The sequence below is a fragment of the Pinus tabuliformis genome, chromosome 9, assembly GCF_031772625.1.
Source record: "Pinus tabuliformis cultivar Carrire ecotype Pingquan chromosome 9, CPIR1, whole genome shotgun sequence".
Taxonomy (NCBI): domain Eukaryota; kingdom Viridiplantae; phylum Streptophyta; class Pinopsida; order Pinales; family Pinaceae; genus Pinus; species Pinus tabuliformis.
In genome coordinates this window covers 1,836,578,215-1,836,722,393 of record NC_142307.1, presented here as the reverse complement: position 1 = coordinate 1,836,722,393, position 144,179 = coordinate 1,836,578,215, and positions in this window count along the sequence as shown.

Genomic DNA, 144,179 nt, shown 5'->3' with positions numbered 1-144,179 from the left:
ACGATCTCAAAAGGTTATTTACCGGTTCATTTTTTCCATGAGCTTGAACTCTGGGGAAAACTTTTGCTCACACTTTTCTATTTTTTTAACGAGCATAAATTCAGTCCTAAAACTGCTCGGATTCGCGTTTATTTTTTAACGAGCATGAACTATATGCTAAAACTGCTCGATATACCAGTCATATGAAGAACGCCTCTCGTAAGGACCAATTTTTATAGAGCTTATGCCTTACCACAGCTATGCTCACTTTTGGCAAATTTTTACTTTTTCCCCATAGGCTTCTCTCATGCAAGTTTGGAAACGACTAATCTTAAAACGAGATAAATAACCGCCCCTAGCTTGCACTCCAGAAGTTTTGCATGCCCCCAGGTATAGGATAGAATTTCGAGGCTGCCCCTCCTCTCCCCTACTTCTGCTTTTCTTTGGGTGTTCACATTTACTTGTCATCTTGCCAATCTAATGCTAACGATACTTGTCTTCTCGTTATTCTAAGGGGTCTTACGCAGTACTCAGGCTTCCCGTCGGCCCACTTTTAACAAACAGCTATTTGTGACAATGGAAGAACACTACTCAAAGATAAAACATTGGTATTATTGAGGGAGGCTTGCCTCTTTCTTATTATTCCAAAGACGGTTCGATTTGCTGCCGCAGATCAATCTCTTTCTTCGGCGGTGTCTATCATTGGGTTGTCCAAAGATGGTTACCCTCTGTCACAACAATACGGTCTCCTTCTTCGTAGACTGCCCCTGCTTATCCTTCAAAACATATGTTTCGATGGGCGAGGCTTGAATTCAAAGATGGTTACTACTTGTTGCAATAAGGGAATTCCTACTTGGGCATTGCCCACTTTTTTAGACAAAGGTGAATGACTTTTGTCAAACACATAACTTTAACAAAAGATCATTATTCCAGAACAACCCCACTTCCTACGGACGGGGTACGGACTAGTCATGTTCTTCTGCGGAAATTCTGTCTTATACCCGGAGTTTCTTCTGCCCGAAGCAGACCAGGGTGCATGCCCCCTGGGTCCTAGTCTTTCTTTCCGAATCACTCACACTCATCGGGAAGGAGGACCGGGGGCGGAGGTGAATCTTGAGTGAACAGACCATTTAGGATTGGTATTTGACTATTTGCGATGCGAGATCCCGGAAATGAAAGTTGGTCTACGAGCTTGACCACCCTTCCTTCGTGTGGAAAACACATTACTCTAAAGAGTGAGGAGACTATCGCTCCCATGCAATAAATATAGTCGCGTCCAAGGAGTAGGTTATAATCCAAGGGTCCTTGAACTACCAACACGTTCATCCTGACAGTCTTCCCTTTCAATGTAACAGGTACATCGGGGAGGATCCCTAATGGTCGACTGGTTCCTTTATCAAAACCTGAGAGATTTCTCAACTCAGGTAAAAGCGCTGGAGAACCCAGTGCTTTCCAAGCAACAGAGGAAAGGATACTCACAGACGCCCCTTCATCAATGATAGTACCAGCCATAATCATTCTATAGATCTGGACAATGATTCTGAATGGTACACTGGCTGGTAACCGGGGCCTGCCTAGTTGATTCCAATCAAAGGATACAACCATGTTGCTTGGCGGTGGGACCGAATATACGGCCGGATATGACTCTGATGATGTTCCTTCCTGCGATAAAGGAATGGGTGCATTGCCCTGATGCTCATCGGAGTCGGTGCTGATGAAAAGAACCTGGATGGTGTCATCCTTATTCTCTTCAGTGAGGGTGTCACATGAAGATGACTCTTCGGCGACGGTGTCATTTGAAGACGGGTCTTCAATGACGGAGTCATTGGACGATAGAACCTCTGAAGGAAGAACCGGGCCAACTGCCGTATCGACCTTTAGACTTCTGTCTGGTCTAGATTCAGTAGGTTCATTCTCAATGACCGACACTTCAGCTGAACACTTGAGTGGTTCAACTGGATTTTCAACTATCGAGGGATTAGGCGCGAGTTTTCGGTATCCAAGAGGAAGTTGCACCGGTGACACCGGGCGATCTTCCAAAACTCTCTTGGCCTCATCTAAGAATGGACATTTGTGGATGGCATGATTGCCTTCACACAATAGACAGGGTGATCTTGGTCCCCTTCTTGGTCCTTCACTCTCGCTAGTCGACGGAATGCAATCAACATGACAACCAGAGGTTGATGCTACCGGATTGTGCAACCTTGGGGACCAGTCCCTTAGTATCCGGGGAATACAAGGACAATCACGATGGAAGTGGATCCCTTTGCAAATGACACATGGAGATTTAGGCCCGGTCGGTGCAGTGTGTGGGTTTTTGTCAGCTTTCTTCTGCTTGCCCCCAGTCGCCTTCGCTAGAGGCTCCTTCTGCTTCTTTTCTCTCTTCTTCTTTTCCTTCTTCTCCTTGGGAGGCTGACTTTTGCCAGCTTTACCTTGCGAAGATGAAGGATCAGAGGAAGTATCATAAGAAGTGGAAGGCTGGTGGGTAGTTCTAGATTGTTCTGACTGTTGATTCGACTGCTCAGGATTAGTGGCGATCTGGACTACATTAGTTGAAAAGAGCCATACAGGGAGGCCGATTGTCAATCCTGGAAGTGACAATGTAGCCATATGAGGCGCACCAACATCTCCCCAAGAGGAAAAGGGATTTGGACTTCCGCCAAGGTTACTTCCTTGGTTGGTGGGCTCCATACTTTTCAACTGAAAGATCAACGTGGGAATAACAGGTGATTATGTTCCGCTTAAAATAAATTTTATTAACGACGCTTTTAGACACAAACTTGCTTTTTCATGTTTTAAGAGTCGAGAAAAAGCTAAAGATGACTTTAGTCGCCTTCGATGTATTAACGAGCCCGAAGTGACAAATGCTCGGTTGGACTTTTTCAGTTATAGAGTTTGAAAAAGGCAAAAAGAAACTGCTCTGGAGATCTAGGCAGAGGGTGTGCCAAACCTTTCGCGAAACCACAGAATACGTTTTACGGTACGGGTGGTCGATCTTCGTGAATGCTGTGTTCACTGCATCGCGATCAGTAAGGCGGCCGACACGGTTTCCTAAGGATAAAGGATAAAAGCCTATAGGGGTCTCCCAATATACGCGACGGTACGCGGGAGCTCAAGTCCGTGTTAGTGCCGCCGACTCTCAGGAGGAATCACCCACCTTCGTAGAGATCGACAGTCACTATGTTTAACGACGCCGGAACACGTCTCTACCTAGACCTCTAGATGTTTGCGTTAAATTCCAAAGCGTTGTTATGTAAATTGAGTTTATTTTAATGTTGATCTTTCTTAACAGTTTGCCTTTCAGGTTCGCCACGAGATGTATATATACAACTTCCTATATGCAATCTAAGAATGAGAAGCAAATCTTTTCAATCTTTCAACTTTGAAAACCTTAATCTACTTGAGGGAAAAGAAAGACACAACTTTTTCCATAGATCAAAGAACACACACTAAAATGCACATTTTCCTAAATCGTCAAGCACACAGTCAAATGCAAAATGCACAATGCATGTATTTCTTTTCGTTATCCTTAATGTTGATGTAAGACAAAAAGGAAACTATTGTATAATTTTGAATCTAATTTCAAGTAGAAATAAACAAGCTTGTCCACAATCAAAACGACACCTTATGATAGACTTGTTTAATCACAGGAAATGTATAGATTCAAACCATAAAAATGAAGAGCAAACAAACTCAAACAGCCATGAACAGTAATAAAACTAGCTCATAAGATCACAAAGACACTTTTACAGTTCAGGATCTAAGAGGCCACAGCTATACTGGTTCGCTTTTCACAATGGGAAACTGTAACTGAAACAAGAAATACTGAAAGAACATTCATAGTTTCATCACACAACTGAGGCGGAATAATGTCAAGGAGAAGTGGTCTACAGCAAGTACAATAACCAGCAAGCAATCAGCAAAAAACGAGTGAAAACAGGGCCAAGACACAAAGGGAAACCTCTGGAAGACAATGGCTAACTGGACCAGCGCAGGTTCTAGTCTGCCAATTTGACTCTCAGCGCAGTTCCCGAAGGGAGCACCTGCGCTGTAATGCAGACTGCCTGTGGACAGCCTGCACTGACTCACAAGAGTTTCGTCTACAAAGAATTCCGGGTCATAAAAAGCTCAAAAATGCACTGTTTTTGCTGAAATAAAAAGCTATAGGTCAAGTACAAGCTAAGGGATGATCAAGAGGATGAAGATCTATCACAAAGAGTAAAGAGTATTTTATAGATAAGCTCTTCAAATCTTGAATTTGCTCAGAAAATGAGCAAGAGTAACAGTCCCTCTACTTCGCTTTTGATATAGTCAAAAGCTTTTCGATTTGGTACTCTTTTCTTCAAGAAATGAATAGCAAAATACTACAAACACCAACAAGATACTAGGGTCCCCAGCGGAGTCGCCAGTTTGTTGTGGGGAAAAGTATCCGATGCGGATGACCCTATCCCTACTCTAAAGGTGACAGTCTTTAGCAACAACTGAAAGTAAAGCTTTGATGTTTTCCTTTATGAAAGTACAGAGAGAAGGATGAAAAGATTAACCAACCTGGTGTCTTTCTCTTAGTCGATCCTTGTCCTCTCTCTTTGTCTCTTGTTCCCAGCTCCTTGCTCTCTTTGCCGGTCCAGCTACACACAGATCCTGCACAAGACAAGAGAGGAAACTACAAGATACATGTACTCATAACTGATGCATGGATTAGAGTGAATCAAATATACAAGTAAATACAATCCATCAATGTAATACAAGTATATAGGAGAACATGCAAAACTTTATTGATAGAAGTAACAGGGTTCTGAGAAGGTTACAACCAATGATGGCTCCAATCCAGCAGCACCTCCCCAGCAGCAAGAAATCTCCTCTTCACCTCTAGTAAAACAATCACCCAATAGCTCTAACTGTAATCCAACAGCACCTCCTTGCTTTACACAAAATTCCAGCCTCCTTAGACCTCATAGAAGAGCTCTATATATAGTAAAGAAGAAGAGAGGATGAGTCAGCTTGAGACTGACATGAAGCTGCCTTGTGTCCTCTCCCTCTTCAGTTAATCTTCAGTTCTTGAGTCCACTTGGAGATCCTTGCTTACACATGGTGATCAAGTACCTCTTACTCATCACAGGGCGAATCTCATGAACCAAGTGTCAGTTTGGAAGCTTCCTGGGCAGTTGACACCTTGCAGGATGACTGTGCCACTTGGCCAATCTCGCCCAGCGCAGGTAGCCTTCATTAATCTTGACTTCCAGCGCAGGTACAAAGAGGGACAGTTGCATTCCAGCGCAGAAGCTCTGTGGAGCAGCTGACATGATCCAAAATAAGCCTGTTTTGAAGTGTTTTCAGGTGGAGAACTGATTGGAAGTGCTGTTGTTTGATGACCTTGTTCTTTTAGGGGTAAGAACAACATGTTTAGGGACTGAGGATCCCTGTAATTATTGACATTTCATGCTCCATGTCGCGAGGCACAAAAATGTCTATAACACTTCCTTGCCATTATTTCACCTCCATTGTGCAAAGAAATGTAATTTTTTTTATGTATTATGAGCCATTTTCAGTTCTCTTTTACAAATAAGTAGCGTAATTGAACTATCGTTTCTTGATTTGAAAGTGTCGCAAGTGTCGTTTTCAGTCATAGAAGAGAATCCGATTGTTCTTGATAGTCGATTACACTGTTACTCTTGTATTTGATTTGAATTAGTAGTTTTTTCAAGTGTTGAAAGCAAGTTTTCAATTCCAAAGAACAAAGTCTCATCATTGTCTTCATTTTGTCTTGAAAAGAAACTTGTTAGTAATGTTGCTTTGAAAAATAATTCAGATTTGCGCTTAGCTTTCTTTTTATCGTTCACACATTAAGAAGGCTGAAAACAAATACATGCATGTGCAATTGAATTTAGACTATTTGTTGGTTTGATTTAGGATAGTGCATATAGTGTGTGCTCTCTGCTCTATGTTGAAAGAATATCGTCTCTCTTTCCTTAGTAGCTAGGATTTTCATTGCAAAAAAGAAGATTAAATGATTGTTTATCATCTTAGATTTCATTTTAAGAATTGTATATCTACATCACGCGGTGAACCTAAAACGCAAATTTCTTAAGCAATATCAACTGTAAAATAAATTTAATGAATCTAAAAACGCTTTGGAACCTAACGCACGACATTTAGAAGTCTAGGCTAGAGACGTATTCCGACATCGTAAAGCCTGGTAACTGTTGTTTTCATTGCTAGTTGGGTGATTCCTCCACTTTGAGACGATAAGTGCTAGTATGGACTTGTTCTCCAATGTACCGTCGAGTATATATTGGGATACCACAATAGGATTTATACTTTATCCATAGGAAGCCGTGTTTGCCGCCCTATCGATCACAATGCACTGAACACAGCATTCGGGAACATTGACTGCCATACCGTAAAAAGTCTTCTGCAGTTTTGCGATTGGTTTAGTAATCCCTCTGTCTAGATTTCCAGAGTAGTCTCTTTCATTCCCTTTTAGGCTCCTTAAAGGAAAAGGTCCATCTGAGCACTTGTCACTTCAAGCTCATTAAAAATCCAAGGCGACTATAGTCATCTTTTGTTTCTTCTTGACTCTTAAAAATGGAAAAAGCAAGTTGTGTCAAAGCGTCTAAAATTTATTTTAATCAGAATAAACATCACCTTTCCTACATTGGTCTTGGGTTGAGAAAAATGTAGTCCACCAACCAAGGATTTCCCCTTGGAGGAAATCCTAGTCCTTTCTCCTCTTGGGGAGATTTTGGTGCACCCCATATGGCCACATTGTCACTTCCAGGATTGACAATCGGCTTGCCCGTATGGCTCTTCTCGACCTCTGTCGTTCAGAACATCGTGATTCCTGAACAATCAAGTCAGCAACTAAACGATACCAAATTTAACCCCCAACCTTCTACTTCATCCAATTCTCCCTCTCCTCCTTCCTCTTCACTTGATAAAGCTGGTAAAGCCCAAAATCAAGTAACTAAGAAGAAGAAGGAGAAGAAGAAGAAAGAGAAGAAGAAGAAGGAGCCAAAGGTGAAAAGAGGCAACCAGGCATCGTCTAGCGAAAATCCACACACTGCACCGTCCAGGCCGAAATCGCCATGTGTCATTTGCAAAGGAGACCACTATCATCGAGATTGTCCTTGCATCCCTTGGATCTTAAGGGGCTAGTCTCCTCGTTTGCACAATCCGGTGTCATCAACCTCTGATGATCCTGTTGAAAATACACCGTCAACTAGTGAAAGTGAAGCCCCTGGACAAAAAGGAAAATGTAATTTTCCTTGTAAACTATGTGAAGGCGATCATGCCGTCCACCATTGTCCCTTCTTAGATGAGGTTAAAAGTGTTTTGGACGACTGTCCAGTTTCACCGTTACAGCTTCCTCCTGGATATAAGAATCTCTTGCCGAGTCTGTCACTAGTTGAAAATCCGGTTGACACGCCATTGTGGTCGGCTGAAGCATCTAGCATTGAAGATAAACCATCTGAATCCACACCAGATGAAAGTCAAAAGGTTGAGGCAGCAGTTGACCCGGTCTTGCCTTCAGAGGATCCATCTTCAGATGATATAGTCATCGGAGAGAACAAGAATGACACTGTCCAAATTCTCTTCGTAAGCATAGACTATGATGAACATGGCGGCAGTCTACCCATTCCTTTACCACAGGAAGGAAGTTCGTCAGAGTCATATCTAGCCGTCTATTCGGTCCCACCTCCAAGCAACCTAGTTGTTTCCTTCGATTGGAATCTACTGGGCATACCTCGTTTACCGGCTAGTGTACCATTTCGAATCATTGCTCAAATATATAGAATGGTTATGGCCGGTACCATCGTAGATGAAGGGGATTCTGTGAGTATCCTTTCTTCAACTGCTTGGAAAACGCTTGGTTGGCCATCGCTTTTTCCTGAAATGAGAAATCTAACAGGCTTTGACAAAGGAACCAGTCGACTGTTAGGGATCCTTCCCAATGTGCCAATAACATTGAGAAGGAAAACTATTCACATGAACATAATGGTAGTCCAAGGACCCCTGGATTATAATCTACTCCTTGGACGCGACTATATTTATTGCATGGGAGGCATTGTCTCCTCGCTCTTTAGAGTAATGTGTTTCCCGCATGAAGGAAGAGTGGTCAAGCTCGTAGACCAACTTTCATTCCCCGGTTCACACATAGAAAATAGTCAAATACCATCCCTGAATGGTCTTTTCACGCAAGGAATGTCTCATCAATCCCCAGTCTGTCCACTTGATAAGCGCGAGTGATTCGGGAGGACATGACTGAAACCCAGGGGGCATGCACCCTGGTCCGTTTCGGCAGGAAAACCTTGGGTATAGGGTAGGTTTCTACAAAGTATATATGACCAGCTTATGAGATTAGACCATAATAAGATACCTCTGTCAGAAGGTAGGCCTTTCCCAATAAAACAAATGTTTGGTCTGCAAATTGAGGGGTAACCTGGGAAAATCTACTTCACTATACCTAAGGGTATGCAAACCTTTTGGAATGCAAGCAAAGAGCGACCATTTATTTTTTAAATTTGTAGGTCCTCTAACCCTTTAAACTCGTAGGATTGGTCGTTTCCTAACTTGCATAAAGAAAGGATGCGGGGCAAAGCTTTGAAAAAATGCCATCTTAAATGAGACATCCTTATTATACGACTGGATGGAGCAGTTTTAACGCCGAATTCAAGCTTGTTAAAAAATAAACATAAGCAATGAGAAAATGTTCCCCCAGAGTTTAAGCTCATTAAAAAATGAACCAATTTCCGGTAAATAACCATCGTGAATGTATTATCATCAGCCTTTGAAGCCTTGGTCATGTTATCATCATCACCTCCACTCTATTTTGGCTGATCATTCACCTCTGTTTGATTGTTTACCCTTTTTGAGGAATAGCTGCGAAGAGTGATCATGTTAGCCATCCTTGTGACACTGCCATGATTGGAAAATTCCAAACCTTACCTGGAATTAGCTACTACCCAAATTTATCACTCGTTCCTCAAAAAATGAGTCTCCTTTAAGCTCTTTTCAACTGACTCGTAAAACATGAAAAGATTCCTGAGTAACTGGCCTCTCCAGCTCGTTAAAGTGATTGAAAGTTTTATCCCTCCTTTATATTTTAATCTTTTTGGACTTGAGGGATTATTACACAAAAATATCGAGCGCTTGTTTTGTTCGGCTCGTTAAAAGTACCGAAAATTCATCCCTTTTGTATTGTTTTATACTTTTTCGGACTCAAGGGATTATATGATGAAAAAGGATTATTGGAGTTTTCTTTACGTCCCTTTTCAGACTCTCTAAAATTGAAAAGGACCGAGTTATCTTTGTCGTTAAACTCGTTAAAACCAAATAGTGACAAACTTGTCCATACAGATAAGAACGAGTTTCACTATTGCTAGGCTCGTTAAAACATAGCGATGGGTTTGCCCGAAGGGTAAATTATAGAACAAGCATATGTTATCCTCCTCAAGCTTGACAAAAATAAAGAGGTATTGGTCAGCGATGACTCGAGAAAAATTGGGAAGAAAACTTGAAAAAACTTTATTGGTAGCAAGTCGCTCTTGAACATGACACTTTCACTCCGCATCTGAGTCGGGTTGGGTTGTTCCGTTCACTGGTCATATCACCATGGGTCCGTCACACCATCCAAATTTGGGGTTAACGCTACCAATCCATCATGTCAGTGTCACCGATATGTTCAAGAGAAGTCGCTCAGAGAATTCACCTATGTCTCATCCACTGTAATACATTTACGCTCCATTCTTTCGTGATCGCCACCCTGAACCTTATATCATCAGATCGTTTTCACCTCCATTAAAATCATTTGCTCCGTTCCGTGTCATTGATGTGGGATTCACTAAGGCCCTCCTATGACGGATCGCTTCTTGTCGACATCATCTCATTATCCAGGAAGTCGATCTAGGAACAACCCTTTCAGGACATTGAAGCTTGCATGCCTCAATGGAAAGTTTTTCACTTCCTGCGATAGGTTTACATCAATGGCCTTTGACCGAAAGATTTTGCGTGGTGTTCGATGCCAAGTCCCTTATTCACACCACGTGAATTGTACTGTAGTACCTTGAGGGTCATCATCATTATCAGTGATTCCTCTCGCACCCGTTAACAGCTTACATCATTGGCTGGTAATCAGGCTTTGTCTTTCCATGTTCGACTCTAGAACATCTACCACATGGATCGACTTGTACTTTGAGTGAAGATCGAACGAGATTGAAGACCCCGGATCTAGTTTCATCCATCTAGGCTACGATATATATTCAGAAAACTAAAGACATCAAATTTACATCATTACTGCACAGATAATCATCCAACCTAAGGGATGATGGCTCTACCAGAATCATCAGTCTGCACGCAGACAATTATTTGTCTTATGTACATGAAAATGAATTTATAAAGCTGAGCATGGGAATGCCCGCCTCGGCTAGATCGTGAAAATATTATGAAGATAATGTATTGTATTGTATCTTATTACAGATCGCCTTCCATCTTGAAAAAACTTCGGATCCTCATGATAAAGCATTTCACCCGACATCAAAAAGATTAACGACCTCATGCTTTAGGAGGCAACTGTTATAGACATTTTTGGGCACTGCAACCCCAATCAGAAATGTCCATAAAAGAAGGGCTCTTAAGTCCCTAAAAGTGTTGTTCCAACCCCTAAAAGAACAAGGTTAGCTGATTACATCATCTCCCAGAAGTTCTCCATGAAAAACTACTCAGAACTGGTCAAAATTGGACCATCTCACCTGCTCCATGGTCAAAGTGCATTGCATCCCACCTAAATGCACACGGGAGGTGAGATGCATACTGAAAAGCCCTTCTATGGGGTGCGATGGGCGAGAGTGGACAAGTGGCAGGGTAAATCTGCAAGGTGGAGGATCATGGAATCTTCCAGAAACTTCTCCTGTGACACTTGCCTCACTTGGACAACCAACAAGCACCTCTAGTGAGAAATCCAAATTTTAGAAAGAATCAAAACCAAAACACTAGAAAAAATGGACCTGATCAGAACATTAGGCCTCCTTTTGAAGAAAACTACGCTGAAACTTCCCATTCAGAAGACCCTGAACAAGATACACAAATTAACTTAATGGGATTAGATGAGGAGGAAACTGTCTTCCTGACTCAAGATGATCAGGAATTACACATGCTTCAGCAGTTCCAGACCCAAACTGGAGAATCATTTGACTACAAGCAAGGGTATGATTCTGCTATCTTTGAAGTGCATAAATAGTACAATTTGAGGAGCAAAAATAACATTGATGCTCCAGACCAAAACAAGAAAGCAAAACCAAATCAGCTTAAGAAAATTAAAGCAGTTCGAGTTACAAAATCTCTCTAAATCCTCTCCAGACCAAATCAGAACCCTCCTAGTCCCACCATCGTAGATGTAACCAATGACCAACCTTCTAATGAGCAACACACCACTTCAATTCCCTCCAAGCAAATAGTGGAACAGTCTCCAGAAGTTATATTGGAAAATCCACTAAAAAAGACTCTAAACAATGAAAAAGAAGAACAAACTACTCCAAACCCTATTGTTAAAATTCCAAACATTCAAACAGAGAAATCCCCTCTGCCTTTCAATTTTGGGGCAGGGGTAGCTAAATTGAAAATCTCAATTCCCTTAACAGAGCTGATTAAACATGAAACTTACAAATCTCAAATAAGCAAATATTTAAACTTCGTTGAGAATGAAGACTTCGTTAACCTATTTGATGATCAGCCTGAGCTAATTTTTGGTCCTGATGTTAATGGAAAACTAGTGGAAGGAGGGATACCACCCTTTTACATTAGCCTTAACATCCATGACAAAATCCTACAAAATGCTATGCTAGACTCTGGGGCTTCACACAATCTAATGCCTAAATCTGTTATGGAGAAACTAAACTTGGATATCACTAGGCCTTACAAGGACCTATTTTCATTTGATTCAAGTCAAGTTAAGTGCCTAGGACTTATAAAGGACTTGTGTGTTTCCCTAGTGAAATACCCTGCTAAGACCATTATTATGGACATATTTGTTGCTGATATACCACCTAAATATGGCATGCTATTGTCTAGTTCATGGGGTGCTAAACTCCAAGGATCTCTGCAACTTGACATGTCATATGCTACAATATCAGTATTTAGACATCCTAAAAAATTGTACAGAGAGACTCTGATGAAGTATGTAGTGAGTAGCTGGGCTAGGCCTCAAAAATTTCCTATTTATTCCATGCATTCTGACATCAATTATTTCATTTTGTATAATGGTGAAATAGACCAAGAAGACACTTCAAACAACATTAATTCAGAACCAAAGGAAATTGAAGTTGTACTAGAAAATCAAATTCTCCAAATTCAAGAGCTTTCAGATAATAAAGATGATCAAGATACCTTAGTTAAAGAAGATTTTGTTCCCCTAGACAGTAAGAATTATGAACATGAAATACTATGGCATCTTGAATTTGATGGCTCAGTGAACAAACTAGGTACAGGAGCAGGACTATGGATTTACAATTTACATAATGATCACTCAGAGGGTCATGCCTACAGGTTAAACTTCAAATGCACTAAAAACATGGTTGAGTACAAAGCACTTCTTTTAGGTCTCAAATTGGTTAAAGGTTAGGAGCCATAAGAGTTTCTATTATGGGAGATTCTGAGTTGGTTATCAAACAAATCAATGTTGTATATATGACTAGAGATCCTAGGTTAGGTTTTTATAGAGGAACAATTGTAGAAATATTAAATACTTTTTTAGAAACTAAGCTTGCAGTCATCCCAAGAAAACACAATATGCAAGCTCATAGTTTAGCTATGTTTGCTAGCACTTTCAAGTTGTTATTTCAACCTAACCATTAGTATACTGTTGAGGTTAGGCACAAACCTGCTATCCCTGAAAACTTGAAAAAATGGAAAGTATTCATTAATGACCAAAAAATAAACAATTTTCTAACTTTAGATGATGAATTTGTAAATAGCAACATAGATACTGACATAACATTAGATCTTGATTTTATAGATAAAATAGAAATTAACAAATTAGAAGAAGAAGAGATAGATAGATTCCATCCCACAAAGTTTACAAAATTAGATATTCAAAACCTAAAGAAAATTGAAATTGATGAGATAATTGATGAAGACTCTGAAATCATCAATCTCGAAGACAATTTTTTTACCCAAAAGGATTAACTCCTCTGGAGGACTTGTTTGATTCAAACGATGTCCCTAGAAAGCCAAAAATGGAACCCTTAAAATCAGACATAGAGGAGTGTAACATAGGCTCTGAGGAAGATCCTAAATTGATAAAACTTTCAAAGTCTTTACCTCCTAATGAGAAAGTGAAATACATAGAACCACTAAAAGAATTATAAGATGTTTTTGCTTGGAGTTATGAGGACCTCAAGTCCTATGACACCAGCATAAGGAAACACACCATCCCCTTAAAAGAAAAACAGAAACCTTTTAGACAAAAGCTTAGAAGGATTAATCCTATTCTATTGCCTTCTATTGAAAAGGAAATCAAAAGAATGTACGAAGCCAAGATCATAGCACCATGTCGATTCTCTGATTGGGTTTCTAATTTGGTGCCCACAAGAAAGAAAATTGGTGAAATGAGACTGTGTGTTGACCTTAGGAATCTCAATAAAGTTTCACGCAAAGATAACTACCCCCTTCCCAATATGGATCACATATTACATAGGGTAGTAGGTTTGACCAAAATCTCAGTATTAGATGGGTTTTCTTGTTATAACCAGATTTTAGTCCACCCAGACAATCAGGCAAAAAATGCATTCACCACTCCTTGGGGAGCTTTCATGTATGTGAAGATGCCTTTTGGGTTAAAGAATGTAGGGGCCACCTTTCAAAGAGCTATGGATATAGCTTTTTCTAAGGAAATCCATGACTTCCTAGTAATATTCTTAGATGATATCACTGTGTTCTCTAAATCTGATCAACAACACCTAGATCATCTAAGGCAGGTCTTCACCAAGTGTAGGAAGTATGGAATTTCTTTGAATCCTAAAAAAATTTATTTGGGTTGGAAGAGGGAAAATTGTTAGGCCATATAATCTCTAAAGATGGTATCCGAAAAGATCCTTCAAGAATTGAAGCCATCTTACAGATACCACATACTAGGAGCATCAGAGAACTACAAGCCTTTTTAGGTAAAATAAACTTTCTGAGAAGATTTATTTCTAACTTAGCAGAACTAATTAGATTATTAAATAACATGTTGAAGAAAGCTTCAACTATTAAATGGATACTTGAGGCTAAGAAGTATTTTGAAGATATTAATCTAGCCTTGACACAAACACCAATTCTAATCAATATAATGTTTGATAGGGATTTCATTATATTTTCTTTCGCCTCAGAACACACCATTGTTGCAGTCCTATTGCAGAAGAATGATCAAGGTTTTGAACAAACCATTGCCTTCTTTAGCAAAGCCCTGAGGGATGCACCTTTAAAGTACAATATAATGGAAAAGCAAGATTTTTCTCTAGTCAAAGCCATCAAAGATTTCAAAGTTTACATCCTATATTCTCATGTAATAGCTTATGTTCCCAATGCTGTAGTCAAAGACATCCTAACACAGGATGGTCCAGATGGGAAGAGAGGGAAATGGATAACTACTATATTAGAATATGACTTAGAAATTAAACCTACAAAATTGATCAAAGGCCAAGGTTTAGCTAAGCTCATGGCTGAATCGAACTGTTAGGCCCTAGACATAAATTTTATTGTAGAATTGGATAATGAAGAGGAGAAGGCAACTCCGCTGATTAGCTAGGCCTTTATTGAGTCACCATGGTATGTTGACATTATATACATTCTACAAAATTTACAAGCTCCTCCAGAACTATCGAGGACTAAAAGTAGGTTCTTAAAAAAGAAATCTTTGACTTTTTGCATAATTGAAAATGCTTTATTTTCGACAAATCATGAAGGCATCCTTCTTAACTGTGTATTAAAAGAAGAATCTGACAAAATATTACAGGATTTTCATGTAGGTGATTGTGTGAGACATATTTACTAGAAAACTATAGCTGACAAGATTTTAAGAGCCGTTTTTTACTGGCCCTCTCTATTTTTTGATGTAAAGAAATTCATAACCCCATGTCATAAATGTCAGATTTTTGAAGGAGAGAAAAAACTTTTACCATTACCTTTGAAGCTAATATCTGCTGAAACACCATTTCAACAGTGGGGTCTTGACTTCATTGGAGAACTCCATCCACCTTCCTCTGCCCAACATATATGGATCTTGACTGCTACAGATTATTTCACAAAGTGGATAGAAGCCATAACCTCAAGACAAACCACTGATACTATCATAATAATCTTCCTTGAGGCCAACATTCTGTCCAGATTCAGATGCTCCACCAAAATCATCACTAACAATGCAACAGATTTCAAATCCAAGAGAATGATTAATTTCTGTAACAAATATCATATAAACTTGGGTCACTCCACAGCCTACTATCCCCAAGGAAATGGACTAGCAGAGTCTTCCAACAAGACCTTAGTGAACATGATCAAAAAATTGTTGGAGGATAACAAGAAAACCTGGAACAAGAAGTTAGTAAATGCCTTGTGGGCAGATAGGCTGACCACAAAGAAATCCATTGGCACCACTCCTTATCAATTAGTTTATGGAATGGAGGCTGTTTTCCCATCTTCCTTAGGAACACCAGTGATGAAATTACTTCAAGAAGTGCATGTTGAGCCAAATGATATTCAAAGGAGAATCAACCAAACAATTCACTTACAACAAACCAAGGAAGAAGTGTATATCAAATCCCAGATTGTGCAGGAAAGAATCAAGAAATATTTTGACAAAAGGACCAAGGTAGAAGATTTTTACCTAGGAGATAAAGTTTTGTAATGGGACTCAAGAAGGGAGGATAAAGGTAAACATGAGAAGTTTGACTTCCTATGGAAAGGCCCTTATCTCATTTATGATTTCAAGGGCAATAATGTTTTTTTCCTCAAAGAATTGGATGGCATAGAAGTAGAAGGAGGACTAGTTAATGGTCAAATGCTTGATTGGATGGTAATTTTTGGAGTTGAAGCCCGAAGAGAAGGCCCTAAGCTTCAAAAGTCTCACTGTCATAAATGGCAATAAGGCAGAAAAGTTAAAAGGAAAAAGTTGTAGAAGAACATCACAGCAATTCAAAAGGCCATTGATCTACAAGTTCTTGAAATTTCACAAGGAAATTCCATCCCCAAGTGGAGCCACTATTAGGTTCCTATACCAATAGGAGTCATAATTTTTGAATGGCTGAGATTGAACTCGTAATATGTACATACCTTTGCTTTTTTACAAATGTTTTCCATATTCAAAAAATAAAAAAATGTAAAGGGGGGATGTCCTAAAATAAAAATCAAAGGACAAAAAGAATATAAAGGTAAAAAAAGATCAAAAAAATGAACCCCAAGAAAAGAAAAGACCATGAAAGTGTGCAAGTCAAAATGCCACCCCCAGTTACTTTTGATGCAAAATAAATGATTGTATGCAACAAGTTACCTTTGCCACAATCCATGATAGTAAAAATGTTTAAACTTGACCATTTCATGCTTTCAATTTTATCATTATAGATAGAGAATAAAATCTGACCAAATAGTGTAATCTTGGCAGACAATTAGATTAGGTAGAGTGAATAAAAGGAGCTCAACGGTTTAATCTAAGCCCTTGGATGTAATAAGCTTAGACATAGATAGATTACTATTGTAAAAGAAAAGAAAATGTTTTGATAAGGGTTTTCCAACTTAAGTTCCCCCTAATAAATAAAAGAAAAATTGGTAGGATAAGTAGGTGTGTAAGTAGAAGAAAGGTTGCAGAATTGTGATGATTGTTAGATAAAAGCATATTGATCACTTTTATCATCAAATTTCTAAGTATGGATGAAAACTGGGCATGTACCAAGTTCACAAAGTCAAAATGATTAACTTCCCTCACTCATTACACCTTTCACTTAACTAATTTCCAATAAAAAGTCTTAAGTACCCAAAATCTTTAGTCAAAGGGGCTCAGAGCATTTTTCAGATTTCTGGTGGGACCGGACCATCAACCTAATGACTTATAGGTCGTACGTACTAAAATTTCCCTCATGAACATTCACCCCCTTCAATTCACTCATAGTCCCAAACAAACTCCTTTTCCTAAGAAAAAATACCATTTTCCTAAGGAAAAATCACTTTTCCCTAATAAAACCCTTTTCTCTCAAGATAAAACCTTATTATCTTTGGAAAAGTGATCACCCCCCATGAAAAGACCTGTTTCCTCAAAAAACCCAAAAATAGAAAACACTTTAAGCCTAAGTATAATGTGTTTTTGACAAAACAGAGGAATGAACAACATTACACTTAGCGCCTTAATTTTCATTATCAATTTCTAACTTTATATATATTAAATCCCTAAAACAATAACCCTTCCTGTATAGTTATATAACAAATCCCTTATATTAATACCCCACCTCCAAAAAGTTTGAAAAATAAAATTTATTAATAAAATAACACAACTGATGGGTTAATTAATCGATCAGTAATTAATTAATAGCCAAAACCCTCCGCCAATGAAATTAGCCATGACACCCTAAACCCCGCTTTAATCCATTTTTTATTAAAACCTGCCAGGCCGAGCCCCTCCATTCCCCTTTGTACAACTCCCCACCCCGACCACCATGCCATCGGCTTCTCGTCAATCCAATGGTGGATGATCATATCGGGTGGCCTCCGAAGCCCGACCTTTACCCGCTCAATATGGATAGTTTTCTTTTGATCCTCGATGCTACATGGCACCTGATAAGTGGCATCGTGCGACCTTCCCCCAAAACCTCTCTAGCCCCAAAGGCAGTGAGATCAAACCTGCTTACTGCCTCCCGTTAAATGACAAAACATCCCATCCCCCGCTAAAAGCCAAACGTACCCTCTTCCCCATGTGTTAGCCAAACAGTTAACTTTGAAAATAAAACTAAAAAAACTCATTATTTTTGGTTTTATCGTGAAAAAGACGCTCAGACCTCCATGCAAGCGACAGACGATGTCCAACTGCCAACCCATGTCCAACCGCTGACTTGCAGTCACCATTGAACTTCCAGTTGACCCTCCAGCTCAAATAAACCACCTGCAACCATGCATAGTCGCCCGCCGACCTGTCAGAGCCTAAATTCCAAGTATTTATCCAAATACACCAAGAAACCCTGTCTCATTCCTAAAACTATTACTCAATTGCTTGAAGTTATTAAGTAATTAAGTAAAATAACTCCTGCAAACCCACAACTGCTCTGTAATTGAACCAAATTGCCACAATTTGACTGAAAACCCTTTTCCCCATTCTTAAATACACAAGAACTAAGAATGGCCACTCCAGTTGCAATGGATGTCTGACCAATTACCACTCCCCATATAGATTTAGACCATCTTCCTTTGGCAGACAAAGACTTTCAAATCAAGGACACCTCTGTCCATGAATCCCCATTGAAATTAGGTTTCCAATACAGAGACCAATACTTAAACCATGTAGAAAAATAGGTCTTTGGGAGTCTAATCTACCCAAGTACCAATTTCCTTCGGTGCATATCTTTCCTGAAATTGTTCACTATTGCCATACAAACTACAGTCCCAGCCAAAGAGCAGTGATGTCCCCTGACCATAATGTACTTTTCACCATCACTTCTCAATCCATCAATGAAATGTTGTAGTTACAACTAGGACAAAATCTAACCCCAATTTCCATTGGAGATCTACTAGATAAATTTCCCAAGATTACCTCTGCCAGACTTGTTGAAATGCTTCAAACCTTCATCAGGGAGGGAAAGCATGTCCCAATAGAACCCCATCCATATGTAGCTACCATATTTCCTAAACTTGGCTAGGACATTGTGTCAATGATATCTAGTGTCTTAGGTTGTACTACAAGTGAGTATGTTGATGAAATCACTCTAGCCTTCATGTCCATTTTTACCACAGGACAACCCCCTGCCTTCATATATGATTATGCAAAATTCATAGCACATAAAATGCATGATCAATTCTTGAGAATGAACAATGAAAGAGTATTCAAGTATTCCTCAGTTCTGTACCACCTTTTGTTATATTATCAAGATGATAAATTCCCGTTTACTCTTCAAAAACTTGATACTAGAGGCAACCCTAGGTCAGTAGTCTTCTGGAATCGTTTGATCCACAAATATGAATCACCATATCCATAAATAGACTTCATAGACCTTTTTGTTCATCTTGTAGTGACCATGCTGTTAAAAAGTCCTCCTTCAAGGATCAGTTCAGATATCAGGAGGATCGTACACCTTTTAAAACAACACAAAGTGGGAGATTGGTACTTGTACCAAAATCACATCGAAATTAGGATCTATGGCTGTGAGTTAGCACCATACAAGTTACACAGATACCTTCCAATGAGGTTATTTGCTCTGGAGTACTACAGGAAGATAATCAATTCAGATGAGATACATTTTGTAAAAGCCAAGAAGAAGGCTCAACTTAGAATCAAAGATCAACTAGGCCCCTTTGTGTGCAACAGTTAAGAAGCTGGAAGAGAAGCAAAAGAGATCCTTCAAAGGTTCAAATTGAAATAAAGCTTCATATGGAGATATGACCCCTTTGATTTCATCTACAATAGAAGATAGAAAAAAAAAGTTGTCTCCCTATATCCACAACAAAATCCCTGAGGTAGAAAAATATGAAAATCAGTTGGAATGGATGGAGAATACTCTAGTAGACAGAGATAACACTGAGATTGCTGTTGAAAATGAATTAATTGATTTAGAGATCAGACTTGATGAATATTATTTCATACAGGTACCAGAAGAATCCCAAGCCCAAAGGGAATCACAGGCACATAGTGAACAACAAGCAGAAGAAGGACCACAGGTTCAAGAAGAGTCAAATCAACTAGACCTATCAGAGGAACTGACGCAAACAAGACTTACAGAGCATATCATGAGTGCTCCCCCCACCATGCAGACTCCTCTAAATGAGGAGAAGAACCCAAAAAGAGACAGGAAGGAGGCCACTCCTTTAGGTAGAGCAATTTCATATAATTATGTCAAAAGGAAAAGGTTAAATCCTTTCTCCAAGCAAGAATTCACAGAAGAGACAGGTGGAGCCACAAACACAGAAAGAGAAGGGAGCAAGAATGCTACTCCCTCTAGAGGAACACAAGAACCTACCACATCACATGCTCAGATGTTGGAAAAACAACAAAGTGTGGAAGAATCCTCATTAAAGATTCCAACTGACCAAGACTAGGATATCAGAGAAAAGTATAAGGAAATAAAGGCCAGGAATGACAGGTTAAAAGCCCAAATCTATGCATAGTACCTCAAAATGGGTCCCACCAACCAAACAAGGCTTATGTTAGACTTTCGTATGAAAGAAGGAAAAATACAGATGACCTTTCTGAAGCCCACCACTCAACATCCCAGGTCAACAACTGACTACCAGAAGATAGATTTTGAAGTGCTCGCAAAGGACGTACATCCTATTGACTAGATTGAATTGCATAAACAGATAGGATAGATGGTATATTCCACTCTGACAAGCAAAGCCATTACAGTCCACTAGTTATAGAATTCGTTGAATAATATATCATCACAGTTTCAACTAGAAAAGGCCTCCTCACAGGCCAAGGATACCAGGATCAAGTCCTTAAAGGACTTAATCATAGAGTTGGGACATGATACCAAAGATGTTAAGGCTGCAAAAAGGTTAATTAAAAAGAAAAATGATGACATAACTGCTTTGCAAAAGTAGCTCAAAATTCCACGTCTTCATCATCCAAAAACAACAGAAGTGTTAGAGACTCAGAAGGAAGAAGAAGTGCTTATGGACTTAGTCCTTAAGCTAAATAATCATCTGAAGGAAGTTGAGAAAAAGTTGGACACATTTATTCAGTCTAAACAGAGTGAGTTGGCCACCACTCCACAGACTATTATTCCCATAGTCTCTACTGTAGCTCCCTCAACATTGGCAGCCTCTTTAGCACCAACAGCTCCACTTGCTACATCACTACCAATCACAACTAAGTCTACAACTGTAGGTACATCAACAGAAAAGACATCAGAGTTAGTAAAATCCATGGAGGAAATGTACATCCAGGCTACTGAGCTAAAACAACTTAAGGAGAAAATAGAAAGCCTAGAAACTAACTATAAGCTTGCTCAAATACAACAAAAAGAAGAAGCACAGAAATCCCTAAGGATGGGTGAGAGGATAAAGTTCCTTGAAAAATATTTAACATTACAAAATCCACTAGGAGAAACTAAGGAAATTCTTTGGGCCAACATCATTGACTCTGTCAATGATGTTTGGCCATCAATTCAAGCCATATTCGAGCAAGCAGAACTAGTGAAAATGGCCACCGAAGCAATACAAAAGATCAAGGAAGACCTGGGAGACCAGCCTGAAGGGGCTGATCAACTCATCCAATTCTTGAACAGCAAGAACAAGGAGGAACTAAGTGAAATCTGTGTGGGGGATAGAACTGAAACCATCATCCAAGTCAAAAAGGTTATGACTAAAAGAAACCTTATGCTCAATCTAGAGAAAAAATTCCATAACATGCAAATTGGTATTGACAAATTCATGGAAAAGCTTCAAATTTTGAGGGATAAAGGCCTTCCCAATCCCATGGTAATCAATCACAAACTTATGATCCAATCAGACTATGTTGACAGACTAGAGAAATTGTCCAGAGAATAGACAAGCACTTCAGGAGTCAAAGCATTTCCAATAGGAAAAGTATTATATGATACTTTAAATTTTTTTTTCTTCCTAGAGCATGAAGTTAAGCATCTATTTGTCATCAAGCCAATTTTTTCCCAATACACTGAGGCAGATGAGATATATAGAAGGATGCTCAAAATAAAGTTACCTGAAGATGAATGGTGGAAAAATGTGATAGATTTACTATAAGTTACCAAAGTAAATCTAAATGGCAGCCAAATGAAAATAGGTAAATAGGGTCAAAGAGTAACAGGTAAAGAGTATCAGCCAAAGGTTAAAGACAAAGAAGATTCTAGCGTACACATATCAGCCAACTTAAAAGGGCTCAAGTTCAACTACAACAGCTAGCACAACCATAATAAAATGGATAGCATGACGCAGTTTTCAATCTGTCTCTATCTTCATGCTTGAAGATATTTTGATTTCCTAGATTAATTCTTATAGTGTTTTAAGATGTTTTGTAAATAATTTTTGTATAAATACTTCACCTTTCGAAGTATTGAGTGTGGAATGAAAGACATTTCTATAGACATTTTATTCTCAAGTTAAGGAGCTATTGTAATCAAGACTGGATTGGCTTGCTGGATCAAGGAATAAAGTAAAGACATTTCATTGGATTCTTGTGTAAAACAGAACTCAAAAAAGTATTCTCTATCTTATGCTTATTATTATTTCTCTTCATGTTTATAAATAATCATATGTGCCTCTATGAAATCTGAATGTTAAACTAGAAATGATATTTCAGAACTAGCTTAAATGCTCTCTGTCTTGACTGTTTACATTCTTAATGTGTTTTGCTAAACTATCTTATTCTAGGAATTCTTAATTGCTCCCTTACTTCTGTAGTTTCCCCCCTAGGTCTATAGTAAAGGTTTCTTAGTTTCCCTTTTCTCATGATCACCTCCTGCTCTTCATTTTGATCCTGGTTTAAGGATTCTTCATTGCCCTTTCACCCTGGTTAGGACTACCTCATCCATTTGAACCTGAAGATTTTCCTTTTTCTTTGCTAGGATACCCTGATAACTTTTCCTTTAGTGATTGATCTGATCCAGTTAAGCAATCCTTTGATTGACTCCATGGCCCAATGGCTTGAAAACCTTCATCTGTCCATCTATTGCTAGAATTCCACCACCCAACCAAAATCAAAACCTTATGAGCACTAAGAACTAGCCTAAAATCCCACCAAAACAAAGTTAAATTATAAAGAGAGAGCCCCTATGGACTTAGGTTGGCTAGAACCCGATTCTAAAAGATTAGGTTTGTGGTTACCTCAGATTATTCCTTCTTTTTATAACTTCTAGGGAATACTTCTGAGTGATAACAAAATGATTGTCCAAAAGTTTTTAGGATCTGGAGAAATGAATGATTTCGATGTGGGAACCTCTAGTGAACATAATTGTGCAATTATGCCTCGTTGTTCTTTCTTTAGAATCTTTGTTATTCCATTAGAGCTGATTATCTTTCTTGGTTTCCCTACGATACCCCTTAATTCAACTTCCTTTCCTTCTGAAGAGAATTTCATGAAAAGTTCTTGAAAATTAAAAGATATTATACCCAAGGATTGTAGCCATCGGACTCCTAGTACAACATCAACACCACCCATTGGAATGGAAAGCATTGGGCTATTCAATACATATTCTCCCATCGATAACTTGATATTATGGCACTTTCCTGAGCAATTTATGGTTCCTCCACTTGCAACCATCACTTGACACTTTGGTTCTAGATATAGGAAGCAATTCAATTCTTTGACTATCTTATAATGAATAAAATTATGGGTACTTCTCGAATCAATCGACACTATTACCTTTTTCTTCTTGATATGCCCTTCTATATTGATAGTTTGAGGAGTGGTAATTCCAGCCAATGCATTACAAGATATGTCAGATTCATTTCTTCTTTTTCTAGGGTTTTTTCCTGGTGTATATCCTCGTATTTTGACGTTTCTGGTTCCTTTTCTTCCTCCTCTTCAGAATCTATGTAAAATAATTTCTTCTCGGCACACTTATGACCTTTAGTGTATTTGCTATCACAATTGTAACAAAGCCCTTTTTCTCTTTTTTCTTCCAATTGTTGTGGTGTCAACCTTGTAGGTTGTGGATGGCTAGGGGTAGCAACACTTCCATCTTTACGATTGTGAGTGGTAGGCTTCCATGTTGCCATAATTTTGCTTTCCATTTTTCTTGCCAACCTGAATGCCTTCTCTAATTAATATGGTTCCCAAAGGCGAACCTCATGTTGGATGTTATCTTTTAAAGTCCCTATGAACATATCAATCCTATGCTCCTCTAGAATATCTTTTATCCTTATATTCAATTTTTGGAAGTCCTCAATGTGGTCCATCATTGAACCCTTTTATTTGAGATTTATCAATTGGATAAAAAAAGTGTTGCTTTTTGTATCCTCATAATGTGCTATCATTTCATCCGTAAAAATAGCCCAAGTGAAAATTTGTTTATGAGAGAAAAGCCATCGATACCATACAAACTGATTTGGTTCCAAATATAAAGTTGCAATGCATACCTTTTGTGTGTTTTGCACATTATGCAGATCAAAAAATTTCTCCACTATAGTATCCATGTTCTGAGATCCTTACCATCAAAATTCCTCATATTGATCTTTGGAACATGGTGGTTCTTTGATCCAATGTTAGAGTCTATGAAATCATGATTAACATTTATTTTGTTCTCATCATGAGTTTCCTTTACTATCCTTTCACCATTAGTAAGCATTTATTGTAGAAACTTTGTCAAATCTATCTTCAAATCTTCCATGCCTGTCTTCAAATCTATTTTTAAATCTGTCTTCCAATCTATCTTCAAATTTGTCTTCAAATCGTCCATCTTAGTTTCCATGCCATCCATCTTAGCTTCTATGTCTTTCTTTAAACCATCCATATTAGCTTCCACACCATTCATCGTAGCTTCCACACCTTTCTTTAAACCATCCATCTTAGCATCCATGCCTTTCTTTAAACCATCCATCTTAGCTTCTACGTCTTTCTTTAAATCATCCATCTTAGCTTTTGTTACTTTTTGTGCGAGTGACATTTGTTGTACTTGGTCTTGTAATTTTGATATATCATGTTGCATTTCTTCCTCTTCTTCATGAGTCATACTAGAGCTTTCAAGTTGCTTACTAGGTGTTTCCATTTCTTTCTTGGGGCATCAATTACTGATAAAAATGCTTCACTATGCCCTTTGAATTCCTTTAAACTAATTTTTCAAACCAAGCTTATGCAAAAATTGAAAAAAAACTACACACCATTTTTTTTCACATTGTAGGAGCATGATATTGAATTTGATGTCTTTCTGTAATTTCAGCTCTTCGAGTTCTGAAATCATGATCTGTCGTAGCCCTATGTGTCCCCTTTCGAATTCCACCAGTTTGATCGAAATTGGATTCTCTAAGAAAGATTTATGTACAATCTCCCAATATGACCTAATTATATACATTTTTAGAAGAGCGCACTTGTATGAAGTGCCACGTGTCCCTTTTTTGACCTCTAGATTTGAAACATATATATCAGAAACTACATTCCATCCTCTTTCTATAACTTCTTACAAAATTTCAATCTGATGCCAAGAGAGATAGCTATGACGATTTTCCCACGGTGACCTGTTTGGAATGTAATTCGGGGGTCTGCAAGAACCCTAACTTCCTTAGATTATATCCCCAAAAATATAATGCGATGGGATTTGAAATTCGGAGGTGAGGTTCAGATTGATTTCTTTGCAAATAGGTTTTTGTTTTAGCTTTTGAAACTTCATAGTGAAAGCGTTATATCAAAAATACCACGATGACCCATTTTAGCTTAAATTCTGGAGCTTGCAAAAACTCGAACTTCCTCAAGTCATATCTCCAAAAATATAGCTAGACAAGCTTTGGAATTTGGATCTGAGGTTCCACGAAATGTTGCCTAAAATGGGTTTTGTCTTTTACTTCTGAAACATCGTAAAAAACAAGTTATAGAGAAAATTCCATGATGACTTATTTGGAGCAGCAAAATCGTAAAATCCAAAGCTCTAATACCAAATGTTAGGAAACAAACTCACAAAAAGATAAAAAGATAGATCAAAACCTTAGAATTCAGCCTCTTCAAGGGGGAAACCTCCTTTAAATTACACAGATGAACAATTCTTGGATGATTCAAATGAAAAAACCTCCTTTCTATATATAGGAGTCTAAGGGGACACAATATAACCAAGGCAACCTAACAATAATAATATAAAGGCACAAAAATAACAATAGTGGGATTCTATGGGGCACAATAATAACAATACGGGGACAATAGGGGCACCACAATAACAATAAAGGATACAATGACAATAGTAATGGGGGAATCACTAGTATTATAGAGACTTAACATAGTTTCACTGCAGAACAGTGTGGTTTTTGTCTTCCTCTCTGAATAGAAGTAGGGTTACAGAAACTAGTAATAGTTATATGAAAGAATCATCCAAGAAAAACTCAAATAATTCCCTGCGGCATAATTTCTGAGCAACACTCTAGTCTCTATGATTAACATGAATCAATGAACAAGGAGTAGTAAGGATTGTTAAGAATCCATTTGGGCTTGCTTGGAAAACCTTTAAAGACCAAATTATTGGAGACCTGTTATAATTTGGTCCTCATCAGGACTTTGTTACTGAGCATGAAGGTTTTCATCTAAGTTTGTTGATCTCTAAGGTTCAATGGTATCACAGTTCACTGATAGTTTGGCTCTAAAAGAAATTCCATGAATAGTTGATGACACTTCTAGATTTGTGGCATAAGCCCTCATCTCTTTGGAATATCACTCTAATCCTTGAATTTTAGGGCATTTTCTATCTTGTGAAGTGTGGAGCTATTTTGATCCTCTTAGGGCTTCAATCAATCGACAAGGATGAGTTGTTAAGACATGAGATTTTTGAAGTTCCTTTTGGATTGACTTGTATTCAGAGCTTACACCAGTGATTATTGAAGGAACTAGTGAAACAAATCCTTTATCTTGCAGACTATTTGAACATTTCCCAAAAATTATTTATAGCTCCTTGAAGCACTTCAGTCATCTCTGGTTAGGGCAAGGGCATATGGATATTTTAGACCTATTTCAGATCTATGGATAAGTGTTTTACTAAGATGTCTGCAACTCCTTTTTAGATTGAGATTCTTCTGTGCTTACGACATGAATTACAGACCTACCTGTAATCTTTGTTGGTCATCAATTCAGTCATCTATGGTCTAGTACTATTATAAGGATGAATAATTCAGACAATTGATTCATAGTTCTGAAGTTTGAATCTAAATGTTTTAAGGTCTATTCATACATATTGTTGATTGTAAAGAATATAAATTTCTGAAGCATTCAAACTCTGCAATATGCAAGCTATTCAAGCAAGATGTTGTGCTAAAGTTAGCTTCACTACTGCGTCATTATTGTAACAATCAGAGAAGATAGTAATTTTGTCAAGGGCTTCCTCAATATGAAGCAATATGAATAGACAGAGGACTACTATTCATAGTTCCCATGCTGCAATCCTTTTATCTATATTAGACAGAAGAAAGATAGAAAAGCCTTGCTAGAGTCTAGATTGATGGTAGTCTTGAACTTAATAAAAAACAAAGAAAACACTTGACAACTACATATGTTGATGTCAGAATCCCTCATACAAAGCTACTTTGTAGGTAGGTTTGAGTAGATATGTGACATGGAAATAACAATGTTCTTATATAAGACAATGATTTGATAGTGTTTTTTTTGTGACACACATTAGAGCAGACATTTTGAGATACCTTAAAGTGTTACAGACCTTATCCAAAGTGCAAAGTTTGAAGAGTAATAACATTAAGTGTTTGGAGATGTTTTGAAAATGTGCAACAATTTAAACAGTTGACCTTATATATATTGCAAGTTGTTATAGTAGCAGAAAAACATTAGCATGACAGTGACTTAGGAGGGTGACTGTAGTAACCTTCTATCTGACAATAATCTATGATGGTATGATGTATTAGATGCAACACAGTGACATACTATATAGTGTTATAATAGTGATAATGAAGTGCCAATGATAGTTAAGACAATGATGATTGCACAATAACCCTTGACACAACAACAAACAATGGTGTGTACCCTAGATTATGTGCAACAGTAACCTTAGACTTTATTTCTATCATTAGAGGTCTTGCAAGCTTTGAAAGAAATTAGTAAGGGTCTTTCATCACTATAGTAGATTTCAATGATCCTAAAATAAAGTCTGTAAGCAAATCTTGTTGATGGTTTTAAGAACAAAGAAACTATTTAAGAAATGGCAGTGGAAAAAGTATGACAAGAGCAAAAGAACAGAGCACGAAAGAAGGAGTTAATGAGGTGCATAACAATTATTCTATGTAAATGATCTTGGAGTGAAATTGATGTTGAAGCAGTAGAAAGATGGAATAGTAGAATCAATGGTGAGAACTATGAAGTGTGAAAAAGGTAGTTGCATGGCACAGGGAGAGTGACAACTACAATTGAGTACAAATTGTAGTGCCTTTGGCTTTGATGGGAGGTGCATCTCATTTGAAGCTTTTACTCTTAAAAGGGGGTGCATGGAACTCTAGATAGTCCTCTGTATCATTTCATTATTGTTAAGAATCATTGTTGGACAAACCATGTCTAGTCAAGTTAGCTGATATAGTTGAGAAGTAGAGTGATGAAGGCTAAATGATAAATTGAAGTAAGACTTCTTAGGGAGCTATACTAGGAATTACACCACATGTTACAAAGGAAACACCATAAGGTGGTAGCATAGAGGAAATAATATGTTATATGGTATGTGATTTAATTGAATATTTAAATTATAAAAATGAATTATTTTATTTAAAAATAAATTTTAGGTTTGGAGAATTGTTAGAATAAAGAAATTGGTTTTTATAGTTTTAGGTTAGTATATATAGTATACAGATTATATTTAGTTAAAGACATAGAAGAATGTTAAACAATGTCATCATTTTTTGACAAGCCACATACGTAAATAGATGGAGTAGAATGGGCATAGATGAAGGAACAAAAAACAATTTAAGGGTCATAAAGGTGTAGATCAAAGATATTTAAATTTCCTACTAATTTCTAAGGACACACCTGCCATCAATATCAACTTTTCAAGAAAACACCTTCATGAAGAGGTTTCTAGATCCATCATTGTATGGTGTAAATAATTGTTTGGTGGATAGAATACCATCCTAGTAAACAACCTTCAATCCAACCATTAATGTGACTTAGCGGTTGGGCTGACCATATGAAGGCTTTGGGGTAGAGGGTTTGTTGTGGGAAGGTTTCCTGGGGGAAGGCATGGTATTGCAAGACATTTGTCTCCAATGAATACACATAGCAATGGAGTTATTAGTCTAGATACAACTGCAATTTTTCTTGTTCATAATGATATAGACAATCTAGACAAGCAAACAATTGGGGCACCTGTTGGTCAATGGCCAACCCTTTATTGGTTTGACGAACACACTTTTCTCTTGCATGGAATTTTATCAATGTATGATTGAGTGATGATGATACTATTTTTGAGGGCATGGACATGCTTTTCCAGTAGGGTGCTTCATATTCATCATTGTTAAAGGGGCACTAAGCATAAGAAAGTCCTTAAGAAACTAGAGCAATTGGACCATAAATGTGATTTTAATCAATGCTATTTGGGGGATGAGGATCCAAGTAAGTTTATGAAAACCCAAAAGAAGATGGAAAATTTTCTATGGCCAATGAAGGAAGGAAGGGCAAGACAGATGTCAAAGTCACCCAATATGTAAAATCTATTGGAGCGAATCCAGGAGTGGGTACTCTGTTAAAATTGGCAACTAGGGACAAAATCCAGGCCCGTCATCTTATTTATGGCAATCGATATTTCTCTTGGATTCCTCTCTCTGAGAGGTGTAGGATTGATCTAAAGATCATATGATTCTGACATGTATTTATGGAGATATGAATTTATTTGTGTTATTGATAATTTGTCAAGGTTGACCAACAAGAAAATTACCCCCAACTCAATCTCAACGTTTCATTTAAATAGAGGAGGCCTCAAGCCATTTTTCACACACATATCTTGTGATCTCTCTCCACTCGTTTGGGTTTGGTGGAAAGAGATTTCTCGAAGGAGACATGGATGCAGTCACAAAGGAGCTCTATCTACAGTTATGATGGGAGACCTAGCTGCAATCTTGAAGGAGCTCTAGCCACAGTCGAAAAGGAAGCGCTATTCGTAGCCCTAATCGCAGTCAAAAGGAGGCTTAGCCACATCAAGAGAGAGGCCTAAGATGCAGTCTAGAGAGAGGCTTAAGACGCAATCAAGAGAGGCATAAAGACATAGTCAATAGAGGCAATATATGCAACAAAAGTAAGGCTCCTATCCACAAAAAGGAGGCCCTCCTTTGTAGCAAGAGGGAGGTCCTTATCAACCATCAAGGAGAAGCATATAACTGTAGTCAAGGAAGGTCTAAAGAAGCAACCAGAGAGGCTCTAGATGTAGTCAAAGAGAGGCCCTAGCCACTGCAAGAAGGAGACATAAGACAGTAAGGAAGAAGTGTTAGAAGCAACGTGGAAGTCTTATGTTTTACTGTATGTACAACATGTGAAAGAGAGGTTGTTTTGAGTGTTGTTATTGGGTTCTCTTTTAGGGAGAAAGGTCGAAGTTTGAAGCTTAAGATCACAACGAGAAGAGGCATTCAGCGTGGGTGAAATAGGGTTGTTATGTAGCCATTCCAGGAAGACTGAAGGGTTGAGAAAAGGTCGAGTATCTTGCTTGAAGCTTCAACTGAAGGATGAAACTCAACTAAAGGATTACTTAGCTTAATAAAATTCATGATGGGATTTTACAATGAGATACTTATGAGTGAACCCAACTCTTATTATTGGGACTTATCCCAATGTCCGAATAGGTGGGATATAGAGGACGAATATGATCTCCCTTTCTCCATTGCATTCCACCCAGCTTGAAAATCAAAAGGGGACATAATGAATTTCATATACACATACTTAATAGATATATATTCCCAATCTCTTTCCATCTGTGAGTTGCACTTGCTTGATCCAGGCTCAAACAATTAGTCAAACCAACGCATGCATATCCACATTTATTCTCCACATGCCTTTGGGTGGATCTATCTATCCCTGTAGTTCCAGCAAAATGGTTTTGGTATGGTAAGGGTTGCTAGCTAGTTTTTTGAACCTCTTTATTTACATCTATTTTCACCTGGCCTTACCCTACTCTCATCTCTATGTATTTTCAAATTAAACCAACTATACAATCATAAACTCTGTTCTTGTCTGGTATCTAAAATTTCTTTTCAAACATAAAATTACAACATACTGTCACATGGAGACTACTCATGGTTTAACATATTAGACTTGACATCTCACATTAACAATTTCCTTTTACAGGATGCCAGTCTTCTGCCTAGGCCTTGGAACCATGGCTAAAGGGGTGTACTACATGACCGGGGGTTTTCACCGCAAGTCAACTTAATTATAACTAGTTATGAGAACAAGATATCATTGTTTATATACCAAATTTCTTAAATTAAAGATTAGATTCCTTTATGAATTACAGTGCATTGATAGAAACATAGATAGTTTCCAACAAAAAGAACCCAAAAAAGAAACGAAAGTCAGAGGAGACGCTTACTTCACTTCTTTGGTGTTGGTCTTTGAAGACCTCGAACATCATCATCACTTCCACATTCATCGTCCTGCACCTCAAGAGCTGCAGGTACCACTCTGCCCCTATTTCTTGTAATCTTTCTGATAGGAGTCACTATAGCCTTCTCAAAACAAGGAATCATAAGTGGACTAGTTCTGTGAGGTATCAACTCCTCACCACTTTCAACAACTTCCATCATCAACTTCTAGTCTTTAAAATCAAATAAAAAAAAAAATTGGCTATAAGAAGCTTCTCCATATGCCATTTCTGTAGCTCTGGGAGAATTTTTGGGGACAAAAAAATGTCTGCCATTTTCATCAACATTCATTTCAACTCTACCATCCTTTATTAGAAATGATAACGCAAAGATGTTTTCTACTATCTGGGAGAATGATATTATATTTTGAACCAAATTTTCTAATCTGACTTGCTTCTGTTTTGGTAAAATGTCAAACATGCTTGCCATATTCTTGTTTGTTTCTGATTTTCCATCTTCCGGGGACTCTTTCACTGCTTCAGGTCGAATTATTTTTGTCGTCTTAGTCTATTTTCTCTTTACTATAGCTTTCCTTTGCTTGGGTTCATTATCCATTGGTCCAAGCATAGTGAAAATTCCTTTTGCATCAAGGAAAACAGAAGAAGCTAAAAGGAAACGATTTCTCCATGATATTTGGGTTTGATTGTTATTTCCCTCTAAAGATCTGCTTCCATATGCTTGGTCACTATAGTTTCTTAGAATAACACTACTAATAAAATCAACGGGAGTAGCACCATCACTATTATGTGATCTGTTAATAGTAGCGAGGAGTGTGGATGTGAGATCAAAGAGTGTATGAGCACCTGCAACTTTCTCATGAGGTATTTGAACAAGATTGTGCAAGCTTTCCACTTTGCTAATTATAGCCTCAAATTTTTCAGATTATTCTTTTAAAATATTTTCTCTCTCCTCAACAATCAAAGCCTTGAGGGCATGATAATGGGATTATTATCACCAAAAAAGTTATCATATAGCCTAATTTACTAGATGGATCGAACTACACCATGTAAAGCCAATTTTACCATAGTAAAATTGCTTTCACTATGACAAATTACCTAATAAACCTCCTTTATTAAGTAATTTATAGTTAAACCCATGAAGAATAATTAAATAAATCACTATTTATTTGATTTTCTTCTAGGAATAATTAATTAAACCATTGTTTTATTATTATTCCTTGTTAAATTTGACCCAATCATGAAAAAAATGAGATAAATCATTATTTATCTTACATTTCCCTAAGAATAACTAATTAATCATTAATTAATTACTATTCTTTGTTAAGTTTGACTAAATCCCTTAGGAATAATTAAATAAATCATTATTTGTTTATCATTCCTTAACTAATTCATTGAGATAATAAAAAAATTATTTATTTATTTATTATTTCTAAATAAAAGTTTCCCTCCTAAACACATATAATAAAATATTCCAAGTGGTAATTCCAAGAATGGGATCAATAATATTTTATTATTGCTCATTATTCGAGGATAACTCAATATTTTTTTATAAATAGGAGGGTTTTCCATTCATTATTCACTTTTGATTATTTTCATTGTTGCACTCACTGTTGTAACTCTGATTATTTTCATTGTTGCACTCACTGTTATAACTCTAATTATTTTCATTGTCGTACACCATATTTTTGCTGGGTTTATACATTATAGAGGAGAGAGACTCTACAGAAGCTGAAATCATTTAAGGATTTCCAAGGACCCATCCCATAGAGGGGGACTAGTAACATATATTTATTCCCTTCATAGGTGTCATAATAAAATCATTCTTTACAAATATGGTTTCCATTGGATGTTTGGGGTTATTACTCTTCATTTCACTGTTTAACTATGATTACAACATAGATCAGGATTTTGGCAGGTTTTGTTTCTATCCATAGCTATAGATCTACAATGTTTAGCAGTCATTTCTATTGTTGAGATTGTTTTTCATCCATGATATTAAGTGGTTTCTTTTCGTACACCATTGAGAAGAAAACACTACAACAAATTGATGACTCCACTGGGGAATAATTCCGATTCAAAAACCTGGGCCTCCAATACAAAATTGGCGACTCTGTTGGATTTTATACTTCAGATCTAGAAACTTGGGTGACCTTTGGTTTTTATCTTAGGGTTTCTTCTTCTTTCAATTGTATTAATGTTTCCTAGTGTTTTAAGCCTAGATCTAATAAATTTCTGACTTCCGTAAGCTTTCTGGTCGTTTCCACAGGGCAAAAGAACTACTGGTGACAAAGGCGACACTTTTTTTTCTAAAATTTTCAAACCGGATGTATTAGAGCATAAATTGCAGTTTTCAACCCAAAAGGCGTAGTCTGGGCTTCATAACATAACTTTCTGCCCAAAAAGTGCGATTTCATCAAAAATAGGCTAGAACCTGCGATTTTTGGGTTTTAGGTTTTTTCTCATATCTGTTTTTGGGTTTTGTTGAGAGCTATCTATTGGGTGTCTGACCTTTGTCTCATCCTGCTTAGGCCTTGATCCATTCTATTTTACTCGTCGAAGTTGAATTTAGCCTCCCTTAGGGCTTTTATTACACTTTCTCCCTTCTAGGAGGAGTTTAGTTGAGTGATAAGTCTAAGTTTCTGTAGCACTTCCAGCCACATTTTCCAGATCTGTAACCTTTTGTTTCAGATCTGATAAGATAGGTTGCTACCATCCATAGTTTCACATTCAAACTTGTTTGGTCATTCCCTTAATGTTATAGACATTTTTGTGCCTTACAGCTCTAAGAATAAAATGTTCGTAAACCAAGGGATCCTAAGTCCCTAAAAGTGTTGTTCCGGCCCCTAAAAGAACAAGGTCAACAAATTATAGCTTCTCCCAGAAGTTCTCCACCAAAAACTGCTCAGAATTAGTCAAATCAGGATCATTTCAGCTGCTCCACTAGCTAGCCGCGTTGCATAGCACCCAAGTACACTAGCTAGGTGCGTTGCAACGCACCTAAATGCACTACGAGGGTGCGTTGAGCGGGAAATGACAAATGGTAGTGTCATTCTGCGAGGTGGACAGACAATGGAAGCTTCCAGAATCTTCCCCAATGAAACTTGCCTCATTGAGTTCGACCAAGGATGAGTAAGAGGCTCATAGTCTCCAAGTGGAAGCAAGAACTGACAGAGAGAGGCCACTAGTCAAATCATAAGCTGACTCATCCTCTTTGCATACATCTATATATGGATCCCTCATCCCAGAGATCCAGGAGGCTGGAATTTTGTACATTGCAGAGAATTTCTGTTGGTTTTGAGATAGATATCAGAGTATTGGGTGATTTATGCTTTGTTGGAGGTGAAGAGGGGATTCCTTTGCTGGGAGGTTGATGTTGGATCAGGAATCATCGGTTGTAACTCCTCCTGGACCTTCTTGTTATATCAATAAAACTATTTGAGTTTCTCCTACATGCTTGTGTATCATTGATGTTTGTTATATTTGCATGTTTAGCTTAAATCTGATCCTAAGCTATTTATTAATATAAATCCATGTCTTTGTGTAGTTTTCTTCTTCTGTGATCTTACCGGAACTTGGTGAAGCTGGGCAAGTAAGCGAGCAGGTAGCTAGAAGCTGTCAAAGAGGAGAGAGATTGGATCAAAAGGACTAGCGCAAGACAAAGGTTGGTTCATCCTATTCCTCTTCGTTTATAGTTCATAAAGAAGAATACGAAAGTAGTTTTCCTTGTTTGTTTCTAAGGCCACTGTCACACCTTAGTGGGATAGGGTCGTTCTGAGTAGACACTTTTCCCGTTAACACTTAAGGTCCCATCAGTTGCCCTAGGTTTTTCACCCATCTCCCTATCTTTTTGCAGCTATCTTCCCCTCTGGTCTTCTGCTGTTGCTGCACCACTTTCCAGCAGCTTAGGGTCACTTGATCCCAGTGACAATGACATTTAGATCTCTTGACCATTTCAATGTATTTTCCATCAATTTAGCCACCTACCAATACCTTTTCTGCAAACCCAGTTTGGGTGGGCTTAGTTGATTGTTTTGTTATTTATTTTGGTTTATTTGTAGCAAGATTTTTTCTTTTTTACCAACACGATCTAGGCTTAATCAATTAATACACAAGCACACACAAGTACACATTTAAGCGAAGGGTGCTTGGTTTACACGACTAAGAGAAGACTTAATATAATAAATTTATCTCACCACATTAGAGACAAAAGATATATTGTTGATCTCCCTTCACCTTTTCTGTGTTTCGTGTGTCCTTCCATCATTGTGCCACCAAGGCGTTAGTCATGGAGACTATTAGGCCTTCACCCCTAGTTTCCGCTTGGGCGTATTACTCCTCCCCATCGGGATCAAGTTCATAGCCCTCTGATTCCCCATTCTGACTCCTCTCCTGGTCCTTTTTATTCGTCATCTAATTCCAAACCTCCTTCATCGCATATCGTGACCATGTCTGGACCCACAGTAGGTATAGGACCCCAATATGGTGGTGCCTCCAGTGCTGTACTAGTAATCACATCAGGTGGATGAATCTCAGGAACTATTCTGGCAGCTCCCATGCTCCCTTTTATGGTTGTCTTAAGTTTACCGGATCATAACCAGTTGATAAATGACCCCATACACCATGATGCTGGTTCGCTCTCTATGCCGCCTAAGCTTCACTTAAATATCCAAAAGTTTGAGGGTATTTCTCAAGAGGATCCTACCAACCATGTCCGATCCTTCCACATGTGGTGTTCGTCCAACTCCATAACCAATGACTCCATTCGTCTTCGACTCTTCCAATGTACGCTGACTGGAGACGTTGCAAAATGGTATTTAGACTAGCCCTTTCCTCTCATTCCATTTTCACGATGCTTTCTAAAGTGTTCTTATCATATTTCCAGTTACCTCTCCGATATGACACTAGTACAGAGATTTTGACCACATTCCGTCAATCCTCGGCTACTTGCTTTTCGGACCATGTTCAAGAGTGGCGTCGAAGGAGAAGCACATGTTATGCCCCACCTTTCAAAGACCTTGTTTATCTAGATTGGTTACTCAAGAGCCTTTTATCCCCCATCAGGAAAGATGTCCCATCCCCTTTTTCCTCAGACTGAAGAAGAAGCTCTCCAGAACACTTTGAGATATGATCTGATTTATGCTCAGTTAGGTTATGTCTATATTGTTATTCCAAAACTCCCTCGTTCTGATAGTCCTAATGCACCGGGGGCATCTCACACCGCCGATGGTATCATTGGATCCATTTCACACTCTTCACCATATTCTCAGCAGAGTTATGGCTACCTACAGGGGGGCACCAGTTCCTCCAACATTTATGCCCCTCCTACTAGAAACATGTTTCCAGGGCCCCAAACTGTCTACCAAAATGTTTCTCCTTCTTATGAACAATCTGACACTCCATCCCTCAAGCATTAGTGCCGCAACCTCCCATGCATCCTCAGCCCCAATAGCCACCACCCCCTCAGGGTCAGGTATTTGCACAGCTAAGTGATACCAATCCCCAGAATTCAAAGAAAAAGAATAATGGGAAGGGTAACTAGGGTAACTAGGGTAACCAAGGTAACCAACCTACTAAATCCCAAGGGAACTAGCCTAACACTAATAACCAACAACCAACAACAAGGTGGATAACCCAAGAAAAAAAAGACTATTCATACAAATAAGCCTTGTGAATGTTGTGGTGTACATGGCCACTACACACATGAGTGCCCCATTTTACCCCATATGCGCCAACTATGGGAAGCTCAAACAGCTTCTCGAGGTCAAAAATCACCTCAGAATCCTGTGCCACCTCCACCATTCGTGGTCACAAATCCTTTCCCTCAGCAAGGATTTATTGCTTCTCAACCCCAGCTAGGTCTAGCAGCCCACCTCCCCCAACCTTCTAGTTCCAGTGACTACCAGATAGTGATGATGAACTCTAATGAGGTTAACCCCTCCAATATCAACCTCCAAACACGGTCGCGACAATATGACAAGCCCTCCACTTCGTCAGCGACCGAGTCCAAAACCAAAGTGTCCGCTGAGACTCTTACGACACCAAATGATCCTTTACAGATCCCTCAACCCAAAGTTGAGGCCATTCCCAAGATCCCAAAGGGACCATTACATTGTAATGCGACTTCTAATAGAGCTGCCCATACATACATTATGGTAGAAAACTTGGCACAATAATGTGCCGCCATGTCGACACTGGAAGTCCTCCAATCGTGCCCTTCCCAAAAGAAGGCTCTTCTAACTTCCTTGGGTGCAATGGATACTTCCGACATTCGTTTGATTTTCTTCCTGGTTGACACATCAGAGCAACCCCCATTACCTTCATTTCTTGCTTTCCAGATACTAGTTAGAGTCCATAATTCCATCATCTCCAGATGCATTATTGATGAAGGCACATCCACGTGTGTGATTTCCACTGCTATTTGGAAACAACGCAAGTCACCTGAGTTTTCCCCCTCGACCATCACTTTGCATGCATGGTATGGACACTCCTCCCAGCTCCTCAGCATGTACCACAACTCTCGAGTGACTCTTGCAGGTAAGACTATCCATGTTGATATCAAAGTCAATGATGCCCCTTTGGATTACAACATCCTCTTAGGTCGTAGTTCAACATATGCAATTTCAGTTGTCGCGTCTGTAGTGTTATCAAGATGTGCTTCCCCTAGAAGGGAAGATCATTGCCATTGATCAGTTGACTTACTACGAGTGGACATCCATGATCTCCCCTATGTCCATCATCTTATCAATGTCTCACAGCTAGTCTTCACCCCCTTTCACCAATGTTCCACCCGGAGTCTATAAAGATTCCTCATTGTTGAGTTCCTTACCTGGTCGTCCCCCTCCCATTTCTGAACCTACTTCCACGAGTGTTTTCATGTTACAAGCATCATAGGTTGCCCTTAAACAGTCTGGTACACCTGATCAATAGCTAGCTCCCCAGCATCCTGCTATTTCTCTTCCAGCTGAACACCCTGGACCCACTCCCTTGGGACCTCCTCCATTTGTGGGTTCCTCTCCTATGTTCCCTCTAGGAACTATTCCTTCAGGTCCCAACCATCCAGGAGTTATTGCGTTGGGACATTATCCTGCCAGCTAAATACCTTTCTTATTCCCCCCTTAGGGAGTTTTTTTTGTACTTGTCATGGCTTCACTAGTCCTTCCTAACATGACTCTCAGGATCTTATTATGGTACATTGATCCCCCTGCAAACATTCCATCTGGTCAACCAAGACCATATCACGCTTTGACCCTGTTCAATGGGTCCCAATGACCCCTGCTACTTCTTTAGTGCCATTACAACCCCAACAGGAACCAACTCTTGTTCTAAAAGCATTTGGCCATGGGGAAAAGCTAAAAGGAAAGATTCGAAGGACAAGGCTCAACAACTTCCTCTAGCCCATAAGGCCCAAAATATGACACCCCCGTGTTCTTTGTGTGAAGTTGTTGGGCATGCCACCAATAATTGTCCTAAACTTCCTTAACTTAAACCTTTGGTTCATGAGGTATTCCCTAAGTCAAATGTTCTGGAAGTCCATGTTAACTTATCAGTCCCACCTAAGAAACTTAAAACGCTTCGCACAAACTATCCTTGTGCCTTGTGTGATCTTCCTAGTCACTATTCCCATTGTTTCCCTAGTCTCGATGAATTTCGTGATTTCCTTGGGGCAATTTTTGAATACGAGGCCACTAGTAGTGGAGCCTCTACTCCTCTACCTGTGGATTCTGGTATCACCAGTTAACCAGAACATGGAAAATCTATCCCTACCATTGTGATCCCTCCCCCCGATGTCGAGATGATGGACACCACTGGCCCCATGATTTACCCATTTTCATCCTTTAGTTCCTCGCATGAAAACCTTTCTGAGGTTTCTACGTGCATTTCTTTCGAACCTCCTTCAATAGAATCCCAGGTCTCACTATCAGTAGATCCTCCATCTACCAGTCCATCATCTACCATTTCAGACGATGCATAGGTGAACCTTATTTCTCAGGTTGATGCACCGAGTAATACTATCACATCATGTAGTCAGTCCTCCTCCCATCTGCACATATCCAAACCTGATGAGGACACCATGGAAGTTATGTCTACCCCTGATTAACCCTACCCTTGAGTAAGGGGCATTTCTTCATAGAATTTCGACGGTCATCTCCTCCCTAATTCTCCCAATGTGCTCTACCTCTGGAAATGTTGCTCACAACACATCCCTTTGATTTTCATGTCTTCATTTCTGTCATATAGTTAGGTAGATTGCATCATCTCATCTGTTGTCTTTTACACCTTTTAGATGGATCCATCATCGACACCGTATATCGGCCATGCCAATGGTGCGAGTCACTTCACTCGGAATATAGGCTTAGCAGCTTGGGCCATTTTTACCTGCTTGCATACGTTACTCCTTTCAAATGGCATGTGTATTGGATCTGCCACCAATAATCAAGCCGAATATAATGCAATGATATGTTTGTTAGTCGATGCCCTCGCACATCGCATCCTTCATCTTCATGTTCGTTTAGATTCCTTACTACTTGTCATGCAAGTGAATGGTGTGTATCATGTGTATAACCAAGTCCTATTTAGAGAATATCTATGAATGAAGCTATTAGTACATGAATTTGAAACCATTACATTCATTCATGAACCTAGATCCCAAAATCACTATGTAGATACCATTTCAAACAAAATTCCAGATTGGAATTTATCACATGTATACCACAAAAGATAACCACACAAATGGTGAACCATCATCGCCATATAAAATGAATAATCATATTATGTCTCATATAAGTGTTTGGAGCCCTTAAATCTAAATACATCCAGTATGCCCATTGCATACTAGGGGGCACATAGGCCCCTACATCTCCTTTAGAGGATCTCATGCCAAGTTGGACCAAGATGCTTGAATCCCTTTTTCAAGCACTCCAAACACAATGGCACTCCACAAACTCCCCCTGCTAGGGGGCATCATTTCCACCTTTGCATACCAGTTCAATATCCCATGCTTGGGGACATGATGGTTTTTCCCTGGCCAACTTCTCAGTTAAGTCTTAGCCTAGATCCCACTAGATCTAGGTATGGTCAATTATCCTCCCATTCCTTGTATAGTTTGTCGTACCGACCTCTCCATCAAGCCATATGCACATCACATATCGTAGATGTTTGATACCATATATTTAAATATTCTACTTTATGACCACATAGTCCCCACGTCTGACTTCACGGATGAGGATGATTCTAGACCTCCTCTAGTAGTTCATTCTCATTTTCCTCTTCCATTAATTCCTCACTAGGAACCATCGTTACAATAAGCATTAAAGCCATCTTTAGACAAGTAAGGCCACTTTCCAGAAATTCACAGGTCCTGATTCCGATGGTCAGTTTGTCCACTACTAGACCATAGCTCAGTTTGACAAACCATCAACACCATTGGAAAGCACTCACTGAGGTCTATAATGGGCCTTCCTCACTTTTTGATGATTTGACGCTTCATTAAGAAACCATTTTTCCATGAAAGGTCACTTCGTCGCCTCTCAAAATCGAATTTCTTCATAAATTAACATTTATACTTTGAGTTCCATCTCCTCTTAATAATTTTCGTACCATATTTCGATTTTCGTCGTGAGTATCCATCATTTACTCATGTTTTCATGGTCCCCATTGGGCCTAGTCTATGTGGCAATGTCATCAATTCACCCTTGTTCAGAGCATCCGCGATGAGTCACGCTTGCATTCTTAGAGTCTATTTCATGTCCCATCATCTCATGTCCTAGTATTCCATCCATATTTGCATACCATTCATCCTGTTTTGCCCATTTTGGCCTCCAGTCATACTTTCCCCATCCCCTCCGGAGTTGAGTCAGTTGCTACCAGGGCAACCATGCCCTTTATTCTCTAATAAGGGTAGTCATCTGCTTGTCCTTGAATCCCTTTTCTCCATTATCCCTGGTGTTAGTACATAAGTCACATTACTATTTTCCCTCATGCTTTAGTTGAGGATCCTCATTGCCTCATCTATCGTGGGCCCTATTCTTTCGACATCAGTTCATTTATTCCAGAAGAATGGCCTAGAGGGCGATGTATCTCTGTTACAACCATTATTTTTCGGCTCCTTGGATTGAGAAGAGGGTCTCATTATTTCCCTTTGAATTTTTTGTTCCATCTTCATCATCCATACACTTGATGGTCTAGTGATGCAGCAAATTGTACCAATGATTCTCGGGTATGTGTTAGATGTTTTAAGACCTCATGAGGGGGTGGCCCTTCAGGTAGTCCCCCACATGCCTTGATGCATACCTACTATGCTACAACCTTAGATGCAGTTCCATAGAGTTGATGGGTTCAGATCCCACCGATCCTAGTGTTCATAGCATGCACATCTCCTCCAGATGATCCATTCACTTTTACGGAGCCCTTCTTTGTTCAACGGGGCTTCTCTAGTTGTTCTACCCTTCCTCCACCCATTTTTTGAGGTAAGGGGCTTTATATATCATGTATTCATATGTTATTGTATTCAATCCTAGCTCATGTTTTTCCCAGGTGCATTATGTATATGGGACACATTGTATTATTTTTTGGCTCTGTTATGACAACATTTCATGTACCATTCATCATTTACTTTATTGCTTAGTTTCATATTTCTTGGCGAACCATTATTTTTGTACTAAGTTATCTCGACAGGTATGGGTATGCCTCCCCCACCTCATTTAGGTCTGGTACCACAACAAAAAAGGAGACTTACGATAGTCTCACCCCCTCTATCACTATCCTCTCTCAACTTCAGCTTAGTTGGTCTCTCTCTCTCTCCTTGACTCCCCTATGTTGTCTAAGTGATTGTGTCTTTACAATGTGTTGGGTTGTGTTATATTCTTTCCATGACTAGCCCACGTAGTTAATCGGGGGGTTAGAAGGGGGGCGGAGCCCCCGTTTCGTTGCACTGATTGCATAGTGGGGGGGCGGTCACAGGGGGTTTGAGCGGTGTAGGTAACCCCACTCTAGGGGTTGGGTGGACCTACCTGTGGTTTTGTGCATGTTTTCGCACATGGTTTTGGACGTGGTGGTTTTCGGTCCATGGTTTTACGCGATGGTTTTTGGTCCATGGTATTGGATGCTTTGGCATGTATACATATGTATTGTAACATTGAAAGGAACATAATGAAAAATCAAGATGTAGTCCCAGTTTTGGGATCCAAGGGAAAATCTCTGTGTATATGTGTTTTATGTGTTATGCTCTCACATTGTTTATTTTATGTGTCTTTTAGAATTCATATGCAAGTAATTTTTGTATGGGGTTAAAACCTACATTTGGTATCGGAGTTGTTTTGGCTTCAAGGAGATGCCTTTATTGTTGAGGGGTTTCGCTCGGGTCTATGGTAGACCCTGTTCAGTTGGAGATCTGCGAGATCAATTCTAGTGGTGAAAGAAGATGGCAAGCACTTGAAAGATAAAGATCTAGAAATTTAATGTTCAGAATTTTGAGTTGTGGAAACTCAAGATGGAGGATCTGTTGGTGGATAAAGATCCGTGGATCGTGGTAGATCTGGGTACTAAACCAACGGGAGTGTCTGATGAAGAGTGGAATAAGTTGGATCGGAAGGCAAAGAGAATAATACGATTGTGTGTCTCATATTCAGTATTGTTGAATGTATAAGGGGAAGCTATGACGAAGGCTTTGTGGGATGAGTTAGGGACTTTGTACCACTCTAAGTCTTTGGTGAATAAACTGTTCGTATGAAAAAAGTTGTATAGCCTGAGGATGAAAGATGGAGACTTAGTGACACAACATCTAAACGCATTTAATACTGTGGTAAGTCAGTTATTATTTGTTGATATTAAAATTTCAGATGAAGATAAGTGCATCAGTTTGTTGTGTTCTCTACCAGATTCATGGGATAGTCTGGTTATTTCAATAGGTAGCAATGCAACTACCTTGTAGTTTGATGAAATAGTCTCATCCTTGCTAACGGAGGAAATGAGACGGAAAAATATGGAGAGCCAAAATGGTGATGCCTTGTCTGTACGAGGACAGTCTTAGAATAGAAACAAAAATAAGTCATCGAGTGGGAGGTCTAAATCTAAAGGGAGATCTAAATCTCTAGGAAAACCTGTATAGGTGGTGTGCTGGAAATGTGGAAAGGAAGGGCACTACAAAAGGGACTCTAAATCTAAAGCTCCTGATAAAAGAAAGGGATCTGATGATGCTCCTTCTGCAGAGGCGAAAACCACCTCAGATGAAGGTGGGGATGTGTACTTGGCCTCTTCAAGTACACATGTAAATCATAAGGCATGGTTGATTGACTTAGGTGTATCCTTTTAGTTCACTCCCCATAGAGAGTGGTTCTACGAGTATGAGAAATATGATGGTGGTGATGTCTTCTTGGGGGATGATAGGAAGGCTAGAATCATTGGTCATGGAAAAGTAAAGTTGAAGTTGAAAGGTGGAAGGGTTAGAACACTTCTGGGTGTTCTACATATTCTTACATTAGCTAGAAATTTGATTTCTATAAGCAAGTTGGATGATGCAGGTGTAAAAACAGTGTTCGCGAAGGATACATGCAAGATGATTCGGGTGGCACTGGAATTGATGCGGGGAGTTCGAATTGGAACTATGTACAAGCTACAAGGTAGCACTGTTGTTGATGGGTGAAACAGTTTTGTGGTTCTTGAAAGTGGAGCAAAAAATCTAGTGGTCTCTGGAGAGAAGACCATGTTGTGGTATCAAAGGCTTGGACATATTGGAGAGAAGGGCCTTCGAATACTTCATGGTAAAGGTATGGTAGAAGGTATGAGTAATAGCTCTCTGGATTTTAATTTCTATGAAAATTATGTATATGGGAAGAAGAATTAGGTGAGTTTTCCCTCTGGTGGTAAGAGGGTGAAAAATATATCAGAACTTGTGCATAGTGATGTGTTTGGACCTGTGAAGGTTCCATCACTGGGTAAGTCTGTGTACTATGTATCATTTATAGATGAATTCTCAAGGAATACATGGATATATTTCCTTATGCTGAAATCTAAAGTCTTTGATAGGTTTAAAGAATTTAAGGCTCTGGTGGAAAACCATATAGAGAAGAAGATAAAGGTGCTGAGGATAGATAACGATGGAGAGTTTTGTAGTAAGGAATTTGAAGAATTCTATAAGAAGTGTGGTATAGCGCGACAGAAGAATACTCCATATGCACTTCAGAAAAATGGAGTTGTAGAAAGTATGAAAAAGACGTTGATGGAAATGGCAAGAAGCATGCTCAGTGGTGCTAGGTTAGGACAAGAATTCTGGGCAGAGGTGGTGGAGACTTCATGTTACCTGGTCAATAGACCACCTTCATCAATGTTGAAGGCTAAGACTCCACAAGAGGTATGGACTAGTAAGAAATCCTCTTTTTCACATCTACGGGTATTTGGATGTGATGCATATGTACATGTTCCAAAGGAGAAAAGAACAAAGTCGGATAGTAAATCTAAAAAGTGCATCTTTATTGGGTGTAAGGATGGTTTAAAGGTTTATAAGATTTGGAACCCAGTAATAAGGAAGGTCGTGTACAACCGATATGTGGTGTTTAGAGAGGTGAAAGATGTTATTAAACATGAATTCCAACCAAAGGAACCTGAGAAGACAGAGTTTGAGCTAAAGGTGGAAGAATCAGACTCTACAGCAGAGGAGGAATTAGAATATGAAGAGCCACAAACTTCGAGTGTGAGAAGATCAGTTCGAGAAAAAAGGCAGCCAGAAAGGTATAGTCCATCTGCTTTTTGTTCAAATTTTTCTTTATCTATTACTGATGATGATCCTAGAACTATGAAGGAAGCAGTAGATTTAGAGGATGGAAAACTCTAGAAAGAGGCCATGGTTGATGAAATGGCATCTTTGCAAAAATTTTTAGGCTTGGGATCTGGTGGAGTTGCCAGCTAGAAGGAAACCCATTGCAGCAAAAGGGTGTACAAGAAGAAGACAAATGAAAAAGGAAAGGTGGAGAAATACAAAGCTCGGTTGGTAGCGAAAGGTTATTCCCAGGTGCCGGGAATTGATTTTGGTGATATTTTTTCTCTTGTTGCTAAGGTAACTTCTATTAAATTATTTTTATCTATTGCTGCTACTTTTGATTTTGAGGTAGAACAGACGGATGTGAAGACAACATTTCTTCATGGGGATCTGGAAGAGGAGATATACATGAGGTAATCTGAAGGTTTTTTGGTGAAGGGTAAAAAATAACTGGTATGCAAGTTGAAGAAGTCTGCGTATGGGTTAAAACAGTCACCAAGGATGTGGTATCAGAAATTTGATACATTTATACGAGGACTCGGCTTCACTAGAAGAAAAGGATATCACTATGTGTGTTTGAAATTAATTGGTGACTGTGTTATTTATCTGGTCTTGTATGTGGATGATATGTTGCTAGTTGGAAATGACAAAGAAGTTATCCAGGATTTTAAGACCCATTTGTCCGCCAAATTCGGCATGAAAGATCTTGGTGCTACAAACTATATTTTGGGCATGGAAATTAAAATAGATTAGACAAAGAGGAAGATCTGGTTAAACCAGAGGAAGTATGTCGAGACAATATTGGAGAGGTTTAATATGCAGGATAGTAAACGGTGAAGGTTCCTATTCCTGTAGGTGTAAAGTTATTTGCTGAATAATGTCCCAAGACACAAGAAGAGGAAGAGGACATGTCCCGTGTTCCATATGCAAGTATAGTCGGTAGCTTGATGTATGTGATGGTTTGTACTAGACCAAACATTACACATGAAATGGGAGTATTGAGTAGGTTTATGTCAAAACTAGGGAAGGAGCACTAGACAATAGTGAAGCGGGTTTTCAGGTATTTGCATGGCACTAGTGATTATGGTTTGTGCTACCAAGGAAGACCAAGATTGGACAAAGTGTTGGATATTCGTGGCTTTGTTGATGGAGACTGGGCTAGAGAACTGGATCAGAGAAGATCTACAAGTGGGTATGTGTTTAACCTATTTGGAGGTGCAATGAGTTGGATGAGTAAGAAATAATCTGTAGTGTCACTATCAACTGCAGAGGTAGAATACATGGCAGCCACTCATGCAAACAAGGAAGTAGTTTGGTTGCAGAGATTGTGCTTAAGTGTGGGGTTAGTACAGGGAGCTATAAGGATAGACTGTCACAACCAAAGTGCAATATTCTTCGCAAAGAACCCTGCATATCATTCAAAGACAAAGCACATTGATGTTCAGTATCACTTTGTGAGGGATATGATAGAAGAAAAAAAGGTGTTGCTGGTAAAGGTGGTGGACACTTTTAAGAATAATACATATGCATTAACAAAATCTGTGAGCTTTGAGAAGTTCTCTTGGTGTAGAGAAAAAATGGGCATTGTAGGGATGGATAAATGACTATGCTCTCTTATGGCTCCCTGTGGAAATAAAACAACAAGTGGGACAATGTTGGGTTGTGTTATATTCTTTCCACTACTAGCCCACGTAGTGCCAATGAGTTAGAAGGCGGGCAGAGTCGTCCCTTCATTGCGTCGATTGCGTAGAGGGAAAATTTTGATTTTGGACCCTATATTAGGTTGGGTGGACCCACCTATGGTTTTGTCCATGTTTTTTGCACATGGTTTTGGACGCGATGCTTTTCAATCCATGGTTTTTGACGCGATGGTTTTTGATCCATGGTATTTGATTCTTCGACATGTATAAATATGTATTGTAACATTGAAAGGAACATAATGAAAAATCAAGCTGGTAGTCCCGGTTTTGGGATCCAAGGGAAAATCTCTATGTATATGTGTTTTATTTGTTATGCTCTCACATTGTTTATTTTCTGTGTTTTCTAGAATTCATATGTAGGTAATTTCTGTACGGGGTTAAAACCTACACAATGTACTTAGCCTAACACTCCTACATTGGGGGGAAATCTGTTATCACCAAAAAATTGATCATCTAGCCTAATTTACTAGATGGATTGAAGTAAACCATGTAATGCCAATTTTACCATAGTAAATTTGCTTTCACTATAAGAAATTACCTAATAAACCACCTTTATTAAGTAATTTATAGTTAAATCCATGAAAAATAATTAAATAAATCACTATTTATTTGATTTTCTTCTAGGAATAATTGATTAAACCATTGTTTTATTATTAGTCCTTGTTAAATTTGACCCAATCATGAAAAATACATAGATATATCATTATTTTTCTTATTTTTCTCTAAGAATAACTAATTAATCATTAGTTAATTACTATTTTTTGTTAAGTTTGACTAAATCCCTTAGAAATAATTAAATAAATCATTATTTGTTTATTATTCCTTAACTAATTCCTTGAGATAATAAATAAATCATTTATTTATTTATTATTTCTAAATAAAAGTTTAAATACCTTTTCCCTCCTAAACAAAAATAATAAAATATTCCAAGGGGTAATTCCAAGAATGGGATCAATAATATTTTATTATTGCTCATTATTCGAGGATAACTCAATATTTTGTTATAGGTAGGAGGGTTTTCCATTCATTATTCACTTTTGATTATTTTCATTATTGCACTCACTGTTGTAACTCTAATTATTTTCATTGTTGCACACCATAATTTTGCTGGGTTTATGCATTATAGAGAAGAGAGACTCTACAAAAGATGAAAGCATTTGAGAATTGCTAAGAACCCATTCCATAAAGGGGGACTAGTAACATATATTTGTTCCCTTCACAGGTGTTATAATAAACTCATTCTTTACAAATCTGGTTTCCATTGGATGTTTTGGGGTTATTACTCTTCATTTTACTGTTTAACTATGATTGCAGTATAGATCAGGATTTTGGTAGGTTTTGTTTCTATCAATAGCTGTAGATCTATATGTTTAGCAGTCATTTCTATTGTTGAGATCATTTGTCATCCATGTTCTTAAGTGGGTTCTTTTTGTACATCATTGAGAATAAAAAACTACAACAAATTGGCAACTCCACTTCGGAATAATTCTGATTTAGAAACCTGCGTCTCAAATACAAAATTGGCGACTCCGTTGGGTTTTATACTTCAGATCTAGAAACCTAGGTGACCTTTGGTTTTTAGCTTAGGTTTTCTTCTTTTCTCAATTATATTAAGGTTTCCTAGTGTTTTAACCCTAGATTTGATAAATTTCTTACTTCCGTAAGCTTTCTAGTCATTTCCACAGGTCAAGGAACCAACGCGGCAAAGGCGACACTTTTTTCTGAAATTTACAGACCGGAAGTCTCGGAGAAGAAATCATAGTTTTCAGCCCAAAAGGCATGAGCTGGGCTCCATAATGCAGCTTTCTACCCAAAAACTGTGATTTCATAAAAAAATATGTCAGAACTTGCGATTTCTGGGTTTTAGGCTTTTTCTCATATCTGTTTCCGAGTTTTGCTAAGAGCTTTCTGCTGGGTGTCTGACCTCTGTCTCATCCTTCTTAGGCCTTGATCCATTCTTTTTTACTTGTCGAATTCGAATTTAGCCGCCCTTAGGGCTTCTAGTACACTTCTACTTTTCTAGGAGGAGTTTAGCTGAGTGAGAAGTCTGAGTTTCTGTAGCACTTTCAGCCACATTTTCTAGATCTGTAACCTTTTGTTTCAGATCTGATAAGATAGGTTGCTACCATCCATAGTTTCACATTCAAACTTGTTTATTCATTCCCTTAGGGTCCCATCGGTTGCCCTAGGTGTTTCACCAATCTCCCTATCTTTTTGCAGCGATCTCCCCATTTGGTTTTTTGCTGTTGCTACACCACTTTCCAGTTGGTTAGAGTCACTTGATCCCAGTGACACCAAAATTCAAATATCTTGACTATTTCAGTGTATTTTCCATCGGTTTATCCACCTAGCAGTACAATGTTTGCAAACCTAGTTTGGGTGGGGTTTAGTTAATTGTTTTACTGTTTATTTTTTGTTATTTATTTGCAGCAAGTTTTTTTTTTACAAACATGATCCGGGCTTTATCAATTAATAAACAGGCACACACAAGCACACCTTAAGCAAATGGCACTTGGTTTACATGACCAAGACAAGACTTAATGTAATAAATTTATATCATCGCATTAGAGACAAAAGAGATATTGTTGATCTCCCTTCACCCTTTCTGTGTTCCGTGTGTCCTTCCATCATTGCACCACCAAGGCGACAGTCATGGAGACTATTAGGCCTTCACCCCCAGTTTCCGCTTTGGCGTATTACTCCTCCCCATTGGGTTCGAGTTCATAGCCCTTCGAGTCCCCATTCTAACTCTTCTCCTGGTCCTTCTAATTCCTCATCTGATTCTGAACCTCCTTCACCACATATCATCACCATGTCTGGACCCACAACAGGTGTAGGAACCCAATTTGGTGGTGCCTCCGATCTTATACTAGTAATCACATTAGGTGGAACAATGTCAAGAATCGTTCTGACAACCCCCATGCTCCTTTCTATGGCTTGGTTAAGTCTACCAGATCTTAACCAATTGATAAATGACACCATACACCAAGATTCTGGACCCCACACACCATGATGTTGGTTGGCCCTCTATGCCGACTAAGCTTCCGTTAGACATCCCAAATTTTGAGGGTATTGCTAGAGAGGATCCTACCAACCATGTCTGATCCTTCCACATGTGGTTTTCGTCCAACTCCATAACCGATGACTCCATTCATCTTCGTCTCTCCCAATGCATGCTCACTAGAGATGCCGCAAAATGATATTTAGACCAACCCTCTGCCTCTCATTCCATTTTCGTGATGCTTTCTAAAGCATTCTTATCATATTTCCAGTTACCTCTCTGGTATGACACTAGTACTGAGCTTTTGACCACATTTCGTCAATCATATGCTACTCGCCTTTCTGAACATGTTCAAGGGTGGCGTCAAAGGAGGAGCACTTGTTGTGCCCCATGTTTCGAAGACCATGTTTATCTAGATTGGTTTCTCAAGAGCCTTTTATCCCCCATCGGGAAAGATGTTGCACCCCATTTTCCTGAGACCAAGGAAGCAGCTCTCCAGACCACTTTGAGATATGATTTGATTTATGCTTAATCAATTTATGTCTATGTCATTATTCCAAACCTCCCTTGTTCTGCTAGTGCTAATGCACTAGGGGCATCTCACACCGCCAATAGTATCGTTGGATCCATTTCACACTCTTCGCCGTATTCTCAGCAGAGTTATGCCTACCTGTAGGGGGGTACCAATTCCTGCAACATTTATGCCCCTCCTACTAGCAACATGTTTCCTGGGCTCCAACCTTTCTATCAAATATCCTTCTTATGCACAACCTAGAGCTCGAGCCCCTTAAGCATTAGCGCCACAGCCTCCCATGCTTTCTTAGCCCCATCCGCCACCACCCCCTCAGGTTCAGGGGTTTTCACAACAGAGTGATACCAGTCCCAAAAATTTGAAGAAAAATAATATGGGGATTGGTAACTAGAGTAACCAGGGTAACCAGGGTAAGCAAGGTAACAAGCCTAGTGAATCCCAGGGGAACCAGTGTAACACCAACAACCAGCAATAGGGTGGCCATCCTAAGAAAAATAAGGCTATTTGTACAAATAAGCCTTGTGCATGTTGTGGTGTACATGGCCACTACACACATGAGTGTCCCCTTTTACCCTAGATGCACCAACTATGGGAAGCTCAAGCAGCTTCTCAAAGTCAACAATCACCTTAGAATCCTGTGCCACCTCAACCGATCATGCTCCCAAATCCTTTCCCTTAGCAAGGATTTGTTGCTGCTCAACCCTAGCCATGTTAAGAAGCCCACCTCCCCCAATCTTCTGGTCCCGGTGACTATTAGATCTTGATGGTGAATTTTGATGAGGTTAACCCCTCTGATATCAACCGCCAAACTCAGTCACACCAATATGACAAGCCCACCACTTTGTTAGCTCTCGAATCTAAAACTAAAGTGTCCACTGAGCATCTTACAACACCAAATGGTCCTTTACAGATCCATCAACCCAAAGTGGAGGCAATTCCAAAGATCCTAAAGGGACCATTACATCGTAATGCGACTTCTAATAAAGCTACCCATACATACAATACAATAGATGATTTGGTGCAATCACTTGCTGCCATATCAACACTGGAAGTCCTCAAGTTGTGCCCTACCCAAAAGAAGGCTCTACTAACTTCCTTGGGTGTAGTGGATACTTCCAACGATTTTTTTATTATCTTCCCAGTTGAGACATCAGAGCACCCCACCTTACCTTCATCTGTTGCTTTCTAGATACTAGTTAGAGTCTATAATGCCATCATCTCCAGATGCATTGTTGACGAAGGCGCATCCACCTGTGTGATGTATGCTACTGTTTGGAAATAACTCAAGGAACCTGAATTGTCCCCCTCCACCATCACTTTGCATGCATGGGATGGACACTCCTCCCAGCCCCTCGACATGTACCACAACTGTCTAGTGACTCTTGTGGGTAAGATTTTCCATGTTGGTATTGAATTCATTAATGCCCCTTTGGATTACAACATCCTCTTAGGTCATAGTTACACATATGACATGTCAGCTATCGCGTCTGAGGTGTTACACAAGATGTGGTCCCCGCATGAAGGGAAGATCATCACCATTGATCAGTTGACTTACTAGAGATGAAATCCATGACCTCCCCCGAGTTGATCATCTCTTCGATGTTCGACAACCAGCCTTTGACTCCTTGCACCAATGTTTCACTCGAAGTCTATAAAGATTCCTCATTGTTGGGTTCCTTCCCTGGTCCTCCCTCTCCCATTTCTGAACCTACTTTCATGAGTGTTTGCATGTTACAAGTGTCACGGGCTGCCCTTAAGTAGTTTGGTATACCTGATCAATAGCCATCTCCCTAACATCCTGTTGTTGCTCTTCCAGTTGAACCCTCTAGACCCACTCCTCGGGGACCTCTTTGTCTGTGGGTGCCTCTCGTATGTTCCCCCCAGGAATTGTTCCTCCAGGTCTCAACCATCCAGGAGCTATTTTGCTGGGGCAATATCCTGCCATCCAGATACCTTTCTTATTCCCCCTTTCGGGAGTTTTTTCTTTACCTATCATGGCTTCGTTGGTCCTTCCTAAGATGACTCTCAGGATCCCAGTATGGTACATCGACCCCCCTGCAAACATTATGCCTGGTCAGCCAAGACCATATCATGCTTTGACCCCGATTCAACTGGTCCCCATGTCCCCTGCCGCCGCTTCAGTGCCATTACAACATCAACATGAACCAACTCCTGTTGCGAAAGAATCTAGCCAGGGGGGCAAAGCCAAAAGGAAAGATTCAAAGGACAAGGCTCAACAACCTACTCTAGCCCCAAAGGCCCCAAAATAAGACACCCCCTACGCTTTATGTGAAGTTGTTGGGCATGCCACCAACAATTGTCCTGCACTTCCTCAACTTAAACCTTTGGTTCATAAAGCGCTCCCTAAGTCGAATATTACAGAAGTCCATGTTAACTTATCGGTCCCACCTAAGAAACTCAAAACACTTCATACAAACCATCCTTGTGCCTTGTGTGATATTCCTTGTCACTATTCCCATTGTTTCCCTAGTATCGATGAATTTAGCGATTCCCTTGGGGAAATTAGTGAATACGAGGCCACTTGTAGTGGAGTTTCTACTCCTCTACCTAAATTGTGATCCATCCCCCAGATGTTGAGATGATAGAAACCACAGGCCCCATTCTTTACCTATCGTCATCCTTGAGTTTCTCACAGGCAAACCTTTTTGAGGTTTCTGCGTGCGTTTCTATCAAACCTCCTTCAACAAAATCCAAGGTTTCAATATTAGTAGATCCTCCATCTACCAGGTCATCGTCTACCATTCCAGACGATGTGTATGTGAACCTTATTTCTCAGGTTGATGCACCAGGTAATACTGCCATATCATGTAGTCATTCTTCCTCCTATCTGCCTGTCTCCCAAACTAATGAGGACACCATGGAAACTATGTCTACCCCTGATTACCCCTACCTTTGAGTAAGGGGGGAATTCTTCAGAGAATTTCGAAGGTCATCTCCTTCCTAATTCTCCCAATGTTCTCTACCTCCAGAAATGTTGCTCACAACACATCCCTTTGATTTGCATGTCTTTATTTTTGTCATATAGTTAGGTAGATTGTATCATCTCATCCATTGTCTTTTACACCTTTCAAATGGATCCATTATCCACACCATATATCGGCCATGCCGATGGTTCAAGTTGCTTCTATTGAAATCTAGCCTCAGCAGCTTGGGCCATTTTTTCCCCCTTGCATACGTTAGTCCTTTTAAATGATGTGTGTATTGGATCTACCACCAATACTCAAGACGAATATGATCAAGTGATAGGTTTGTTAGTCGATGCCCTTGCTCATCTCATCCTTCATCTTCATGTTCGTTTAGATTCCTTGCTACTTGTCATGCAATTGAATGGTGTGTATCATGTGCATAACCAACTCCTATTTAGAAAATATCTACAAGTGAAGCTATTAGTACGTGAATTTGAAAGCATTACATTCAGTCATGCACCTAGAGCCCAAAATCACTATGTAGATACCATTGCAAACAACATTCTAGATTGACATTTATCACATGTATACCACAAACGATAACCACACAAATGGAAAACTATCATCGTCATATAAAATTCATAATCATATTATGTATCATATAAGTGTTTGTAGCCCCTAACTCTAAATACATCTAGTATGCCCATAGCATACTGTGGGGCACATAGGCCCCTACATCTCCTTTCGATGATCTTGTGCCAAGATGGGTTGAGATGCTTGAATCCCTTTTTCGAGCACTCAGAACACAATGGCACTCCACAAACTCCTCTTGCTAGGGGGCATCATTCCCACCTTTACATACCAGATCAATATACCATGCTTGGGGGCATGATGGTTTTCCCTTGACCATCTTCTTAGTTGAGTCCTGGCCTAGATCCCACTGCATCTAGGTATGGTCGATTATCCTCCCATTACTTGGATAGTTTGTCCTCCGGCCTCTCTGACGAGCTATATGCATATTGCACATTTTAGACCTTTGATACCATATCTTCAAATATTCTACTCTATGACCACATAGTCCCCATGTCTGACTTCATGGATGAGGATGAGTCTAGACCTCCGCTAGTAGTTCATTCCTGTTTTCCTCTTCCCTTAATTCCTCACCAAGAACCATCGTTCCAATAAGAATTAATGCCATCTTTAGACAAGTAAAGCCACTTGCCAGAAAATTGCAAGTCCCAATTCCGATGGTCAGTTTATCCGCTACTAGACTATAGCTCAATTAGACGAATTGTCAACACCATTGGAAAGCTCTCACCGAGCTCTATAATGGGCCTTCCTCAATTTTTGATGATTTGACACTTCACCAGGAAACCATTTTTCCATGAAAGGTCACTTTGTCACCTATTAAAATCAAATTTCATCATAAAGTGACAATTATAATTTGAGGTCCACCTCCTCTTAATACCTATCATACCATATGTCAATTTTCATCATGAGTATCCATCATTTACTCATGTTTTCATGGTCCCCATTGGGCCTAGTCTATGTGGCAGCCTCATCGAGTCACCCTTGCTCATAGGATCCACAATGAGTCACCATTACATTCTTGGAGTCTATTTCATGTCCCAGTATTCCATCCATATTTGCATATCGTTCATTGTGTGTTGCCCATTTTTGCCTCTAGTCATATTGTTCCCATCCCCTTCGGAGTTGAGTCAGTTACTGTCAGGTCAACCATGCACTTTATGCTCTGACAAGGGTAATTGTCTGTTTTTCCCTCAGTCCCTTTTCTCCATTACCCTGGTGTCATTCCATCAATCACATTCCTATTTTCCCTCATACTTTAGTTGAGGATCCTCATTGCCTCATCTATCGCGGGCCCTATTCTGTCGACATCAACTCGTTTATTCCAGAAGAACATCCTAGAGGGCGATTTATCTCGGTTCCATCTTCCATTCTTGTTTGGCGCCTTGGATCAAGTAGTTGGTCTCATTATTTCCCTTTGACTTGGTCTTTTCATGTTCGTGATCCATACACTTGATGATATAGTGATGGAGCAGATTGTACCAGTGATTCCTGCGTATGTGTGAGATGTTCTTAGACCTCATGATGGGGTGGTCCTTTAGGTAGTGCCCACATGTCCAGATGCATACCTCCTATTCTACAACCTTAGATGCAGTTCCGCAGAGTTGATGGGTTCGAATCCTATCGATTGCAGTGTTCATAGCATGCACATCTCCTCCAAATAATCCATTCAGTTTTGCAGAGCCCTTCCTTATTCAGAAGGGCTTCTCCAATTGTTCTACCCTCCCTCCCAACCATCTTTTGAGGGAAGGGGCTTTGTATCTCATTTACTCAAGTATTATTGTATTCAATCCTATCTCATGTTTTTTCCAGGTGCATTATGTATATGGGACACATTGTATTATTTTTTGGCTCTGTTATGCCAGCGTGTCATGTACCATTCATCATGTAATTTATTTCTTAGTTTCATATTTTTGGGCGAACCATTATTTTTGTACTAAGTTATCTCGGTGGGTATGGGTATGCCTCCCCTGCCTCATTCAGGTCCGGTACCACAACAAAAAAGGACATTTACATTAGTCTCACCCCCTCTGTCACTATCCTCTCTCAGCTTTAGCTTAGTTGGTCTATCTCTCTCTCTCCTTGACTCCCCTGTGTTGTCTAAGTGATTGTGTCTTTATAACATACTTCGGTCATACGATTTTCTCCTAACACTCATATGTTGGGGGGAAATCTATTATCACCAAAAAAATGATCATCTAGCCTAATTTACTAGATGGGTCGAAGTACATCATGTAAAGCCAATTTTAGCATAGTAAAATTAATTTTACCGTAGTAAAATCGCTTTCACTATGGGAAATTACCTAATAAACCACCTTTATTAATTAATTTATAGTTAAACCCATAAAGAACAGATATATAAATCACTATTTATTTGATTTTCTTCTAGGAATAATTAATTAAACCATTGTTTTATAATGATTCCTTGTTAAATTTGACCCAATCATGAAAATAAATAGATAAATCATTATTTCTCTTATTTCTCTCTAAGAATAACTAATTAATCACTATTTTTTGTTAAGTTTGACTAAATCCCTTAGGAAGAATTATATAAATCATTATTTGTTTATTATTCCTTAACTAATTCCCTGAGATAATAAATAAATCATTTATTTATTTATTATTTCTAAATAAAAGTTTAAATACTTTTTCCCTCCTAAACAAATATAATAAAATATTCCAATTGGTAATTCCAAGAATGGGATCAATAATATTTTATTATTGCTCATTATTCAAGGATAACTCAATGTTTTGTTATAAATAGGAGGTTTTTCCATTCATTATTCACTTTTGATTATTTTCATTGTTGCACTCAATGTTGTAACTCTGATTATTTTCATTGTCGCACACCATATTTTTACTTGGTTTATGCATTATAGAGGAGAGAGACTCTACAGAAGCTGAAAGCGTTTGAGGATTGCCAACAACCCATCCCATAGAGGGGGACTAGTAACATATATTTGTTCCCTTCACACGTGTTATAATAAAATCATTCTTTACAAATCTAGTTTCCATTGGATATTTTGGGGTTATTACTATTTATTTTATTGTTTAACTATGATTGTAGTATAGATCAGGATTTTGGTAACTTTTGTTTCTATCAATAGCTGTAAATCTACAATGTTTAGCAGTCATTTATATTGTTGAGATCATTTGTCTTCCACGATCTTAAGTGGGTTCTTTTTGTACATCCTTGAGAACAAAACACTACAACGGGGACCTTAATATATGGTGTTGCACCATACTCTGATTTTTATCACTGCATGTAGTAGCATATTCTTTCTCTCTTAGGAGCTTAATGTGGCCTTGTTGTGATCCTTTTACCCCACAAGAGGAATCTTGCAGTGTCTGACTCAATGCTCCTTCCTCTTTAACTCTAGCTTGGGTACCAAGCCTTCTACCCATCCTTTTAATCACCTGCTTTTGGAGTTGAGAGCAATGCAAAGATTCAACCAAAGCTAGAAGGAAGGGCTTGAAATTGAGATTTCTAATTGAAGAACTGTCGTGAAATGGAAAGAAATAAAGAAAAGCTCATGTTGCATTGAAATTAGGGAGGGCAGGGAGTTGTGATTTCCCCTACCCTGAGAAGTCTACTATGTAATAGAAGAGGGATGAAGGCCCACTAAAGTGGATACAGAGTCCCAAGATATACACATTGTTGAATGAAATGTGTAGGTGCAGTGTGCCAATTAAGTGTGAGTATTGGGAGAGGTGACACATGTGCGAGAGTGGCCGTATTGTTGAAGAATTGTTTACATTGAGGAAGGACACCATTTGAATATGGTAAGCATGTCAATTCTAAATGGTACTCATGGTTCCATCACCCTTCAGTCTGTGAAATTTAGCGTGGAGAGTTGCCAACACCACTTGCTCATCTACATGAGGGAGTTTACAATTTGTATATCTTTGTCTCAATCCCATGAAGAATATATTAGTGTGAGAATCCACTGTTTCATGATCCATATGTTGGATGCTTTGCTGAACTTGAGATTTATAAGGAAATCTCTTTAGATATCCATAATGTCTCAAAAATTTATTTGAAAAATTATTGGCTTGCAACAATGTTTATTGATGATAAATTTCTTGGTAATGTACACATGCATAGACGAGTGTGACTGATGGCATGGATACTCGGCCTTTTAGGTCGAAATGGCCACCTCTAAAGATAATATTTGGAATATCCTTTGAGCCTTTCTTTGAGATGGAATCCAAGAAGTTGGAGTGAAGACATCAAGGAACTCTATATTTTGACATATTCCAGTTGAATCGCCAAACATGCAAGAGAAACTAAAACTGGGGGTTATATAAGTAATAGTCTTAGTGTATGGGAAATCCAGGTTTTTAGAGGAGTATTTCCAGATTTAATAATTGGATAAGGATGAATATTTTTGTTAAACTATGTGTTGTTATTGATATGTTTGGATGTTTTGGGTGAACACTTGGCCCATGTTCAAGAACATCCAATAACTTTCGAGTCCAAGACATATTTAAAGAGATCATTTATCAAATTAGTTGTCAAACTATGAAAGATAATCAAGTTTTGGAAGAGATACATCGTAGTACTATCAAAGCAGATTCTGGACCATGCTAGAAAAAGGTGTTCAGAATGTCTATTGAAATTTACATTTAGTATATTCTTAACATTTTCTTACCAGCTTTCATGGAGGCAAAAAGTGACAAGAGAAACTTGCACAATAATGGAAGCCACTAGAATGAGAAACACAATGAATTATCAAAATGGAATCTATTGTTGTGATGACACATGGGGAGATACCTATTACTCTCAATGTGGTTGTATAGGAAAAAGAGTTTTTTCCTTTGAGTATAGTTGATGTATGGTAATGTAGCGGTTGTTTCCCTGCTACAATAAAACAAATATATATCCATATCGAGGTGAATGAACAACACCAGTATATCTTTGAATGATACGGGCAATGTTTTGTGCTCAACATCTAGGAAAATCTCTATCGGTCATAGTGCGATGAAGTGAGGGGTTCGGGTTTCCATGCCCGTCCTGTCAAAGTATATCAATACAAGTAATGAAAAAACATATGTTCAATTCCTTGGAACATATCTTATTTTCAATACTTGTCCAGGATAAATCCACGACCATATTTAAGAAACATAATCAAAAGAAAAAAATATGTAGTTTATTTAAACAAATGTGGCCTGAGTGGAATACATATGCACCAAATTACAAAATGCGAAAGTGAAAGTTCTGTATAAAAGTTTTAAATGAAAAAAACTTCAAACAGTTGTCAGGAAGTTTAATGAATGCAACTGCCCAACACTCATCCAATGGCCGTTCGAGGAGGGTTGAAGCCATCCATCAATATGAAGAGATCTATAAAAGAAAATAGGGACTTTGAAGAAGGGATTCCTGATTTTTCATACCCAAATGTTGCCCAATTATTGAGCAAGGGCCTGATGAGTTAGTGATGATTTCCATCTCATTTTTGTTTCAATCTATTTTCATGCTTATATTTTTGCTAATATGATGTCATTGGTGGACATTTATATACGACGATGCACCATACTATGATTGTTACCACTGCATGCAGTAGCATCTTCGTTCTCTCTCTGGGGCTTACTGTGGCCTTGTTGTGATCCTTCTACCCCACAAGAGAAATCTTGTAGTGTCAGACTAAATGTTTGTTCCTCTTTAACTCTAGCTCGGGTACCATGCTTTGTACCCATCCTTTCTATCACCCTCTTTTGGAGTTGAGAGAAATGCAGAAATTCAACAAAAATTGGAAGGAAGGGTTTGAAATCCATGTTACTAGAAACTAGAAAGGTGAAACGAAATGAGAAATGACAATAGGACGAGAAATAAAGTTTTGAGGTTTCACATTCAAGAAACGAGGAGAGAGAGGAAACAAGAAAAATACAAAAAATAAAACCAAACATTTGTTTCACATTCAAGAAATGAGGAGAGAGAAAAAACAAAGAAAAATATGAAACATAAAACCAAGCATTCATCATTAACATTCTCGAATACTATGTTCATATGTAGTTGCTCATAGGCTTTAGTTGCTCACATGGGCCATTCCTTAATACTTATAGTGATAAAAAAAACCTCCATTGCTCACATGATCCATTCTTGAATACTGATGTTTGATCCTCTAGGTTGAAAAATAAAATAGTGAAGAAACACTTGGCACTGAATTCAAGTTTGATTTGGCCTTTGCATTTTCTGGATGAGTACATGATCCCACATACATTGTATATATTCTTAGATGTGACTTGAGTGGACCTAAAATTTGGGATCTATTGTACATTTGCCACACAGTTATTGGGTTATTGTTTTCATGGTTGGGTAACAAGATGGTGGAGATTGAGTTGATCTCCATTAGATATAAAGCCAAAAATAGAGGGTTGTCTCGAACTACTGCCACTTGCAGAACCATAAATACTACAACGTGTGTTTGAAGACAAAATCTAAAGAGAAAACTTTCAAAACTTTATCTTTAATCCATTATAATAGAAAATCAATATTTATAATAATAAAAATAATATATTTTAAACGTATAGTTGAATTAAATATTAAATTGCTAGTTCATGAGAAAAAAAATTAACTAAATTATTTAACTACTAATTTATAAAAATATATATAAAATATCTATGTACATTACTAATATATATATATATATATCTATATCTATATATATATATATATATATATATATATATATATATATATATAGATATATACATATATATATACATATACATATATACATAAATATACATATATATATACATAGATATATACATATACATGTACATATATATATATATATATATATATATATATATATATAGATAGATATATATATACATTTAAGTTTATAATTCTATATGAAAATACACATTTTAAATGTTCGATACAATCACTAAATCCAGTTTTTAAACCAAAGAAACACAAAAAATAACAAAAACAATTGTAAAAACATAACAATAAGCTGCTACACATCAATGGCTACAATTAAAAATTAACGTAACTTTAAGTAATAAAATCCCTAAATAGTCAACGTTGTTAAAGATATATTAAACTCTATTGCAAGTTGTTGCCACTGGGGAGAACACGCAACCTATTTGCAACAAACCTATTCTATTAGCACCTATGCTATATATGGTTGACTTCTAACCATAGACTATAAAAATTCCTTTGAAAACTATCCAGAAAACCAAACTATGCTTTTTATGATTCATGTCAATGTCCAATTGGGAAGAGACCCATATTGCAAATGAACCAAATTAACGTTTTCCATAAAACAGTTTCAAGAAATGAATGGCTTTAGGAAAACCTACTTTCGTGCATTAAAAAGCGAAGATTGCAGTATAAAACGTCGTTTTCCATACCGTTTTGTTTTTTGTACATTTTTTTTTAGAAACGAAGACTTCCATTCCATTTTAGTAACGGAGCTTGAAATTGAGATTTCTAATTGAAGAACTTCCATGAAATGGAAAGAGAGCAAGAAAATTTTTCATGTTGCATTGAAATGGTGGAGGGCAGGGAGTTGCCCTGAGAAGTCTATTTTGTTGTTTTTTCCACTGTTTTTTTGTTGTTTTCCCTGTTGGGTTTTTGCTAGTTTTTGTAATTTTGAATTTTTCTGGTGTGGTATGATACCAAACTACTATAAGGGTTCAACCTATATTTAATATAAATTTCATTGCTAATATAGTAATTGTGTAGCTAGTTCATTTGAAGCTAAATTCTTGAAAACAAAACCCAAATAACCTAATTTCAGGTGAAAAAGTTGGTAGATAGTTTGAAGCAATTGAATTTTAGGAAGGAATTAAAGTAGAGAAAGGGTACCTATGCAAGTATTTTCTTGGGTAAATTGGGCTCTTGAAAGAAGACCAAGGCTTTTGATCCTTCCATCATGGTCCAAATTTGCCCAGCGAAAATAGATGTTGAACAAATCAATGTTTTGTGAGCAAGCCATTGAAGAGATATTCCTCAATCTTGATCCATGTTTTGTGAGCAAGCCATTGAAGAGATCCTCCTCAATCTTATCCCTCAACGCATCCAAATTCAACCTTGAAACACTAACTTCCAACGAATCACTACAACATTTCATGTGAGTATATATAAAAAATTTGCAAATAAATTCTAAGAACGACAATGGATCTAGAAACCCTAAAGATCGATCCATCGACTTGTACCTGTTTCCATATAGCCACAGAGCATATTGTACTGTGCCCATGGTATTTCCTTTTTTCCAACTACTCAACATTCATTCGAATACACTAAGGCAGGGGAGAAAACTTGTTCTCGTCTTTCATTTTTTTTCAACTACTCAACATTTATTTGAATACACTAAGGCGGGGAAGAAAGCATGACAGAATGGTCTTTCCTTTTTTTTCAACTACTCAACATTCATTCAAATACACTAAGGCGGGGAAGAAAACGCGACAAAAATTAAATTTTTAATTTAGATGGTCATTAAATTTTTTAATTATAATTATTTAATTTTTTTATAAATTTTAAAAACATTATATGTTATGAATATATCAAAATGTATGGAATGTATGTTTTATTATCTTATTGTATACTCATTTCAAAAAATTATATTTTTTATTTTTCAAAATTACAAAATAATTAACCATGTTGTAAGTTGTAATTTTAAACAAATTCAGATTTGTATTTTATATAATTAAACAAAAAAACTATAAATATTTTCTATTAATGTTTAATTATCTAATAATAATATTATGGGTTCCCATTTTATTTAAAGAAATGAGTTTCAGTTTTATAATTATTATGTCAAACTTGAAAGCTAAAAATTAACTTTTAACAATGCAATCTTTTATAATCAATTTGGATGTAGTTCATTGTTATGGCAGTAAAAAAATGAATCTCATGAGTTCTTCCTTCACATAAATCCTTTGTAATCAATTTGCACAATAATGGCAGCCACTAGAATGAGAAAGACAATGAATTATCAAAATGGAATCTATTGTTGTGATGACACATGGGGAGATACCTATTACTCTCAATGTGGTTGTATAGGAAAAAGAGTTTTTTCCTTTGAGTATAGTTGATGTATGGTAATGTAGCGGTTGTTTCCCTGCTACAATAAAACAAATATATATCCATATCGAGGTGAATGAACAACACCAGTATATCTCTGAATGATATGGGCTATGTTTTGTGCTCAACATCTAGGAAAATCTCTATCGGTCATAGTGCGATGAAGTGAGGGGTTCGGGTTTCCATGCCCGTCCTGTCAAAGTATATCAATACAAGTAATGAAAAAACATATGTTCAATTCCTTGGAACATATCTTATTTTCATTACTTGTCCAGGATAAATCCATGACCATATTTAAGAAACATAATCAAAAGAAAAAAATATGTAGTTTATTTAAACAAATGTGGCCTGAGTGGAATACATATGCACCAAATTACAAAATGTGAAAGTGAAAGTTCTGTATAAAATTTTTAAATGAAAAAAACTTCAAACAGTTGTAAGGAAATTTAATGAATGCAACTGCCCAGCACTCATCCAATGGCCGTTCGAGGAGGGTTGAAGCTATCCATCAATATGAAGAGATCTATAAAAGAAAATAGGGACTTTGAAGAAGGGATTCCTGATTTTTCATACCCAAATGTTGCCCAATTATTGAGCAAGGGCCTGATGAGTTAGTGATGATTGCCCTCTCATTTTTGTTTCAATCTATTTTCATGCTTATATTTTTGCTAATATGATGTCATTGGTGGACATTTATATACGACGATGCACCATACTATGATTGTTACCACTGCATGTAGTAGCATCTTCGTTCTCTCTCTGGGGCTTACTGTGGCCTTGTTGTGATCCTTCTACCCCACAAGAGAAATCTTGTAGTGTCAGACTAAATGTTTGTTCCTCTTTAACTCTAGCTCGGGTACCAAGCTTTGTACCCATCCTTTCTATCACCCTCTTTTGGAGTTGAGAGAAATGCAGAAATTCAACCAAAATTGGAAGGAAGGGCTTGAAATCCATGTTACTAGAAACTAGAAAGGTGAAACGAAATGAGAAATGACAACAGGACGAGAAATAAAGTTTTGAGGTTTCACATTCAAGAAACGAGGAGAGAGAGAAAACAAGAAAAATATAAAAAATAAAACCAAACATTTGTTTCACATTCAAGAAATGAGGAGAGAGAAAAAACAAAGAAAAATATGAAACATAAAACCAAACATTCATCATTAACATTCTTGAATACTATGTTCATATGTAGTTGCTCATAGGCTTTAGTTGCTCACATGGGCCATTACTTAATACTTATAGTGATAAAAAAAACCTCCATTGCTCACATGATCCATTCTTGAATACTGATGTTTGATCCTCTAGGCTGACAAATAAAATAGTGAAGAAACACTTGGCACTGAATTCAAGTTTGATTGGGCCTTTGCATTTTCTGGATGAGTACATGATCCCACATACATTGTATATATTCTTAGATGTGACTTGAGTGGACCTAAAATTTGGGATCTATTGTACATTTGCCACACAGTTATTGGGTTATTGTTTTCATGGTTGGGTAACAAGATGGTGGAGATTGAGTTGATCTCCATTAGATATAAAGCCAAAAATAGAGGGTTGTCTCGAACTACTACCACTTGCAGAACCATAAATACTACAACGTGTGTTTGAAGACAAAATCTAAAGAGAAAACTTTCAAAACTTTATCTTTAATCCATTATAATAGAAAATCAATATTTATAATAATAAAAATAATATATTTTAAAAGTATAGTTGAATTAAATATTAAATTGCTAGTTCATGAGAAAAAAAATTAACTATATTATTTAACTACTAATTTATAAAAATATATATAAAATATCTATGTACATTACTAATATATATATATATATATATATATATATATATATATATATATATATATATATATAGATATATATATATATATATATATAGATATATATATATACATATACATATATACATACATATACATATACATATACATATACATATACATATACATATACATGTACATATATATATATATATATATATATATATATATATATAGATATATATATACATTTAAGTTTATAATTCTATATGAAAATACACATTTTAAATGTTCGATACAATCACTAAATCCAATTTTAAACCAAAGAAACACAAAAAATAACAAAAACAATTGTAAAAACTTAACAATAAGCTGCTACACATCAATGGCTACAATTAAAAATTAACATAACTTTAAGTAATAAAATCCCTAAATAGTCAACGTTGTTGAAGATATATTAAACACTATTGCAAGTTGTTGTCACTGGGGAGAACACGCAACCTATTTGCAACAAACCTGTTCTATTAGCACCTATGATATATATGGTTGACTTCTAACCATAGACTATAAAAATTCCTTTGAAAACTATCCAGAAAACCAAACTATGCTTTTTATGATTCATGTCAATGTCCAATTGGGAAGAGACCCATATTGCAAATGAACCAGATTAACGTTTTCCATAAAACAGTTTCAAGAAATGAATGGCTTTTGGAAAACCTACTTTCGTGCATTAAAAAACGAAGATTGCAGTATAAAACGTCGTTTTCCATACCGTTTTGTTTTTTGTACATTTTTTTTTAGAAACGAAGACTTCCATTCCATTTCTGGTAACGGAGCTTGAAATTGAGATTTCTAATTGAAGAACTTCCATGAAATGGAAAGAGAGCAAGAAAATTTTTCATGTTGCATTGAAATGGTGGAGGAGCAGGGAGTTGCCCTGAGAAGTCTATTTTGTTGTTTTTTCCACTGTTTTTTTGTTGTTTTCCCTGTTGGGTTTTTGCTGGTTTTTGTAATTTTGAATTTTTCTGGTGTGGTATGATACCAAACTACTATAAGGGTTCAACCTATATTTAATATAAATTTCATTGCTAATATAGTAATTGTGCAGCTAGTTCATTTGAAGCTAAATTCTTGAAAACAAAACCCAAATAACCTAATTTCAGGTGAAAAAGTTGGTAGATTGTTTGAAGCAATTGAATTTTAGGAAGGAATTAAAGTAGAGAAAGGGTACCTATGCAAGTATTTTCTTGGGTAAATTGGGCTCTTGAAAGAAGACCAAGGCTTTTGATCCTTCCATCTTGGTCCAAATTTGCCCAGCGAAAATATATGTTGAACAAATCAATGTTATGTGAGCAAGCCATTGAAGAGATCTTCCTCAATCTTGATCCATGTTTTGTGAGCAATCCATTGAAGAGATCCTCCTCAATCTTATCCCTCAACGCATCCAAATTCAACCTTGAAACACTAACTTCCAACGAATCACTACAACATTTCATGTGAGTATATATAAAAAATTTGCAAATAAATTCTAAGAACGACAATGGATCTAGAAACCCTAAAGATCGATCCATCGACTTGTACCTGTTTCCATATAGCCACAGAGCATATTGTACTGTGCCCATGGTATTTCCTTTTTTTCAACTACTCAACATTCATTCGAATACACTAAGGCAGGGGAGAAAACTTGTTCTCGTCTTTCATTTTTTTTCAACTACTCAACATTTATTTGAATACACTAAGGCGGGGAAGAAAGCATGACAGAATGGTCTTTCCTTTTTTTTCAACTACTCAACATTCATTCAAATACACTAAGGCGGGGAAGAAAACGCGACAAAAATTAAATTTTTAATTTAGATGATCATTAAATTTTTTAATTATAATTATTTAATTTTTTTATAAATTTTAAAAACATTATATGTTATGAATATATCAAAATGTATGGAATGTATATTTTATTATCTTATTGTATACTCATTTCAAAAAATTATATTTTTTATTTTTCAAAATTACAAAATAATTAACCATGTTGTAAGTTGTAATTTTAAACAAATTCAGATTTGGATTTTATATAATTAAACAAAAAAACTATAAATATTTTTTATTAATGTTTAATTATCTAATAATAATATTATGGGTTCCCATTTTATTTAAAGAAATGAGTTTCAGTTTTATAATTATTATGTCATACTTGAAAGCTAAAAATTAACTTTTAACAATGCAATCTTTTATAACCAATTTGGATGTAGTTCATTGTTATGGCAGTAAAAAAATGAATCTCATGAGTTCTTCCTTCACATAAATCCTTTGTAATCAATTTGGTTGTAGTTCATTGTGATGGTAGTAAAAAATGAATCTCATGAGCCTAGTCCCACCCACATATTGGTATAGTTCTACCCAACAAACCATTGATCTTTCTTCATGAATTGGTAATATTGTACCAAGAAGCACCATAATGTATGGCGTTTCTATTTCCCAAAATTGAAAAAGCACCATCAATCCTTCCACATGAGCATCTTGCTTTTGTATTGTTGAAGTAAACATGGCAAGAACTTCCAGTGGCAATAAGAATTTCCGAAACCCTTTTCCCCCCATCAAAATATAATCCGTCATGTTGTAGTGTAGTATCCCTAGTAACCATATAGGAGTGTAGGGGAACACAACCTCAAAGACAATGGGAAGCCAAGGGGAAAGGTTTATGCATACAAGAGGGATACCTCGATTACATAGACGTGGTTTTCTAAGCTTTTGCATTAATCAAATGTATATTTGAGGGGGAATTTAGCCATAAAAAAATGCTTGACTGAATTTTCATACACAAGGGTTGATTCTACTTCGAAATTTGATACTTTTTTTTTATTCACTTTAATTTTATTACATCTAACTATTAATTTGCAAGTCCTTGTCTCATTTGGTCTCATTTTATTTCCATTGTGAAGTGACTAAACCTTGAACCCCAAATCCACATAGCTAATATTTACAAAATATGCATTGCCTCATTTCGTCTCATTTTACTTTAGTTAAATGGAGCAGCTATGCCTTAGCTCCAAACCCACAAAAATAAACTTTGCACACTACAGAATCCTCGCCCTCCCTAGTATTGCACTTGATTTAGATATATTTTTCTTAGAAGAGAAGCAATGCCTCACTAAATACCTTACATGTTAACTTATCATCCGATCCCATTACATTTTCCAATAACTAAGGACATTAATAAAATTTCAAAATTAAATTTCACACTCATTTGATGTAATCGCCATGTTCCATCAATTTCAGGTAAACTCTACAAACAAATGTAAGTAATTATTTTTGATTTTTTTCATTGATTCTAAATTAGCAAGTGATAAAAATGGAGATGCATCTTTATTTTTAAAGCACAATCATCCAAAAAAACTCATCAAATACTAAAGATAGGTTAAAAAATTTATGGAGTGAAAAATATTTTTGGCATCCTCCAGAATAACACTACTTTCAGAAGTCAGGTTCAGATTTTACCACAAATGCAAGAACCAAAGGGAAAATCTTATTTTAAAGTTTTTATAACATGATGTATTATAAACAAATTTGAAGAAGATCATAATACAATTTTTTTTTGTATCTAATATCATTCTAGATAGAGAAAAGTACTCATTAGGCTATCTATGACATGAGTAAGAATTTCTACCCACCTAATTTCAAAATCATCATGGAAATTTACAGATTAAAAAAGGAATTGATTAGGCTACCTATGACTAACTAAGAGTTATTCCCCACCTTTCCAAACTATCATGTACATTTAAGCTATCAGATTTAATTAACATCCTTTCTATGATGCAGCACGTTACAAGTTTCCATTATATTTATGTATTATATGAGTTGATGTACTTGAAAGGTACACAAATTCCAAAATAATTGTCCAAATACCCATGTTTCCACTAACTTAATTGTTTAAGTAAGAGACACATTTTATTGTAGGAATCATGCATCAATCAAACACTCCTCTACTCATAGGTTACAAACCCAACCAATTTTGCATACACAAACACATTCAAGACTAATCCATAATAACAAACAATGCTCAAAACAATATTCTTCATCAAACATCTACCAATGCATAAAAAATGAGGAGACAAGAAGCACATCAAATATGCGATCAACTAGGGCCAAAACCTCTCCAACATGAGAGGAAAACCCAAACGATAGCTTCTTCTTATATAGACTTCAATTGATGAATACCAAGACCATGGCCTAGACCTTTGACTCAATGACCTCTCCAAGACCAAGTCACAAGCCTCCATGATTCAACTTCCTTCTTTTTCCTTGAGTCAACAATGATCAAGCTTCTTCCTTCAATAACCTAACTATCCTTCAAATTCCAGTTCCATGGATCAGATCTGTAGTTCTCGGCCCTCCTACATAAACCCTAGAATGTGTGGTTGACCAACCTTTTGAACCTTGATATTCTTCGCTTTGATGGTATGAACTCTTATTATAATTTAGCTTGTAACCTTGCTTATCCTCTTCCTTGATTCGACTTCTTGGACAACAACAAGATCTTCAACATTTTCTACAGTAGATAGTTCTTCCTTCCTTTATACATGTGGAGCTATTAGCCCTAAAACTAACCCATAAACAACACCAACATCGTCTCTCCTTGTTTCCTTCTCTTGGTTGTTTATCTTCGCATTTCTCATTATAGACTTACTGAACCAAATTTTGTTGTCCACAAATGGAGGATGAGTTTCCCTATATATAGTGTTCTTCCCATCAAAAACACATGCTAGGAAGTGTTAAGGAGTGCTAGGGGAACACAAGGTAGCAATAGATGAAAATAATGCATGCAAATGAACGATTAAGAGTTTGTGACAGGAAGTGTTAGTGAGTTCTAGGTGTGCTAAGGAGGGAGTGATAAGGTATGCTAGGCAGTGATAAGGCATGTTAGAAGCTAGCAAAACATGCCAAGATGTGTCAGGTGCTAGGGCGTGGTAATGCATGCCAGGGGGTGTTATGGAGTGCTAGGGAAACATAAGGGAGCACTATTTTCAAATCCATGGAAATAAATGACTAAGAGTTCTGAGAAGGAGTGTTAGCGAGTTCTAGGTGTGTTAAGGATGGGACGACAAGGTATGTTAGGTGGTGCAAAGAAATGCTAGAGTGTTAGGGTGACATGCTAGGGTGTGCCAATGCATGTCAGGGTGTGCCAATGTGTGTCAGGGTGTGCCAATGCGTGTCAAGGTTTGCCAATGCATGTCAGGGATTGTTAGGGAGTGAAACATAAACATAAAGGAAAACTAGTTCAAAATGCATGGAAATGAACGAATAAGAGTGTATAATAGAGAGTGTCAGTGAATTCTAGGTGTGCTCAGGAGGGAGTGACAAAGTTATATGCTAGGTAGTTCCAAGGCATGCAAGAGTGCCATGACATGTCAAGAAGTGGTACAGTATGATAGGGAGTGCTAAAGCATGCCATGGAATGCAGGGAATGCCAACATGTGCCACATAGTTCCAAGGGATCGTTAGACATGCCAAGTGCTATGCCATTTCAATATGTAAACTATGTTGCTTAGTTGTTTTATGGCCACGGTTGGACGTGAGCCTTGACTTGGTAACTTGTTAAATGGGATGATTTAAGATTGGGAATGAGTAGCCTAAGATGATTTATAGGCCATTCTTAGGTGAATAAGGTATAGTATAGTTGTAGTAACTATAACTTGGTCAAGATGTTGTAGTCGTGGTAAGACTTGGTTGGTTCCCAAGTCTTAAAACCAATAAGAGTAGTCATGAGGACATGATAGCTAAGGAGTGCCAGAGAATGCCAAGGAATGACAAAGCATGATAACACATTCCAAACAGTGTCAATGCATGTCGAGCAGTGTTGGGGAGTGTGAGGGAATCACAAGGGAGAACTAGGTCAAAGTGCATGGAAATGAACAAATAAGAGTGTCTTCCAGGTGTCCCAAGGACGAAGTGTATTAGGAGAATTTCAGAATAGGACTTGCAATAGGTAAGCCTACGATTATGATAAGGGGATGGAAAAAGAAATTTTAGATAAAGGGAGACTTTTATGTAGGGACAACACTAATTTTTCAATGACTTGGTTGGGTTTCCAAGTCACAAAAGAAGTAAGGCTATCTATGAGGGCATGAAAAATAGGGAGTGCCAAGGTGTGCAAGGAATGCCAGGAAGTGATAACACATGCTAGAAATTTCCAAGGCATGTTAGTCATTACAAGACATGCCAAGTGTTAAGGCATGCCAAGACATGTTAGGTGTTAGGGTGTGGCGCCACTGCATGCTAGGGAGTGTCAGGGAAACACAAGGGAGGACTTGTTTCAATTGGATGGAAATGAATGAATAAGAGTGTGTGATAGGGAGTGTTAGCAAGTTCTGGGTGTGCTAAGGAGGCATTGACAAGGTATTCTAGGTAGTTCCAAGGGAACACAAGGGAGGACTAGTTTTAATTGCATGGAAATGAATGAATAAGAGTGTATGATAGGGAGTGTTAGCAAGTTATGGGTGTGCTAAGGAGGCATCTCTAGAAAAATTTTGGGAGGATTTAGAGAAAATTTTGGGTTTTGGTGCAAACTTGTGCAAACTTGCAATTTTTTGGTAATTTTCTGTCTAAGAGCGCAATGAGCTGACGCTGCGCTTCTTCCTCAGGGCTCCAAATGATGGAAACTCAACATTTTTGGAAAGCTTATGACCCCCTCTCAAAACCCATTTTCCCACTTTCTTGGTTTGTCGCTCAGGTTTTGAGAAATTTGTGAAAAGGGGTCAAAAATCACCTTTCTACCCCTCTTTTTCCATTTTGCTATGCACTTGGAGACACCTTGGGAAAATGGCCATATCGTAGCCAAAAATGGGTCATTTTAGTGAAAAATACTCTAAAGACATATACACTCTCTCAGATTTCTAGAAAATTCTTCATATCTGGATTTGGAATTCATAAAGGAACTCAAAAACGGCCTCCAAAAACTTGCTGTACAACTGGAAATTTATGAGATTTTTGTAAAATTTTCACTGCGTAATTTTTTGTAATTCCTAGTTTGACTTTGGTATAAATCAAAAGGGTGAAGTAGATGAATGTGAGGGGTAAAAGTAAATGTAAATAATGGGTGGCTAGTATTTGTAAGCTATTTTGATGTAAATTTGACCTCATTTATGAGAGCGACTGGAGTTAAAGTTAATTTTAGAAGTCAATTTTTACTTCCCTAAACATTAGGGTTTGGTTAGGACACCTCATGGAATAGTTCCTAGAGTCATCAATTCGACCCCTAAGAGTGGGGAGATGTTTTTTTGGTCTTTATGTATCAGTTTCTCAGTGATATAATAGGTTGGATTTCAGAGGAGGGAACTATTGTAGCTTGTACTTGGACATTTTCTGGAAATCAAAGGACACAGTTTGCAACTATTACCTAAGAATTCATGTGCAGTAAGTTTGTCATATTATTTTTTCTCTGTTATAGCTTTATATGAAATATATTCATCTTCTCTTTCCATTCATCAATTCTTCAATGGTTTTCCTTACATTTTATAAACAAAATTACTTGCATAAAGCTTTGTTTTGATGGAAAAATCATTATGTGTTACTTTCTTTCTTTCTTAATGAATTCATGTTTCATGCTCATTAAGACCTTTTGCTTCTTCTAAACATTACACTACAATGAAAAGCCCTAAGATCCATCACAAAAGTAATTCTACCTTGCTCCTTTATATATTTGTTGTTGTAACCCTTTGATCCTCTGAACTAGCTACCTAGTTTTTCTCCCCTATCTAGCAGCAAAACCCTAAATTTTCCACAACCCACCTAAGCCTAGATATCTAGCCTAAAATCCTTTACATTCTAGTCATCTCTTGTTTGTGATTTCATAGAAAGATCCCTCTCTATTTTGGTAGGGCTAGCTACCAAACTAAGAGCTTGGTCTATGGTTATCTCCGTCAATCTCCTCATCAGCTTGGGACATTGTGGAGGATAACATAGGGAATGACAACTAGGGAGTGGTAAGGTGTTCTAGTGAATGTAAGGTTCCCAAGTCATGGAAAATTGTGATGCCAGTTGTGAGGTCATGACTTCCAAGGTATGTTAGGGAATGTTAGGGCATGCTAACATGTGTCAGATAGTACGAAGACATGTCAAACAAGATAAGATGTGCCAAGTGTTAGGACATGCCAAGATGTACAAGGGCGTGACAATGCATGCCAGGGACTGTCAAGGCAACAAAAGGGAGGAAAAAGTTAAACCACAAGGAAATGAGTACATAATAGGGTTAATAAGTCATCAATTTACCTTTTCCATGAGGGGCATGATAGGCACACTGACACTAGGTGCCAAGTGCCAAGTATCAATGCAATTTAAGTGCAAAATATTCCTTTGTTTCTTCTCATCTAGTTTCCAATAATTGATCTCATATAACTTTAATATTAAACCATGCCAAAGCATACCAAGTCATCTCAACGCATGGCCAACATGCTAATACTTTCCAATTTCCAAGTGCCAATGTGTGCCAAGGAGTGTGATGCATGATATGAAGTGGAAGAGCATATTGAAGAGTGTTAAGATGTGCTAGAGAGTGCCAATGCATGTTGAGGAGTGTTAGGGAGTACTAGGACAAAACAAGGGAGGACTAGGTCAAAATTCATGGAAGTGAATGAATATGAGGGTGTGTTAGGCAGTGTCAATGAGTGCTAGATTCCATGCCGAAGAGGGAGTGACAAGGTATGCTAAGCATGGGTAAGGCATGCCAGGAAATATCAGGGAATGTCAAGAAGTGCTAGAGTGTGTTAGGTAGTTCTGGGGTGTGCTAACATGTGCCAAATAGTTCCAAGGCATGCTAGGTGCTAAGACATGCTAGGATGTGCATGGTGCTAGAGTAGGCCAATATGCGTCAAAAAGTTTCAAGGCAACAAAAGGAATAACCAAGATAAAATGCAAGGAAATGAACACATAAGAGGGTTAATAAGTTGGGACTTTATCTTTTTCAAAAGGGGCATGCTAGCACACTAATAATATGTTACAATACATGCTAAGTGCCAATTTGTGCCAAGTACTAATGTTTTTCAATGCAATATCATGCCTAGGTGTTCCAAGGCATGCCAACAGATCATAGGGGAGTGTTATGCTATGCTAGGGCATTCCAACATGTGCTTGGGCATCCTACTCATGGAAATATGTTCTAGTTACAAAGATGTTCCAAGACATGCGAGGTGCCAAAGAATGTTAGTGTACTATTCCAAAGCATGTTAAGGTGTGCCATGAGTGTTGAAGAGTGCTAGGTCTCTCTCATTAATAGAATTGACAGATCTTGATTACGTATTAAATAATATAGTTCCTACACACATTAGTGGAACTTTATTTAAAGGAAATTTGCTAGATAATAAACCTAATAGAGATGAATCATGTGTTGACTCATAGGAAAACTATATTCTTATGACTTGAGGGAAATGATACACACTAATTACTTCTTAAAAAATTGATTGGCTATTATAACCACTATGACCTTGGACACATAATGAAAAAGACTCCACAAAAATGGTCTTAAAGCATTATCTTTTGACAAAAAATATAGTAACAGGTACATAACGTCATCAAAAACTCATTAGAATGATCAATGATGATGAAAATTTTTTGACTGTCACCAAAAGTAACCAAAAAGATCATTGGTGAGGGTCAATAAAACATTGTCACTAGAAGTGTCACCAAAAAGAGAAATAGTGATGGGCCTTTAACGACCCTCACCAAAAGTGTCACAAAAGAGAAAATTAGTGACGAGCCTTTAACGACCCTCACCAAAAGTGCCATTGAAAATGGCTTTGGTGACAAACCTTAAAGGATCATCACTATATACACTTAAAACAACGATTTTTTAAAGGCCGTCACCATATGTGACATTGGTGGTAGACCTCGTCATAGGCATGAAGCATCATTAAACGCTCATTGGAATGATAAATGATGATGAACATTTATTTACCGTCACCAAAAGTAACCAAAAACATCATTGCTAATGGTCAATGAGATATCATCACTAGAAATGTCGCTAAAGAGAGAATTAGTGATGGGCCTTTAACGACCCTCACCAAAAGTGTCACCAAAGATAGAATTAGTGAGAGGTATTTAACGACCCTCACCAAAAGTGTCATTGAAAATGGCTTTGGTGACAAACCTTAAAGGAAAATCACTATATACACTTACAACAATGCTTTTTTAAAGACCGTCACCATATGTCACATTGGTGACAGACCTTAAAGGCCCGTCATAGGTATGGCCCTCACTAATGACCTTTTTTCTTGTAGTGATATTAATTAACCCTCAGTGACAAACCATGATAGCCACGTTATTTGTATCATGGAAAGGCTCAAACCCGAGGAAAGAAATACCTAGTCAGGTTCGAAGTAGATAAACCCTAGATTTTGAAGAAGTACCGAATAAATGTTGGGAGAAGGAACATACCTACACACAAACACCGAGAGGTCAAGCCACAAAATATGTTTCAGGAAAAACCTAGAAAATGTAGTCTACAGAGGAAAAATTTGGCTTATCTGTGTGGGAATGGTATCCAAAGCTTAAACATTCAAACCATAGGTTGAAAACACAACTAGCTTCATGGCTAGAGAGAACTCGCCAAGCGGATTTGAACGAAAAGCTCTCGCACACCTGCACACCTGCAAATACCACAAGTTTTGAGTGTAAGGTAGCTGTGGAGATTCCACCTATAATAAAATCAAGAAACATGCTAATCATTAGAGAAACCAAACAAATTACCCTAAAAATTGTTAAAATTACTCTTAAACTTCTGAATGTTGATATATTTCAGTACATAAGGACCAGGGGTAGGTTCCTGTGCATACCTGAGCACATGCAAAGCATAATTAGAGCAATATGATGGCTGAGGGAGTGATCATGGTGCAGAGTGGCCGTCAGAGAGCGCAAGTGAAAATGAGGTCACATACAAGGGGTTGGGGGCGGGGGGGGGGGGGTTAATACCCTAACGGATCGCCAATCAACCAAAACCCTTGATCTAGAAAATAAGAGATCCCAATCGTTATTACATAAAGGCCATCCAAACCCATGAATTCCTCATGTGAATAGATCCCTGAATAATATGAAACAACTAGAATCTCTGGAGCATTTGAGATATACCTTGCCTCTGCCAAAGTGGAATATCTAGAGGTGTGCAATTTATATTGAATAACACAATCAATGAAACCCACCCATCATAACATTGCAAGAAGCATAAGAATGGATCACCTTGGCTATATATATATATACACACACACACACACACACACACACACACACACACACACACACACATATACATATATACATATATACATATATATATATATATATATATATATATATATATATATATATATATATATATATATATATATATATATATATATATATATATATATACATGTGTTGTATAAAAGGAAACTGTAAAGGAAATCGAAATTAGTTAACTTTTGTTTATTATAATCTATTTAGCTTGGCAACAATAATTGAGGGAATGGTAATAGTTTTATTGTTCTCTTTTGGTTTGTGATTTTTGTGTTTAGAATTAGTAAATTGTTTTTTATTTATGTGAATGTGATATGTATGTAGAAGTGTGTACATGTTACAATTGGTATCAGAGCCACATGTTACAAGCTGAGGCCTATTTCGGAAAAAGAGGAATAAGAAAATGTTTATGATTCACATAGGAAGCAAGATATCATGCAAAGAGGAGAATGAGCCAACCCATTTTGGAGACCAATGGTTGGAATTGGACCAGAAGCCCATATGGAAGATAACCCCAAAATGTGGGTCCAGTTGGGTGAGAAAAAATCATAACACAAATGCTCTACTATTGGAAATAGTCCGACAGTTATGGGTGAAAATGACTAATCCAAGAGTATATAATGAGAGATTTAGGTTAGAGCAGGAGAGGATTTTAAAAATATTATTAGATAGACAAAACCAATGGAATCTAAATCCTAGCCTAGAAAATGGAAATAGAGTAGAGTTCAATCCACAAGGGGAAGGACATTGAAAGGTAGAGGGTAATCAAATAAATAATGAAGAAGAATATGAAAATGTGTCAGCTGGTAAAACTAAAAAGTAGGAAGTGGAATTACAAGGGGATTTTAAGAAAATTAAACCCCCAACATTCGATGCAGAAGTAGAGGAAGCTACTGAAGCTTGGATAATTAACATGAACACATATTTCTAAATCTATGAATATGACTACAATCTTAAGGTTTTATTCGTTTTATATTAGTTGCAAAATAAAGCCACCTTATGGTGGGAAGAAATCGAGACAATCACGAGATCAATGAACATGAAGTAATGTCGGATGGTTTTTAGAAACATTTCAAGGACAAGTATTTGATAGAGCATTTCTATGATGAAAAAGCCAAGGAATTCCATGACTTAAAATTGGGCCAGCAAACCATGGATGAGTTCATAACTAAGTTTACCTTCTTATTAAGATATGCTCCATATATTCGGGAAGAAAAAGCTAAAGTACAACGTTTTATTAGTTGTTTACCAACGTTTATAAAGGAGAGATTCAAATTTGACAACCCAAGGATGATGGATGAATCCACCAGGAAAGCTTGAATCTTCTATGAACATATGAAGCAAAAAGGAGAAAACAACAGAGGGTGGCTAAGTAAAAATGGGTAGAAGGGTTTTTAGAATAACAAAGGGATTAAAGCTTCTAGGGACAAGAACCCACAAAGGAGACCATTGAGTGGAATTTCAAGGAAAAATCAGCAGAAAAACCGGGCTTTGAATAAAACCAGAAAAACATAGGCATCAAGTAAAACAAACCCAAATCAGTCACATAAACCTCTGTTACAGTGTTATGGATGTGGAGAACCTAATTACTATAATAATTCCTTCATCGTGGTAGGATAGAACCCATTGCTAACATTCAAGAAGCTTATACAATAGGAGAGCTAGCAAGGAATATTTTGCGAATGAACGCAACATTGGAAGATCACCAGACTGAATATCAGCCAACCATGGTTGAGTTTGAAGGTAAATTAGCTAATCACCCTATTTCTATTTTAATAGATCCCAGTGCATGCTTATGTTATATTAACCTAGAAATAGTTGAATTGTGTGAATTGCAAAGTATTAAGTATTACAAATCCTAGATGGTGTAATTGACCACCACAGAAAATAGAAGGGTGACCGCTAAGGTGGAAAAATGTCCCGTAGAATTATAAGGTTAGCAGATTAAAGTAACTTTAAATATGCTTCCACTAGGATATTATGATGTGCTGATTAAAATTGATTGGTTGGAGAAGCACTAGTCTATGGTGAACTATAGAGAGAAGTCTATTAGTGTCCTTACGAGTGAAGGTAATAGACAAGAGATTTAGGGTATTAGAAGAGTTATAAGGTTACGATAATTTCAACCAACCAATTAGGAATGTTCATATGGAAGGGATGCCAAATTTATGTCGTGCAAGTCAGATGCCCTAGAAAATATATCGGTGATAAAAGAATTTGTTGATGTTTTTCTAGAATAAATCTCGGAACTACCACCCAAACAAGAAATTTATCTCACAATAGAATTAATTCTGGGGGAAACTATGGTGTCAAAAATGCCTTACCGTACGAGTATTCCAAAACTGACAGAGCTGAAATTACAACTACAAGAGTTACTGGATAAAGGGTACATACAACCAAGCGTATCACCCTGCGGTGCATCGGTTCTATTTGTGAAAAATAAAGATGACACATTATGATTATGTATCAATTATAGACATCTAAAAAAACTAAATAGTCAAAAATAAGTACATGTTTCCAAGAATAGATGACCTGTTTGACCAGGTAAAGGGGGATACTATGTTCTCAAAGATAGACTTGCGTTTTTGTTACCACCAGATAAGAATAAAAGAGGAAGACATTGGCGAAACTACCTTTAGAACCTGTTATGGCCATTATAACTTTATTGTGTTTCCCTTTGGCCTCACTAATGCCCCCATCAACATTTATGAGTTTTATGAATGGTATCTTCCACCCATACTTGGACAAGTTTGTTTTGATTTTCATAGATGACATTCTGATCCAATCAAAAAAAATTATAAGAGAATAAGGAGCATCTCCAGATGGTGTTGCAAACCTAAAGATAAAATCAAATTTATGCTAAGCTTAGCAGGTGTGATTATTGTAAAGATCAGATTTAATATTGGGCATGTAATTTCCTTGGAAGGCCTACCGGTGGATCTAAAAAAAATTAGAACTATTATGGATCGACCAATCCTTAGGAATGTGGCAAACATTAGGTCCTTTATCGGCTTAGCTGGGTACTACCATAATTTTATAGAAGGATTTTCTAAGATCACTTACCCTATAACATTCCATTCAAAATAAAGGAAGGATGTTCAGATGGACTTTCGAGTGCCAACATAGTTTTGAGGAGCTAAAGCATAGGTTGACAACTTCCCCTATGCTAAAAATAGCAGACCCCGAAAAATAGTTTATAGTTTGCACAGATGCATTCCAAGAGGGAGTGGGAGGTGTATTAATGCAGGAAGTCAGAGTAGTACCCTATGAATCCCAAAAATTAAAGGACCATGAACATATATATTCCACATATGATTTAGAGCTAACTGCAGTGGTACATGCCCTTAAAGTTTCAAAGAATTATTTGTTAGGTAAGAGATTCTTTCACATGACTGATCATAGTAGCTTAACTAGTTTCTTTAAACAACCTAATTTGAATGCTTGTTAAGCAAGATGGACCACTTTTTTTAAGTGAATTTTAGTTCGACATAAATAATTTAAAAGGAAAAGAGAATCACATGGCTGACGTGTTGAGTATGAAATTGTATTATGTTTAAGAAGTAGCTTATAGTCAAGTTGAATCCGACTTCTCAAAACAAATAAGGGAAGCAACCTATAGGGATCCGGAGTACAAATGTTTGTGGCAACAAAGTAAACAAACCCAAGGTATAGAAACACAAACCGATTATGATACAAATATTGATGGTTTACTGATTTTTAAGGGAATAATTTATGTTCCTAATTAGTTAGCAATTAAGTGTTTTCTATTAGATGGATTTCACTGAAAAGCTTATGTTGCTCACCATGGGTATCAAAAATTATTTTATGCCATAAAGAAACAATATTTTTTGCTAGGAATGTGAAAAGACATTATGGAATATCTAGCTAAGTGTTTGGAATGTCAACATGTAAAGTCAGAGCACTAGCATCCAGTTGGTCTACTCCACCCCTTACCCATACCTAAATGGAATGGGATACAATTACTTTATATTTCATAATTGGACTACCAAAAACAAAAAATAGAATGACTCAATCATGGTAGTAGTGGATAAGCTAAGAAAAGTGGCTCACTTCATCCATATCAAATCTACACATAATATTGTCAAGATTGCAGACATATTTATGAAGGAAATATTCTGATTGCATGCAATGTCGAAGGTAATAATTTATGACAGAGACACAAAATTCACATTTGTGTTTTGGAAGGCTCTTTTCTCACGGTTAGGCACTTAGATTCAATTCATTACAACTTACCACCACCAAACAGATGGAAAAACGGAATGAGTAAATAAGGTACTAGAAGATATGTTGTGTATGTATGTAATGCAACAACCAATAAAGTGGGAGGAGTATCTCCATTTAATGGAATTTTCATATAATAATAACTACCACGAATCATTAAAGATGAGCCCATTTGAAGAGTTGTACAAGAGAAGATGAAAAAATCTAGTTAGTTGGAGTAGCCCTAACAATCTTCGGGCTTATGTCCCACTCGAAATATTTGTAGACCGTCTGATCCACTTTGGGTAGAGGTATAGTGGGGATCTATCGAGCAAACCTATTGCCTAGAGAACTATGCAAAGGCTTTGAAAAGTGTGGAAAAGGTATGTTATGCATGCTTTATAGGTATGTTCATTATAGATGGTTTATAAAGAATTTAGCGCGGATATAAGGGTTTATAGGTAAAGACCATGGTATAACCAATGTTAAGGAGTGACTTAAGCAGCATATATATTTGGGTTAGTGTTTGTAATATTTATATTTGGGTTTACCATATTAGTTATCGATAACTATGAAAGGCTTATGAAAGGCGGAAAAGGTATGTATTTGCCTGTTTGGGTTATTTCCTTTGTAAATGGTTTACAAAGGATTAAAGTGCTGATAGGAGGGTTTTACGGTTTAGTGTAGTTATAACCCAAAGTTTAAAATGGGGTTTTGTTTATATATTTGGTTAAAGGGTTTTATAAAGGTTTTAGAAGGGTGTATGTGTCCTGATAGTAACAATAGGAAGGATTTAGGGAAAGGCTTTAAAAAAAGGGTTGATGAAGGCTTGGGAGTTGATTTAATTCCTGATAGTGAAAGGATATGAAGGGTTAGATTATGTGCTAATAGATAAATGTTTCCACATGAGTTCTAACTAATGGGGGACTTAACCATATAATGTATTGAGGATTTAACTCAGCACAGAGTTAAAAATTCCTGGGATAAATGTGATTATGCATTGTACATGCATACTATGGGTAAAGCAGGGGTAACCCGACATCAGTATTCCCTTATATTTATAATATTGATCATGGTAAACCATTTTCAATCATAGCTAACCATGGTCAACCATGCTTGAATGTCACACTGTCACAAGGATTTTCTAACCATGAAAATAAATGATGTTTCTTTTAGTGTTTTTAATATTTATATTTGGGTTTACGAATGTTGGGTTTATAATATTAGTCCCTTGGGTTTAATATTATTCCATTGGGTTCATAATCCCTTGGGGTTATAGTATTAATCCCTTGGGTTTATTATTCATTTGGGTTTACAATATCAATCCCTTGGGTTTATTATTACCTCATGTTTATAATATCAATCATGTTATGAAACCAGCTCAAGAAAAGATAGATCAATGCCTTAGAATTTAGCCTCTTTGAGGGGGAAACCTCCTTTACATTACATAAATGAACAATTCTTGGATGATACAAATGAAAATACCTCCTTTCTATATATAGGAGTCTAAGTCGTCCCAATACAATCAAAGCCTACATAACAATAATATTGTAGGGCACAACAATAACAATAGTGGGCTTCTATGTGGCACAATAGTAACAATATGGGCACTACATGGGTACATCAATATAATAAGTGGGTTGTACTAATAATAATAAGGGGTTACACTAGTAGTATAGGGGCCTAACATGCCCCTCTCCTTCAAAAAGCATTGCCCTCAATGCTTGAGTAGTTCTTGATGCTTCTGTATAAAATTCTTGTCCTCCCATGTGGAATCTTCAGCAGGTAAGTTCTTCCACTTGATGAGATACTCTGAAATTGATCGATTTCGTAGCTGTCGGGTTCTTGTCTCTGTGACTACTCCAGGTTCCAATATGATTTTTCCTTCCTCTTCAATTTCTGGCAATATTGTTTGCATTGGAATCTTTTGCAACTTTTGAATAAGTGGCCATACTTCTTTGTCCTTCTTCCATTCATCCCTTGCTTCGTTTATCCAATCTGGTTGGATAATAGAAATAGCACAAAACAATGCTTCCACATCCTCATCCTTGAAGAGTCTTCCCATTCGGTAAGGTTGCCATTTGTTAAGTGCATGTAGTATTGCCCACATTTCCTTCTCATAACTAGTTTTATTTATATGTAGCAGCAAAAATACCCAATCACCTACATCAAAACATTTTTCACTATGATGTTGATCTACCTGTTGTTTCATTTGATTTTGCACCAAAGTGGCGTTATCCTTTAAAAGTTGGAGAACTTGTTGTTGATGCTTGATGTGATCTTTCACTGCTTGAACCTTTTTCTTCTTGATATGTCCTTCTATCTTTAGAGTTTGAGGAGTGGTAAGTTCTTCCAATCCTTTACAAGATATGATCGGATTCATTTCTTGATGCTCGATGTGATCTTTCACTTCTTGAACATTTTTCTTCTTGATATGTCCTTCTAGCTTGATAGTTTGAGGAGTGGTAATTCTGACCAATGAATTACAAGATATGGTTGGATTCATTTCTTCTTTCTTGACTTGATATTTCACTTTTTTCACCTTTTTCTTCTTGATATGTCCTTCTATCTTGAGAGTTTGAGGAGTGGTCTTTCTTGCTAATAGTTTACAAGATATGGTCTGATTCTTTTCTTCTTTCTCTGGGGTTGAGTCCTGGCATATATCCTCTTCTTTTGATGTTTCTTGATCATTTTCTTCCTCCTCTTCATACTCTATGTAAAATAATTTCTTCCGGCACACTTATGACATTTAGTGCATTTTCTATCACAATTGTAACAAAGCCCTTTTTCTCTTTTTTCTTCCAATTGTTGTGGTGTAACCCTTGTAGGTTCTGGAAGGCTTGGAGAAACAACACTTCCATCTTTATAGTTGTGAAGGGTAGACTTCCTTGTTTCCATAATTTTACTTTCCAATATGTCACAAAGCCCTTTTATACCATAAAAATTGATCTGGTTCTAAATATGAAGATGCAATACATACCTTTTGTAACAGTGGTACCCCATGTAGATCAAAATATTTCTCCATCTGAAGTATCCAATTTACCGGATCCTTGCCATCAAACTTCCTCATCTTGCTTTTTCTTGATTTTAGGATCTCGATCTTGCAACGATTGTAACTCTGTAATTTCGGATATTTAAGTTCTAAAATTTCTACTTGTAGTACCCCTCTATGTCCTCTTTCCAATGCCACCAGTCTGATCCAAATTAGATTCTCCAAGAAAGAGTTATGCACAATCTCCCAAGATGACCTGATTATAGACCTTTCCAGAAGAGCGAAATTGTATGAAGTGCCACGTGCCAATTTTTCAACCTTTGGTTCTGAAAAATATACAAAAGAAAACTACAGTCCGTCCTCTTTTTGTACCTTCTTACAAAATTTCAATCCGATGCTCAGAAAGAAAGTTATGACGATTTTCCCCAGGTCACCTGTTTTGAGTGTAATTCAGGAGTCTGCAAAAAGACCAACTTCCTCAGATCATATCTCCGCAAATATCGTGCAAAAAGCTCTGAAATTCACACCCAAGGCTCAGCGCGATTTCTTCTCAAATGGGTTTTTTTTTGCGACTTCCGAAACGTCACAGAAAAAATGTTATAGCGAAAATTCCACGATGACCTGTTTGGAGCAGCGAAACCCTAGAATCCAAAGCTCTGATACCAAATGTTATGAAACCAGCTCAAGAAAAGATAGATCAACGCCTTAGAATTCAGCCTCTTCGAGGGGGAAACCTCCATTACATTACAGAAATGAACAATTCTTGGATGATACAAATGAAAATACCTCCTTTCTATATATAGGAGTCTAAGTGGTCCCAATACAATCAAAGCCTACATAACAATAATATTGTAGGGCACAACAATAACAATAGTGGGCTTCTATGTGGCACAATAGTAACAATATGGGCACTACATGGGTACATCAATATAATAAGTGGGTTGTACTAATAATAATAAGGGGTTACACTAGTAGTATAGGGGCCTAACAAATGAAGGCTTGGGAGTTGATTTAATTCCTGATAGTGAAAGGATATGAAGGGTTAGATTATGTGCTAATAGATGAATGTTTCCACATGAGTTCTAACTAATGGGGGACTTAACCATATAATGTGTTGAGGATTTAACTCAACACAGAGTTAAAAATTCCTGGGATAAATGTGATTATGCATTGTACATGCATACTATGGGTAAAGCAGGGGTAACCCGACATCAGTATTCCCTTATATTTATAATATTGATCATGGTAAACCATTGCCAATCATAGCTAACCATGGTCAACCATGCTTGAATGTCACACTGTCACAAGGATTTTCTAACCATGAAAATAAATGATGTTTATTTTAGTGTTTTTAATATTTATATTTGGGTTTACGAATGTTGGGTTTATAATATTAGTCCCTTGGGTTTAATATTATTCCATTGGGTTCATAATCCCTTGGGGTTATAGTATTAATCCCTTGGGTTTATTATTCATTTGGGTTTATAATATCAATCCCTTGGGTTTATTATTACCTCATGTTTATAATATCAATCATGGTCAGCCATGGTTGAATGCCATATTGTCACAAGGATTGTCTCACCATGAATAAATCATGTTTATTTTAGTCTTTCTAGTATTTATATTTGGGTTTACAAATGTTGGGTTTATAATATTAGTCCCTTGGCTTAATATTATTCCCCTGGGTTCATAATCCCTTGGGGTTTTAGTATTAATCCCTTGGGCTTAATATTATCCCCTTGGGTTCATAACCCCTTTGGGTTTTAGTATTAATCCCTTGGGTTTATTATTCATTTGGGTTTATAATGTAAATACGTTGGGTTTACTATTCCCTTAGGTTTATAATATCAATCATGGTCAACCATTGTCAATCATAGCCAAACATGGTCAACCATGTTTGAATGTTGCATTGTGACAAGGATTGTCTCACCATCAAAATAAACCATGTTTATTTTAGTGTTTGTAGTATTTATATTTGGGTTTATCAATATTAGGTTTATAATATTAGCCCCATGGGTTTAATATTATTCCCTTTGGTTCATAGTCCCTTGGGGTTTTAGTATTAATCCCTTAGTTTTATTATTCCTTTGGGTTTATAATATCAATCCCTTGGGTTTATTACACCCTTAGGTTTATAATCTCAATCATGGTCAACCATGGTTGATTCTCACATTCTGACAAGGATTGTCTCATCGTCAAAATAAACCATGTTTATTTTGATGTTTGTAGTATTTACATTTGGGTTTACGATTGTTGGGTCTATAGTATTAGGCCGTTCGGTTTAATATTATTCCATTGGGTTCATAATGTTGAAAATGCAACAAGATGATGGAGCTTAGTGAAAAGAAGTCGCCTTCACTAATTGGGCCCGCAGGCTATTTTTGGCGCAAAGTCTATTTTTAGACTATGCCTATTTTTAGACATATGGATCATAGTCTATGAGTTGCAAGATGCTATTTATGGATGATTGGTCATCTTGGTAAAAATATATGGACTTCTATTTTTAGACATATGGGCAGAGTCTATTTTTACACTGCCAGTCTAAAAATAGAACAGTCGAATATTATTATCTCTTAATAATATTTGGACTATAAACATTATCTTATCCTCTTGTAGCACTTCAGTTCGAGCTATGGATGTGGCACATGCAACTGCCAGAAGGAAATATGCTTTTCTTATGGGTCAGTTGAGCTATTACATGATGGACTTCAGTTAGAACTCAAGTGCTTGAGTTTGGTGGAGTTGATTGAGGAGTTGATGGAGTTGTGTTCAGTTTGACTTAGTTGAACTAGTTGTATTTAGTCTAGCTGTCAAATACACTAGTGATGAGTGATTTGAATTAATTGTTAATTAATTCACTAATTATTAACTCATAAAGAAACTAAAGAATACATCAGTTAACTCAGTGCATAGACAGTTTAGTGGAGACAAGTGTTAGAGGTGGGTGAAAGAGTGAGACTGCTATCAGTTGTGTCTATAGCTGTGCATGATATTTTCACAATGATTGATTGAGATTTCCAATGAGGATTGCGTAGTACAAGCCAAGGAAAATGAGCTTGGATCATTCCTATTCTCACATTGGATTGCGTAGTGGAGGCAGGCAGACAACGGAGGAGATTTGAACCTGTGACTTGATTCAGATCTGAGCTAGTTTGTGTGTAGCAGGTGGAGATAGTACTGAGTACTTGTGAGGAGGATTGTACTATGTATTGTTACATGTTCTCTATCATTGTAATATATAGATAGTTTGGGATTTTCAACTATATGCTTTCCCCAGTAGATACCGTGTTAATGTGCACATGCGATTGATGTTTCATTGTTTTTAATTCTGCAAAATTGATGATCAATGTATAGGAGGTTATGTATTATGAATGCATTCCACAAATAGTTTATAATCGGGATAATCTTTGTGAATAAGTGTCATATTATTCAAAATTTATACATGGTATTAGAGCAGAGTTGATCATTAGATCCATTATTCATAAAGTGATTACATTTTATTTATTCAGGCAGAGTCTGTAATCAAGCCAGGTAGCCTCTGGATTCATCCTTCTTTTGGAAGGTGAGATATCCGGTAAAAGCCCATACAGTCAATCTCTATATGAGAAATACTTTGTTCTCACGAATTTTAGATCAAAATCAGTTGAGTTTTGAGCTGGTGGAATTCGAATTTGTAGTAGTGTTTTCTTGGTGTCAAAGTTGAAATGTCTTTCAACAGATTGCGATTGGAGTATGCTCTTGAAGGCAGCTAGAACTATATTGCATGGAAAGACAAGATGGAGGTGGTGTTAGATGACAATGGGTTGAAGGAGTTCATAGAGGCTGAGGTCCCAAAGCCTACTGATGCTGCTCAAGTTGAGGCTTGGCAAAAGAAGACAACAAAGTGTCGAAGGATTCTGTTGGAGGGCGTGAAGGATCGCATTGCATCCAGCCTGCATGGAAAGGCTTCTCCATAATTGATGTGGAAAGCGTTGACAAACTTATTCCAAAGCAAGAGTGACCAGAGGAAGTTGGCGCTCAAGGACAAACTCAGAAACATTAAGTGTGAGAATGGAGACAGTATGCCCAAGTATCTCACGAAGTTCACTCAATGCCGGGATGAGCTGGGAAGTGTGGGGGTGACTGTCGATGATGAGGACTTGGTGAGCTTGGCTGTCCTTGGTCTTCTGAAGAGTTGGTGTTCCTATCAGGACTCTGTCAATGGTCGGAAGAAATTTCCAGGATGGGAGAGACTTTGGTCAGATCTTGTGTAGGAGGAGATCAGGTGGAATACCAGGGACGGATCTTCATCAAAGGCATCTGATGAAGAAAATTGCGCTTTGGCTGCCAAAGAAAAGAAGGGGAAAGATAAGGTTTCTCTTTCCGAATCCAGTTCTTCCAATGATGGGAAGAAGGTTGACAAATTGAAAGTGCGATGCTTTCGTTGTCATGAGGTGGGCCATTATGTTGCAAATTGTCCACGGAGGAAATCCAAGAAGGGATTCGGGGAAGGATCTAAAGGTAGGCACTTGCTTCATAGTTTGAGTTGTATTTCACACTCTTTGCATGCATGGTTTCATCCATGGTGGGAAGTGGTTGGTTTCTTGACAGTGGAGTTTCTTTCCACATGACCGGTGACAAGAGTTTGTTGAGTACTTTGGAGGAGAAAGATCTCCATATACTCATAGCGATGGGTAATGATGAGAAGTATAGTGTCTCAGGTGTAGGCATGGTTATTTTTTAGAGGGAGCATGGAGCTCGCCTTACCTTTGACCAATGTTAAGTATGTACCAGGACCGAAGAGAAACTTGGTGTCGATCGCGATGCTGGAAGACAGAGGCTATGATGTAGTCTTCAGTAAGGGAAAGATTTTCCTTCGACACATAATCACGAGACAGGTGAAGCAGATTGGTTCACGGGTCAAGAACCTGTATGCTCTTGAGGTTCAAGATGCATGCAAAGCCCTGAGTAGCGAGGCAACTGATGGAGACTTGGTGGTTGAGAGGGAGAGTATATTACCTCTCAACATGCAGAGCCAGAAGAAGTCTCAGATGATTGTGGAGGAGCCATGATTGGTGTAGCAACTTTAGGAGGTTGTGGAGCAGCCACAATAAGGGAAGCTGAGAGGAGATCAAGTAGAGACATCTACTCATGTAGAGACGTCCAGTAGGGGGAAACTTCAAGCCAGGTGGGCTGAGGGATCACATGCAACCATACCTCCAGGTAGGAGGTGGGGCGATATAGAGTGATCATCCCAAGGAGGAGGGGCAGGATCCTTGAGGTACCCCACCTCTTGGATGAGACCTTGCTACGGGAGCCCCGATGTGGAGTAGCAAGAACTGACTCATTGGGTAGAGATAGATGTGGATGGAGCGGCAGAGAGAGTGACAGTGCAGGGAATCCCAGGACAGTGGATAGCTAGCAGGCTGCAACAATGTGAGAGGCACAAGTGTTTTGCATAGTGCTAGGTGGCATAGAGAGGTGTGTAGTGGTGTGAGATGCATGGAGATGTTGTGGTAGCGCAGATGTTAGAGAGGGAGCACTTGTCAGCAACAGGTAGAGCTTCAGCACCAGAGTATGTTCCTAGCCCAACAAAGTGGTCAATTGGGAGTGTTTTTGTTCCAAGTGTTGTTGGAGCAAGTGGACCGGGCAAATGTGTTGCATGCAGAACATTCTAGAGTTACAAGATAGGGGTTGCAGATAATCGATATCTTGTTGAGAGGGAGTGTTGAAAATGCAACAAGATGATGGAGCTTAGTGAAAAGAAGTCGCCTTCACTGAGTGGGCTCGCAGGCTATTTTTGGCGCAAAGTCTATTTTTAGACTATGTCTATTTTTAGACATATGGATCATGGTCTATGAGTTGCAGGATGTTGTTTATGGATGATTGGTCATGTTGGTAAAAATAGATGGACTTCTATTTTTATACATATGGGCAGAGTCTATTTTTAGACTGCCAGTCTAAAAATAGAATAGTCGAATATTATTAGCTCTTAATAATATTTGGACTATAAACATTATCTTATCCTCTTGGATCACTTCAGTTCGTGCTACGGATGTGGCACATGCAACTTCCAGAAGGAAATACACTTTTCTTATGGGTCAGTTGAGCTATTGCATGATGGACTTTAGTTAGAACTCAAGTGATTGAGTTTGGTGGAGTTGATTGAGGAGTTGATGGAGTTGTGTTCAGTTTGACTTAGTTGAACTAGTTGTATTTAGTCTAATTGTCAAATACACTAGTGATGAGTGATGTGAATTAATTATTAATTAATTCACTAATTATTAATTCATAAAGCAACTAAATAATACATCAGTTAACTCAGTGCATGGAAAGTTCAGTGGAGACAAGTGTTAGAGGCAGGTGAAAGAGTGAGACTACTATCAGTTGTGACTATCGCTGTGCATGAGATTTTCACAATGATTGATTGCAATTTCCAATGAGGATTTCGTAGTACAAGCCAAGGAAAACGAGCTTGGATCATTCCTATTCTCACATTGGATTGGGCAGTGGAGGTAGGCAGACAGCGGAGGAGATTTGAACCTGTGACTTGATTTAGGTTTGAGCTAGTTTGTGTGTAGCAGGTGGAGATAGTATTGAGTACTTGTGAGGAGTGTTGTACTATGTATTGTTACATGTTCTCTATCATTATAATATATAGATAGTTGGGGGTTTTCAGTTGTATGCTTTCCCTAGTACATACTGTGTTAATGTGCGCATGCGATTGATGTTTCATTGTTTTTAATTCTGCAAAATTGATGATCAACGTAGAGGAGATTATGTATTATGCATGAATTCCACAAATAGTGTATAATCGGGATAATATCTGTGAATAAGTGTCATATTATTCAAAATTTCTACACATAATCCCTTGGGCTTAATATTATTCCCTTGGGTTCATAACCCCTTGGGGTTTTAGTATTAATCCCTTGGGCTTAATATTATTCCCTTGGGTTCATAATCTCTTGGGGTTTTAGTATTAATCCCTTGGGTTTATTATTCATTAGGGTTTATAATGTATATAAGTTGGGTTTACTATTCCCTTAGGTTTATAATATCAATCATGGTCAACTATTGTCAATCATAGCGGGGTTTTAGTCTTAATCCCTTGGGTTTATTGTTCATTGGGGTTTTAGTATTAATCCCTTGGGTTTATTGTTCATTTGGGTTTATAATATCAATCCCTTAGGTTCATTATTCCCTTTGGTTTATAATATCAATCATTGTAAACCATTTTCAATCATAGCGAAACATGGTCAATCATGGTTGAATGTCGTATTGTGACAAGAATTATCTCACCATCAAAATAAACCATGTTTATTTTAGTGTTTGTAGTATTTATATTTGGGTTTACCAATGTTGGGTTTATAATATTAGTCCCATGCTTGAATGTCACATTTTGACAAAGATTATCTCACCATGAAAATAAAACATGTTTAATTTAGTGTTTGTAATGTTTATATTTGGGTTTACGAATATTGGGTTTATAATATTAGTTCCTTGGGCTTAATATTGTTCCCTTGGGGTTTTAGTATTACTCCCTTTGGTTTATTATTCATTTGGGTTTATAATTAGTGTTTGTAGTATTGATATTTGCCTTTACTTGATGTGAAGTTTATAATATTAGTCCCATGGGTTTAATATTATTCCCTTGGCTTCATAATCCCTTGGATTTTAGTATTTACCCCCTGGGTTTATTATTCATTTGGGTTTATAATATCAATCCGTGCGGTTTATTATCCCTTTCATTGACAATATAAATCATGGTAAACCATTGTCAATCATAGCCAAACATCGTCAACCATGGTTGAATGTCACATTGTGACAAGAATTGTCTCACCGTCAAAATAAACCATGTTTATTTTAGTATTTGTAGTATTTATATTTGGGTTTACCAATGTTAGTTTTATAATATTAGTACCTTGGTTGACTGTCGCATTTTGACAAAGATTGACTCACCATGAAAATAAACCATGTTTATTTCAGTGTTTGTAGTGTTTATATTTGGGTTTAACAATGTTGGGTTTATGATATTAGTCCCATGGGTTTAATATTATTCCCTTGGGTTCATAATCCCTTGGGTTTTTCGTATTAATCACTTAGTTTTACTATACCTTGGGGTTTATAATATCAATGCCTTGGGTTTATTATTCCCTTAGGTTTATAATATCGATCATGGTCAACCATTGTCAATCATAGACAACCATGGCCAACCATGGTTGAATGTCACATTGTGACAAGGATTCTCTCACCATGAAAATAAACCATGTTTATTTTAGTCTTTCTAATATTTATATTAGGGTTTACCAATGTTGGGTTTATAATATTAGTCCCTTGGGTTTAACATTATTTCCTTCAGTTCATAATCCCTTGGGGTTTTAGTATTAATCCTTTGGGTTTATTAGTTCCTTGAGTTTATAATATTAGTCCTTTTTGTTTAATATTATTCCCGTTGGTTCATAATCCCTTGGGATTTTAGTATTAAACCCTTAGGTAATAATAAACAAAAGGGACTAATATTATAAACCCAATGTATACAAACCCTAAGATAAATATTAAAAATACTAAAGCCTAATAATAATAATAATAATAATAATAATAATATGTGTTTATATCATTATAATAAAATTCATATAATAATCATAAATATATAAGAATATAGTTGCATTAATTATCATAAATAATTGGTCTTTATTGTTATTATTATAATAATATATTATTATAATATTGATTATATTATTATTATAATAATAATTATATTTGTATATTATTATAATAACATAATAATAACATAATATTATTATAATATTATAATCAGATATTATTATCGGAGCCTTTTAGACTATCAGGAGCATTACATTTATTCTTTACGTTAAAACCTTGGGACATCAATATTTATCGAAATACACAGGAATACGGGAAAAAACACCACTCCGAACCCATGGCCAGATTTCAAAAATAATACACCGACATCTATAATTATTGCCGGGTCCACTCTCGGTCCATCGCAAGTTTGCTGCGTCACTTCTGCAACCCCTGATAAGCGATATCTCCAATCTCTGAGCGCCGATTGGCGCTTTATTGCTATCAACGTATCAACATATCGCATATCCACTATCTCTGCGCTTGACCTCTGCGATTAGCGATCAGTGATTAGATCGCGACCGTCGATCCGAATCTCAATCCGATGGTCCACACTTAATCGCATGATCGTCATCGCATTGATTCAAAGGTTCGTTCCCTGCCACTTGAATGCACCAATCTAATCAGTCATATGGACCCAATAAGGGTATAGGTTCCCATCGATAACATTTCAAGTCCGAATTTCAGATCCCAATGTGTTTTACTTTAAATATTAGTGTAAATTGGATTTACACTTTAAAGCCACCGTTTCTTGGCCATATTCTGTTTTCACATAGAACACCCATATATAACGATTCATTCACTTAGTAGTGGATCACCATCGATCTTTATAGTGATCAATGGTCGATCAAACCTGCAACACTGAAATGTAACTCATTTATGAAATACACACTCAAGTTATCTATCTATATAATACGCAGGCGTACAGTTCAATACTAAAACACACTTTCCTATTATCTAAGAATATAGTTGCTATTATTTGTATAGTTATTAATTATCATAAATAATAAATAATTTATCTTTATTGTTATTATTATAATAATATTGATTATATCATTATAATAATAATAATTATATTTGTATATCATTATATTAATATAATAATAATATAATATTATAATAAGATATTATTATTATTATTTTAATAATATAATGATAATCATTATTATTAGCTATTCTTATTATTGATTAATATATATTAAGAGTTTATATTATAATTATAATATTAATATAATATTTATATAATAATATATATATAAATAATCTGATTGTTAATATTTATATAATTATTAATAATTTTAAATATTGATAATAATTATTAGTGTGGTTGATATAAACCTATTAACATATATCAACCACATTACACTATGTAATTGTATATATACTTCATATTATATGAACCATATTGATAAATATAATTGTGCTAGATTAAAATGTATAATGTTCGTGTCATACCGACTACAATCCATCTGAATACAAAGAAATTTAAGGGAATGTTAAACTCATCTCTCGTCCTTCCACTATCTCACTTATATTTCAAAATACCGTTTCAACCCCACACAACACTTTTAAAATAAACACAATAGATGTCGCGTTCAATATGAAGTTAGTGGAGAATAAAGAAGCCATAACATTATAATATTAAAAATAACCGTTTAAACTCCACATAACACTTTGAAGTTAGTGGAATATAAAGAAGTCATAACATTATAATATTAAAAATAACCGTTTAAACTCCACACACCACTTTTAACTAACTCATTAGATGTGTTGTGCAACATGAAACTAATGGAGTTTTTTATATTAGGGTAGGAAGAATTCATAAAATAATATTATTAAAGACCGCCATTTAAACTCTGCACAACGCTTCTAGAAATAAGTTAGATGCGCTGTGCAATATGAAATTAGTGGAGTCAATCAACTCGTTAGATGCGGTCGAGTTTAAAAGAACATATAGATTTAAAGACAATTCTCCTTTTGAAAATGTCATTGTGGATCTCTAGAGAATTCTGCTTTTGAAAATGTCATTATCGATCTCTAATATAAATGGTAGAAGTGTATATGATAGAAGTTTACTTAGGTAAATAATGATTATTATTCCGAAAAAATTATACTATCTCACCCATATTTCAAAATACCGTTTAAACCCCACACAACACTTTAAAATAAACACCATAAATATCGTGTGCAATATGAAATTAGTGGAGTATAAAAAAGTCGTAACATTATAATATTAAAAATAACAGTTTAAACTCCACACAACACTTTCAAATAACTCATTAAATGTGTTGTGCAACATGAGACTAATGGAGTATTTTTATAATGGGGCAGGAAGAATTCATTAAATAATATTATTAAATACCACCAATTAAACTCTGCACAACGCTTCAGAAAATTAAACTAATGCGGTGTGCAACATGAAATTAGAGGAGCTTAAATCAACTCTTTAGATGCGGTGTACTAGTAGAGTTTAAAAGAACATAGATTTAAAGAGAATTCTCCTTTTGAAAATGTCATTATCGATCTCCATTGTAAATGGTAGAAGTTTATTTATGTAAATACTAATTTATTATTTCGAAAAAATTATACTATTTTGGATATTATATTATTGTGTATTTTAAATAATCTAATTTTTAAAAGTTGAATTAAATTGTAAATATTTTTGTAAATATAAATAGAAAAGGAATATAAAAAATTATTACTCAGAAAAAAGAGTTTATGAAAGCTTAAGAGAAGAAATTAAAGTCATTTCCTTAACGTATTTATATATATATATATCACATTAATGAAAAACACATAATTCTAGAGTTATTTTTCAACCTAACAATGGTATCATAGTTGGTTATTGATAACTTCATGAAGCTTAGGAGAAGAAACTAAGAGTCATTTCCCCGATGTATTTATACATTAACGAAAAACACACAATTCTAGATTTATTCCTCAACCTAACAATGGTATCATAGTTGGTTACTGATAACTCCATAAATCTTAGGAAAAGAAACTAAGAGTCATTTCCCCACTGTATTTATACATTAATGAAAAACACACAATTCTAGAGGTATTCCTCAACCTAACAATGGTATCATAGTTGGTTATTGATAACTCCATGAATAGTTCATTAGAATTTTTTTTTCAAACGACTTTTAACATTAGACTTCTAGAAAATAACATGAAATTAGTCTCCATCTCACCTTTTTGTGCAATGAAATGTGTGGAGTCACTAGCTTTCACAACTTTACCACAACTCAACTAAGTTTTCCTTATCCCTTCTTGAATATGCAATTCTATCAACCCAACACTCCCACGGGCTTGTCATCTTGACACCCATTAGTCCATTGCAGTTGGGCAGTCTGACACCTAGGTACTCTACTTGTCTCTGACACCTAGGTACCCTACTTGTCTCTGACACCTAGGTACCCTACTTGTCTTTCGCATGGCAAAGGGAAAATTTCTAGGCTATGTCATTCTTGTGGAAATCAGAAAGAATTATATTTTAACTTTTCCAAATTTTAATGGTGTCAATTTAACTCATGTCTAATTTGGAGTATTATATGGAGATTTTTTTTTTTTAATAAATAAAAAATGCATGGCAATAAATAAAGGATGCATTTAAAAATATCATTATATATTTTTATATTTTTATATGTATTTTTTTAAGGATTCTCAAATGTAATCTCTAATCATTATTATTATATTTGATAATAATATTTCCTTGTATTTGTAATTTTTGTTTTTATTTTTAATAATTTAGGTTCTTATGTGTTAATATTAAATTTGTTAGGCAATGAAAGTTATGAAAAGGATCTTTAAAATTTTCCATCAACTAGTACTATTTTAACATTGACCAATGAAATCTATAATATTTATTTTTCAAAGCCAACTATTTTTCCAATACTATTAAAAAATTATATTTTAAATATTTACATTGCAATATTTTAATATATATATATATATATATATATATATATATATATATATGTTTTTTTATAAAATGACATCCCACATAGTCACGCCCTTTGGCACACTACACTTTTGAAAAGATACTCGGTCTGTGAACTCCTTTGACCAGTGAATCTCTTACCTTCAATTAGATCTTAGAAACACTTCTATTTCAAATGTTATATATATATATATATATATATATATATATATATAGAGAGAGAGAGAGAGAGAGAGAGAGAGAGAGAGAGAGAGAGAGAGAGAGAGAGAGAGAGAGATGGTGAAGAGCGGTGACTTCATGAACTCATGGATTAAACCAACATAGATCCATCTATGTATGGATCTAATATGAGCTGAGAGGGATCAAATTTCTTCATTTGCAAAATTTTTTAGAGTGCAAAATACAATGTGTTATTGTCGATTATTTAAATTGTTTTTTAAATGCTAAAAAGAGTATATAAGACCAAATAAAAATTTAAACCATAAAAACTTCCTAATTCGTCGTGTTTTCTACACCCACATCTTTATTTCCCCTTTGGATCACTCTCCATTCATTACACTTCTACTAACATCTCTTTACACTTTTTAATGAAAATACTAATAATATACTTATAATATGCCTATTAACTAAAAAGTAATGATATGTTTATGGCATACCAACTTTACATACAAACCATTTTACATCTCTTATATCAATCTTAGATGAGCTCTCATTTGAAATGATTATACACACGTGGCCCGAGATTCCAACTCCATGCATGTAGAATCACATATGCACTTCATTCATTTAAATATTATTTCTGTCAAGATTCCAACTATGCAGCATCACATATCACTCCATTGATTTAAATATTATTTTTGTCGAATTATCGTCGAATGGAGAGGCGTGGCTTCCATTAGGAAAATAGTTCAAAGAATTTGTTTTTCCTCCAGAGTTCACCGGGTTTTGAAAATGGATGATTCGATTTCCCATATACTTATCATATTAAACTGACTGAAGTTTTGGAAAAATTTAATAACTTTGACCCGCTTACAAAGATATTCATAGTGAAAGATACAGCTTTGAATTTTTGTTTTGGGTTCTGGAAATCTTCACCACCATAAATAATAAACAATTTCAAGGAGATCCATATACAGGACTTTATTATACTCCACTTTTGGCTTCCGATACCTTCTACTGTACAGCAGGGAAGGAGCACACCAGTAAATATTGTTCTCGATTTGGTGCGAATCTTTTATCAAGCTTCTCTTTACACTGAGGATCACATCACTGTTTATAGAGGAGCCGCATGCATTGCAATGGCACGACAGCATTTGATAAACAAGAAAGCATTACAGCGTTAAAGGTTCTTTATTAGGATTCGCATTTATTGCAATGACATAATAGTATTGGATAAATACCTAGGCGTGACGACTTAAATGTATTTTTTATTTGATAAATCAGTTGGTTTCAGTTTTATGAGGTAATTTTGAGTTATATAATTGGAGTGTTTTATAGTTTTTATCATTTCTTTTGTACATTCAATAATATAATATATATATATGATTTTTATAATGGTGTTTTTTAGGTAAATATTTATAATTGTATTTTAATATGTTTAAAGAATTTTTTGATAAAATATAGTTATATTTTTAAATTTATATATAAAGAATAGTAATTATTTTATACTTTTACTTTAAGTATATAATTCAGTAATATTATTATTTCAATATTTTGAAATGCATGTTTAAATATATAAATAGAATTAAAATGTGAAAATTCAAAACATTTAATCTCTATAAAATTCAACAATTCAAATATACTATTTCAACCCTTTTTACTCTATGTGGGCCTAAAGGTTAAGAGCATGTGTTTCCTCCTAAGAGATTACAGGTTCAAAACCGGAGGGGGTAGAGTATGTATGCCTTCGTAGACTTAGCAGTCAAATCGTTGCACGGAGGTGGGTCCTTTGTCCCACAAACAAGGGGGTCTCATACACCAATTTGGTGTCTGGCTTGGCTGTGACCTTAAAAATGGATATTATTATTATTATATATATATAAACTAACCTTTCATATAATTATAATTATATGTAAGTTTTCGTAATAATTAATTTACTTTATTTATAATATTTATTAATTGATTGAATAAATATTATAAGCCATCGGAAATGCAATTGGGAAATTTTACTGCAGCTGCCCAGAAACAGAGGAATATGCCAGAACCACCTATGCATGCATCTATGTGGAAATGGATTTCAGCACTGGATTCCCAGCTGAAATAAACCTAACAAGTAAAGACTATGTGTGGAACCAGAAGCTTGATTATGAAAGTGTCCTCTTCAGATGTCGATCGTGCTTTGAGACAGGGCATCTAGCCAAAAATTGCCCAAAAGCCTCTGAGAAAAATTTTGCTAGAAAAAACCACCACAGATCTACATGGTGGGAAGGAGCACAAGAAGAACACTACACTGTCATCAAAGAAGAATATTCTAGAGAAAACTCTGAGTCACAAGAAGTCAAGGAAGAAGGAAACAACTCTCAAAGCAAGCAAGGAGAAAGCCCGCCCCAACAAATCAACAGTTATGAGGATTTAAATACCGCAGAAAATAAATCTTCATTTAACAGCAAAGCAGATCTCCTAAACCAAACTTCTCCGACTATAGATCGCGAAGCTAAGACACCAATGTCCCAAGAACCAGAAGAGATGAAGGAGATGCAAGACAAAGGAAGTTGGAAGACCGTAGAGAAAAGAAAGAAAGCTACAACACCAATCTCGCCAAGAAAGACGAGGAGCCAGACAAGTAAAAATTAAGAAAATTGTAGGTTGGTCTCAGTGGACGTTAACCATCATCATCATCATCATCATAAAAAAGTCCATTTATTTATTAATTTATTGAATAATTATTATTTATCATAATAGCTGTGAGTTATATGTAAATTTTTTTTTGTGAAAATAATAGTTATATAATTTTAATGTAATGAATATTATTGTTTTATATTGAATACCTATTATTTATCATAATACTTGAGTGATATGTCAAAAACTTTTGTGAAAATAATAGTTATATAATTTTAAAGTAATGACTATTATTGTTTTATATTGAGTACTTATTATTTATTATAATAGTTGTGAGTTATATGTCAAAAAGTTTTGTGAAAATAATAGTTATATAATTTTAATGTAATGATTACTCTTGTTTTATAAATTTATAAGGATTTTAGTTAAAAATTCAAATAATAAATAAATTATTTTGGATTTATTAACTGTCTAGAAAGGTCAAAATTTTTAAGTTGTATAGTTCTTTTTAATATACAACTCAAAAAACACATATTTCATTAAATTTGGAAGTTTTTTATTACAAGGCCTTCAACAACATTCATTCTTTTGTAAATCGCCATATTAACTTAATTCAACATAAAAATAATTTTAGTAATTTCAGACCAAGTAGAGATCATGAATAGGTGAAACACAGAGTTGTTATGTACAATAGTATCAATACACAATAGGAGTGTGAACTCAAACTCTTAGAAGCAATTGATTTAATCTAAATCATATTAGTATGTCTAACATACAATGAAGATATTATAGTTATGGATAACGGACTAGATTCCTCGATGTTTGAATTTTGTGTCTGGTGACTCTAACCCCCTTTCCCGCAGCCTACGACGGATTTATTGATTGAATGATGGTGATGTGAGGATCTTAGTGTAAATGGCAAGGATGTGTGTCCCTTGCGTTGCATTGAAAATATTCTACTAAAAACCTAGTAAAATGTTTTTGTGCTCAATTTTCCTACAGTCCCTTCATGCCTTTATGAAGCACTAATGAGGGGATGATCATTCATCTTCGTAGCATCCAGGCATCCATTATAAAAGTTAGGCATTTTTGATCTAGGTATTTCAAGAAGGTTAGGCACCATTGATCTATCTCCACTCAAAGCCAAGGACATCAAATGAGAGTTCTTAAATGGGTATTCAAGTCGTTCCATTGCGATGGACAATGTCACAAATTGAAGTAAACAAGAATTAGTGGTCTTCTTGTAAGTAGTGGAGGCAAGGGTTTTCAAATATTAGTACAGTTGATGATAGTGTGGATATTGATATCTCCTTGTAAACATTGTCAAAACCAATAATAGTCTCGATGTATGTAAATGCTAGTCTCAATTGTATGGAAAACCATGATTGACCATTACTTTCACTAAGAGGAGAAAATGAAAAGATTTTTTAATATGGAAAAAATGACTGTGAAACATAACTCATGGATTTTAGTTGAAATTTATATAAGTCCTCGTGTTCTTTAATTATTAAATACTTAATGTAAATACAAATAAATTATCGTTAAGATATTGATTTTGAAGATTAAATATGTATTAAAAGGCATTGATCTATGACACTTGAATTTTCATATAGTCTAAATATACCACTTAAAACTCATTATCAATTAATTCTAATTAGTTTTGTAAAAGTATATATTTACTTACGTTAAGAGCTTTATTTCAAAAATAAATTACATTTATAAACTTATATCAATACATATAACTAAATGGAATTCAATAAATAGCTTGTCAGTCTTGTTGGATTATATGAGATTATTTTAAGTACAAAATAATTTCTTTAAGAATTGAAATTTACAAAATGTTAATCTTGATGGGAAAATCATGTCATATGGTGCAAAAGTTTAAAGACATCCATTTATGGCTCATCTATAGAATGATCTTAAATAATCTACTTGATGCTCATTGTGAATTCATTAATCCATGTTTATTAGAAAATGCATTTTTTACATGGATTTTTATTCTAGAAATAGCAATGTCACATTTATACATTCATATTAAACCACATGATAGTTAAATAAAAATCAATTAATGGTTTCTTATACATTCATATTAAACCACATGATAGTTAAATAAAAATCAATTAATGGTTTCTTGACTTACTAACTTATATGACATGATTACATATAGAAATAATTGATTTAAAAATGCATAGTTAAAAAAAATTGCCAATTCAAAATAGAATAAACCAATTAGAACTCATCAACAATTGATTTTAAATTATTAATTTTCTAAAAAATATATTTTTACTTACATTAAGAACTTTATTTCAAAAATAAATTGCATGTATACATACATACATAATAGAATTTAATACATACTTGTCTTATTGGCTTCTATGAGATTATTTCAATTACAAATAATTTATTTAAGAGTTGAAATTTACCAAATGTTAATAGGGGTGGGAAAATCAAATGTCGTATGATGCAAAAAGTTTAATTACATGTATTTATGACCCATATCCTAAATGAACTTGAACGATCTACTTAACATTCATTACCAATTAATTATTCCATGTGTTGTTAGGAAAATCATGTAATTTTACATGGAGTTTTATTTCAAAAAAAAATGTCACATTTATACATTTATATTAAACCTCATGATAGGAAAATAAAAGTCGATAAATGGTTTTATATAGACCACTTAGAACTCATTATCAATTACTTATTTTATATATATATATATATATATATATATATATATATATATATATATATATATATATATAAAGCTACATTTCAAAAATGCATCACATTTATAAACTTTTATCAATCCATATAACAAATAGAATTCTTCAAGTCCTATTGGATTCTATGAAATTATTTAAACCACAAATAAACTATTTAAGAATTGAAAATGACAAAATGTTAATATGAATGGGAAAATCAATGTTTTATGGTGCAAAAAGTTTAAATACAACCATTTTTTACCCATCTCTTTAATGAGTCTAGATGGTCCACTTAACACATTGTTAATTAATTATTCCATGTTTTATTAAGAAGATAATTTTGTTTTACATGGAGTTTTGTTTCAAAACAATACAATATGAAATTAATACTCTTAATAAATTAAGTGATAGAATTATGGATTAAAAATAGAATGCCCTACAATTTAACTAGTATTCACCTATGTGTCATCACCCATTAGCCTAAAGTGTCCACTTAATACTTATTACCAAGAAATTATAAGACTTATTTTTGGAAGAAATGCATCATAGAATATGGCTATTATATATCACATTTATACACTCATATTATTGGACATAACTAAGTACAAGTCAATATAATTCTAGCTCAAATGATATGATTTCAGTTTATTTAAAATACAAATTTACAAAAACATAACTTTAAGTAATAAAATTAGATGCCTTACAGTTCAAAGACATAATTCATCCATGACAGTGTCTAACCAAACCTTGATAGTCCACTTAGCAATCATCATCTTAATTATATGTTTTTCGAAGAAATGCAAAACTATTTACAATATATTTTTATCCCAAAAATTACAAATCATATTTATGCACTCATATTAGTGCATTTTATATGTAAAAAATGAATAACTTACTTTGTGCCTTGTTGATTTTCAATATGATATGATTGCAGCTACAATCATTAATTGATTTAACCATATAAATTTATGAAAATTATGAATTGAGAAATCACATATCTTATGCTTCAAAAAATTCAAATCATTCACCTATGACACATTTCCCATTAGCTTTAATAGTGAATAGTGAGTGCACATAGCATTTATTAAGTAAATTATTATAATTTCTTTAGTAAGAATTACACCTTTGTTTGCAAGGAGTTCTATTTCAAAACTCATATTTCACATTTATATATGATTATTGATGCATATAAGTAAACAAAAATCATTAAAAATAACATGTCTTGATGGTCCATGTAAGATAATTTAAAAGGTAAACAATTCATTTCAGAACACGCACACACACATTTTAGATTATATATATATATATATATATACAACAAAGTCATTGCAAAAAAATTTATAAATAATAAGAAATATACATATTAATATAATTGGCAATTCCCATATATTTCAAAAAATATAAAATCATACAAATTGATAAAACAAAAGATAATTTAAAAGGCAAACAATTCATTTAAGAATACGCGCACACACGCACACATTTTAGATTTTAAGATAACAAAACAAAAAAAATCGATACAACAAAGTCCTTGCAAGAAAATTTATAAATAATAAGAAATATACATATTAATATAATTGCCAATTCCCATATATTTCAAAAAATATAAAATCATACAAATTGATACAACAAAAACTATGTCCAAAATGTATTAAAAAATTGGAATGTACTTTTCAACAAATTTATAAAGGAAATTTCTCCATCCACTATAATGAAGTACATGTTCTATTGAACATTTGAATGTACTTGTGTTTTTGTTTGATACAATGAAGCGTCTTAAGAAAGGGGAATAAAACTTGCATAAGTCAAGTATCTTGCTCTTTTCCTGTATAGGATTTTTATCAAGACGTGGTTTGATCGATATCCAATGAATTGAAAAGTATGCTTTGTTGTATCTATTAATAATACATTTGATTCTTCATAATCATCTCCATATTGGACCACACATCAATCAACTTTTTCTCATAAATTGTCTTGTTCTCCCTACTTCCAATTTTGTTTGCAAGTGACAATGAGACCTGTCCCATGCAAATTTAAAGTCCTCTATATCAATATTTGATTTTTCAAGTACTTTTCGGATGTACTTGTCAATGACATTTAATGTCCATATTGTGACATCATAATTTTTTAAGCAACATTTTAATACTTTTGACTGAAAAGGCCTTAAAAAAATAGGACCTATCACCAAATTATCAATCTAGTTCCCTTTGAATATGAAAATTTTGTTCATCTTTGGTGTATGATTGGAACAATACTCCTTCCATTTCAAATATCAACATCTTTTGATTTGTAGTAATGCCCATCTGCATCTACATTGCAACCACATGTATGATATTAAAATATCTACACTTCATTGCTTAAAGACATAAACACTTACAAATTTAAAAATGATATTAACATTTATTATGAATTATTTCCATTTGTATGCAAAGGGAATTTTACAACGAGTTAATAGCATTCACAAAATACAAATACAATGGCTCCATTAAAATGAACAAACTAATGATATGTTTAATTTATACATACAATCTAATACCTTTATTTAATTTGTATGGAATAAAATTTTTCTAAGAACGCATTGACCCACCATTTAAATCATTGATTTTAATACTTATAATGATTTCTTTAATAGCAATTAAAAAATATAATTACAATGGTCTAGTGCAAGTAAACAAACTATTTTTTTTTTGTAAGCTACGGCGTTTCCATTTCTATTATATACATCGAAAATAAAATATACATGCAAAGGCAACCTCAACCTGCCCCGAAGGGAAACCAAGTCTGTTGGTCCCTCAAAAATATTGTCTGGAGCAGTTTATTTATCCCACATATAACCATCGTCTATCAAAAATCCTTACAGTTTTATGTCTGCAATTTGTTCCTAGCTGTCTATAATCAGAGACTTGACAAGCTACCTTAAACATAAGAGCACTATAGTTTATAACAGCATGCAAAAAACAAAAAGAGTGACTGGGCAGACACTTCAATCTACCGTAATTTCTTGCTTGGGCTCGTCTTCTCGCTTTGCTTTTATCAGGTCCTTCAGCATACCTCTTATTTCCTCTATTTTGATGTCCTGTTTCCGAGTCATAAACTGCAAGCTGGCCATCTCTTTCTTCATGTCCGGCACCCCTTGGGCAATCTCTGTCATCTCAACTGCAACTTGCTCCATGGCCTTGGCAAGCAGATGCTTCATCACCCAGTACATATGTAATGCTTGCTTGTACAACGTTAATCTCCCTCTCGTGTTCCCAGGGTTCAGCAGCAGGGTATCCCACTCTTCCATTTCAGGGTCCGAAGGTTCTTCCAACACTCTGTTCTCCAACGCATCGATTATCCTCCTTACGTCTGCGTTTGTTTCCTTGCTGTAGGCTGCCTCCGCTGCCTGAGCTGCCTGCCCGATAGAGCGTCGTCCTCTCTTCGGCTGATCAAAAACTGGAGTCTCCCTTCCACCATAATCCTCATGCCTCGTTCTCCCTCGCCCTCTGCGTCTCCTTCCTTTCCCTCTTTTACCCGGCCTACCTCTGTTGCTATTTCTACTGCTTTGCCCGACTTCAAAGGTCACTCTCACCCCGCCATCCTCCTTCCCTATCTCCATATCCTTTTCGTCAGAGCTATCAGTCGCCACCGTCATATGTTCATGCTCTCTCCCGATGGTCTTCCCTTCACCCTCCTCCTGTCTTCCCCTTCTTCCTCCCTCCATCCTAATACTTAGGCAGCGTCTGAGTCGTTGATTTACGTCTCTCTGCCAGACTAATTCTTCCCTCTCCACCTTCCCTGCCTTCCGGTTGTCTGTCATTCCGCCTGCGTTTCTTCTTAAATGAGTTTCGCCACCTAGCATCTGAAGCTGCAGATAATCGCCGCCGGACCTTTCTCCTGCCCTCGCCATGATTTGTTTCGCTTCGTTCCTTGGTTTGCGTACTGCTCCACCACCCTTCACCTCAGCTCTATTAATGATCGTCGTTCTGTATGACGCCTGCCGACCACCTCCCCATCCCATCACTGCCCTGTATTGGCCGTAGTTCTCCACCCCGATCGGGGCAAGTAAACAAACTAATTATATATTAATTTCCACATACAATATATTACAATTTTTGAATTTCAAACCTAATTAATATATGCTAATTTTTAGAGCCTCTACCTTAGTTGCTTTTGGTGTTTCTTTTAGTACAAATTATATGTTTATTGTTGGTGCTACGTAGAACCTAATATAGTTTTTCAACTTATATGGAATAAAAAAGTTATAAGAATGCAATGGGCCATCCTTCACATTACCAATTTCTAAGAGGTACAATGATAACTTAAACCACAATTGAAACAAATAATTGTAATGATTTAATTCAAACAAATATACTAGTTATCTATTAATTTTTACATATAATGTAATCCATTGTAAAAATTCGTATAGCATGGGAAATTTTGATATGAAAACATTAAATGGCCATTGAAATGAATAATTGTTATCAAGATAATATCTCACCAAAAATAAATAACACAAAAATATTTTATTTTAGGTAATGACAAACCAAATCAACAATTATTTTATTAGTGTTGTGAAATAAAAACAATAATTCATGATGACATACATATAATAGCATGAAATAGACATCAGTCATCTTAAAGTACTTCTAAATGTAATTGAACATCTTTCAAAGTAGCTCACACATCTGTAGCCTTCTTGAGTTTATGCAACATTCTCCATAGTTCATCGATCAACCAATTATCCTCTTGATTTGTTCCAATGAATGGGGGGGCAAGAATCACATTTTCTTTGAGATTCTCTTTCTCTCTCAAGTGAACAATCCACTATAATAATATTGGTTGCATCATATTGGGTATGCATTTCCCACATTTTTTTCAATGATTTAGTATGTAACTTTGGTTGGATTGTCAATGACCTTATGTCCATTTTGTGGTTTACAATCTTAAGCAGTCCACATCAACACAAATTTATCTTGTAATGTTTCTGAAACCCCAGTTTTTTTAAAACTCTTCTTGTGCTTTGTTTCAAAGTTGTCGTCCAAATTGAAATGTCAAGAGATTCATTTTTTAAACACATTTCAAAAAATGTTTTTCCATGTGAATGAATCCAAAATAACCTTTTTCTCTAATGTGTAATTAGCATTAGTTCCATTTTTCTCCATATGTCATTTGTTTGTTGCTTCATCATCAATGCTATGATAAAAAAATGTCCTTTAGTTCAAAAATAACTAATTTCTTTTTAGTTATTTTAGGTGCAACAGAATTACAAATAATCTAGTCAAACCGTTTTATTCATGTTTCAAAAATTACTAAAAAATTGTTAAAACAATACACTTACCTTGAGTGGTGTTTCACTATTTATAGATGAAATAATAATTTATTTTATCATCTTGATAGAACCTAGAGTAAACACATTAAACCTTCAATGAAATACCAATAGTACTTCTTACTAAACCTTCAATCAAATACCAATACCAAGAAAAACATTAGTAATGCAACCTTTAAAAAGAAACACAAACACACACCTTTAACATTATTTTGATTGTTAATTTTATCATTTTTATTTGTTCTTATAATAAAAATGTACAATGTTATGGTAGTTACAATCATTAGAGTTTGAAGAATAATAAAATAAATAATAAGACAAGTTATAAGTATCTTATATGATATTATCTTCATATTTGTAACTTTGCACCTCATCATCATCTTTGTTACCTTTATTTGTCTCTAAATTAAACACATAAAATATTTTGAATTCTAAAAATGAATAAAATCATTAAATAATAAGAAAAACAAGTGGACAAATTATAAGTACTTGATATTATATTTTGTCCTGATTAAAGCTTTGTTTCACATTCATTTGATCAATGTTTTTGTTCTCCTTGCTTGTCGCTATAATAAACATAAAAAACATTATAAATTGTGACAATGAACAAAACTCATTAAACAACTATACAAAAAACGAATCATCTTTAATCATCCATATAATATTTTGGTCTTGATTGTAGTTTTGTGGGACATTCCATTGGTCACTATATTCATTCTCTTTATTTCCTACAATAATCAACATATGAAATGCTATGAATCACAATAATAAAAATAAAAATTTAGATTAAAAAAAATGTTACAATGATTAATACCAATTTCTATCTCCATCATTAAACACATAATATCAATTTAGATTAATTTCATTCTTCTCATAATTCCCTATAATAGACATCCAAAAATGTTATGAATATGGAAATTAAATAAATTCAAAAAGTAACAAGAGCGACAACCAAACAAATTATGTACATGGTATGATAACTTTTTCTCCTCCTCATGTTTCCATATCTAAACTTTTTTCAACATCATAAGCATTATATTGATTATTTTTTTGCTTACCACTTTCATTATTCTTTGTTTTAGAATCTCCATCATTAATCATTTTAGTAAACACTTTGAATATTAAGAAGCCCGAATAAATACTATCCAAAGTATTATAAGAGAAACAACAAATGAACTATGGTACCTGAATTTTCCAAAAAGTTAATGGATCCTAGATTTGATAATTGAAAAGATTTGTAATTATTCAACATGATTATCCTTTGTGACTCTGTTTACACAACACATGCAATTCTTCTTCCATATGTACAAGCAGCCTTTTGTTCCCGCATAAAGAGAAATAACCACTTTCACATCACTACATTGTTGGTGTTTTTCAATAAATCCATTCATAAATCATAATCTCTCCCATTTTTATCAAATATGTCTTCAAATGTGTGAGAGTATTTTGAAGCCTCCAAAATTTTTAATTTTGAAATAATAAATGTATAGTAAAGACTATATCATAACTATAATTGTTTTGAGACTTATATTCGTAAATGCCACTAGTCATTTTATAGTTGAACTTGGAGTTCTTTATGGAAATTTCCAAAGACTCGCGTACATTATTACAAAACCAAAGTTCTACTAAGAGAATTGTAGTAAAGTCATTCAACACATTTTTTTTGATAAGTCGTCGAAAATATTCAATATAATATCCCTTGTGGAAAGGTCCTTTTTTCAAAGCCAGTGTATCCAGAACAACAAGGTGAGTATGTAAAATTGGTTGCAACTGACATTGGAAATGAGTGCAAAAGTGTTGACAAAAGAGTAGGGCCCCAAAAATGATAACCAAATTCAAAATTGTTGTCAACCTATTAAACACTTGTCCACATGCTTGCTGAGAAAGGGACTCTATCTTTGTATTATGTGTTCCTTTTACATAAGTAGACCCCTTCACCATGTTGCAAAAATTGGAAAATATGATATCGTTAATTTCATAATGCTCAAGAATGTTGAATGTGGTAAGAGTCTTCTCATTCAATTTCTCATCATGACTTTGACAATATGTAACCATTGCATCCAATATTGTTCTATTGGTTTTCAATTTAGAACAATAAGATTTTAGTTTTATGACATCTATTGGATGATTAAGTAGAATAGAAAACCAAATGGTTCCATCCAATAACTTATTTACTACTGAAGCAATTTCTTCCATGGTCAACCCCTGAAGGGGCCGAAGAGTAGTTGTTGTCAAACTGTGTAAACTATTTCTCTTGTAGTTCTCAAAATCAAGTTGGCTTGGAGAACACTTTATTAGTTGGTAACAATTAAAAACAATGTCATGTTTATCCCAAATAGGTTGATCAAGTTATAAGAGAATTTGTTTATTAGAAAAAATTGTAATTGGACAGTCTAAGGAGCACAACATTTTATCATCGATCTGATGAAATAGTAAATATAAACTAATCAACAACCATTTATTAGCATAATGTCTAACCATTGTAACAAAGTATAAACTTATTTTAAAATTGTCATACCATTTACAGATTTTGGTGTCGTGTTTTTTCAACTTCATTTTTCCTTTGATGCTTCCTTTGAATTTTCACTAGCTTCATAGTCCATGGTTTCTTAAAAAAAAAAAAAAACACTATTATCACAATTTTGAATTATTGAAGAAAGTATGAATTTATAAATACTATAACCACTCGCATCATTATATGTGTAACAAAATGAACAAGAACAATAACAAGTGTATAACTCACAATAATATCTAATCATGGTGTTGATTAGAAAAAAGGCACCCCCAAATAATTTATTATATTCTTTTAATCGTGACTATAGGCAAGCTAGCACCTACTAGCCTTCTTTCTAGCACGAGCATAAGCACATTTCCAAAAGACATTACATTGTGAATAAATAAAAACAACTGTAGAAACTACAACATCATATTTACACAAAATTTATCTTTTATAGTCATGTATAGTCTTAGCTTGCTTTAGAAACCATAAAAGCAAAATACAATGAAAGAACATTAAGTATGGAAATCATTAGATTTTCTTCTAGATCTTCGTCTAGCACAAAGACAAACACATAACAACATTGTAAGGTGAAAGAAATAGAGAATGTGATAGAATTACTTCTAGCAGAAACACAAGCATATTGCCAACAAGAATGTTGCAAAGCAAAATCAATATTTGCATCCTAGATTTCTTTCTATCACAGACACATGGATATTGCCAATAAAAACATTGTATTGTGAAATAAGTCTAGCACATGCTAGAATTATTTTTAGCACGAACACATGCATATTTCCAAGAAAAACATTGCAAACCAAAAAAAAAAATCTAACACAAGCTAGATTTCCTTCTAGCACAAACACAAGCACGTTGACATTAAAAATATTGCAAGGCAATGGAAATGTAACACATGCTAGACTCCCTTCTATTGCATAAAAGAAGATTCCCAACAACAACATTGCATTGTAAAGTAAATCTAGTGCATGCTAAATTTCCTTCTAGCACAAACACAAACACATTGTCAATAAAAACATTGCAATAATAATATTTCCTAAGACATCTCCATGCTTATCAAAATTGACCTTGCTTCTTAGAGACAATGAGGTTTAGTCCATACCTACATAGACTGTTGTTACAATATAAAAAATCTTAAACCCTCAAATTACTTGAAGGCCCTTCATATGGAATATGTGGTCTAAGAATGGGATATCGTACAAACATAAGCATGTTGCCAACAACAACATTGCATTGTGAAAAGAAATGTTCTATATTACCCTCTATCACAAACACAAGCACATTGCAAATAAAAACATTGCAAGGTGAAATAAATATATCGTACGTTAAATTTCATTTTATCATAAAAACAAACACATAACAACATTGTAGGGTGAAATAAATCTAGCATGTGTTAGAATTACGTTTAGCAAAAATACAAACATGTTTCCAACGACAATATTGCAAAGAAAATTTAATGTAGCAGATGCTAGATTTGTTTCTAGTACAGACACAAGAACATTTCCAATAACAACATTTGGAGGGGAAAGAAATTTAAGCATAAGATAAACCAAAAAAAAAAAACTTGTATCAACAATGGTAGGTGAAAGAAATCTAACATGTGCTAGATTTACTTATATCACAAACACAAATATGTTGTCAACAACAACATTACAGCAGGGTAAAAGAAAATCTAGCACATGCTATATTTCTTTCTAGCACAAACATAAGTAAATAGCATTATTGTATGGCTAAAAAAACCTAATACATGTTGGATTTACTTCTAGAGCAAACACGAGCATATTACCAATAACATCATTATAAGGAAAAAGGAATCTAGCACCCACAAGATTTTCTTCTAGCACAAACAAAAACACATTGCGTATAATAACATTGTAAGGTGAAAGAAATCTAATGTGTGTTATATTTCATTCTATCATAAACACAAGCACATAACAACATTGCAAGGTGTCAGAAATCTAGTATGTGCTAAATATACATCTATCACAAACACAAGTATATTGTCAACAACAACACTGCAAGAAACCTAGTGCATGATAAATTTCCTTCTAGCATAGACAGAAATACATTGCAAAATAAAAACAATGCAAGGCATTTGATTTCCTTCTAACACAAATAATTATATTTTCAAAACTTCTAGCATAGACAGAAATACATTGCAAAATAAAAACAATGCAAGGCATTTGATTTCCTTCTAACACAAATAATTATATTTTCAAAATTAATATTGCATTGTGAAAAAAATATAACGTGTACTAGATTTCCTTCTAGTACAAATTCAGAAACATATTGCCAACAACAACATTAATAGACAAAACAAATCTAACACATGCTAGATTTACTCCTATCAAAAACACAAGCACGTTGCAAATAGAAACATTACAAGGTGAAAGAAATATAATGCATAGTATATTTCCTTCTAATGCAAACATAATCACATAACAACATTGTAGGGTGAGAAAAATTTAGTCTGTGTTATATTTACTTCTAAAACAAACATATAAATATTTCCAATGATAACATTACATGACAAAACAAATCTAGCACAAGCTAGATTTCCTTTTAGCCCAAACAAAAACATGTTAGCAATAACAACATTGCAAGGTAAAAGAAAATCTAATGTGTTAGATTTCCTGTTGGCACAAACACAATCACATAACCATTATAGAGTGAAAAATCTAGCAAATGCTAGATTTATGTCTACCACAAATAAAAGCACATTGAAACAACAACATTGTAGAGTAGAATAAATCTAGCCTATGCTAAATTTTCTTCCAACACAAACACAAGCACATTTCAATTTGAAAGAAATCTAGTGCATGTTATATTTCCTTCTAGCACAAACACAAGCACATAACAACATTGTAGGACTAAACAAGTCTAGTGCATGCTAGATTAATTTCTATCACAAACACAAGCAAATTGCAAGCTGAAGGAAACAAAACACATGCTAGATTCATTCTAGCACAAGCAACCATATTTCCAACAACATTGCATTGTGAAATAAATCTAGTGCATGCAAAATTTCCTTCTAGCCCAAAGATAAGCACATCACCAATAACAACATTGCAAGGTGAAAGAAATCTAATGTGTTTTAGATTTCCTTCTAGTATAAACACAAGCAAACACAAACATTGTAAGGTGAAAGAATTATAGTGCATGCTAGATTTACTTCTACCACAAACACAACCATGTTGACAACAACAACATTACAGGGCAAGGAAATCTAGCGCATACTAGATTTCTTTCTAACACAAACACAAGCACATTACAGGATGAACGAAATCTAACCCGTGCTAGATTTCCTTCTAGCACAAACACAAGAACATAACAACATTGTAGGGTTAAAGAAATATAACACACTAAATTTATTCTAGCACAAACTGAAAGATATTGCCAATAACAATATTGCAATAAAAGAAATCTAGCATGTGCTAAATTTCCTTCTAAGACAATCACATGCAAAATTCCAATAACAACATTGCAAGGTCAAAGAATTCTAGCATATTTCCTTCTAGCACAGACAACCAAATTTCCAACCACCACATTGCATTGTGAAATAAATCTAGTGCATGCTAACTTTCCTTCTAGCTCAAACATAAGCACATAAAAGCAATGTAAGGTGAAAAAAATATAACATATGTTATATTTACTTTTAGCAAAAACACAAGCCTATTGCCAACAACAACATTATGAAGCAAAAGAAATCTAACACATGCTAGATTTCATTCTATCATAAACACAAGTGTATTGCTAATAACAACATTGTAAGATGAAAGAAATCTAACGAATGTTAGAATTCCTTCAGCACAAATAAGCACGTAACAACTTTAACCCTTAGTAGCTCCCACACACATACTTTTTATTTGCATGTCTCTTTTTTGACACCTAGAACCCCTCAAGTCATGTCATGGACTTTCTTTAGAAGCCGAAGCACTTTTATCATAATTATTAAGTTATATGAAACCCGCTTTGTATGCACATGGGGTCTTACCCCCCCATACTCTTTTCATCTTATTTGGTCTACAGTGCTAATGCGTTTATTGGTGTGCATAAACACCAGACTTTTTAGCCTCAAAACATATAAAAGCATATGCCCACCAATACTTTGGTCCCAAAACATATACACATACATGCACTTTGCATTTAACACCCGTTACCTTTCCCATTTATTATAAGCATTGTAAATTAATTTAAATAAAAATGTGTCGAGTTTAGGGACACATCCCAGAGTTAAGGAGGGAGGGAATTGTCTAGGATATTGATTGTTTGATAGCATCCATGGAGGCTGACAAGTGTGGACAAGGGACATGTTGTAAAAATATCAGCTAAAGATGAGGGCAAGAGTATGCCTTTGAGTAACTGAACATGGGACAACAAGACCAATGGAAAGTTGGCCACGTAGCAAGGAACCAATTTGTGACTAGGTGCATATAGGATTGTTGGCCACCTGTGGTAACAATAGAAAATTCTAGGAGACAAGGGGGAACAACACATAATTTGGAGTGTCGAGAGGACACGGGCAAGAGAGGAGCAGCAAAGAGGGTGGAGGTAGTGAGCTCCTAAGAGAAATTGAGAATAAATAGCAATGGTAGAGGACACTATGTCGTAAACAAAAGAGGAGATCCTTCGAAGAAGCTTGGGGAAAGTTTGACAGAGGTCTAAATGGTGAACAAACAGCATCGAGAGCCCTTGAAAATGTTGGAGAAAAACTTCTTGTGAAATCTAGAGCATTGAGATTAAGTGATTTCTCTTCGATTGATAATTGCTTGTGAATGTTTTTTACTTCTTAGGTTAGGATCTTCTTTTACTTATGTTATTATAGTGTTATTCATCATCAAACAGTTACCAATGCATAAACCATAAAGAGATAAGAGACACAGAATATAGGCTATCAAACAAGGCCTAAACCTCTCCCACTTCAGAGGAAAATCCAAACGAATTCTTCTTCTTATAGAGACTTCAATAGACGAATACGAAACCTAGACCCTTGACCAAGAGCCCTCTAAGACCAATACACAAATCTTATGAGCTTGACCCTTTCCGTCCTTGAGTCAATGATGGTCAAATTGCTAATTCTTCCTTCCTTCTCAGCTACTCTTTAGACTTCGATTTTATGTTGTACTTAGCTTACTTCAGAAACCCTAGCACGTGTGAATCATCAGGATTGTAACATTAATTTCCTTTGCTTTAGGTGGAGGCTACTTGTTTGTCAACTCGGCTTGAGATACACCCTTGCTTCTTCCCTAACTTAACCTTCCAATGGGACTACAATATTTCGGCTTCTTTTGCAACAAGGACAATCCCTTTTCTTCGCATGTGTGAGATCAAAGTGACCCAAAAACATATCCAAATGATGCCAAAGACTTCGCTCTACTTCTCTCCCTTCTTTGCTAATGATTAGGCTTCCTTTTAAGTGAACTTCGCATATCTTTATCATACCGAATTCTTCACCGAAATTTTGCCTTCTAGAATGAGGCTGAGCTGCCTATTTATAGTTGTTCCCCAGTCAATTAAGCTAACTTGAGAGAGGATGAGCCAATATGTCCTTTTTTGAAGATTATTTATTCCATCTTGTAGCTGACTTGTAGGAGGTGCCTTTGCTTGATCTTGGAGGGCCCTCTTATACATGTAAGGACTCGTACAAAAATGTAACATGCCCAAGAAGGGTCCTTCATACATGACATTGACTCAATTTGGCTTCTATGACTAGATAACAATACCTAAAGGTTCACAATGGGAACCTTAACTAAAATAAAATCCCTTGATCATAAAACCCATGATTCAAGTGCTTACATAGATAATTTTATTTTCTTCTTTTCATAAAATCACAATTACACATATCATTATGAAGACCGAACCTAGTTACACTTTTCAATAAAACTAATTGAACATCACACAAGTTGGATTGTCAATAGAATGCAGATAACCTGGGAGGGCATTTGAAAGTTTGGCTAGGGAGAGAAGAAGAGCTCAACCAAGATCTATGTAAACAATTCATGCATCCATAGTGTGAGCGAAGAGTACGAGCTGGAGTGAATAGTGACGAGGAATTCTAGCATTGTTGGAGGGAGCTATGCTATGAGAGTGCATTCCCATAGATTTGCCTTGATGTAGTGGTTGAACGAAGTCAAAAAACACAAAGTAGAAGAAGAAAGGAGTTGAGCACGATAGCTCATAAGAAGCTAATAAATAAGTTGCATTGTTACAACATTGACATCTTTGAAGGTCCCTGTGCACAATCTGACTTTCGTGTCTCAGCTGATGGGTGGAGGTATTTGGACATCTGGAACCCCTGTTTCAACTGGCGGATCTGGTTTTAATCTTTTGAGCAAATCCCTCACTCATGCTCTGGAATCTGGCTCGAGGGTGATTGGAGTCTTGGATTGCAAGAAAGACCATAGTGTAGCCCAATCTAAGGTTGGGTGGAGAGTTGCAGTCTCGGACTCAGTTGTCGGTCCATACTTCAAGATAAGTATCTATGCCATTTAGCATATGCCATGAAATTTCATGTTATATAACCTATTGTTATGATCACTAAATGCTTGAGCATGGTTTACTCGTGTTGGATTGAATTTAAGCTGATGGTTCATAGACTATTGATAAGCATATGATGGGTTCCATGTATAATGCTGACTTACTAACCTGCCTAGAAATTATGCAACACCCCATCTGGAAGGTTATTAGTGTTACGGTTGGATCACATAAAGCAGACTCATGGTAGTAGAATCATAACATATATATACATTATTAATCTCTGCTCTATAGCAAGGCTGATCATGTACTCATGGGCTTGGAATTCCTTATATATATATATATATATATATATATCCATCCCTGTGCAATAGTTACAACTTACAACCCTGTTAGCTTAAAGTTTCAAATATGCATATGCATTGATATGTGTGCAATTAAGGTGAACAAATTGTACTCCTTTCAATACCAGGGTAGTGACCATAGCCCATAACTTGCAATGACTACCATGCTCAATTAGTTATAGGAAAATATATGTGTTTTTCCAATTAGACCTAGGCACATATGGCATGATGATGAGAGTCATGGGATATTATTCTCTGGCCGCCTTAGTCGCTTTTATGTTAAGTGGTTGGGAGTATTAAGACTCCTACATTCATTATTTAAATCACGTAAATGATACTAGTAGATCTGAGTGAGATTCTGTAAATTAGACCTGTTTATCCAACTAACTGTGCTATTATTTATTCTCGAGCACCTGAGAATGTGCTTTCTAACGGATAGGAACAATACCTTGTGAATTTTTGAAAGGCAGTCTCCCAGACAGGCCTGCTTCTACTTATTTTTTGGAGAACACATGTCATCTGATTGTTCTATACATCAAAACCCAATAGACAAACTCATTCCTATACCTCCTCGGTCTTCTCCATTCCAACTATGCTGAATGGTCCTCAATTCAGAGACAAAGTACTAGTATTCTCTTCATGCAATCTCAAAAAAACTCCGAGGGCCAACCTACCTTCATTGGATGAATGGAAGGTATTAGCACATCTATTTAGTGTGCATCTAGATGTGCATTTGTGGCTTCTTCAGCACAGGTGTACACCACAGTGATGATTCAGTTTTGTGCTTGTGCAGAGGTGAGACATGGCATTTTATGAACAATGCTGCTCAGTGTTCCTGGAACAGAGTTTAGATTTTTATCATTCTTGCTGGCATGTGAAGGTTTGTCAAACCTTGAATATTCTCATCATGTAGATGTATTGATTAAGTTAGTGAAATTGCCACCTCCCCATTGACATCTTTTCATTACCAAATTGCCAAATGCTATAAAAAAGGTTGACCAAGGTTGTAGTGTGTGAACTCCAGTGTTTTTGCTGAGGCAGAAGCCATGCTTCTTTCAAGTCAAATGTCTAGTGCTACAATTCTCAGGGTACTTCAGGACTTGAGCTCTCTTGCTTCCTCACTTAACAAGGCAAAGGATTATTAGTTACTACCTTATAGAGATCATGATGAAAGTGTTATTATAATCAGGAGTCTTAAATTAGCCGCTGAACTTCTATGGTAACAACTGGGTCTCTGTATCAGTAAGATAGAAAAACTGGTCATCTTCATTGTCTATTGTACTTGTGTCTTCTGGTGCTAAAGGAGTTTACTCCCTCTACCACCAGGCACACAAAATATCTTGCCATATATTGACGTATTTTTGTAATATGTGAAAAGTTGCAACCTCATCCAATGACACCTACACAGCTAGAATACACCAGTGCTACCTCTAGTGAGATAAAATCAGCTGCAAGTTCATCTGATTCCTTAGTGCTCAAGATCCTGGCCCATTGATTACACATAATCGAAGGGAATATCCTTCACTTTGACAAGTGAAACAACCATTAAAATCAAGGCAGCAATATCAAGATGAGTCCACACATGCTATATTATTAGATTGACATGGTAAACTGATATCTTGTTCCCTGTTCAGATTGCTGGGGCTACCTTTAGATTCTTTCTTTTTTATTGTACAGACTTTAAACTAAACACATACCCAACCCATTTCCTTGTAAGCATTACTAAGCATAGGATGATAACATGGGGCATTTTCCTGGATCGGATTCCAGCTTAGCTATTGCCTCTGCTTTTGGGCATATGGAAAGTTAAGTGCATTCTAGGGGAATTTGATTGCTTGTTTCTTTGTGTCAAGATATCTGCAAATGTCCTTGCTGACACTGTGACATCAATGTAAGAGAAGTCCTTATAATGAAATGGGTATTTATCTCAGGAGTTTATTCTTGCGCATTCTCACACTTTCAAAGCTTGCATATGTGCCAGAAATCATTGACAAGTACCTAGACTTGGAAGAAAACTCAAAGTTGCTATGTAGTGACCTAACCCAATTCCAATTCAAGAGGTATAGAACTTAATCAATAATAGCACTCGAAGGGTTATGCTGCTACTGAGCTCCATTTCATAGAAACAGAGATCTCAACGAGTTAAAACTCAATCCATGGACCATTGAAGAGTTAGATCCAGCATTCAGTATTGCAATGAGAATATATTAAATACACCAATCTTATCTATGCGTTCATAAGCAACATCTGACAAACACCTTTGGCATCTAGCCCTTAGTTTTTACTAGAGATGCCTGAAGCATCATTACATAAAAAGAATGCAATCTTTTGGGAAGTCCATTCAAATGTGGAATCCAAGTTAAGCATTGATATTAGACCTTGCATGCACATTTCATGGATTGTTGTAGTAGTGACATAAAAATGGACTAGGTCAGTTATATCATATATGTCAAAGATAGTCTAACTCGGAGTATGAAACTGCCATCTAATCTAGAAACCTGACTAAATGGTCCAAACTTGAAACTGTGACCCTTCTTTGCAAATTGCATGTGCTACCAATTAACCATACTTAAAAGGCTTTAAATTCAATACTAGAGTAATCTTATGGAGGAGCTGTTGGGTTTGGAAAGTCGCCACAGAACAAAGGCCATTAGGTTAATCTCCTGAAACAAGGTGTTAACATAGTCTTCTGAGAGGCACATTTTGCATCAGGAGGTTTGGAAAGTCACCACAGAACAAAGGCCAGTGGGTTAATCTCTTGAAACAAGGTGTTAACATAGTCTTCCGAGAGGCACATTTTGCATCAGGAGAAACCCTAGACTGATCTCTTTTTATGAGGAAGCAAAAACATGAAAAATGTTTGGTTAGGTAGGAATACAGCTTGTCAATTTGGTCTAGCTTGAGTGATTAAAAGAGAAGGTTGTTAGGCTCTCTACCATTTCATGGATTGATATAGTGATGAGACAAAAGAGGCTCCCCCTTGAGACTTAACTAGGTCGTTCATAACAGTTGTGGTGTTGGTGCCTTAACTTAGCCAAAAAATGCCAAAACTCTATTGATGCACAAAATTTATTACTGAATCGACCTCAGAATATGCCATAGTCACTGAATATGACATGCATGGCTGTACCAAGGAGGCCCTAAACTTTTGAACAATGGAACCTTACATTGGTATGGTCAACCTACATGGGGAGAAACAAAAGATTTTAATAAGATGCCAGCAAAACCTAGACACTGCTGTGTGAGATTATTGCTTGGTACCTGCAGATTGCACAACGACATCTGTGGTTGAGCCAACAAGAAGTGATCCCTTCAGGTGGATCTTACCAATAAAATATACATAGCGGTCTCCGATCTCCGGGTTCTGTGAACCACATAGACATAAACCAAATGAAAAATAAATAAATTTACAACAACAACAAAAAAGCATAGGTCTAACCAGCAAATATATATATATATATATATACACATGCGTCCCATTTCAATGGTGTACATTCCCAAAACTCATGTCCGTCTGTCCTAGTGTCAGTGTCATGTGTGACTTAGATTGAGCATAAACAAATATATGTGAGAAAGCAAAAGCATTTACTATGGAAGCCAAGTTAAGCATTGATATTAGACCTTGCATGCACATTTCATGGATTGCTGTAATAGTGACATAAAAATGGACTAGGTCAGTTATATCACATATGTCAAAGATAGTCTAACTCGAAGTATGAAACTGCCATCTAAGCTATAAACCTGACTAAATGGTCCAAACCTGAAACTGTGACCCTTCCTTGCAAATTGCACGTGCTACCAATTAATCATAGTTAAAAGGTTTTAGATTCAGTACAAGTAATCTTATGGAGGAGCTGTTGGGTTTGGAAAGTCACCACAGAACAAAGGCCAGTGGGTTAATCTCCTGAAACAAGGTGTTAACATAATCTTCCGAGAGGTAAATTTTGCATCAGGAGAGACCCTAGACTGCCCTCCTTTTATGAGGAAGCAAAAACACGACAAATGTTTGGTTAGGGAGGAATACAGATTGTCAACTTGGTCTAGCCTGAGTGATTAAAAGAGAAGGTTGTTAGGCTCTCCACCATTTCATGGATTCATATAGTGATGAGACAAAAGAGGCTCCCCCTTGAGACTTGACTAGATCATTCATAACAGCTGTGGTGTTGGTGCCTTAGCTTAGCCAGAAAATGCCAAAACTCTATTGATGTACAAAATTTATTACTGAATCGACCTCAAAGTATGCCATAGTCACTGAATATGACATGCATGGCTGTACTAAGGAGGCCCTAAACTTTTGAACAATGAAACCTTACATTGGTATGGTCAACCTACATGGGGAGAAACAAAAGATTTTAATAAGATGCCAGCAAAACCTGGACATTGCAGTATGAGATTATTGCTTGGTACCTGCAGATTGCATAACGACCTCTATGGTTGAGCCACCAAGAAGTGATCCCTTCAGGTGTATCTTCCCAATACAAATATTCTGTGGATGTAGCGGTCACCGATCTTTGGGGTCTGTGAACCACATAGACATAAACCAAACGAAAAATAAATAAATAAATAAATAAAAACAAAAAACTTCATAGGTCTAACCAACAATATATATATATACATGTACCATTTCAATGGTCTACATGCACAAAACTCATGTCCGTCTGTTCCAGTGTCAGTGTCATGTGTGACTTAGATTGAGCATAAACAGATACATGTGAGAAAGCAAAAGCACAACTACTAATTGCAGAGGAAATACAGGGGACACAAAAAAAAGGTACAGAAAATTATATTTCACTAATTAACTAATTCAATTGAATTACTTCTTGTGCCCCACAATGATTGATTGAGACAGTTAGTATTTGGGAATCTTTCTTATATTATTCCTGTTGGTTCATTTTACTGCATTAGTTATAGTTTATTGGTTGACTAGGGCACAATGATTAGTGTTATTTTCTAAAATTCAGTCATAAGCTGATGTTTTTCAATATTCTGTGTCACCCGATTCACCAAATTGAGATGAATGCTTCTCATGGAGCGTTGGGTCCCACTCTTTAGCTGATAAGAATTTATTTTTATGTAAGCAATTCTCTACTTGTAAGGCTACGTGGGCTAGAAAGATAGCAAGAAAGTTCCATATCATCATATTTGTCATTTACTGGCATTACCTTGACATCTTCTCATCCTTCCTGATAAATATGATGACATCATCTTCCCATCCTTGCTATAAACATCATAATATCATCTTCTTATCCTTTCTGGAATTTACTTTGCCCAACTTGAGGTGTATTTTTTCAATGGCATGGTTTTCTGGTTTATTCCAAAATTTTGGAGACTTTCTTCATCCATTTCAAACAGTTCTAAAATATCCAATTAATTCCTCTTAGTGATATCAAAATCGAAACAATCATTGAACTGACCGACAACAGAAATCAAAACTAAACAAAAAATGAAAACAGAACTGGACCACAAAACCAGTCAACCAAAAAATAGATAAAATATTCAACTTTTGGAAAAATTACAAATTCATGTGCATCCATATGAATCCAAACGATCATACACAAATATGCAAAGTTTCTCATGTATGTAGCAAGCAAGGGTGCATATAACCAAAATAGCGCCAAGTACAATCCATATCTGAAACTAAAATACATCAACAAAGATGTTCTAAAACTCTCCAAATCAGCCCAACAAATTCTTCAAATCAGCTCTCCAAATCAACCCAAGATACTCAACTCAAAATTTCCAAATTTCTGCAATGAATTGTGAGTCAAATGGAGGGTGGGGAGCTCTTTAAATAGCATTAGGGTGGGCCTCTGGTTAGGTTTTCATGTTCAACCTTTATATATTTTATCGATTTTTTTTTAAATATTCAAGTCGTCCCCATCACCAGCTATATGGCTTTGTACAGAATGGAGTTGGGCGGTTCTGTACAGAACCAGTTAGTTTTGACATTTATCACCAATTCCAGTATGGAACCAGCCATTTACAGTGTGGAACATTCAATAGAACCAGTACGGACCCCTAACCGATTGGTTCAGGATGGTTTCACCAAAAATAATCTAGTTCTGATAACATCGATTTCTCTGGCTAATGATTTTGTCTGGCTTCTGTCAGCATAACTTAGAACTTTTCATTTCCAAACTCTCAATACTAGGTCTAAGAATTTAGAAAAAGGCTTTTCTAGTGTTGGTATGATTGAAATAGTCCATGCATCTAAATCCATGCATGGAGAAATCAAAACTACAGTTTTAAGTTTGTAGTACATTTCAACCAGCAATTCATGTCGCAAGGGTGTTGTTATAGGTTTCAAGATTTCAAAAAGGATAAAAGTTATGTTACATAGTCATAGCTTTGGTTTAGAACACCTAAAACAATCACAGATTGTTTTATGACAGTTTTGCGGCATTTATATTTCTGGATTTACGGATTGAAAGAGTCCAGGACCTATATAAAGCACTAAAACGATGAATCTCACAATATTAGTTGAACTAATGAGACCTACTAGGTCAAATTCTTAGCAAATAATTCATCTTAAAGATATCAATCAATGACTCATTTATTGCTAAAACACAGTTCAACAAAATGACCATAAAAAAATTTATGGCTTCAACTCCTAAAGTTTTATACACCTTTTGATTTTACTTCAAATATGTGAAGCATGTTGGCAATTTATGGCATGGAAACAATGTTCCATGATTTCAGTTCCAAGAGATGCATTTCTTGAACAAATTCTAGATCTCTTATTTTGCATTTATTAAAATAGCTCTCTCGAATAATTGTTCGGGTTCCTCTCCTTTCCTGACATAAAACTTTGACAAATAACCCAATAAAAAGCAAACAAGAATAAAGCCAAACCATAATGGATAAATTATTTCTCCAAGCATTTTGTATACCATGCAAACAGTAACAAATAACTGACATGTTAGGCGGCTACAATATGTTTCACATTGGGGCTTTCATTAACACTTCAAACACATGTAATGCTGCAATACAGTACTCTCAGAAAAACTCAGTACAATCCTACTCCACAAATCACCCAATATATTGGCTCTTACACGCTTAGGATATGATGCAATGACTGTCCTGTCACCTGGATGGCACATGCGAGCTTTGATTTCCCTAACTTCATGCCATGGGGAGTCTCTGAGCCCATAATGGCTAAATCAAACCTTGAATCCAACCTTTCTATTGACAATTCTGCTCTGGTTACTGTTGATTCCAGTGTTGATGCAACTGTGTCTGGACAGAAATTCCTGAATGGTCAAAATGCCCTAGGAAGTTCATTTTGGAAGTCTTCCACAATGAAATGGATCTTTTCTTGATGGAACTCCAATAGTCATTTAGCTTTCTGAATACAATTTTGTGTGTGCTGATTATCAGCAACAAGCATTGCTTGGCCATTTCATGGACCACATTCCTTTGTGGATGATCATCAAGGTATGGATGCAGGAGGTAGGGGAGTCTCAGATGGCTTTGGAAAACTACCCATAGCTTGACCATGGGCTTCCTTTTTGTTTTATTCTTTGAATAAAGTTGTTTTTGATGAAAGTGTTTCCAGCAATCCTCGGTACATATAAACACCTTAGTTGTCTTCTCCTGGTGGTATGAGAAACTCTCAGTGAAGAGAAACACACAGTTATGTCTTTTCCTGGTGTTTGCATCAAGTTCCCTGGGATAGCCATGCAATATTGGCCTTTCCACAAACATATTTCTTATTCTCTCACTCACTTTAACTATCACAGGCCTGAGAAACTTTACAACCCTCAGGGGCCAGAAAAGCATGCCTGAAGTTTAACTTGTCCAAAGACCTTAAAGAATAAGTTCTGATTGGGGTTGGCAAGAAGATGTTTATATAACTTGTGAGGTACCTCTCTCCTTAGAGCCTATGGGAGGGAAAATTGCTTCCATCCAAATAAAATGTAAATGTTATCAAAGAATAAGGGAATCTATAAGACAATGCCTCCAGAATATCCTTTTCAATGAAGCACTTCAAGTCAGGGTGGCCACACTCAATGGTCATTTGAATATTGTCAAGATTCAAAGTGCCAAAGGGGCACAATTCCAGGGCCATCATCCAATGGCTTAAAACAGGCGATAGGCCTACAAAAGGATTTTTAATTTTTTAGGGGCCCTATAATCAAAAGAAGACTTGAAGAGAATCTCCACTACGAAATCAACCAAGGGTAGGCTTACTTAAAAGATGAAATTGAGAAACAATATACTTCTCAGTTCTCCCTACAAAAGATTTTTCAATTGCAAATACTAAATGAGGAACGTCCATGCAACCTTGTCTTGGAGTTGTGTCACAAACTTTATGAAGCGCAAAGAATACTGTGTGACTAGTCTTTGACTTTGGGTAAGCTAGCTGCTACCCTCTCAAACATGAACAATGATGATGGTAAGCCCTAGGATTAGACAGATTCCATTGTGAATTCTATAATGCTACTTAGTACTTTGTCAATCCAGACATTTTGCAGAGGTTTACAAAGAATCCATCACACAGAAATCATTGAGAACCAACTTAAACAAAGGCATTATCAAGTTTATACCCAATGTTAAAGATTCCAAAGTGAATATGAGCTGGAAGCCTATCACTCCGTTGAATGTCTCATGTAATAGTCTTACCAAAGCTCAACACTCATAATCAAGCATATTCTCATGATTATTATCAAACCTGAGCAGACTTGTTTCACCAAAGGGCAATTTATCATCGAAAATATTATTGCAGGCTGTGAGGGCATGGAGTGGCCCAGTCATTATGGCCATAACATCTTATTCATCAAAAAAACCAGCTTCGAAAAAAAACTTACAAGATAGTAGGGTATCCCTTTATTCTACCTCTTGCATTTGAGCCAACTTCTCTAAAGGCTACTAAAATATTATTCACCAAGACCTAACTTTGTCTCTCTTAATGGGTGTAAAATTAAACCAGAGTTAATCCTTCTTTGATCAATTTGCCAAACAGAGGCCAGTTTCTTTCTGATAGCTCATAGGGTCAAGGAAGGTCTCATTAAAGCGGATTCATCTGCACAAACCATACCCAATGATGCTTGTGAATGTGCTAAAACTCAATGTTCTGGAACAGAAGTCAATTAATAATGTGCTATGGATTACTTAGGCATTTTCTGCAAGGCCCTAAGCTCTAAACATTCAGTGAGCTAAAACCTATTGCTACAGGTAGAGCTCACAGGACATGCCAGATTGACTTAAAGGTAGAGCTCACAGAAGATGCCAGATTGACTTAAATTAGAAGGGCGGGCTTGTGTCAAGTCAAGCCAGAAATTCAAATTCCTAGGTATTTCTTTCTCTTTTCAAGCAACATTTGAGGAACAATGGGACATGCTTATCCAAATACGGGAAAAGAATTTTGGTAAATGGATTTATAAGCCCAAGACTTTAGCAGCATGATTTCAAATCTGCGCTAGCGTTGGCTCCCATGCATGTTATTATTTATTGTATGTGCCCTAGGTTGCGTCTTTGCACCAACTTTGATGGAGGGATGGTCTTCAACTTTTCATAGATTCAGGAACCTTTAATACACATGGAAGGAATGGAGTGGCTTGGGTATCCGCAGAACTCACACTCCAACCCATCCCTCTATGCTAAGTGGATTGGTTGTGCTCTGGAAGGAAATTGCATTCACATAGTAAAAATAGGGGACTGAACCTTCAATCATTTATCAATAAGCATTACCCCAGACAATTTTAAGATTAAATGTACCTTTCTGGCCCATAGTATATGGAAAGCTTGGAAGGTTATAAAGCCAAAACCTCCATAATATCCACCTTGGCATCCCCACAATAAATAACTTTTGATAAAAACATATATTCTGGTTGTACCAATTCCCCAACTCGGCTTGGCAATAGGTATTGACCTGCTGTAGTCACTTACTTCACATTTCGATCCCGTAAAAGCAATCCCTTCCTTGGAGATTAATTACCATAAACTGTGGACTTCCACTCAACTTGGCAGCTTATGTGAACTGAAAACTTTTTATTCATTTAGAAAAACAAATAATAATATATTGTTCAATCAAACTCTGGTCATTAGTGAATTTTGTTGGGTTGCATATCATTGTCTATACCTAGAATCACCATAGGTGGCCTCATCCTCTAGACCAGCCTCCAAATGATAAGCTAAACAAAGTTCCATCGATAATTTCGAAGGGTGAGAAGCAACAAGAAAATAATCACTGAGAAGTTAGTGCCCCAAAGACTGAGCCAAGAAACAATCCATCAAGAAGCCACCAACATAATGACAAAAGGATGAAATGCCCACATTGGGATCTGATACAAACTGTTATGATGTACTAATGATCAGGGCCTTTAATTTTGGACTTTCCTTGATTTTGGTTTTGGTATGTCATATGGCACTTTACTAGCTAGGTGTATTAAGGTCAAGGTTTGAGATGTTATATGGTTTTCTTCCAAACCAGTTTTGTAGCCCTTAGTAGCACCATTTTTCGGTTGAAACGAACCATGTATGTATTGTCATCATTAATAATAAAAAGAAGTATTACCCACCAAAAACAAAAACAAAAAAAAGAGGTCTCAAGCTTCCATTACTAAACTTGAACTCAACCTTTTACCAAATAAACACACGTCTTCAATAACACATAGAATAATTAACAGTTCCAAAAGGGTTCATTCGCTTGGGGAGAAAACAAATCAAATAAAACAAAAACAAAAAGAGGTCTCAAGCTTCCATTCCTAAACCTGAACTCAACTTTTTACCAACTAAACACAAGTCTTCAATAACACACAGAATAATTAACAGGTCCAAAAGGGTTCCTTCGCTTGCGGAGAAAACAAATCAAATAAAACAAAAACAAAAAGAGGTCTCAAGCTTCCATTCCTAAACTTGAACTCAACTTTTTACCAAATAAACACAAGTCTTCAATAACACATAGAATAATTAACAGGTCCAAAAAGGTTCCTTCGCTTGGGGAGAAAACAACCAAATAAAAAAAATATCACCAAAAACTCGCTCAAACTCAGGTAAAAGTCAAAGAATCCATATAACTCCCAAAATTTTTGGAGCTCAACAAAAATTTGGTTGCAAATAAAAAATGCTACAGAAGCAATAAGTTCCAATTGACTCAAGAGGCACTCAAAACAAGACATTTTCACACAAAACGTGAGTATTGGAAAATAAATTTCGTCAATTTTTGCGGAAGTTGCACTGGGAAAGCAGTAGCCTCAGTCAATCCCTACTACTACACAAATAATTGTCATGATTTTTAGTTTTTAACGCAATCAAATCCAGTTAATTTATTTATTTTATCTTTCCATGCCAAAAATTCGCTCCACGACCCATTTCATTTTGGAATGTGATGCTTTCAGAAACATCAGGGACAATTATGGCAATATGTTTGCATCGGTCCCTTGGCATTGTCTTTTTAGCGAGGTGACTGTTAGAAGGTTGGGTCAGTTCATCGTCAATTTGAATAAGAAAATGGTTGAAATACAAAAATCGAAAAGCATGGAGGTTGGTGATCCCATAGACTATTTTTAGTCTCATGGACATTAAAATATCATTCATTCATTCATTAAAACAATGAACCGTAATCAAATAAATTTAAAAATAACTCCATGACCATCCCCAACCAGAAAAAAAGATCCATCATATGGACCCAGTAATTAATGAAAATGACATCGTATCTCAGTCGCAGGCCTCAAAATTATATATTGACAGACATCATATACCATCAACATTATCATTGGTTTTTTATGTCACTATATTTTCCATCGCATCACCACTTGACATTGCGTGTCGTGCAATCGTTGTCGAAACATTATCTATAAACCGAAGGGAATATCATTTTCTGTGGGTCGTTTGGTGGAGAAGTAATCATCAATTCAGCGGTTCTACCACAGACTTTACTAGTGGATTTCCGAACCTGCAAACTCTTTTATTTGTTTACCAAGATGGTCGGAGGAAGATGCCACAGCAGCAGGCAGAAAGGATTTTCCCCATTAGAAAATAGTGAAGTTGCAACTAGTTGCTCTTCCTGGGATGAAGATAAAAATGAAAAAATATCCTAATCAGTCAAAGAATTTAAATTATTTGAGTTGCAACAACTGGCGAATGAAGCTGTCTAGTAGCACCCAGATTTATTCAGAAGCTCAAGGTAACAGGGGATTGTCACGAACAACAAAATGAAGTAATGCAAAAGAAGGTAGATAGTGTGAGTTGTTTGCCTGAAATACAAAGTTCGGGAGTTTTGTTCCTATCATGTCCCTTCCCAAAAGAATTTGTAATAGGTTTTGTCTCTCCACAATTTTGTACAAATTTTGTTAAGGAAAAGGACCGAAGCAATGTGTACTTAGGAACTTAGGAGAAATGAAGGCCAGATTAATTTGCTAGTGGAAGGTGGGGGCCACCCACGTGGGAAAATGCATTGGGCAATTCGAATTGCCTTGGAGGAAAATCATATGGCTTTCGGAGGGGCCCACATGGGGAAAAGGGAGGCCCACGAAGTCATTAGAAGGAAGAGTTCCTCACTTGGGGATTCATTCATTCTTGCATATCGAAAATCACTTGAATATTTGCTCGAGCTGCTTAGCTGAGTCAACTGGTTGCTTAGCCACGAATCTCTCAAGCGGGAGATTCAACATTACCTTTGGGGGACTATGAGTGCCACCCTAAGAAGGCATTTTCAGAGCACCAGGGAGGATTCATAGCCAACACATTCATTCACAAACCAACAGTGCATATTTCAGGGCCAGCAGAGAAGGGAACACGCAGTTGGGGACAAAGCTTTATTGGGTCAGCACTTGCCGGAGGAATCTGAAGAGTTGAAGGACTTTAGGAGGTCAGCACTTGGGAGGAGTTTTGGAGCATGTGGGTGCAACAATTGGGCAGTTCAAAACTCATCCTTGGAGGACAACACAGAGGGAGACACTAAGCAACACATGGGTCTTGAGGGAGAGAGCCATAGCACAATAATTACAGTTGGAAAGGAAGGAAATTCATAAAGGGTCTCATTTCGGTGATTTGGGGCAGTTTTGGAGAGCTTTCCTAGCTTCATTCAGACAGGCCGAGTTTGTCAGCTTCAGCAGAGGACAGACTCCTTGGGGGTCGAATTTCAGAAGTTTGAACTAGGCCAAACCCTTCCTAGGTTTTGGTGGGTTTTTGTTGAGGATATGGGAGCTGAAGTTTTATAATTTTCTGAGCACGGGAAGCAATGATTCCAGCTTTTTGTTCCAGTAGACAGCGTAGATCAGTTCTAGAGCAGCAGTTGGGCAGCTCTCAGATTAGCATTTGCTCACCTGGGTTTTGGCACGCTTGTCCTTGGAGACAAGCCCAAGCCTAGGGGCACCATTCCATTCACTGTTGTATTTGCCCTTGATGATTTAATAACATGGCTCGACAGTTCTCTATTTCCAGCGTTTTCATGGGTGTATGATGTTTATTTCACATTTCTGATTGCTAGATTGTCTGTTGCTTTGTTATCACTTAATTTCCTAGTTAGGAACATTACAGTTCCGGATCACTCCTTCCCCGAGAATTCGACCAGAGGCAATGTTGTACTAGCAGTAGATCCAATCCAATATCCTATAGTAGATCCTCAGGATGTAGAGGCAAAGTTCGATGAAAGAAATGGGAAAAAGGTAAATAAAATATCTTGATCCTGGGATCAAATCTCTCTTCCAAGATCTCTCCTTCAAATTGGGCTTTGAACAGTGGCCCTTTACGTGCTCCGTTCTCCATTCGTCTTAAAACTCTCTCTACAGGGAAAACGCTCATTATAGAGAATGCCATTCCAGAGAATAGGTAGCCAAATGGTACATACAATACCAATGCCAACTTTCATTGAAAGCAAGGCATGTAATCTAGATGCAGAAATTCAAACGATCCATAGGATATCTACAATGATAATGCGACCTTTCTGTTTGTTGGAGTTGAAAGTTTGAATCCAAACAACAGAACTTGTTAAAGAGTTTTTTGTAAATCTGAGTGATTGTAGGAAGGCCAGATGCGTAAGCTAAGTCATCTGTTTTGGTCTCCAGTGTTTAATGAAATAGGGGACCTGGTTATGGAAGACTATTATATTTATGCACTATGTGCATCACCTTCATGGTGATTTTCATTTTAATTGAACAAATAGAGAGGGAATACTTTAAAACGACAACCAAAAAAACAACAAAATCTGCAAAAAATGCAATCTGAATAATGCGGCAACAAAGTTCATTCAACGCAGCAACAACTTAAAATTAACGGATATCGAATTCAAAAAGGTATGTAACTCCATATTGAACCCTAACAAATGTGGATGGGCTCAAAAGTTTTCTCACCTTAAGAAACTGCCGCTGGCTGGGGGCTTAGGTGATGAAAATTATGTTAACCAGTTTCTGCCCTATGGTCGACGATGTGCTTCCCATACTTGAGGACTTCTGCCCCGTGCACCGATTGCCAGGTCCATGAAATTCCACTGACGAATGCATCTGGGCATTATGATTATTATTAATGTGATAAGTGTTATTACTACCAGCCCCGGCTGCTACTGCCCTCCTCCCATAGGACCATGTTTCGCTGGATACCTCAAACTATACGAGGCCTCGAGCTTAGCCGCTGGGAACTGCGGCTTATTATTAAACCTACTAATTTGTTGGTCTCTGTGTAACCTCTCCAACTTTAAAAGCATGGTAAAACCTCAGTATTAGAGGAAAATATACCTTGTAGAAAACCTGACGCCAAGGGTTTAACGGTGAAACTGTGGCCAAATCCTGCAAAATGAAAATCCACAGACAGCGGAGGAGAAGGCAAGCTCAATGCTGTGAATGGATCCGAATCGCTTGAACAAATTCCCACAGCAATGAAGCTCCGAAGTTCCTGAATGAAAGTCGAGTAATGATTCCAGAGGTCCATGAGTGAGTTTAGTTAGTTTGAATTACCACAGCAATGAAGCTGAAAGTCGAGTAATGATTCGAGAGGCCCATGCGGTTGTTTAGTTAGTTTGCTTAACTTTTTGCAATTTTAACTGATTGAAAATATTTTAACAACGGAATTAATAATCTCTTTGTTCAAATTTCATGTGAATAATTAATTTAAATTTTTTTATGGGTATTTTAATATTATTGAAAATTTAATTTTTTTAATGGGTATTTTAATATTATTGAAATTCTCTCCATCACTTTTTAGATGATTATGGTGATATTTCTACCTGGTTCAATTCATTTAAGGTTTTTTTTTAAAGATTGTTGTTAATTCACTTTCAGGTTTTTTTTAAAGAGTGTTGTTCAATTCACTTGAAGGTTTTTTTTTTTTTTTGTGTTGTTGATGACTTAGGTTTATATGAGAAGCGATTTTGATGTTTTACGAGAATCACATTTTTGTAGTTGTTTTGAGTTTGAATCATGTCAAGGGAAAGGGGTAAGTGCATGGTCATGGCTTGAATCATAACGGCTTCCCAAATGACCATAAGTAGAAAGCCAAGAAGGAGAAGACATTGGAACCTGTGGCACCACAATCAGTGGTGGCTTGAATCACAAGGGTTCCCCAGACGACCATAAGTAGGACGTCAAGAAGGAGAAGACACTGGAACCCGCAGCACCACAATCTCATGTGGGTTGCGCCGAGGAAATCGAGAGGAGCTTAGAGGTTTCCAGTTTTTAAAGCATTGGTGTGGTATCACCACCTCTGGTTAGATTGTTGGTAGTGGCACCAAGGTTTATCAATATCGTGCAGTGGAATATGGGCGTTGGTGGCCATTGTCTTTTAAGGCCTAAAACGACAGTTCATCAAACAATTTTTTGAAAGATCATTGGTCTCGACCATGGCCCAAGGCGTTGGATTGAGTTGGTCGCTCGAGGTATGGGAGCTACTACAATGTAGTTGTCCAATTTGCCCAGTTTCTTCCCAAATCTACAAGTTCTTTGGTTGATCACACAGTGTTTGAAGAAACACCTAAATGAGCTAAGTGGGGCAGCACTTGGGCCATTTGGGACATGTTTATCAAAATGTTTCACCATGATGAAGAGGGTAGGCATGAATTTGTCCCTCACTTCACACGGAAAAAACTAGTAAAGAATGGATTTTCAAATTCATAACCACCCCTTTTCATAATTTTTGTAAAACCTCTCTCACAAGGGACTATCTGTCACTCCACATCCTTCTTGGCACTGTCACTCCACATCGCCCCACCTCCTATCTGGAGGTATGGATGCATGTGATCCCTCTGCCCACATGGCTCGAAATTTCCACCTACTGGAGGTCTCTGCATGAGTGGATGCCTCCACTCGGTCTCCTCTCGGCTTCTCCAGTTGTGGCTGCTCCACAACCTCCTGAAGCTGCTTCACCAATTGTGGCTCCTCCACAATTGTCTGAGACTTCCTTTGGCGCTGCATGTTGAGAGGTAATGTACTCCCCCTTTCAACCACAAAGTCTCCAACAGTTGCCTTACTCCTCAAGGCTTTGCATGCATCTTGAACCTCAAGAGCATACAGGTTCTTGACTCGTGAACCGATCTGCTTCACCTATCTCGTGGTGATGTGTCTAAGGAAAACCTTTCCCTCACTGTAGACTACATCATAGCCTTTGTTTTCCAGCATCACGATCGATACCAAGTTTTTCTTCAGTCTTAGCACATACTGTTGGCATTATGACATAGGCTTGGCATTATGGCACAGGTATTGTCCTTGATGGCAACTCACTCAGCAAATCATTCAGATGACAGTTCAGGCTCATAGGCTTTCAGAATAAAGGAAAATAAGATATACGCAGGTTCTCGTTGACCAAGCCGCGTATACACGCGGGATTGCCGATCAAAAGGTGCGTATGCATATGCACGTGCTTTCATGCAAGGAAAAGCGCGTACATGTGGGAAAACTTGTTTTTGGTCCTTGGTATTTGGACCTATGGTTTATGGTATCTCGTCCGAAGTGTTGAACCCGGGTATTTGGACCCAGGTATTGGTTCTAAGTGGTTTTGGACCATGGTATTGAGTAAGGCCTAAGACTATAAAAGGGGAAGGAGATCATTAGGCAAAGGCACTTAAGGATTGAATATCTTATGAAGAGCAAGATCTAGAATACTGGTCATTGGATTATGGTGCATAGTTGGATCTGAATCAAGGAGGAACCTGAGCGCTAGAAGAAGGATAAGTTCTATTGATGGGTCAAGATCTTAAGGCTTGAAGAGAAGTATCTTTGTGTGATTTTGATCTGTTATATTTGGCGCATGACTTGATCTATAAATCTGATGATTTGGGTATAACTGATGTCTGAATAGTTGAAAAGGGTAAATTATCTTTTATAGATCTGTACGCAGGTTCAGCATAGCAAAGGCGCATATACACGCTGGTTCGGTAATTCAAAACAGCGTATACACAAGTTTGCCTTAATATAACAGCGTATGCACGCAGGTTCTACATATTGAAGTAGCGTACGTCTCATAAAATATGTTTTAGCTACTTCTGGGTTCAGGATTGGTTTCTGGTTACTGTTACTGTATTTTGGCTACATCATTCAGAGAAGTGATTGTTTGATTCAGTTTTTTGTTAGTGCAAAGGAGATTGGTTGATGCAGATATATTTGATGTTTGATTGATGTTATTGATGGATCCAGTCTGTAAATTTATGAAACGTGGTCCCTGGAAGAAAAGAGAAGGTTGTAGCCTTCTGTAGGTCAGCACCTATGTACTAGTACATAAGCTAATACAAGAGCTAAGGGGGTTGTAGCTCCCTTCCAGGAGAAGCTGGAAAACGAGAGAAGGTTGTAGCCTTATGCAGGTAGAAGCCTGCGTACTGGTATAAGACTGCACCAATACAGAAATATTTTAAAAATAAGTTTCTTATTAAAAGAAGATAAAGACGAATTGCAGCAGGTGGTTTTCACCCACATTGGGTTTCCACCTTATATCTTGTGTTCATGTGTGTGATTGCTTGTACTGTTTACTGCACTTGATTACTGTTTTATGGTTCTAATGCACAGATTAAGTTCAGCTAACTAAAATTAGAAGTTTGCAAGGTATACGCGGTTTTCTCTAAACACAGTTGCGTATATACACAGGGTTAATTAACAGAAGTAGCGTATATCAATTTGTTTATGGAAATGAAAAATTGTTAAATTGCTAACACTGATTCACCCCCCCTCTCAGTATTATTTCCAATAATTGGTATCAGAGCAGGTCCTTCAGAAGAAGTTTGATCGCTTGAAGGAAGATCTATCATCATGAGCAACTACGAAAAAGAGGCATCCATCAGGCCACCAATCTTTGATGGAAGCAACTTCGTCTATTGGAAGGTAAGAACCACAACCTATCTTCAATCTCTTAGTGCAGAAGTTTGGGATATCGTGGAAGGAGGATACACATTTCCATCAGCAACTCCTACAGACATGGTTGGTAAAAAGCAGTATGAAACAAATGCAAAGACTATTAATACTCTATTGGGGAGTCTATCTCAATCAGAATTCGTCAAGGTTATGTAGCTCAAAACCGCCAAAGAAATATGGGACAAGATCATTCTAAGCTATGAAGGAGACGATCAAGTAAAACGTGCAAAACTACAATCTCTCATAATTCAATATGAAACTCTCAGAATGCAAAATGATGAAAGTGTGGCTAATTATTTCTTACGTATAGATGAGATTGTTAATCGCATGAAAAACTTGGGTGAAGAGATAAAAGAAGTTACTTTAGTTGAAAAGGTTCTAATATCTTTGTCTTCTAAGTTTGAATCAAAAGTTTCTGCCATAGAAGAAAAGCAGAATCTTCAGAGTATTACCATGTCACAGCTGCACGGAATCCTAACTGCTTTCGAAATGAGAAAAGGGGGTCCATAAGACATGAGAGAAGCCGCATTCAAAGCTTTAAGAATAGGAGGAATACAATGTAGTCAGGACATTCGTCAGAAGGAGTAGGATGAATCAAACTTTGTCAAGAGGGCCTTGTTATGGTGTTTCTCCCGTTAGACATTCAATGGCCCATTCTCCACTGTGGATGGTACCTTGCATTTTTGGCATCTCTGCCTCTTCTTCCCAGGTCCTTATGAGATTTGTTCCCAATCTTTTAGAGGTTTTCTCGAAGGTCTGTCTTCGATGACCAGAGGTTTTCGGGGGTTTTTTCCTTGTAATTTTGAATATGTGGAGTGAGGGAGGAGGTTTCTAATTGGGGAGTCAACTGGGTTACATCCATGCTCTGATTTTTCTGCTTCGTGTGAGGGAACTTGTCATTCAATCTCCTCTTCTCTATTTTGGAATTTCGATTGAAGGGCTGAGGGTTTCAATGGGTTTATTGTGGCTTTGTCTTTAGCTATCTCCTTCTTCCTTCCAATTTTGAACCATTCTTGTTAAGGGTGTGTTCCAGACTCCATCGGTAATCTTTCCTATTTATTCCTGTTTCTCAACCTTGTCCTGGACTGCTTTATGCACCTGGATCTTTCTCTCCTTTCGATTCTCTTGGTATTCCTCATTTTTTTTGCTTGAGTACCTTGCGAAGTGCCATATTCATGGCAATTTTTGCATTTAATGGCAGTTGGCTGTAGTCTAACTCTTGGATTAAGACTAGTTTGCTATTGTTAACTTTATGGCTTAGGTAACCCTATTTCAAGTCGACTTTGACACATATTCTTTCACATGAATACTAATCCCTTCTCTCTGCTCTGTCTATGTATTTTCCCAGGGTGTTACCAATCGTTTCTAGTGACTTCGGTTCCAGCAATGCAGTGGAAGATGAGGGAGGCGCACCCACACTGGAACTACTCATGGCACATCTTGTGTCAGATCGAAATCTGGTGACCATGAGTTTAGATACAGACCCTGAGGTCCCATGAAATATGGTCCATTCCTAAAGATGAGATTTTTGTCTTCTACTGAATCAAAAACAAAGACAAAAAAGCCCTTACCAACCAGGAAGCTTCTGATGCCTTCCTTTACTAGTGGTCGCCAGTTCCTTTGTACCCACGCCTCGACAGCCTTGGGGGAAGGCCATAGCCCTGTAAATTGGCCGATGAGCCCTCTTTCAGCTAAGTTCAAAGCAGATCTGCAAGAATCTTCAATGGGTAGGGCGACTATGGGAATGTTGTCCAGTTTCTTTACAAACTTGCACTGAGTTTCCCTTGTTGGGCGTTTACTATTGTCGCCGATGAGCTTCCTGAACACAAGGATCTCTGGTGGAGGAGGGGCCTGAGGGCCCTCTCCTAGGGCCATGGTGATGGAGGGAGTATTCAGGTCGCACTAGGGGTTGCTGCTGCCGCGTGAAAGAGGTTTTTTTTTAAAAGTCTGCAATCATAATAATCGAAATTGATCGATTTCGTAGTTGTTGGGTTCTGGTTTCCATAATTACTTTGTTAGGTTCCTATACCACTAGGAATCATAATTTTATGAGTTAGATTTTAATTACAATCTTTTTTATGTAATAAATTCATTTTCATTTCTCAATGAATAACCATTAGAGCTCTTAGATCCTTAAAAAATACAACCTTTCAAACCCATTTCCTTTTTATCTTTCCTAAAAAACAATCTTTGATTAAATGACAATGAGCTTGAAAATAAAAAAATAAGAAACTAGAGTAAAAAAGAAAAACACATAATTTTACATTCTGTCGCACCTTCCTTGTGTGACCATAATATCTCCACAATTTGAGTAAAAGAAAGATAAAATCTATTTATGCAAAATAGAGAGTATAATGATTCCAAATTATTTCCTCCAAATTTAAGAATTTGAATTATTGCCTCCAAATTTATGAAAAACATAGGTTGCCTCCAAATTTCACCAATCATCACTGTGCAACAATCATCACTGTGCAATACGAATTAAACCATGTGCACAGTTTCAGATTTTTCCATAAATGAAATAGTCGTAGCCTCTGTTGCCCTCCTGAACCGATTTCAAAATCATTATCTAGGTCAATCTTGCCCTATAGTGGGCACAATTTTTTCAGTTGAAGCATCACCAACAAAAGTAGAAAAAGAGAACCAGAGTCTGCATTGTCAAATACCGACATAGAAATGGGCACAAAGGCCAAAACCGGAGAAACACTTGTGAAGTTTGCTATTTGGGGCTGTGTCGTCTTCAATCTCATTTTTTAAATTGGCAATACACGATTTTGTCTCAGATTGGTCGAGTTGAAGCGTTTCAGATTCTTTTCCTCTACATGTTTCACAGTTCAGCATAGGTATTTTTTTTCTTTCAGTTTTATATTCTTGCCCTATAGTGGGCACAGTTTTTTCAGTTGAAGCATCACCAACAAAAGTAGAAAAGGAGAACCAGAGCCTGCATTGACAAAGACAGATATAGAAATGGGCACAAAGGCCAAAACCAGAGAAAAACTTGTGAAGTTTTCTATTTGGGGCTATGCCGTCTTCAATTTCATTTTTCAAATTGGCAATACGCAATTTTGTCTCGGATTGGTCGAGTTGAAGCTTTTCATATTCTTTTCCTCTACATGTTTCACAGTTCAACACAGGTATTTTTTGCTTTCAGTTTTATATTTTATTTTTTTCTTCTAATTTTGTTAAATTCAAAACATTTTGAATTTCCAAATGTGGTTCTGATTGCTTCTACGCATATTTTAACTTAGTTACTACCCCTTTGCAATTCTGGGTTCCGAACACCAAAATACATTATTAACATGGTTTTGAAGATGCATGCAAAATAGGGTCCTATGCACTGAGGATGTAACCCACCCTAACCAAAGGTGGTTACCATGCTAACCCTGAGTCTCAATGTATATATATATATATATATATATATTGCAATATATATGTATATGGGTGACTTCACCTTCTCCAGCAATGCAGTGTGGGGGCAAGGTCATTCTTCAAGGTTTGCCTTCAGTGTGGGGCAAGGTCATTCTTTGGGAATTATATATTTGACTGCACACAATTCCGAAAATCATCTCACATAAAGAAAACCATACATGCACTACATGTAACCAAGAAATGCTTAAATGCATAACATGTTTCGGCCAGTCTTGGCCTCTGCCATTAACACTTTCATATTAATAAGCATTGTCACCACTGGATCTAATATGCCTATTGATGTGCCCCATCATATGTCAAAATATGCTCAATTCTTTAATTTGAACCTTTGTTGAAGGTTAACAAGAATCCAACTGACATATGGATAACTTGCAGCTTACTAAAAAAAAGGATTTAGTATTCGGGATCTCCTTTCATCTAGACCAAGAGTTTACAGAGAATTATCAACTGCAGTCTCCATTTACATTTCAGCAAGTAGTATACCTATTTCTATGAACAAGATTGGTGTCGAAGGAAATAAACTAGTATCTCTTGAAACGACCATGTGAGTAATGATAACGAGAGTATGCATCTTCTACATTATTTACACTCTATATATCTTCATTACTTTCCAAGTTGACAAATCATGTAAATTGCGCACACCGAGATGGAACTATGCTCAATCTACTCTGGCATCGATTAAATTTGGCTTATGAGTTTTCTACAAAGTTAGGCCTATGATCATTTTTAACCAGGTGCAAGTTCAAGCTCCCAAACTTGGCCGAAATTTGAAACAATATATAACATATTTCAGTCATGTCAAAGAGTCTGTTCCAAGTTCTGTGTTCCACAAGTATGCTCCACATTCTATAAGTATAATCCAAGCATAGTAATCTAAGACCAATATGATGACCTAAAGACAATAATGAGATCCGAAATGAAGATCCAAGTTCCTTGGATGAATCCCAAAGTTCTATTTACTATAACAATGTCTACAAAATGATCGTGAGATGGAGTTCGAAATGCACCCTAAGATGGAGTGAATCTGAGGTTCTTTTGTAAGGTTTGGCCTAAGATATTTTCATGATCCAAAGTTGCTAAGAATTTTTGAAAGAGCCAAGGATGATCTGGAGTCTTGATTTGAAGTAATTTGAAGTCTTGACTTGGAGTATTGATCTGCTCTGAATTTGAGGTTTGGTATATTTTCTAGGGTTTTTGGACAAAACCCTAGAGTAATCTATCCCTTGTGTAAAATTACATTTAGGGTTTTGACTTTTGATTTATAGGGTTTGCAAATTTAGAAAGGCTTGATAAGAGAATGCCTAGGGTTTTGGACACAACCCTAGGATGAGATGCTCCTGCTAAAAGAAGAAACCCTAGGTCATGATAATGATGTCTAGAGCAAGAATGTTGATCTATTGGATAACTGCGAAAGTATAAGATCAAGAGGGAGTTGTTACTCATCACAAAAGATACGTGATCTATCTCTCTTCCTTTAATATTATTGATTTCTCTAGTAATCTAGTCTCGTTTTATTTTCCTTGCTTGATTGTAACTATTCTTTCGTGACCTCCTAGAGAGGATTGCAAGAACATGTTAAAGGTTGTCTAATGTTGGAAGAAGTTTCTGACAAGTCCTGGATTCAAAGGGAGCTTTGAATCTTGAAAGGGTTGTGAATGTAGAAGGAGCTTTGAATCCAAAAAGAAATATGAATTTAAAAGAAGCTTTGATTCAGAGGGAGTAGTTTAACTCTTATGTATTTAAGTATTATTTTTAAATTATATTTAATGGCTAAAGTTGTGATAGCCCTTTGACAAGCCTTTGTCCTGGATGAAGTACATGTACTTCAGGGACAAACTTGGACACATTAAGGTAAGTTCTCTCAGAAAGAGGGAGCATTAATGAGATAACAATAGGGTAGAAGTTTGGCCCAGACTATTGTTGAAATCATACATTCTCCTAATTTAGAAAGTATGGTCTTTAAGGCCTAGTTACTTAGAAGAGTAGGTACCTTTCTATGATTGGAACAACCACTCTATAAGAGTGGGTGCCTCTATCAAGCTCGTTTACTTGTTGAGTGAGCCTTCTGAGACCTTTGGCCAAGATAATGTCAACCCTGTGATGTGAGGATCTGTTAGGGTTTTGACCCTGTGGTGTGAGGAGCTAAATATGCTCTAGGGTTTGGCCAACCCTGTGTAGTTGGAACTTGGAACACAGATGTTCTTGGAGGTTTGACCTTGGTGATGGAAAACCTATACTAGTTTGTATACGATGTGGTTGAGGCACTGATCAGATCATGGTGACTAGTTGTTGTACCTTAGGCTAGGTAGCCTATATGATGGTACATAAAGTTGTGGTACCTTAGGTTGAATAGGTGTATGATGGTACATAGGGTTGGTTCCTGAGCAGTAGCCTAGATGGTACCTAGATCCTTGCAAGATGTTGGGTTGGTACCTTGGCAGTAGCCTAGATGGTACCTAGATCCTTGAAAGATGTTGGGTGTGTACCTTTGTAGTAGCCTAGATGGTACCTAGATCCCTGAAAAATGTTGGGTCGATAACTGGGCAGTAGCCTGGATGGTATCTAGATCCGTGAAATAATATGTTGTGTTGGTTTAATGCCTTGGAAATCACCTAGATGGTACCTAGACCTATAGATCAACATGTCTTTTGGATTTGTGTCTCAATAATAGCCTAGATAGCACCTAGAGTCTTGGAGAAGCATGTCTGTTGGGTTGGAATCATGGCGGTGAAGAAAGATTAATTATCATTGTGAACTTGGTTGAAGAAATTTTTGGAGGCAACTCTGATGAGCAGGTTCCTCCCAATATCATGCTCAAATCTTTCTAGAGTGAGCTTGTTTGGTATTAGGCCTAAGACGAGGCCTTTGGAGTTTCACCTAGACTATGTATGGAGACTAGTTGTTTGATGGTGAATTGTGATCATAATTATGTTATAGTACCATAGGATAATGGTACTATGAAGCGTGTAACCTTATTCTTAAAGAAAGATTTTAACAGAGAAAATCTGGATAGTCATTATGAATACCTCCCTAGCTAAGAGGGAGTGCTGATGTAGTACAACCGTTCATAGTCCCGAAGATTCCTACTCTCATAAGGTATGGGATGACCACTCTGCATCAACACTGCCCCAATGCCCTCACCTGATGTGTCACACTCTAGTACAAAGGGTTGGGAAAAATTTGGTAACGCAAAGACTGGAAAAGTACTCATGACCATCTTGAGGTGCTCAAAGGCCTCTTGCACTGTGTCTAACCAATTGAGTGCCCCCTTCTTCATGAGGTCTATAAGGGGTGCGACCAACTGAGAAAACCCCCTCACGAAGCGCTTGTAATATGTGGATATGCCCAGTAATCCCCTCAGCTCCGTCACATTACTTGGTGTGGGCCAATCAAGGATGGCGAGAATCTTCTCCTGGTGGACTCTAACTCCGTCCTCTCATATCACATACCCTAGGTACAACATCTCGATTAGCCCAAATTCGCACTTGGATGTCTTGGCATAAAATTGTTGCTCCTCCAAGATGCTTAAGACCTATTCCAAGTGTTGTAGGTGCTCCTCCCATGTCCTGTTGTAGATAAGCATGTCATTGAAGAACACCAAAACAAAACTGCACAAGTTCTTGCAGAACACATGGTTCATGCAATACTAAAATGTGGTTGCGGAGTTGGTGAGTTTGAAGGGCATCACCAGGAATTCAAAGTGCCTCTTGTGGCACCTGAATGCTATCTTCAGAATGTCCTGCTAACACACCCGAATTTGATGGTACCTTGCACGCAAGTCTACCTTAGAGAAGTACTTGGCTCCTCTAAGCTCATACATCAGTTGATCTATACGGGGCATGGGGTACTGGTTCTTCAAAGTCTTCTATTCAGTGCCTAGTAGTTGATGCACATGCGAAGGGTCCCATCCTTTTTCTTTCCTAGCACCGCCGATGAAGCAAAAGGGCTAGTACTAGGCCTGATATGCCCCAACACCAATAGCTTCTAGATGGACCTCTCAATCTCGTCCTTGTAGGCCTCAAGGCGTTGATACAGAGTAGTGATAATTGCATGTACACCCTCTCACAACTCAATGGTGTGCTCAAACCCTCAATTAGGAGGCCTTCCTGGAGGGATCTCCCAAAAAATTGTTTGATGCCTCCCCAACAACACAAAGATGTCTGGATGAACCAGTCATGCCTAAGTTCCTGTCTCTGAAATCATGAGCACCACCGCTCGCTCTATACCACCACGCCACATGTCTGCTTCCATCCGATGGACGTATATTGACTATGGTGGGTAGGAGTGCATACCCCTCAACACTACCAACTTCCCATCTGGGTCCATGAACTCCATCTCCAGTTTCCTCCAATTGGTAGTGACCCACCCCAATGAATACAACCATTGGACACCCATCACCACATTAGTGTTTGGAACATCAACCACAAAGAAATGGTCAGTCATGGAATAGTTCCCCATAATCAAAGTTAGACTAGGGACATATCTCGTGCACCGCATAGTTCGGTCTCCTGGTACCAATATCAAAGACCCCTCAAATGTCTCCGTATGTATGCCTCTCTACTCCACCATCTAGGAATCAATAAAGTTATGGGTAGCCCCACTATCCACTAATACTGACACACACTACCCCTGCACTGTGCCCCTGATCCGTAGTGTCAAGTACTTTGGAAGTTCCTGAAGTGAAGCAAGAACTACCCTGGTGGGAACAATTAGCCCTCCTCACCGAGGTGGTGGTGGTGGCGGTGGTCCTCCTCCTGCAAACTATGGTCCTCTGTCGCCACTGTCTATCTCCTGCTCAGCCTCATCCTCCTGCTCGCTATCTGAGTACACCTCGATGTAATGGGCCTTGCCCTTGGTGCACTTGTGCCCTGGTGCCCACGAATCTTGGAACGTGAAACACAACTTCCTCCTCCATAGGTTCCTCCAAGTCTCATCATCCAACTGACCACACCCAATCTCCCTCTAAGGATGATGAGTATATTTGCTCCCCTAAGGAGCCACGGGCATGGTTGGTATAGGGGCATTGGTATTGGGAATTGCATCAATCATGTCTCGGGTCTTGGAAATGATGTCCATCAATGTCGTGGGCTTGTAGCCCCTCATCCATCCACACAAGGGATCTGATAACCCCTCTACAAACAACATAATCAACTGAGCTTGAGAAATGTATGACACCATCACAGCCAGACTCTGGAACTACGATATGTAAGCCTCTATGCTGCCCATCTGTCTCAAGTGTGCCAACTCCATGAAATGCAGCTTGGGATCCTAATAGAACTTTTTTGTAAAATTAGATTGTCCATTATTGAGAAAAAACATAGTTTTTGGAGATAGTAAGATAAAACATTCTTTAGCCAATGGAATCAAATGAGAGGGTGCTCATAGATGAAATTCGATGTTAACAGTCCAATGAAATCGATGATTTTTCGATGAGACTCATGGTTACAATTTAATGGCGAGATGCAAATCCCTTCCTAAAGCTCTTCAGGGAGACAATGGAAATTTGTTGCTTGGGCATAAAATATAAATCGAGCAACATAATTGAGTTTTGTAAGTTTTTTTCTAGTGTGTTCAACCAGGGACCAAGTGGGAAAGCTACCCAAAATCACCAGATTTATTGTCTTGAATAATAGAGTCTTAATGCATATATTACATTGTCCTTTACTAAGCAAAACCCTAGTTTTGGAGATTTGCAAATAAAACCTTTTTTAGGTGGTGGAATTAGATGAGAAGTTTGGCACTAGTTGTAATTCTATGTCAGGATTTCAACATAATAGACAGTTGTTTCGTGAAGTCCCATTTAGAGTTTAGACTTTATTGCAAGTTGCAACTCACTTCTTGAAATCATTCAAGGATATAATGAGAATTTGGTATGGAGGTATAAAATCCAAACCAAGTAGCATAATTGAGTTCTGTAAGCTCCTACAAGTGTGTTTGCCTAGAGACCATGTGGGCACACTACCGACAATGTCGTGACATATTGTCTTGATAAATAGAACCTTAGTGCAAGAATTACATTGTCCATTATTGACCAAAACCATAGTTTTGGATATTGTCAGATAAAACATTTCTTAGCTAGTGGAATCAGATGAGATGGGTGTGCCAAAATGTAGTTTTATTTTAGGAGTTCAAGGTAATTGATAGTTTTTTTATTGGTATCTTGTATAGGGTTTTCTGGCGTGTTGCAACTTGCTTCTTGAAGCCTTATAGGGATAGAATAAAATTTTGTTTACGGATATATAATCCAAACTAAGAAACATGATTGAGTTTTGTAAGCTCTTACAAGTGTGTTTAGCCAAGTACCATGTGAGCACACTACCTAGAATTGCCCAAGTTATTGTCTTGAAAAATAGAATATTAATTCAAAAATTGCATTGTCACTTATTGAGCAAAACCCTAGTTTTGCGGATTGTCAAATAATACCTCCTTTAGCCAGGGGAATCAGATGAGAGGAGTTTCCCTAGCTATAATTTGATGTTATTATTCCATTGCAATCAAGGGATTTTCAACTGGATTTTCAGTTGGAGTTTTATGGCAAGTTGCAACTCCCTTCCTAAAACCATTCGAGGACACAATGAGATTTTGGTCCATGGGCATAAAATATAAATTGGGAAGAAAATGTAGATTTTCCT